This window comes from Hippocampus guttulatus, chromosome 8 (genome assembly GCF_054856545.1).
Source record: "Hippocampus guttulatus isolate MCC_2025c chromosome 8, RoL_Hgut_1.0, whole genome shotgun sequence".
NCBI classification, from domain to species: domain Eukaryota; kingdom Metazoa; phylum Chordata; class Actinopteri; order Syngnathiformes; family Syngnathidae; genus Hippocampus; species Hippocampus guttulatus.
The window spans coordinates 8825188-8969366 of NC_141268.1; the positions used below are offsets into that span (position 1 = coordinate 8825188).

At 42.1% G+C, this 144179-nt stretch overlaps 5 protein-coding genes and 1 long non-coding RNA gene across 7 annotated transcripts in view; 1 reads left to right on the forward strand and 5 right to left on the reverse strand.

The window, feature by feature from the left end:
* Positions 1 to 226: 226 nt before the first annotated feature.
* On the reverse strand, positions 227 to 15861 carry rbm6 (RNA binding motif protein 6). The gene is made up of 23 exons (XM_086117118.1): positions 15755 to 15861; positions 13900 to 13949; positions 11703 to 13134; positions 11465 to 11554; positions 11297 to 11363; positions 10467 to 10540; positions 7785 to 7859; positions 7401 to 7653; positions 7144 to 7304; positions 6960 to 7063; positions 6741 to 6810; positions 6603 to 6666; positions 6474 to 6532; positions 6298 to 6397; positions 4951 to 5051; positions 4302 to 4604; positions 4072 to 4221; positions 3930 to 3995; positions 3135 to 3368; positions 2985 to 3059; positions 2267 to 2370; positions 696 to 747; positions 227 to 605 (listed from the first exon to the last, which is right to left on the reverse strand). The coding sequence occupies exons 2-23, from the start codon at positions 13944 to 13946 to the stop codon at positions 510 to 512; spliced, it is 3777 nt and encodes a 1258-aa protein (XP_085973244.1). The 5' UTR covers positions 13947 to 13949; positions 15755 to 15861; the 3' UTR covers positions 227 to 509.
* LOC147201038 (uncharacterized) lies at positions 15308 to 19128 on the forward strand. The gene is made up of 3 exons (XR_015101559.1): positions 15308 to 15345; positions 15442 to 15493; positions 19036 to 19128. It is a non-coding gene; the product is annotated as an uncharacterized LOC147201038 (long non-coding RNA).
* Positions 18431 to 32915, reverse strand: camkva (CaM kinase-like vesicle-associated a). The gene is made up of 11 exons (XM_086117119.1): positions 32752 to 32915; positions 24253 to 24379; positions 24043 to 24174; positions 22644 to 22718; positions 22435 to 22573; positions 22224 to 22344; positions 22074 to 22149; positions 21157 to 21293; positions 21013 to 21091; positions 20032 to 20119; positions 18431 to 19304 (listed from the first exon to the last, which is right to left on the reverse strand). Exons 2-11 carry the CDS (start codon positions 24345 to 24347, stop codon positions 19032 to 19034), a joined length of 1215 nt encoding a protein of 404 aa, XP_085973245.1. The 5' UTR covers positions 24348 to 24379; positions 32752 to 32915; the 3' UTR covers positions 18431 to 19031.
* An 11991-nt stretch (positions 32916 to 44906) lies between these two features.
* mst1ra (macrophage stimulating 1 receptor a) lies at positions 44907 to 60700 on the reverse strand. The gene is made up of 21 exons (XM_086118183.1): positions 60650 to 60700; positions 58081 to 59367; positions 54696 to 54866; positions 54491 to 54610; positions 54242 to 54412; positions 53987 to 54153; positions 53031 to 53160; positions 52822 to 52958; positions 52147 to 52329; positions 51967 to 52066; positions 51570 to 51800; positions 51332 to 51478; positions 50692 to 50854; positions 50517 to 50606; positions 50140 to 50343; positions 49978 to 50058; positions 49726 to 49907; positions 49482 to 49591; positions 47798 to 47963; positions 46605 to 46741; positions 44907 to 46525 (listed from the first exon to the last, which is right to left on the reverse strand). The coding sequence occupies exons 2-21, from the start codon at positions 59299 to 59301 to the stop codon at positions 46294 to 46296; spliced, it is 4143 nt and encodes a 1380-aa protein (XP_085974309.1). The 5' UTR covers positions 59302 to 59367; positions 60650 to 60700; the 3' UTR covers positions 44907 to 46293.
* Positions 60701 to 84259: 23559 nt separating this feature from the next.
* Positions 84260 to 97375, reverse strand: inka2 (inka box actin regulator 2). The gene is made up of 2 exons (XM_086118857.1): positions 97087 to 97375; positions 84260 to 87738 (listed from the first exon to the last, which is right to left on the reverse strand). Exons 1-2 carry the CDS (start codon positions 97333 to 97335, stop codon positions 86623 to 86625), a joined length of 1365 nt encoding a protein of 454 aa, XP_085974983.1. The 5' UTR covers positions 97336 to 97375; the 3' UTR covers positions 84260 to 86622.
* A 4106-nt stretch (positions 97376 to 101481) lies between these two features.
* Positions 101482 to 144179, reverse strand: part of LOC147201042 (A-type voltage-gated potassium channel KCND3-like) — a 58826-nt gene continuing 16128 nt past the window's right edge. Inside the window, exons 3-7 of one of the 2 annotated variants that reach the window (XM_086118576.1) lie at positions 113678 to 113840; positions 108275 to 108376; positions 104466 to 104558; positions 104130 to 104383; positions 101482 to 102558 (exon numbers count right to left, since the gene is read on the reverse strand). In XM_086118576.1, coding sequence (XP_085974702.1) covers positions 102333 to 102558; positions 104130 to 104383; positions 104466 to 104558; positions 108275 to 108376; positions 113678 to 113840 — 838 coding nt within the window. In that variant the 3' untranslated portion in view covers positions 101482 to 102332. The remainder of the gene's footprint in view (positions 102559 to 104129; positions 104384 to 104465; positions 104559 to 108274; positions 108377 to 113677; positions 113841 to 144179) is intronic. The other variant, XM_086118577.1, reaches the window with a different exon arrangement.

A 144179-nucleotide genomic window follows, 5' to 3' on the forward strand; every position in this document is an offset into this window, starting at 1 on the left:
AAACAGTTTGGGATGCGTCATGCTCAGTTAATTACATACCGTACCAACCAATTTTCACTGGGTTGTTTTTAATATTGGTATTTTGTCCAAATATTTATGAAATTCAGATTTTCGTACAGCATTAGCGATAGCGTACACCAACTAAAGCGATTAAGTGCTTAACTTTATATACATTTTTCGACTAAATTCTCACATGAAAACACTCCAAATGAAAACAAAAGTTGGGTATGTGTGTTTTTGTTTTTAATGTAGAAAAAAAAATCCATATAATACCACATCCACACACAATAAAAATAGGAAAGGAAATCAAGTTGAAGCTTTAAAACAAACTTTAACCGTGAGTCTCTGGGGGGTTTTATAATTACAAGTTCAGGAAACATGGCCTTCATGAACACCGCTGGTAACAACATCCATCAGCATCTTTGTGAAGTTTTTTTTTGTTTTGTTTTTTGGGGTGGGTGGCATGTGTTCACAACGCGTGACGGACAGCGGCGAGGGAGGGTGTGAGGTCACTCCAGTTCTTTAAAGCGTGCAAACATGGCCTTGCGCACTGCTTGTTTGTAGGTGGCGTGATCCCAAGCGACGTGCTCTTTCTTCTGGCGCCTCTGTGGAAATGGGTTCAAAGCGAGTGGAAATAAGGAGAAACCATGCGGAAAATCAAGTGAAGGCTTTTAAAAATAAGGCAGCACACTTACCGGTGGCGGTTCTGAGCCCAAACCAGGTCTGTCACTCACTTTATTCATATCCCTAAGTGCAAAAAAAAAAATTCATAATGAAATGAGATATATGCTTTTTATTTATATGTACAGTATAATTTAAAAGAGTGTCATAACTCTTTCACCATCAGCCATTTTGAAAGCAGAGCTCCCCATATTTCCATCAGTTTTAGGCTTTTTCGACTGATCTTTCAAGACCCGCAAAATATTGTGTTCTGTCTGTGAATGGAAGCACCATACCTATCAAAAGCAAACTTGATAGGATTCTCGATACTTGGGTACGATGCGATTCAAGGATGTAACGATTTTAAATTGTAAATATTCGTTTCGGCTTGATTCAGTGCGATTACGATTTGATTCGATATGGTAGGCTATGGTGTTTGTCATTTTTGTTCACGTGTTTTCCGCACTACAGGGTGCACCAAAAACTCTTCCATTTTCTTAAGATCATCGCACGCATTAAAATCCGGCGCGCCTTGTGTATGTTCATTACGGTAATATGTCGACCCCAAAATAGCTCCTTGCTGGAGACATGCTTTCAATGTTATAACTTGCTGTTGGTTCAGTGAACTGTGTGGCTGCTTTATTAAATACGTTTTTGTTGCAGCTCTGAAAAAAGGAGAGTAGTGGTGGTGTTGTTGTTGTTTTTTTTTAAACGCACACTTTATTAATGGTTTTCACATTCTCAGCAAATGCAGGTATGTCTTTGTCCGTCTCTGTGCCTTCTCTTCTTCCATTCGACTCGGAATGACCGCCTCCGAAAAATGTAAATTAACGATTCCTTCAATGAAACTACGAAAATTGAAAATAATGCATTAAAACAGAAAATCAAGCGAGGAAATCACAAAATAAATTCTCTAGCCCCCCTACAGAATTTATTTTGTGATTTGCTCGTTTGTGAATACACAACAAAGGAATAAATAAAAACTTCATGAACGCCTCTGGAGTCGAAAGGAAGGAGTGTAGCTCTATCTAGTGGATGCATTGTAGATTGCGTTTTATAATCCAGTGCGTCCAATATATGAAAAAAATTAAAAAATAGACCATTCATTGAAGGTGCGCCTCATAATCCAGTGCGCCTTTTAAAAATATGGTAATATGCAAGAACAGGTAAATGCTCTCCAAAGCCCAAGTTGATTAAATTCAAAGAAACAAGAAATCATCAGCAATGTCAAAGTAATTTATTTCTCATCTTTATCCCTCATAAAATACTATTTTATAAGTATATTTTAAAATGTAACAGTTTGATTTGGTTCGTCAAATCAAAACCGATTTTCCAATCGAAATCGTTTTTGTTACACCCTTTTTTGATTCTGTAATCTTTAATTTATCAGTACAACATGGGTTGGTTTCACCCAAAACACCAGTTATAGTTAAAAGGGCACCCAATTAGTGTTTAAAAAAAGATTTTCCATTTCACTGGTGTGGGCGCTACATAAATTGTATATTTAAAAAAAAAAAATCAAAGCCAGTGACTATGGAGCGAAATGAGTGAACAATTCCAAAGAGTCGATAATGAACAACCAAATGAAGGTTGTGTCGAGTCATACCTGGATCCTCCAGCCCAGGTGTTATGATGCTGCTGCGGCTGTTGGTGGTGATGGTGTTTTCTCCTTTTCTGTTCTGGTGATCTGACAACTTCTTTGGTGCCCAGCTGTGTGGGGAACGTGTAGGAGACATTTACAACCCTTAACTGGTCATGAGCCAATCGCAGAGCATGCATTGAAAAACAACCATTGACAGTCACATTTGGGGATGGGTACTATGCCCCGGTTACTGACGGGGCTTGAATTAGTAGACCGGAGCATCGTTAAGTTACACCCCAACTTAAAACTCTACTACCCAAAGCAAAAGCCATTCAGCAATTATATCCAGTGAAGGTGTCGGCTTCTCCGGGCCCGAGCTCATCTGAGATAGACTGATGCAAAGTGGAAAAGTGTTCTGTGGTCTGACGAGTCCAAAGTTGAAATTGTTTCTGGAAATTGTGGACGTTGCGTCGTCCAGGCCAAAGAGGAAAACTCAACTCGGCTGTATTTACAACGACTGCTGTATACAAAATATACAATACAAATGTAGTACAAGTAAGAATACCCAATAAGGTACCGTATTGATAAGCAGGAGCATTAAGAGTAATAGTTTCGTTAAAATCTGAACGATACCATCCCCAATTACATTCTCACTGATGGAGAGTTTAGAGTACCGTTACAAGCAAATGTCTGCACGGAGCAAACATAGAAATTCCACAAGACCCTGCTTCATTTCACTCACTTCTTTTTCCTGGTTCTCAAGCGCCTCCAGCTCTTTCTTGGACTTCTTGATCTTCAAGTGGATCTCCATGTTTTGCTAAGAGTTCAAACGAGCGTGAAAAGGAGACTATACAATGGATGGCGTTAGCAGTGCTAGCAGGCAGGACTGTACTTTGTGCAGGTCCGACAGCTGCTGGTGGCGGACGAGCGCATCCTTGTTGGGGAACTGTCGCCTGCACAGCAAGCAGGCCATCTTCTTCCAGTCCGTCAGCTTGTCCTCCCGCTGGGCAGGCGGCGCTTTGCTGACCTGGTCACCGCGTGCCACCTCCTCCTTGTCCTCCTCCACCTCCTCGTCGCTTCCGGCAGCGTAGTCTGACGCCAGCATGCCCAAGGAGCCCATCGGTCGCTGACGAGTTGCAACACAACATGCTAAGACCATGGTGCTGACTTGCAGTGGGGGGGGGGGGGTGAATCCTGAATAAAGAGTTTCATCCCGCTACATTTGGGTTCATCATTCTATGTGCGGATTTTTAAACAATACTTTTTTTTCTGGGTTTTTAAAGAATAGAGGCAACTCTGGACTTAATCGTTGTGTGCCTACAATGTAGTATCGCGTGGTGTAACTTGCCAGGCAGTGCTGAGATCCACTGGAAAAGATGTAGCATAATTAAGAGCAACCGGAACACTGTATCGGTTACATTCCTTTGGTGTAATGCACTTTGTTTTTTTCCCAAAAGCAAAAAGAACAAATGCTTGTGAGCATTGTTGTCTGCATTTGTATGTGCTGCTGCTCCATGTGTTAAAGGAGCAAATGTTTGCAGGTTTATATTTTCCCTAACAACTATGCTAATTCCATTTTATAACATTTCACATTAATGGTGCGACCAAATCAGTGCTACCAGTGCAAAAGTTAGTGTTGAGTGCTGTGTGTGTAAACAGGGGGTCAGTCTCGCTGCGGCGTCCTTACCTTTTGCTTTTCATCTTTTTTAGCTGGAGCAAGGGGCTTCTTAAAGAGATCCTCACTCCCTGATTTCTGTAGGGCACACAATTACGTAAATGACTTGCAAATAATGAGAGGTAAATCTTGGCGGGATGCGCGTTCTCCTAACCTTCCTCTCAAACACCGCAAACCCGGCATCAGCTGACTTGGATTGCTTCCTGTCATCATCCACGCCGCCTCTCAGCACCGGTGATGGGGATCGCACGCACTCCTTTTGCCGGTTTTGTATCTTGGCCCAGCGCTCCATATCCTTCATGATCTAAAGAATAACATTAACTTGGTCACGCTTTCTCCTATAGAGAGATATGAAAGCATTTAATATATTAAAAAAAAAAAAACCTTGACAGCAGCGAGACTTTTTGGCCTCTCGTCTCTTCTTAGCGAGTCGTCATCTTCTTTCTTCTCAGGAGATGGAGGTTCCTGGTTGTTGGCAGAAATGGGTGGCTGCGTGGTGGGCAGTGGAGGCTCGGAGGGTTTTTTCATGTCCAGAGGAGCGTCAGCCGCCGGGTTGGAAAGAATGGCTTGGTCCTCGGCTGTCATGACCACAGGCTGATGGCCCAGATTGCCTCCAGGTACGGGGACGTATGCCTTTGTTTCCGCATCCCAGTACAGGTACTCTTGGTTCTGAGCATTGTAGAAGTACTACGTACAAATAAAGATGTACGGGTATGAGACACATGAGATTTGATTGATACCAGTATCTGTGCAGAAAATTGCAGGTCTGTATTCGTACTTGTGAATACGCGGACAAACTTTCAAGATATGTTCTTTGAAAAACAGGTAAAATTCCTGAAAAGCCACCCAGCACCACCCCAAAATATTAAAAATAAAGTCTGCAATATGATCATCTGGGAGTGCTGAACTGGGAATATGCTGGGGTTGACTACTTGGTATGGACAAGTTCTCATATGTAAGTAGACTACTCATACTGGTTATGAAGAAAAAAAATGTATTGGTGCAACTCTACCGTGTTGTCTTGCATACTCACTCTAGAGCCAGGGTCATAGTACAGGGTGGTTTCAGGATCATAGTAGAAGCCTGATGTGGCATCGTACAAGTAACTGGACGTATCTTGTGTCTCCTCTGCATCTGAGGGGGGTCATGACCAAAATAAATTTTTACTGACGAACATGCATTTTGTACAAAGCCCGACTCAAGTATTTATGCGTCAGGCAGCTCTTCACTAAACAGAATTGAAAATGGGAATGTGAAATGCTTGAATTACATGACACCCAAAGCAATGTTTTTGAGTAAAGCAGTTTCTTGAAAATTAAATACATTTTTAGATCATATTGTACTGATAAATACATTTGCTTTTTTTCCCTTAAAAATCAGAGATATCAGAAAACTTTTCTAGATTAATTTTTTCATTGATTCTGCATCTGCCCTCGTTTTCTCTCTAGCACATCAGGTTTTCATAATAATAATCATAATATGGAATATTATAATATATTTAGTGATATTTATGAATTAGGGATGAGGTTCAGTAAGAGGTGGATATTTTTTTCTCAAATGTCAGAAATTACAATGTATGGTAAAATTGGTATATCGCATGCTTTTATCAGTCAAACTTAAAAACAAAAATGAAAAAAAAAATCTCAAAAAAACTGTGTCCTCAAAAAAAAAGTAAAGATTTTTGTAAATATATTTCGGGACACATCAAGCCATCTCTGATTAAAATTTGCTGTTGGTCAATGTTATTCCTTCCTTTTTCTTTACAGCCTTGGTTTATGACGGAGTTGTGTGCTTACAGGGGCGGTGCAACCCAAGTTTGAACCGAGCACGACTGTTGCTATTTCTCTTGTGGGGGGGGGGAGTACAGTGCTGTGAACATTTTTTTGCCCCCTTCCTGATTTCTGTGTTGTTTGCAAATTTATCACACACATTTTCAGTTCATCAAACCAATTATATCACACAGAGAAATCCCAAGGAAATACAAAATGCAGTTTCTAAATGCCAATTTAATTTGAGACAAAAATAATAATAATCCAGTGCACAGTGCACTAGACAGGACCAACAGCTCACTCTGCTTGGGGGCCTTTCGCCATCAAGTCTCCGTTTTAAAAGACTAAAGGTTGAATATGGGGTTGGCCTCTCTGTAATCAGATGGCATTGAATGAGTCGATGTGCAAGAGTTTCGCAAAGAACTACTCTGAAACAACTTTATAATTGTTCAGATTAACACAAGGAGACACAGAGGTCAAGTTAATAATCACTAAGTAGATACTAAGCTTTAAGCGTCACCGTTAGGTATTTCCGCACCTCTACGCTAACCACTGTAAGTTGGCTACCCGCTGTTAGATGCCGATTTTCAATATGCTTTAGATGTGCTTACCATACGACTGACTCGGGGTGGTTGTGGCATCGTCAGGCACCTGATCTCCACTCGCCTGGTAGGACTGATCCACAGCTTGACTGGCATTATAGTCAACTCCCTATGAGATCAGGTGTTACAAGAAATCGAAAGGTATCTTTTAGAAAAATTTTACATAAAGCTCCCATTACACCTACCTGGCTTATGTTAGCATCTACTGCCAGAGGTGGGTTGCTGCTACCAGTCGGCAAACCGGCTAAGAACAAAACATTCCCACTTTAGGTCCATTCACATTAACAACTGTATGAGTTAAGATGTCCCCCCACCTTGCATTTCAGGAGGTGGCTGCATGAAGGGCTGCGGCTGGGGATAAAACTGCTGCTGCGGCTGCTGAAACGCCAGAGGAAAACGTTCACTTGACAGGTTTGATCATTTCCTTCGCCGAAAATAAGAGCACAACTGACCTCCGTTGTGTTGCCTGCAGGCCGATAGCTTGGAGTAAAAGTGGTTGGCTTGTCAAATTCTCTTCTGAAACTACAACAGGCAGATGAGAAATGAAGTGAGCACCCATTTATCATTATGAATAGCGTTTGGTGTACACAGTGGGATGAAACACAAAATAAGCACATTTGACAGAGTTGTATCCAATCCAAAAACCAATCCAATACCACCCGGCAACTTACTTCTGGTTCTTTAGGGGTTTTGCAACCTCCGCATACACTCTGACTCCGTCAATATAAAGGGGATTGGGCTTGTTGACGAGAACGTCCACCAAGCGTGTCACTTGCTACAAAACAAAAGAAGACTTGCTCCACAAAGTGTAAACATGGCAACATAAGTAATGCATGCCTATTTTACTGAAGGCACCTCATGGGAGTCCATGTCAACAAAGCAAAAGCACTTTGCTCCAGCGGTCTTGGAGGCCTTGATTAGACGAACGTTTCTCTCATCCAGATAGGCAAATGGATCCAAGGCTTTGAGAATGGCCTCTATGGTTGTGGTGGCCTTGATATTTTTTATGATCATTGCTGTTGGGGGGAAGCAAGAAGAATGCAGTCATTTCAACGAATGAGAGACTATTCCAATGGTTTTGTTTTGGGGGGAGTGGGGGGCTGTGCACATACTTTTACTATCCTTAAAGATTGATTTGGATTGAGGGTAATTGTGGTGAGGGGAATTTTGGTCGCCCCAAGACTCTGCTTGCGTCTCGTTTCCCTGCTGCTGAAACTGCTGGTCCACCTGCTGCTGCCAGGCCTCTGGGGTAAGGTCGGAGTTGCGCTGCCACTGGGTGGGGGGCAGCGGCTCCTCGGGGCCTCTCGGCGTGCACTCGTTTCGGCCGGACTGAAATTCTTCTGACGGCAGATCGGGTCTGGGCAACTGTAAATCCAGGGGTGGAGGAAAGTTGCAATGGGATTTCTTGTTTATAAAAAAAGATATCTATATCATCCCTAGAACACCATTCAAGCCTGACAGTTCTGAACGACAAATTCCACCTTGACAGTACTTACTTTAACACTTCTTTCACTGTCATCTGGATGAGAGTAGCTAATGGAAACGGTTCTAGTGCCAACCTTGAGGGAACCCTGCAACAAGAGCACACGCAAGGATTCAACATGAGCCGTTAAAAAGGTTGATAATGCCCTCAAATAAGACCAGAGAGACCCAAAATGCAATGTGGCAGGAGCACCACGGATGGGACACTGATCCATGACCCAGTACCATCCTTGATACAACAATAGGCCCCCACTCGGGAAAACTACAGAATTGTGGTTGCTACTCGTGAAGGCTGCATGTAATGTTGTCGTACTAAATGAACCCCAAGAACTGTTTTGTCAAATAAGCCATCCTGATATGATACACCAGACAATCGAGTCACACCGTCGCAGCTGTCAAGCTGTCCTCTTCATATTGCACATTTAGTCTCACCATCATCCTTAAACACCAAAGGCAGACTTTGATCACAGACAAAGACGGAAACTGGAAGTTTGTTTTGCTTATTCAAAATGGTGATCAGCTCAACCACTAATTCACGTGTCTCCCAATTAAGAATTCGGGCCACAGGATACGATCAAAATGCCGTTTCCAAATCTCAGGAATAGATGCAAACCCTAATCTTTCGCAAAAGTCTGCATAAGAATTGAAAAACTATTGTCAGTAAACAAAATTCAAAGGGCGAATTTATGCAAAGAAAGCCACACCATACAGTACCGTCTATTCTCTAAAGTTACCAGTAGGTTCGTGCATGAGAATGATGCGAAAAACTGCGTTTGTGTTTGCGCGCCTAACACAAGGATAAAAGGAAAAAAAACAAGTTGGAAAATGGCAGCCCCAAACAATGAGGAAAAAGTCAATCCATTCCCATAATTCCCGCAATTGTCTTAGATAGAACACCAAGTCACAGCCAGCACATTCCATGTGTCATCATGTTCAATTGACTGAAAAGATGCTGAAATCCAAAGAGGCCAAGTTCCACAGTTGGACCACTTCCATCAGATATTACAAAACCCGTGAAAAACAATGACATTGTTAAACAAAAGAGAAGCAGAAACTGAACACAACAGAAACAAAAGAGTCACCAGCCAGTCGGATTTTGTGTATGTATATAATAAATAACAACTCAAAACAAGCAATCGATGTATCCCATCAGTGCCTGATGCTAAAGATTTGTATGGTAACCCCCAAAGGCGGTGAGAAATTTCACTCTGAAGCACGTTTGCAACATCGCTTAAGGAAAACTCCTTTGCGAACCACGGACACTCGAAACAAAGAAGGGCTATTTTATGGTCATTCTTCGAAGAGGTTCAACGCCAAGTCTTCAGGCCTCATCATCAACATTCAAAGAGATCCATTATAAAAAATCCAAAGCACCATTGAACCAGCTTTCGGTTGCACAACCGTTTACCATTCCTCATACGAGTGACCTTAGGCCAGACCATTTTCCACATAACCTCCACTGAAATATAATTCCCACAGAGAAGGAGCTAACTGCAGGGACAATGAGTAGGCTTCTCACTTGTTTGCATGAGGGGAAAGTGTCAACAGAGTGAGCACTACAGCAAAAGACACTAAGGATATACACTAATTACGTTGTCGTCAATCCATGTCATTGATATTTCACCTCGCGATGTGCGCTTTCACCTCCAAACAAGCTCGCTCACTCACTTTCCCCATCATCCTCGTTTCCAACGGTGGTGCGAATGAAAGGAGGAAAAGCTTGCCATGTGTCTGTGGGCATAACTTGTTGTTTGCGACATTAAGCGTCCATTTTCACAATTAAGAGGTAAACGATCAGCCACCGTTTGTCTGTACAATATATTGCCTGTCTTTCCATTTTCACAGGAGGGAGTTTGGTGAATTCGCTGACAGCTAGCAGATGACGTGTGTTCTTATTATATTTGAGGATACACATGCGGATTTTGCAAGTGACCATGCTACCGGTCTGATTTTAAGTAAAATAGTTGCACGCGCTTGAGGCACCACCGTGAGTTTGCAGTGCCCACCGACCTTGCCGAAACACGTGATTGGCGATGAATTGACTTCAACCTACAGTTGTCATTGCCCAGTGGTAAAGTCGACTAGTCTGGTCAACCCCAAAGAAAATGAGTTCATCCTATTTGGAATGTTCATTCTGTCTCGAATTTTGCCCCCACAGATCTTTTTTAGCAAGATCGGTCAATGACACGAGGAGCTCAACGGTACATTTATAGTAGCGCTAGAAGGAATAACTCGCCTTTTCCCAGACAATAACTTTGTAAAATAGGGTCGCCATTCTCGAAAGTTATCACTAAACCCAATATTTAGGTGTGAGACCATTCCTGGCACATCCCACCGGGAGGAGGCCCGGGGGCGACGAAAGACACACTGGAGAGATTTTTGTCTTGGGATTGCCCGAGAAAAGCTGGATAAAGTGGCTGGGGAGAGGGAAGTTGGGGCCTCCTTGCTAAACCTACTTTCCCCGCGACCAGACCCTGGATAAGCGGAAGAAAATGGATGGATGGATTTCTGGAATAATTTTTTCCCCCGACATTTGTTGGGATTTACAGAACAAAATGACTGATTCCTCAACCTCTGTAGTCCAAGACCAAGGAGAGGAAACCCCCACTCCCTTCCCAAATCTACTAATTGCCCTCTCGACCCCTCGTAATCCTGTTGGGAGAGGCGGCCTTGGTCGAGTGACGAGGATAGGCCACCTTGTTGGACTCCATGAAGCGGACTGCATCCTCGAGGTTTAAAAACTCCACATAGGCCGTATCGTAGCTGTAACCTGGGGACAGCATTTGAAATACAGATGGGTTTTTGTTAGTCAGTTCCAGTAACCACAGTCAGCCCGCTATAACAAATGAAGACAGCAGTGCGTTAACACATCGAAATGAGTGAACATTTCTCTGCGGGGGAGCTTTAGATATCCACGAAAATACTGTACCTTTCTCGGGAACACTGCATGTTCATGGGTTTTATGATAGTCAATCTTCTGATAACAAAGCCTTAACCCTTTTTTAAAGGGGATATTCCAATAGCGGTGACAACACTTGTGATGTTTACCATGGCTACAGAGCAATATGGTATTTTGCGTTCATTTCTTTTTTTTAAACTTTTGGGCAAAACAAAGAAAATATCCCGAAACACTATGTTGAGTATGCCCACAAAAACATTCACTGTCATTACAGGTTCTGACAAAAGGACCGACATAAATGAGTTTGAAGGACACACACACACATGCACGCACACACACACGCACGCACTACTCCCACTCAAGGTTCACAGTGAGTTCTGCAACTGCTAGCAATGGCTCAACATCCCCAAACATGGCCAATGATGGCGTAATGGGCTTTTCAGACCACCACCCACCCCGCCCCGGTTCCAAACTGATCGAGGATCACAAAGGCAAAGACAACAAAAGCAACCATGAAGAATAAATAAGGACGCGTGCGCAGGTGCGAACGGCAAAAGAGCGTAAAATCGAGGGACATTTTTGCGATCGATTGCCCCAAAACAGATCCACAGGCTCACAGTCTTTTACCTGGGACGTTTTTAATCTTCATCCCTGGTTGTGGCACCCCATCTGGCACTGTAAAGGCACCAAGAATCTGAAAACACAAAAATAAGGCAAATTTGTCTAAGGGCTCCTAACAGATGGTTTCCATTACGGTTAAAACATATAAATAAATCCAGGAGTGTGTTTGATTACCTGCTCCATCGTAGCAGTCTTTGGAATGCCAGTTATGGATACTGTTGTGGACACTTTGCCCTCCACTGAGGCGCTCCTGTAATCTTGATCCTTTTATAGAAGTGTCCAACAAAAGCCGTTATCACCAAAATACAAGCATGAGGTATGAGAACAATCGATCGACAATACTGACGGATGTGTGGAGCCGATAGTCGACAAGTCAATTATTCATTTTTTTAATGAATGAAATCAAATTTACCTTGGATCCAGATGCGGTGAATTGTGGTTGAACGGCTGGTTTGGACTCCTCGATCAGAGGTGTTGCTTGAAGATCCCTCGGTTTGTACTCAAACATCCTAGCAGAAGCTGTCCTGTAATCAATGTCTCTGTAGTCCTGGTCCTTGCTTTGAAAATCTCCCAGTTCCGCCACCTTACCCCGAGTCTGTCGTTCGTTGTGTGTAAGATCTTCAAGTGCTGTAAAACTATCAGTTGGCTCCACGGTTTCATGAGTTGGCTGGTTCTTGTGGTATTCTTCACCAAGCTTTGGTTTATTCTGATTCTGTTCCAAGTCTCTTTCTGCGAGCCAGCGATTATTCTCATTTCCTCTTAAAGCTGGGGTGGGAGAAGGGGGAATTCTTTCTTGTGGAGAGTTTCTACCAAGCGGAGGGCGATCCATTTCGGCAAAGTGATCACCGCGAGCGAAGCGGACATCTTTCCCTGGAAAGTCAACAGGCGGTCTATCCCTCTCATGAAATAGTGGATCTCGACTGGTCGCATCTCTCCTAAAATCTGCTGAGTAGGCGGGAGCAGAGATACCCTCCAGAACTTTGGCTGAGAGAGGGGGTTTATCCTTTTGGCGGCTCTTCCATTCCTCTGCAAGAGTCATCTCTTCACCGCTCCTATAGTCTAAGAGGGGGCTACCGCTCGATTCTGGACCCTCACGAATTGTGGCCTTGTCTTCTGGACCCTTGAAGTCAGATCTTTGTGACCCGCTCGCATCGGGAGACATGCCAGCTCTCGCCCTGTCCATTGGAGGGCCATCATTTTCAAATCGTAAAGGCGAGCGCTCCCTGCCGCGGAATTCAGATGGCGGACCGGGCCGATCTCTGAAATCCATATCCGACTCAAACCCACCTCTTGGATTAAAAGGTGGTCCTCCTCTTCTATCTATGTCCATCATCCTCCTTTCATGAGGAGGCATGTCCATGTTAAAACGACGGTTATCAATGCCCATGGGGGGCCGCATGTCCCTAAAGTCATCCTTGTTTTCCATTCTGCCCATGGGAAACCCTCTTCTCCCATCCATGTTGAGATTATTGAAGCGAGGCGTATCACGAAACATGTCGCTGTCTCTCATGTCCATATGTCTGTTGTTTTGCCCCCATGTTGGCACATCTCTGCCGCCCATATCAAATCCTGACAAACCCGGTGAATTCATCAAATTGTCTCTGACGTTACCATCAAACTGCCCTCGGAAATCTAAATCCGGACCAGGGCCAGATCTGAAATAATTTCTGTCCAGATCTCTACCGCGCGGATTCATGCCACGTCCCCACATCGGTGGACCTTCCATTCTTCTCACGTCCATAGGTGGTAGATCCAGAGGACCTATTGGGCCCCTGGGACCCATATTCATCCCATCTCTACGCCAAAAATCAGGCATCGGATGATCTCTTCCGCGGTGATTACCTCTGTAATAAAATTGATCATTAGTTAGTTAAGATAAGAAAACCTTTATTTATCTCACAATGGAGAAATTCCCACTTAGGCAACTTTAATGGTTATACCTCAACAAAGCACTTTTAGAACATGCTTAATTATCTCCTTTAGTTAAGATTGAGAGGGGGTGCTAATTTGTGTTCTATCAGCAAAAAAGGGTGTGTATACATCAGCGAGTGGTATGTTTCAATCAAGGTACTCGTCATCCCTGCGTTAATGCTGCACTGCAACTATTGGAGAAGAAGTATCATATATCGTGTTTGGAAGATGCCTTGGAAATGCTAATTTTGCCACTTGAAAACATCAACAAAAGTTCAAAACCATTACTAAACATAGAGCGTTTTCACGATCCGTCCATTCCAACAGGAGGGGGTCCGCAGTTTGCCAAGGGACTGGCATAAGGCGTTTTGACTGGTGCACAATGAACCCATCTGGATTAGAATTGAGAATCATGAGGAACATGAATCCAACCGAAGAACCAGAATTGGACCCGGAATGGTCAAAATTCAAACAATGCCCAACCCTAATTGTTAAGTATGACTAACTCCTGCTCATAATCAAAAAATGTCAAATACGATAAGCCAAGGACCCCCTGTCTAGGTTAGTGTTTGCTTCGGTGTCACATTAGACTCCATAATACAGATCAGTGAGGCATTATGTGCAAAATTACAAAAGTAAAACTGTGGTAACTGGATACATTGTGAATTGTGAAATATACCAAATTGCAGATTATTTACCTAAACGGGGGTCTTCCCCTCGGTCCTTGCCCTGGTCCATCCCACATTTTCTAGAGAGAGTATCATGAGAAAAACATAAATTAGATAGATGTGAATGTTGCCAAATATTGCTGATTTAGCTGACATGTCAATTAGGGGTGTCTCAACCTTTTCACTTCCGATATGATACCGATATTGCAACCAGGAGTAGTGTCCAATACAATATCAGGTTTCACGCATGCTTTTATTTATGTTAAAGTATGAAATGTTAGAAGAGATTTGATCAAGTGAAACTATTCAAACATAGAACAATAGTCAGGAACAGATGGCATGAGAGAATATGACCCATTTATTCCAACCATTTGGGTTACATACATTCAACTCAAGAACATATTTGGTTTTGGATGTTCATCGGTATAATACCGATGCTCTTTTTTGGGATATATTGGACCAATATCCGATATGAATATCGGATCAGGACACCACTAATGTAAGCACAAACAATTTGAAAAATTGCATTTTCACATAAATCTCCCTGTGAAACCTTTAGGAAAACTATCAGCCTGAAAAACATTTATTTGTGTGTGCGGTTTTTTTCAGTTTCAGTTATGTAACCCATGCTACTTCTCGAGTGGCGATATTCTAGCAGAGAAGAACCTAATGTAAATTAATCTAATGTGACGGCCGGCCAGGTTTACAGCAAAAGGCAGCGGGATGGGAAATTCCACTTGAGGTCTGACAGGCATGTGAGATGCCTTGAGGTGTTTGTTTATGTCGGAAAAATCATGCTGTAAACATCTCAAGATGATCCAGGGAAAGGTCTGGGCTGCTAATAGTGGTGGAAGTCACAACTGATCAGCTCATAATGACAAGCTGTGTAATATGTGCCCAACTAAAGACGGGTTTACAAAATATTTTCCGATTATTCTGTAGTATGTTCCAAACCCTCAGTGGGTGAATATCTGCAAGCTAGACCAGATATAACAATGCACGTTTACGCAGTTATTGCCCTCTCTCAAACGTCAGAATGACATACTTTTTTAAGAAAGTGTTTTTTTTAAAACCACAATGCAAATGCACGCGACAAAATAACAAATTTGAGGCCAATCAGTCAATCAATCTGAAAGCACGATTATTTTCAATCTAATATGGGGGATCAACAAGTAAAAAAACAAGTTATTTGTACACGTTGTAATGTTTAAATTACAATCTATACGCCATTTATTCACAAAAGTAATGTTAAAGGAGTTTGAAATAATATAATGAAATGTGTTTTGGCATTTTAAAAGATGGTGGCATACTGAGAGTCAATCACTTAAATGGTGCAATTGTTAGAAAACTACCGTAGTTGCAAGATGGGAGGGGGGGGGGGGGCGTCCATTACTTGCCTATGCTAATTTTCCCAATTCCATTGCGGTCCCTGACCCTCGAAGGTTCACGACACAACATTGCAACATTACTATAAATGTGAGTGCCGCGCTCCAATGAGGCTGAAGTTATATTTATGGGGATTAAAAAGTCTGCTCACGTCAATCAATGACTGCCTGCGTGCTTTGCTTCCAGTGGGCCCAAAACGAAAGGCCCGATAACGGTGGATAAGACTATCAACACAGAGGTAAAATTACTAAACCCATCCGATTCGGACGTGATCGAAATGCAATATTTGCGTGGTGTGCAACGATGAAATGGCAATCTATTGTGTATTCAACTAACGTTTGGAAGAGTTTACACGTCGCGGGTGTTAGCATTAGCTTGGTAGACATTCCATTTAAAACGCTCAGTCCGTGAGCTACCCCGCTGACGTTTCTAAATGCAAAGAATTCCCAGGATATTTCTGCGTATATCGCTTCATTTTAGTTTATGATTATGCACCCACCTCAGCCGTTTGAAGGGTCGCAGTCAATGAACTCCACACACGCAGGGCTTACGGCAAAGAGGTACGGAGTCTGAGAACTGCAACAACCTGCGGCAGGTCACGTGACTGACAGACGTAGCGAATGACTTCCGGTAGACGTATCTGAGCAATGGTCCTCGGGTTACGTCATTTCGGGGGTTTCAACAGCCTGCGTCATTATCTGGCTTACGTCGACGCCGTAGTAACGGAACTTCAGTCGTAAATCGAGGACTGGGAGAGAGTAAAAATGGCTGTCTGTGTGTATCTCTCTCTCTGTCGCTCTCTCTCACAAGTCTTGTAACCCTATTTGTCTGTCTATCCATCCATGCATGCATCCAAATGCTTAACTAGAGAAAATGTAAGTGAATTGAACATGCCAACCAGACAAGTATTGCTAATTTTATTCTTTCATAAGCGTTGTGTAGCAAGTTGCTAACTCAGCTAAATGTCGCTTAGTACACACAAAAAACATCAACATAATGCAGATAATACAGATACAGCGTCTGGAATGAATAAGCGGCACTTAACTACGATCAACAACACATCAGCAAAACGGCTAAACCAATACTTCACATAAAATCTTAATTTCAAACAAGTGTACATTGGTGCAAAGAAGAATTAGGGGCACACACGAAAGAAAAGAATAATGAGTAGACTACGATAGTCTTAATCCTGCGAGAATTCAGTTAACTTTTTTCGGGGGGGAAAGAAGTTGTATTTTTTCGAGATTAATGTTGTAGTCAGGGTGGCTTGTCTGCCTCACAGTGCAGAGGTGCAGGGTTCGATTCCTGCTCCGGCCTTCCTGTGTGGAGTTTGCATGTTCTCCCCAGGCCTGCGTGGGTTTTCTCCAGGTACTCCGGTTTCTTCCCACAATCAAAAACGTGCGTCGCAGGTTAATAGAGCACTCTAAATTGTCCCGAGGTGTGATTGTGAGCGCGCATGGTTGTTCGTCTATGTGTGCCCTGCGATTGGCTGGCAACCAGTTCGGTGGACTCGGTCTACCCCGCCTACTGCCCACAGTTATCGGGATAGACCCCGGTATGCCCGCGACCCTTGTTAGGATAAACAGATTAGAAAATGGATGGCTGGATGGATGTTGGAGTATGTAATATTACAAAGAGTGAAGTTGTATATTTTCGATATTTAAATCGTAATATTCGGACAATAAAGTCATGTACTCTATGTTTATTTTTAAAAGTCATCTATTTCATAGACTAACATAGGATAATCAAATTGTATATTTAGAGAAATAAAGTCTGATAGTTTTGAGATTTAAAAAAAAAGTTTATTTTGTTAGATTAAAGTTGCAATGTAAGTCTGAATATTACAAAAGTAGTTGTAATTCTTTGTAATAAAAGCAAAGAAAAGATAACTGTGGACAATAATCATTTAATAAAAATTGTAATCTGATGTTGATCTGCCAAAATACTGTATTCATTTTATTTTCATGGTAATATGACATTATTAAAAACAATCCAATTAAAAAATATTCTACTTTAATGATTACTGAAGTTAAAAATATGCAATTGCCTCAAATATCTAATTTCCCCCCTCAAAAATAGTAATTTTTAGATGAAAAAATAGGACTATATTCTCGTAAAATTACAACCTTAATGTTAAAAAAAAAAGTAAAACTTTTTCTCTCTAGAATATACGACTTATTTTTCAAAAATGTACGACTACTCATGTAAAATTATGACTTCAGTCTCAGGAAAATTATAATTGATCAAACTGCATGATTTTTAATTTAAAAAAATCCACATTATTAAGATTAAGACGTTCATTTATGGTGTAATATTTTTTTCTCTCAAGTTGACCTCAATAACATTGGTAAAAAGGAGGGAATACAATATTTATTTGTAAAGCGGCCTAAGTGACTCTAAAAAAGAAGAGTAAGTGCAGCAGCTAAAAACATTTCAAAGAAATAATAAATAGGTCATTTTAATTGAGCTGTTTCTTTTGAAACATTTCATAACTGCAAAGAATATTAAGGCACTTTAACAAAAAGGGGGAAAAAGCTTTCTTGCTGTCATTTGACTGTGATTAAAAGTTTTTTGAGTGTGAAAGTTATGAAATATCTCAGACACAAGTGACTAGGGGAATGTCAATTTGACATTCGTAATTGCGGTGGAAATTGAATTTACTCTCTTACTATTTTTGTTATTCTACTAATTGTATTTAACAACACATAATTATCCCATGTTCCAGCCTTGAGACCTAGGTAGCCACATAGGCTGATTGTTATTCCACTACATAGCTTTTGAGAAGGATCATTTTGAGTGAGATAAATAAAAAGATGAGAACATTTAAACCCTCCTGTTATGTTGTTGTAAACGAAGAGTAACTCAGGAGAGTGAATGCCATGCCTTCACATGGCAAGGATTGTTTTAACTTGCATCAATTTCATCAAATAACATAATTTACGCCCCCCCCCCACCCCCTTAGTCCCCCCTCCCCCTTTCCAGGGACTTCAATAATGTTTCTGGGTCACTTTGACCTGCAGCATGTTCAATTATCCAAAAATGATCAAACAAAATACAATCAATATTGTTTAGAACTAATCACTGACTCAACCTCCTATTAAGTGAAATGATCCATTCCGAGCTGCACTTTATGATGATTACATTTAGGTCAGCAAAATTTGCACACAGGAAAAACTACCGGTACTTGGCGTGTTTTATTTTGTTTTGTTTTTGTGTCTTTGTTTTTAAATAGTTCAATTTGGCCCACAATTTAACAGGAAGGTTAAGAAATACATGACAAATTCTAACAATCTTACTATTGTTAGCATTAGGTTTCTTACATATTCATTTAGATAAGGTGTTTTTATTTTTTTAAATAAAATCTCTGATCTGAAGTTTACCGCTAGCCATTGGATTGAAACAAATACACACTATTTACATATACATACAGTCTGTTGATTACCAAACATGAAATTGATTTCACTAAATTACACTTCACATTTGTACAGTTAGTCAGAAGGGAAAAGGGGGCACAAAAGTGGAGCTACTTGGGACTACATGTATATATATTTTTTAAAGGGACCTGCACACAAAGTAACAAGAGAGTGGCAAGTACTACAGAACAATCAGTACAGAAGGCAAAATTGATGAAATGCATTACAGGAGAAATCGGGGGATAGTTGGACAACATAAACACCACAAGGATATGCCAACCATCGTGACTGTACTGCTAATGTGCTTGTTAGTGACCATGAATCTTCTTTGTGTACGTTAATTCCCGCTCCTCCTTTTTTTTTTTAGAGAACATCACCATTGCACCGTTCCTCCGGCTTCTCCTCCGCTGTGGCTGTGCTCAGCTGAGGCTCCATGGGCGTGGCGGGAGTCTGTATGTCGGGAGCATTTGCACTAAGAGCTGCCTTTAGGCTGGCGGCAAGGCCAAGGCCACCGCCTGCTGCTACCGGAGCGGCAGCAGTGCCCGAGGGTGCTCCGGCATCGGTTCCGGAAGCTCCGGAATCCCCCTGCTCGGATGCCCGGAGCCTCTTCATGAGAGTGGTAACTCTGACAGCTTTCTGTGAGTAACCAAACACATGGAGATGGATGTCGAAATCAGTGTATCTCTGTCTTCATTGAACCAAAGTACATATTTTACATTGGAAAATTTTCATGGCACAGCACCAAACAAAAATGTCCCTAAAAATATATTCAACAAATACCGTCAGAAACACCTATATTTACAACCTCGATCTAATATTTGTTCCATCAAGTTGTATGAATGCATTCCCGAAGCTCTTTTCTCTTTATTTTGTCATGTTTCTCTCGGCTGCCGTGCTTGGAACATGTGAATGTTGCATTGTTCAATCAAATTTCAGCCTCTATGTGCTGCCATGCATATTTTAACTGCTGGAATCATTCGTGCTGGCCTTTTATTCTCAAGTGCATTACTTTCTTCAGCCCGAGGATGCCAATTTCATTTTCCATTCTGTCCTTTGCTTTTCTTTGACTCTTAACTTGAAAAATAAATTTGACTGGAACTGCTTCCTCAACGTCCAACATGAATTGTTCACATTTACATGACAAGACAAATCAATGACACTTTTCAACTTCATAATGTAGGGTTGTAGATAGACTAAATAACTTTCTGAATTAAAAGGCACAGTATTGAATTGTTTTGAATATTTTCATTAATATATTTTCCCACTGCCATGTTAACAAGAGTTTTAAAAAACTTGAAGAATACTCTTCTTGTACATTCAGAACAGAAATCCACCGACAGCCCTAAAATATAACAATTTATACCTTCCATTTGGCTTTGGCAAAGTTCTTTTCTATTTGCGCACAAACACCATCTTTGATGTTCTTATCTGAAGCAGCATTCCCAGAAATCCTGTGCAAAGACAACACACTTTAAGCAGGGTACACACAAATATGGAACACATGACAATCGGGGCGATAATGTGAGCATTTTTTCTCTATTTTGATCAAAGTCAATCTTTAAATGAAATATTGAGATCCAAAGGTGCGGGGTGTGTTAAGGGGAATTTTCATCCATAGATGTTAAATCTGTTCAAATATTTACTTCTCCAGGATATAGTGGTACTTACCTCCTACAGTTAATGCTGTGTACTAAGTGTGTTTTTGGTGTAATTACTTTTCTTAGCCAAAGAACTTGGTTTGAAAATATTTCTTAACAATAATAACAAAAGAGGAATTGTATGTGGCGGCCCGGTTGTCCAGTGGTTAGCGGTTAGCACGTCGACCTCACAGTGCAGAGGTACCGGGTTCAATTCCAGCTCTGGCCTCCCTGTGTGGAGTTGGCATGTTCTCCCCATGCCTGCGTGGGTTTTCTCCGGGTACTCCGGAATGTGGGAGGTACTCCGGATTCCTCCCACATTCCATGTGTGTAAGTGTGAGTGTGAGCGCGGATGGTTGTTCGTCTCTGTGTGTCCTGCGATTGGTTGGCAACCGGTTCAGGGTGTCCCCTGCCTACTGCTCGAAGACAGCTGGGATAGGCTTCAGCACCCCCGCGACTCTTGTGAGCATAAAGCGAATAGGAAAATGAATGAATGAATGAATTGTATGTATCACGGCGTAGAAATTTTGAATGGCCACTCAGAATGATCAACCATCCCCTGTGCTGTTCATAAAAGCATAGGGTGTTCATTTCTCATTTTCAACCCTTTCATGCACGCTGTAACCTGATAACATGATAAGCCGTCCACTGAAGTAACCGCTTTCCCTGAAAGAGTAGAATAAAATACTATTTTATTGATCTTGTACCATTCATGGGCGATAGCCTCCTGTGCAGTCAGTCGCTGGTCTTGGTCCACCTCCATCAAAGACGCCACTAAAGTTTTGGCTGAAAAGACAACCAACGGTGAACTCCTGACAGCTCGACAACACAAACAGAGTGAAGTTGATTACCAGAATCAGAAATGTCATCCCAGTATGGCGAGTCAAATTCATAGTCTCCCGACAAAATCTTGAGGAAGAGGTTTTTGTCTCGACTGTCAGGGTCATCTTCGTCGGTGTCATCGTAAAATGGAGGATTCCCGGACAACCTATTGCATCAGCAAAAATCATAACAGTTAGGGTCAGTCACTTTTCTTAATTGACCATTGGGGGAAATTAATGAACGATTAATTGATTTATGAGAGGAGAATCACTTTCGCAATGTTTTAAACTCTGGGGGTTGCAGTGAGCAGATTAATTCTTCTCAGAAAAGAACCAGATCCTGCATACGAGCGGCTGCAATGAGTTTCCTCCGCAGGATGTCCGGGCTCTCCCTTAGAGATAAGGTGAGAAGCTCGGTCATCCGGGAGGGGCTCAGAGTTGAGCCGCTTCTCCTCCACGTCAAGAGGAGCCAGATGAGGCGGCTCGGGCATCTGATTAAGATGCCTCCTGTACGCCTCTCTGGTGAGGTGTTCTGGGCATGTTCCACCGGCTTGAGGCCCGGGGGACGACCTAGGACACGCTGGAGAGTCTACGTCTCCCGGCTGGCCTGGCAGCACCTTGGGATTGCTCGGGAAGAGCTGGAAGAAGTGGCCAGGGAGAGGGAAGTCTGGGCTTCGCTGCTGAAGCTTTTGTCCCCTCGACCTGACCCCCGGATAAGTTGTAGAGAATGGATGGATGGATAACTGAGAATGTTTATTTTGTCTTGATGAATATGTGATTGTTAAACCACATGTAGCTTTGACTTCTTGTTTTTTACTTGGCGAGTGTCTAATTGTTATGCCACATATCGCCTTTCCATGTCATACAAAGCCATTACCGGAAGAATAAACCTGACTACATTTCTCGTGACCAATTTCTTTCTCCAACCTCCGATCAGCTGTACTTACAGTATGTACATAATGACTCCTATTGCCCAGCAATCCACAGGTCTTCCATATCTCTGCCTTCCAACAACCTCAGGAGCTGAAAATAAGAAAGAAGCCCTCTTAGTTTCCCATAGTTTTGGTATGATGTTGAGCATGTCAAACTTGACCCACCAAGATACTCTGGAGTCCCGCATGGATCCTTAATAAGTCTGTTTTCCAGTTTTGCCAGCTGGAAGTCACTGATAACGATTTTGGAATGTTTCAAGCGGTTGAAGTACACTAGGTTCTCCAGCTGTGTGAGGATAACAAATATTTGTGAATAGACTGAGTTCATGTTATGAAGTGCCCCTACTCATCACTGGGTGTCAGCAAAGCACCATACCTTCAGATTTCTGTGGACGATATTCAGAGAGTGCAAATATGCTATGGCCTCCAGCACCTGCCTCATCACGTTACTGGTGTCCCTCTCCGAATAGTAGCCCTGATCTAAAATCCAGTCAAATACCTCCCTGCCTGTTGCTCTGCAGATTACAAACGTAATGATGAAAGGGCACGTTGCAGCGTTTTCGCAAGGTCAACATAAATACTTACAGTTCCAGGAAGATAACGTATTCCTTCTTTGTTTCAAAAGCGTCAACCAGCTGCAGAATATTATGATGTTTTATCCTGTGAAGGGGAAAAGTGGAATAAAAGAAGTGAGTGCTATGATGACCTTCTCCATTATATTTCATGCATATGCAGTACTTATCACATTTACCTGCTTTCAGTGATTTCGAAATGTGGACTGTTATTATTTAGATCATTAATAATAACACCTGTTGAATGCAGTACGCTTTTACTATTACTATTATTCATAGTTTGTGCTATACTTACATGTTGCCTAGCTTTTTGTACTTTTATGTACCTATATTTTGTAAGATGAAGAGTATTTCTCCTCTGGATGTGTGTATTTTATTATATCGAATCTTTTGGCCATTTCATCTTTGTTCTTATTTTAATAGGTGAAAAGAAAAAAAAAAGAAAAATATGCTGATATGAAATACTTTCATTGCTATCAATTTTTCAGCTGTATCGACCAGCCCCGTTTTGTCAACTTCTTAGTTGAATAGAAATCTGATGTGTCAAAAGTATTGGTGTTATCAGTTACTTGGTATATCGTATCGGTCAGCACTCAAGAGTTGAGTACTCGTACTGGTATCGTTAAGTAAAAAAGTGGTATTGAATATGCCTAATCATAAACTACAATAGGCAACTGTAGAAGGGAAAAGCATGACATCATGCAACATGTTTGAAAGGACTAGAACAGAATGACTTTATTGTACAGGGAAAATAACGCTGGATGTTCTTTTTAACTCTCACAAAATTGTATCCAGGCTGCCGACCCGTCGACTAGCACGTCCGCCTCACAGTTCTAAGGTTTCTTCCTGTACTCTGGCTTCCTCCCATGTTCCATATACATGCATATTAGGTTAAGACTCTTAAGTTGTCAAAAGGCGTGAATGTCAGTGTGAATAGATGCTTATGTGCCCCTGCGCTCGTTCCAGCGTTTGACCCTCGTGAGGACAAATGATATAGAAAGTGAACATTCTGCCGCAATCCTGTAATTGATGGATAACTGGCTCTCATTCCTGAAAGTTGTGACAGGTAGGACGTACAGTACAACAGTTATCCAACAGTTATTCTTGGGAAAATTTCTTCAGTTTTAGATTATTTTGCCCACTTGGGGGCAGTAGAAGCATTTTAAGCACAATTATTTTGTCACACCGTATGTGACTTTACTTTTGCTTTATGCGAAGTACAGTCATTGTTTCACACTCCAACTGTCACTTAGCAACACTGAGAAAAAATGTTTATTTAACAAAAGGCGCTACTCAGTGGAGAGAGACTTGGGGTTAATGACCTCAACAAAGTATTGTATAAAATCTCAGAAGAGTCAGCCAGTGTTTGGAAAAAGGGCTGAATGTGATCCTTGTCGCTGAGCTCCACTTACATCTTGAGGATCATGATTTCATTCTTGGCCGCTTTCCTCACGTTCCTGCCGTCCTTTTTGTTGAACTTTTTGCAGGTGTACATTTTCAGCGTGTTCCTATCCTTAGCTCGGAACATCTCGCAAAACTCCTCTCTGCAAAAGAAAAAAAGGAGTTCCTATGATTTTTTTGGAGCAACATTCTCGATTAATATCCTAATCGGCCTGACTTACGACTTAACCACTTGTCCGAGATCATACTTGTCGGTGACTTCAGCGGGATTGTTGTAATCCTTCTTCTCCCCGAGCGTCAGACAACCAAATGGCATGGCAGCTCCTGCCCTAGCCAGGGAATCTCTTGCTGAACACAAAAACAAGAACAAGGAAAATGGAAGGGGCAAGCAGCGACGAAGGGGACCTCGCATCTTTTTGATGGTTAATTGATCCATCAAAAAGATAATCAAATTTTGGCGCCATTCTCCACTAACACTCGGTAGTAGAGAATGAAAAAAAAGCATCTGAATAGGATACCTGCTCCAATTATAGAGCTGTGTCGGTTTTCTCCGGGTAGTCCGGTTTCCTCCCACATTCAAAAACATGCATGGCAGGCTGATTGAACACTCGAAATTGTCCCGAGGTGTGAGTGTGACCGCGGATGGTTGTTCGTCTATGTGTATACCCTGCGATTGGCTGGCAACTGGTTCAGGGTGTCCCCCGCCTACTGCCCGAAGACAGCGGGCATCGGCTCCAGCACCCCCTGCGACTCTTGTGAGGATAAAGCAGTTCAGAAAATGGATGGATGGATGGAATTACAGTGTTCATTTTGAAGAATTCCCTGTTAAGAGTTGATCCCAGCCATGGAATACGCCCAAAATGCCTGCTTCAAACCAAAACTACCGAGTTCTTCTTCAGTTTCAGGCATGGATCCTTGAAATATTTTGTGAGTCATTTTACGACAGACGACAAGTCGCCTAATTTTGTGTTGATCGATGAAACTGGTGTAAGGAGTGACTTCCTCTGAAATGTCTGGAAACGGCAAGAACGCTACTGAGTGAGTTTTGAGGAACACGTTCCAGACTCGTCGCTGATGTTGTAGTGGTACACTTGCCTGACTTGTGTGCGAGCAGTGTGGGATCGGTTTCCCACTCAGTGATGGTGTGTATGTGGGTGTGAATGGTTTTGACCTTTGTTTTTTTGCATTTAGCATAGAGTGTAGCTGAATGGCAGCTCATTCTTGTGACAAAGCATTTTAAATAGGAGATGGCCACGCTCAAGACCAGCAGTGGCGATGGTACCTATGCACACCTTGGCCATGTATATGACAACAAAAAAAAGATAGTGTTCAGTTTTTAAATGATATTACCAGAGATGCGTTGATTAAACAATGCATGTGTACCCAATATTGTAGCCGTCAAGTGTACGGCGTTAAAAGCTAATTGTGGGTCCATGTTTTACTCCACTCTCAGAAAACAATCCAGTCCACCACGCCAATCTAAATATTGAATGCTTTTATGGTAAACAGGCGCTTTCTTGGCAGGCACGGCGGTAGGAACAGCAGCCAGCAGAAAAGAGTGGGAGTCAAAAGAGAAATCCGACTGCGCTCGCTGCTGTCTGGAGCCTCTGTCGAGACCCCACCAAAAAGCAAAAGATTGCTCATGGCTGTAAAAGCTCCGTCATATATTATTTTTCTTCTGAAAATAAAGAAATAAATCAGAGGATTAAAATGCGAGAAGCTTGCTTTAATACTATTTATTGCGTATAAGCAGGTCATCGGAGGGTCCGCAAGGGGGGCTCATTACTGAGACTGATGTCCCTGCTGATATGCCTTATCTTATATTTTGCAAAAGACAAGACATTTATTTTCCTCAGTATGTTTGCATTTATAATTATTGTTAATTGAATAACTAGTGTATAAATAGAAACTCAACTGTGTGTTCCAGAGTGAAAGTGTTTGTGTTATCGTGGCAGCACTGCAGTGGACATTTGCTGTGCTCTAGGCTCAAAGCAAGGTCTCGATATCGTTCATAGTCGCCCTCGTTTTGTCATAGAACATTGCAAGTATTTTCATTATTCCTTTTTATTGATCTTGATCTTAGGTTTGGCGTTATTCGACTTGTGATATTTCGTTTGTGTGTTCTCTTTTTGTTTTATGCAGTGTTTTTTCCTGGCTCCTTGTGACCAGCGATTTCAGTTTGTACTTTGTCGGTGCGATTTTCTGTAATATTTTTGTTATCGCATTTTAACTGAGCCTGCATTTCTGGAATCCAAAACATTATTCAGTTTGGTTCAGAACCTGACAATAATGTACCATATTTCCTCAAATAAAAAGTACCGCACCTCATTTTGAAAGGGTTAGACCTAGTTCAAACGCCTGTTTGAACAAGTGTGCACACATACTGACAAGAGGGTCTAATTTGAGAACTTTTCCCCCCCTTGCAAATGATGTCAGCAAAGGCCCGATGGTTGGATACCTCTAAAAAAATGATCCTGAGAAATTATCATGGTACTGAAGACTATGACAAATTTGGGAACCACAAGAAAAATGAAAGTTCCATTTTCTTTTTTAAACCAAGACATGCAGTCCATTTAGTGGGGAGAAGACAATGTAAAAAAAAAATCCACTTTTGGATGAAAACTGAAATCAACGGAACCGCAGTGAGTTAGTATTACATTGTTTTCACACAAGTCCCATTAGCATCAGTAACAGGACAGCGGGATGGTGTTCACTTTTGTTGCCTACCCTGAGCTCTATTTTGGCAGTAGTCTGTGGCTGCCAATGCCTCAAAGGTTGTTCATGTTTATGCAGTACCGATTAAAAGCGCACTAGGCGCACGCACATCAAGGCTGAGAATAAAGTGCAGTTGAGCATGAGCCCGGAGAAGCTGAAGGGAGTAAAGTCTCCTTGACTTCCAAGGCCACTCGAGACAGGTTGACGGGGCTATTTGTGTTCTACATGTATGCCCAAGTAAAGAAGTACTCATGCCCTTGCGGTGGGTATGAGTTCAAAAGAGCTACTCAAAGCACGCAGCCTCCGAATTTGCCCCAAATAATGCAAGTTGTCTTTTTGTTTGTGTTCGCTTTTAGTCTGAAGGGTTGTCTGAGTCACATGCTTTATTCTGGAAATAACACACCCAGCGCCACCATTAAGGTTTTGTGTCTACCCCCTAAATTCATCCATCTGTTCTAATTATTTTGTTTATTTTCATCATTATGTGCTCTAGTTATTAACAGTGATATCATCCAGTGATAACAGTGTCATCCATCCATCCATTTTTGAATGCAGATTATCTTGCTTTTTTGCGTTTTTGTTGAATTGCCTCAACTTTATTTTACAAAAAAACATTTGGATCCTGACATCTGACATATATATATATACACACACATACATACAGTATATATATATATACAGTATATATATATATATAATTATATATATATATATATTTTTTTTTTAAATAGACTCCAGCTCCATAAAACATGTCTGGATTCAGATGATTCTGTTTTGTGAAACCACTTGATGAAACAAAATTTAATAAATTGCACATACCATTTTTTCAGTGTACTTGATTTTTGGTTGCACATGATTAAAATGTTTTAAACGAACACTTATCGTGTGTTTATTTTCGGGCAAAACACAAACAAATTACATTGCTTTACCACATTTGAAACCAACCCAGAATTAAATAAATCCAAATGATCTCTTTTTTTGAGTTTATCGCAGCTGACTTTGGGCAAAAAGAAGACAATTATATCCTGGACTGGTCGCACATATAGAGACATACATCACAACCATTGTGACTGCAAGATAATCGCTGAGTGGTAAACAAGTCTGCTTCACAGTTCTGAGGTTTGGGGTTTAATTCTCATCCCCGACCGTCCTAGGACTGAAGGTACTGAAGTGTGATCGAATGATCAAGTCGGGGGTGGAGCCTGTGCAACTGAGGCCGACAAGGAGAGTGACTGAGTGGGTTTGTTTGGAGGCCCACAGCTAGTCACTGACTGAAAAAAAATATCAATGGCCTCATCGTTTAGTCAACGTCACCTCCAACATCATCACCTAAGCATAGAAAAAAAAATATGAATTTGTTCTTCTCTCTCCAAATGGGCTCCTGCTCACTCGTGAGCCTAAATGTTAAGTGCTAGGAAAATCTCTTGAATTCAACATAATGTGCTTGCCCAATTATACAGTATATATTGTATAAAGTGATTAATCATCAGTCCCTACACTACCAGGCTACCACCAAAGGCTTTCTCACCCACCTCGCAGATAAAGGCAGTTCTCCTTGATAAAGAGGACAACAGAGAGCATGTAATGCTGACTCAAGACGTCTTTATCTGTGTCTTTTGGGGACGATCTGAATAAAGAGCTCTTCATTAATACTTCAGAATTCACTTCGCGATTGTGGAAACCCTTGAGGGGGAATGACAAAGTCGTTTCCCCAGAAGCAACCAAATTTAAGGGCGCTATTTTTGTGCTGAGAGCAAAGCGCAGTCTAACTCTACAGTCAGATCGGATGCATGCGCAGCATTTCTGCAGGCTCATCTCCATATAATCAATGCAGTTCATGTGATCAGGCGCAGTTACAAGCCAGGTGGCACTTTAAAGCAAAAATGTTATTTCGCCATGATCGGTTGGCTTCAGTGAATATTTTGGCGTTGATAATGGACTTACTACGGCACATACCAGTATATATGTAGTACAAGCACACACAGTCAAATAATGTTTAAATAAGACACACACACATAGAGCATAGTGAAATAAAAACAATGTGGGACAATATCATTGCAGTCTGTGGGACCCAGAGTTAGATACGACTCGGCCAGCTTCCATTACCAACAGGGATGGAGACAAAAAAGGAGCAGCCTTGGCGAATTGGAAGAAAGGAAGTCGGAGTTACTTTTGAGTGGACTGAATTGTTTATAACTGTTGAACTGTCAACCAAGATAGCATTTAGCAGCCACCACAACCACTGATCACCAGATTGTTTACTGATATTTAAACTCTTTCTTTTTTTATTCCTTAGAAGAAGAGCCCCTCCGCCTGTCCGCCTTAAGCAATCCCAGGGCCTCTTCGAATTTTCCTTTTTGCCTTGGAAATTTCCTTTCCTATCCTATCCAATTAAGATGACCCGAAGTACTTAGAGAAGAGAATAATTCGAATTCTAGAAATGCTAAGGAAAGGTGTCAGGATGCATCTTTACTGCATCGGCTACTCTTGACAAACCCTTGAAAAAAGTATTACCCACAATTCACAACATTTAATTCAACAGGGGACCGACATTGTTGGCAGACTACGCAAAGACGCTCGAGTTTCACGCTAAAAATGTTTTTAAAAAAACAAAAAAAAAGAATAATACAGTTTGTCACACATGGATAAACAGGAAGGCCAAAAAATATATGTTCAAGCAAAGGAAAGGTTCAGGTCCACACATACAGAAATAAAATTATAACCATCCACTCCACCCATTATCTGAGCCAGTTATCCTCACGAGGGTGACGACCGTGCTGGAGCCTATTCCAGCTGTCTTCAGGCAGTAGGCGGGGTACACCCTAAAATGTTTGCCAGCCAATCGCACGCAGCCACGCAGACTCACTATCACACCTTGGAACAACTTGGTGTGCTGCATTGACCCACTGTGCATGTTTTTGGAATGTGGGAGGAAACCAGAACACGCGTAGAAAACCAATGTAGGCACAGGGAGAACAGGCAACCGCCACACAGGAAACCCGAATTCGAACCATGGACCTCTGCATTGTGTGGCAGACATGCTATCCAGTCGACCATCATGACGCCCCATGTGACTTTCCGAGGAGGCTCCCGGTAAGTCACATGGTAAGTCACCCCCGTGAACAAACACACGCAAAACAAGTTGCTATATTTCACGTTTGGCCTGAACGTAGCATAACTGTGCGTATGGGTGCTCGACTTGGTGGTGGCCCATCAGTAAAGGGGCAGAGTGAGGAGTAAATTTTGAGTAAACATTAACAAGACCCTTCATTAATTACGCCGACATAATCCAAGTTGAAAGAGTTGTATATTTTATCCCCCAATACATTTACACTTATGTGTGCACTTTAAAAACATTTCATGATGTTGTATTGTATGGTCATGTTTTATGGTTGCATGGCAGCACGCCAGAGAAGCGAATTTTGCCAGCGTGGCGCCTCTTCAAAGGCTTGATGATACGAGACAGATGGTCCCACGTTTGAGCCAGAAGGTGAAGAATGTGCTTCATTTAGCTTTTATTTATCATTTAAACGTCAATTGTGACAACTAAAATACCCTCTGTGAGCGTATGAGAAAGAAAAGGAGGCATCGGTTTTACACATCAACGAAAACGCGGATGAGAAAGTGAATCGACCCTTCTGACGACCATTCATGTCCTCTTTCTGTCGTCACAGGCTCATCTGGTCTCTCTGATGTTGTTTAGTTGCCATGGTAACTGAGTGCTACAGTATGGGGCTGCGTTGCTGTCAATCCAGCATCGTGCCGATCACTGCTGCTTGATGGGGCTGAAAACCGCGGCTCTCCGACGTGAGCTTTTACATAACGGCAAAACAATGAGGAAGCTTGGGAACTTTACACTCAGTGACTGATATCGAATGTCCATGCTGAATTTTGCGACATCAGGCCAGCAGTCCATACACACTGTACTGCGGAAGTCTGTTTTGCCTGTGTGGTGATGCCAAATGCAGAAGCAGTAATGTAAACACAAATGAGCCACATTCAGTCACCCGTTCATCCATTTTACAGTATTTGTCCTGTAGCTCCGGTTGGGCCATGGGTCCAGTTAGAGCCTATCCCAGACTATGTTTGTCAAAAGAAGTGGTTTTCACCATTGACTGGTCACCAATCAATCACAGAAAAAAAAATCCATCCAGTCATTTTTATACAGTATCGTGCTTGCTAACAATTGTTGGCGGGTCATGGGAGATTTTCCCACCCGACCTTTGGCGAGAGGAGCGCAGTCCACCCTGGACAGGTCACTAATCATTCACATGACACTCCTTCTGTTTGCCAAAGTGCTTATCCTCAGGGCCGTGGGTGATCTGGATCTAACTTTTGGGGAAAAATGTCGGGTACACTCCGGATTGGTTGCCAGTCAATGACAGGACACATTGACAACCACTCAAATTCACACCTAAAGACAATTTCGAGGCTTGAACGAACCTACCATGCATATATGCATTTTTGATGGAGGAGGAAACTGGATTACTCAGAAAAACCCACACAAACATGAGGAGAACATGAAAATTTGAGATTGGAATCCAGAAACTCAGAACCATGCGGCAGATAAGCTAACCATTCGAGACGTAATGAGAACGATAATATTGCGATATTAAACTTGCCACAATATCGTCATTGTCATGTTTCGATGATAAAAGCACCGCATTTCCTTCAAAAAGCATTCGTTTATGCCTGCTTCAGCCAAACAGCGCATTGTTTGGGGCCCCTGAGTGAACAGGAAGACATGCAATACAATACAATTCAATACAACCCAAGTTTATTGACATAGCACATTTCACATCAGCTGCAGTTGGAACAAACACTTTACAGAACATTGAACATAAAATAACCAATTACAAAAGAAAGGGAAAACAGTAAATTAAAACACAAATTTGTGATACTAACACAGATAGAGTAGAAAGCAGAAAACAACAGAACAGTGTTGGTCTCATGTTGAGTCAAAAGCCAAAGAATGAAGATGTGCCTTCAAACGAGTTTTCAAAATAGGCAGAGAGGAGGCTTACCTAACATTTAACTGAAAGTCAGAGGCGAAGACCGGCAACAGAAAAGGCTCAAGCCCCTCTGAACATTCGCTTTGTCTTTGGCACCTGGGGAGGTGCCTCCAGGTGGAAGAGCTCAGACAGGTAAAGTGAGGCAAGGCCATTTAAAGCTTTGAAAATGAATAGAAGAATCTTTAAATGAACTCTAAAATAGATTGGGAGCATGTGAAGGGAAGCCCAAATTGGGGCGATGTGCTCCCTCTTATGAGCTCCAGCTAGGAGCAATAACGACTGACTAAGCCTATTTCTTTGTCACTGCTGTTATGCAAAAATACACAACATTGTGCTGTTCTTCTTTTACAATATTGTACATATTTATACAGCATTGTAAGCTATTTTATACTGCCACTCTCCCCACCATATTGTCATAATTATCGTATTAGGGTGATATCGTGTCATGACATTTGGATATTGTTCCATCCATATTAACCACTAATCGTGCTGATCATGATGTAAGATACACCTATTTATTTCATAATGTAAATGCATTTTTTTTTATTGATGCTCAATGCAGTCATGCTAAAAAATCCTGCCCAGCTCCCTTCAACCTGCACAGGTTCTCTCTCTCTCTCTCTCTCTCTCGCTCTCTCTCTCTCTCTCTCGCTCTCTCTCTTCATCCCTCATTGTGCAGCTTCGCGGGGTGAACGATGACTTTTCGGGTGCGAAACTATGACTAGTTATGACAATATCGCGGAGGCACGGACACTGCGATACTGTGAACACGTTAAGCCGAGAAGCAGCTTGCCTCCCTGTGGAGTTTGGGGCAAAGTCTCGGTCGAGAAATGAAGCCCGTTGGGCAAAGTAAGTAAATGAGCCCCATTTGTACTTTTGTACAAAATGAAAAAAATATAAATACACAAGAAGATGCAGGTCTTTAAATGTCAATGTTTAAAAATCTCTCATATGGCAGGGAAGAGTCGATGTGTAGAAAAGATGCCCACTTACCTTCAAGGAAGTGAATCGGTTACGTAAGAAGTATTCAATCCTCTCTCGTTTTCCTTATGTCCCGGCACGAGTCCACTTTTTCCACTCGACGTCGTGGGGAGCGCTCGGATTTAGCAGGCTCCTCGCAACATTTCCAACAGGTCAGCTTGCTCGCGGGAGCGCGCACGTGGAGCAGCGCGCTGTGAGGGATGGAGAGGGGTGGCGCGCGCGCGCAGGACGCACGACCGCCTCGTGCGTCAGAGGCGCAACGTTCGTCCTCGCTTCATCGTCATGAATGAAAACAAGTTACGAGCGGTCCTCGGTTTACGACGGAGTCGAGTTTCAGATTAGCAGCACGGTGCCGCAGTGGTCAACACGTCTGCATCACAAGCAAGCGATTCTGTGTTCGATCTTGGCTCAGGTCCTTCTTTGTGGCGTTGTAAATCCGGCTTCTTCCCCCATTCTGAAACTATATTCCCCGAGTTTGCGTGGGTTTTCTCAGTTTGGCTTCCTCCCGCATCTCAAAACATCCATGTTGGGTTCATGGAAGACACTAAATTATTCAAAGGTGTGGATTTGAATGGTTGTTTGTCTATATCTGCTCTACGATTGAGTGGTCATAAGTGCGAAAAGCAGAGCACCACATTCAGCGTGAAAATGTTCATTGCCCAGGGTAATTGAAATCAAATTCAGTTTCGGATTAGAAACACGGTGAAGTGGTGAGCGCCTCTGCCTCACAGTTCAATGTCGTGCCAGAAGACCCAATAGCGGGGAGGCGGGAGAAGCAAGTTGTACTGAAAAAAATGTATTAAAAAAAATACACAAGCAGGGGTACTCTGGGAAAACTAAATTAAAAGTCCTGAAAAGACCAAAACTCAAAGTAACAACAAAACACCAGGAAATAAAACACACCACGTAAGAGAAACAAAACAGCAATAACAATGTAACGCAGACTGACAGAAACCAGGGAACTAGATGCAGGCAAACTGATGAGATAAAGAACAGCTGGATAAGACAAAGAGTTGGAGGTAGCTGCTTGGTTAACACAAGGGACCAGGATGACAACAACAAGTGCAAACAAAACCTACGGAGGAAGACAAAAAAACCACATGAGAAAACAAAACCAAATGTTATCTAAACAAAAGCAGAATCATGACAGTGAGAGGTTCTGGGTTGGAATCTGAGGTCAGGCCCTCCTGTGTGGAGTTTTAACTCGGACTTCCTCCCATATTCGGAAACTGTATTTCATTTAATTTACCCTTGCCGATTAATATCCATCATCAAATTTGAACTGTCGCACAGCATTTCCCTAATTTTTGTAGCCGTTCTGGGTTAGAATCTCGATTTTGCATGTTCTGCCTATTCTTATGTGGCTTTTCTCTTTCTACCACTTCGCAAACACATGCACTGAAAAACAAGCCCTTTGAATTTACGTATTGTAAACATGTCCATTGGGTACACATGATTAAAGTGCTCACCTATAACATTAATATTATTTATTATTCTTGAGGTCAGTTTAGCGCTTTTATTTTGTACAACTGATAATCAAATACCTTTTTCAGTGTGCACATTAAGATCACTGAAAACTGTCAATTTGTGAATGTGTTAATGAATGATTGGTGATGTAAAAAATGTTTTTGTGTTTTCAATCATCAATCTTGGGTGTACGCCTTGCTGCTCCTCCTTAAAACTCAGGCTGGATCGGCACCAGCTCAGTCGTGACCCTAACGACGATAAGCGCTGTTGAAAACGAATGAATAATAAAGATCCGCAGGGATTTTTAGGTGGTAGGCAGACACTTAAACCGTGGTTTATGTAACACAAGTGTACCTGGATCTGTCCTACTATGAGTAATGTTGCTAAAAGGGCCGTATGTAATACAGGTAAAAGAGCATAGGAAGAGAAGTGGAGCAGCTTTAACCTGCTCCCCACCCATCTGCAAATCCACCTACTCTCCATTTTCTGGCTGCTGGTGCATTTATGGCTCTCTAGGACCACACTTGCTCATCTATATAACAAGTTCACGATGGATTCCCTCATGCCAGCCTTGATTTTATAGAAGGTTCAGTTTAAAATCCTTCATGTGGCGGGTAGGAGTCAATCACGGTGTCAGCTGTCAAATCTATCTTCTTTAGAAGTATTTTAGGAAGAAAGCACACCAACAAATGAAATCTAAAACACTTTAGCACAAAATAAAAATAAAAATCAGGACTGCTGGATTGTGTGTTGTTTGGGATAAATAGCTTCAGTGAGCTCCATTTTTTAAGGCCAGCATCTTAGACGTAAAAATGTATAACACGTGAGCAGCTCTTTCCACCTTGCAGTCCTTATGGAGGAGCTAATTATGATGGATTTCTTTTGGATTGTGCAAAACAAGTTCCAGCAATTGACTACTTCCTTTCATTCAGTGATTGTGTTCCGGTAACTGCACTTGGACGAGCGAGGCACAACCGCTCTTGTGTGATTTATGTCACCATAGCAACAGCAAAGGATTTGGCTATTGTTTGACACTAGTTTTGCACGAGCAAAACCATCCGTTCACTTATTGAAAATAATAATTCCGTTTATTTGTAGGAATTAATCTTGGTTCCTGTGCTCCTCTTAAATTGTCAAACCTTGTATCAGGTGTTCATTAACGTGCATCATTATGGAACTCTGAAGTATCTTTCTCTACATTTCTATATTCACACATGTATAAAATGAGTCACCATATAGTTCAATATTTGTTGTCATGGCAACCGAAAGCAAGCGGGCAGGTCAGCGATGGAAACCACGAAATAGCTCAAAGTTTCATTCTCACAAGCATCAGCAAAAGACCTTGACAGTCCCCCCAAGCTGCAGAGTTCTCGTTTTTATTTATTTATTCATTTGGGGAGAAACAGGAAACCAATCTTAAAGGAAACTTCCTTCTGAATGATGAAGTTTACTTTAATGGATGCATCCATGAAGCATCCCAGCATCGGCTACAAGTGCAACGTTCTAGTGAGAAACAGTTTAATAAAGACAAATTATACTTTGTCAGAAACACAACAAAAGTTGTACTGCGTCATTCTTAGAGGTGATTTCATGTGCATCGTGGTTAACTTATTTAGCAACAGGAAATGATTAAATATGAGAATCAGCTCTGATGATGATGCCCTGCAGTTGTACGCCACAGCAATTTCCACCACATGCAAAAAAAGAAAAAGTGCAAGCAGCGATGAATGGGCCTTCACACCCGGTTTTTCATTGCCGATCCTGGAAATGATCATCAATCTTTGAGATCAAGCTCGGCTCACATTAGATGGCGTCGGCAAAAATGCTTTACAAATTAATGTTGCCCATCTGTCTATGTACCCGAATTCGATTGGGGCTCAATTAGGTGAATTTCGCAGTCGGAGTGTTTCAAAGTACAAGCTCAGTAATTCAGCACAAATGACTGCTTCGAGCCAATATGGCCGAATTCCTGTTAAGTTTTATTGCATTGGTCCTTGAGACCTGTGCCTGAACCTGAAACCCAATTTGGATTCCCTACCTTTCAACCAGCATTTCAATGATTCATTCATTCATTTTCCGATCCGCCTATCCTCACAAGGGGCGCGGGGCTCCTGGAGCCAATCCCAGCCGTCTTCTGGCAGTAGGTTGGAGACACCCTGAATCGGTTGCCAGCCAATCGCAGGGCACACAGAGACGAACAACCATTCACGCCCACACTCACACCTAGGGACAATTTTGAGTGTTCAATCAACCTGCCATGCATGTTTTTGGAATGTGGGAGGAAACCGGAGCACCCGGAGAAAACCCTCACAGGCCCAGGGAGAACATGCAAACGAACGAGCTAACCACTGGCGCACCGGGCCGCCATGAAAGACATATCTACATAATAGTGTGTCAATCATTGAATCTGTGACAAGGGCAATTTTTTTTCATGTAATTTTCAGGGAGGCCCTTTTTTTCACTCGGATATCAACCAAAAAGATAGGTCATATAACATTACTCACAGATATATATTCTTAATCCTCTCTGAAAACTGGCTAATATGACAGCATCTGACTGAGTCACTTCCAGTAGTTGTCGGAGACGTACCCTTCATCTTTGTTTATGTCCACTGCAGCACTGCGAATCAGTGCCACTAATTGACAGTCGTAGTTTGGTGGCTTGGTGAAGAAGTGCTGCCTCCAGGAATGAAAATACAATCCATGCTTTTACTGTCTCTTGAGAGGGGATTGCTTTTCTGTACATTCTGGTCTCCCGCTTTGCTTTTGCGAGTAGTACCAGCTCACCGTATTGCAACCATTTGGCTCCGACCCTGGTCGTCATGGCAACGAAAGCCATAGTTGGCCTTGGCGCCACTGTCTGTGGATTTACTGTCTTTATGGAAGATCCCATGCACATTTCAGGTGACTTGTTTCAAGTCTGGGCTCAACAAGTAGCTCTGATCCTGGTTGTCTTGGCAAGGACAGATGTACTCAGTGCTGACCTCCCAGTAGAGGGGGGTGGGGGGTTGAGCAGTGGCCCAATTTGCATGCCACTTAACCGTCCCCTCAAAACAGGGTCAGTGAGGCTCTCATGAAAGAGGAAATTAAGTGTGCAATAATTCCTAATCTTTGCGCAACTTTTCATGATAAGACTCCTGGGAACAGTTTTAACCCTTTCATGGACCCTGTAACCTGATAAGATGATAAGCTGTCCACTGCAGTAACCGCTGTCCCTGAAAGTGGTTCAATTATATCAGTCCTACAGGCATTCCTGTACCAGTATCTTGTTTTTATCCAGTTCTGAAAGTCACTTGCATTTGGAACATTGTGCCTCTGCACAGTGTCACAGATGATACCTTCACACTTCGGAGCAGAACATTTGGCGCTCTTTGAGGTAACCATAGTTACCACAACGTTGCGAGACCGGATGTCCATAACGTTGATCAGTGTGCATCTATGATTTCTGTTGTCAGAGCAACCATTCCATTTCATCCTGTGCATCACTGAGGAGAAAAAAAAGACCTCATAAGTCATGAGATATGCAGTTTTGCAACTTCACGGCTCAACTTTGAAACATGAGCTTTGCAAATGACTGGTAAAAATCTGTACTTTAATTTGATTTCTTGTACTACAAATACTACAAATACTGCTACTGGTTACTCTAAAATGGTTCAATGATTTGTTGTTTACGATGATACTAATGCAGCGTGTTATACCGGAGACAAATTCCTTGTGTGTTCTACATACTTGGCCAATAAAGATGATTCTGATTCTGATTCTGATTCAGATTTGTCATTCATGTTCCCTGGACTGAATCCCAAGTTTCATATCCTCGTGATTACTTAAACTCTCCCCATAAATGTAATTTATCTCTACGTTCATTTCAGCTAATTCGGAGTTTATAAGGATGCCTGTCTTGCTGCAGCCAGTTCACTGCTTTATTAAACAATGAAACCAGCTTTCAAATGGCTGCTCTTATTGCTGGGAATGAGTGTTATTTAATTTTTTTTGTCAAGCTTCATGCATTGTTATTCTGCGCAAAGCGGAGCATTGTCCTATTGGAATGGTTTGTTCTTGTAATATTTAAATGTGTTTGCTCTGACTAACTTTTTCTGTGAGGCACAGACTAACATGGTTCAAGGCAGTCACTAACATGGTGCTGAAATGGGTGGCCTTTGAACTCGAGATTTTTGATGTGAAAATGTTTTGTTTTGGGTTTTTTCTTGAACAAATTTATCCATTGCTGACATGGACTCCATATTAACTAACTCTAACATAAAACGTGTTCGTAAATTCACTCTGACGCCTGTGCACTACTCTGAGGGTGGGTGTGTTCAGAGAGATAGAGTGTGGTGTCGCCAGTCGGAGCACTAAGTGCCTTGGTCCATTTTGGGTGCACTCTGAATAGCTGAACGGCAAATTCGAGCAATGTTCCCGAGGGAGGTAAAATGCTCTAAGTTCCCGATTGGTTGCATTGAACCACTGTGTGAGATGATTTCTGAACGCACCCCTGATGCGCCAGTAACCGAAGGACTCACCCCACCGCTCTCTGTTCTCACAAACAGACGCAACTGCAGCACATACATGGGAACAGGAATTGCATTGGAAAAGAATGGCTACTGACTTGTGAACTTAACTTATGTTTTTAAATTTAAATAATATACTGTAAATAGATAAATTGTTGGGAGGCGGGGCTGAAGCAGTGCAAGACAAATTCCTGACGAGGCAATAACCAGATTCCCTTTTTATTCCAATGCCATTGGTGTATTGCAGATCAAACAGATGAGCTTTGAACGAGAACAAAAAAATAAATAAACTAGATGTAACTCAATGGCTCTGCTGACGAGCGGCAATTGCAGACTGCTGACCGCAAGCTCCTTCCTGTGATGCTGGTCATGCACAACCCTAAGTTGAAGGTCACATACATTTTTGTTTCATTTTAAAAAAAAATACTTTTTGTGGATTTGAGACTGATAGGATACTTCGGGTGCAGTGTGCACTCACACAAAAATATGTAACCCCCCCCCCCCCTCCCCCGCCCACACACACACACACACACTTGATCCTTGGGGTACTTTGAGGACAGCATACCACACACATTTTATGATGAAAACTGGAAACTGCATTCAACTGTTACAAAGTGCACAATTTTTCCAAAATATATTTTCGAATCTTCACAAATGAGAATGTATGTGAGCACACAGGTACATATTCTTCCTGAATAAGAAATTGTTTGATTTATTCATCCTATTCCGATTACTCAGAGATCTGCTGAAATTACTGAAAGAAGAGCATTTTTTAAATAATATTCCCTTTGAGCTAAATGCACTCTGATTCATGAGTGTGAATACGCTCCCGCATGACCTACCAATACATGAATGGATGTCATGTTGTAGATGTGCACTGTAAAAACGTTTTTCCACACTCATATTACTAACACGCACATACGTATAAGTCGACACGGATATATTATGGACCACGCATAAGGCAGTTTGCTAATTTTTAACCATTTTTTTCTGCCTTCCTACACACCTCTGATATCAAATGATGGTTGCCATAGAAACAAGCGCACAAGCCACAACATGGCTTTTGGAGGACAAATACAGATCAACATAAGAGAAAGCCTCATATCTATTTCAGTCTTTAACTTTTTTTTTTCGCATTAAGATAACATGGTCGATGTAAAGAGACTCGTATCAGCATGTTTCAAATCCAACGTTTCTGTGATTTAACTTGGGAATTGTGTGTGCACAAAAGAAGTTACAGGTCACAACTAAAAACCCCAAACAGCCAACTTGGCGTGAAAAAACAATTGCAGTCTTACACTTGCACTTGTATCTCCTTCTCCTGCTTGCTCGATTCTATTATTCAGTCCATTCACCAAGAAACGAATCCCATTCCATGCTCAGCTGCCTCCAAAGATGAAAGCTGGAGTGTAAATAACTCATCAAAATGGTCTCAGCAACAGTGCAAGTGTTCTTTTTATGGCAGTAACATTTGCACAATTTAACCGAGACCCAATAAAGTTGTGTTTCAGAATAAAGCAATTCCAAACAAACCTGTCTTGATATACTTGATGTACCGGTACTTTCAATCCAATAAACATTGAAAGAGAGCAGGACTGACCGTTAAAGGAGATATATTTTGCATTTTGATCACAATTTAAATGCTTTCATCAAAATAATCGAAGGAATTTGTCCGAAACGAATGCTTTTCTCGAACGTTAATCTGTGCATCCAACAAAAGTCTGTGCAGCTCTGGTTGCCTTTTTGCTTGGCGGTAGTGTTTTACGTGTTCTGCCCCAGACTGCAAATTAACGGCACTCAGGCAAAGCCTTGTATTGAATATAAGTGACTTTAGTCTTTTTGTCTGGTCAGCACTTCTGACATCCACATCCATTTACAGATGGATGTAACGCACAAACCGCACAGGATGTGTTGACAAAAGGTATACATGTATTTCAAATCCGTTTCATGTCACAATCACAGAGTCTGTTGCTTGGCCAAACTCAGTGTTCCCAACACACTTGAGTATTTGCTGTGCTGAATTATTCACAGGTTCAACATTCACTGTCAGCCAGCCACGGCCATTTTACAATTAGATTAAGGAGGAAACATAACTCTAAATACAGCCGGCACCACAGGATAATTGCTCAAGGTAATCTCTTAGCACGAATTATTCTCATGTCTGTACCTTGTTTTATGATTGTCAGTCGTGACAGTTTCCTGCAGATCGGTAGGGGGAAAAAAAATCCCTCTTAACACTCCTCACACCACTCACTAGGATAATATTTTCCAGTCATCCGGCATTCTGACCTTTGTTAACTTTAATCTCAAGGGTGGTAAAATCCTCAAATTAGACCTTGTTATTGGTTTGAGTGCATCCCATTGTACAAATGTCAACACAGACCGTTGTTTTAAGCAGAAATGGAAGGGGGAAAAAAAACACTTTTAATACAACCCACACAACTGCATAACTGGCCTTGAGAGTCTTTCAGAGACAGGTGGCAATTGCGCCATTACCGACTTTGATCGAATCGAAACAGAGCGGAAATGCTCAAATTAGGGCAGATTGTCGCGTTCTCCTCGATTTACGCGCTGTCTCTTGTGCCTTCTTTAGCCGGCACAGTCTGCGGGCGTATCGATAACGAGATGGATGGCGATTAACAAGTATTGTGCGTGAGCAGCATGCCCCGCATGACATCTTGAGCATTTTCAATACTCTGCACATTTGTCTTTCACAATGCTCCCCATCTGTGAAGACATGCACTCAGAGACTGTATGTGTGTGTGTGTGTGTGTGTGCGTGTGTGTGTGTGTGTGAGAGAGAGACACTGGAACAAACATAGCACAACTCTCCATCTGTGACCTCCCAGCTCCTCCATCCACTCTGTGAATGCGAGTGCAACAATGGAGGAGTGTGACAGAGAAGGAGGAAGATTGCCTCGTTATTCAGGTGTGTGCCGATGGTAGGCGAGCTCAAGGATTGCACATCCGATTCCGAGGGGGAGAACAAGTGGCAGAGAGTGCAAAGCAACAGATGTAACTGTGATGAAAGTTTGCTCCTCTTCAAAAAACATGTCATTTCATTTGCGATGTCATGCCTTGTTAAGGTCTCATAATAAGAATAAGAATAAGAAAACCTTTATTCGTCTCACAATGGAGAAATTCCCAATTTACAGCAGCAAAGTTATGAAAGGATGAAAGTAGAAGAACAAAAAGTATAGGAGCTCCTGTAAAGGCAGCCATCTTGAACTCATAATAACATAATAACAAAATAATACAACACAACACAAAAGACACAGACAGTTATTCAATCTTAACCACTTTTCTGCATACTCTTTGTTGTTTGAAGCGGTTATAGATGAAAGAGATCAATAGATGTGTGGGATTAGTAAGGTGAGAATTATTTCTAAATACATTAAACATAATTGGTGAAAACACGTGCAAAGACTGCGATCTCTGTTGTACAAAATTGTGGCAACATCGCGTTGTTTTTTTTTTTTTATAGTGTGGCTAAAACTACCGTCTTTTCGCGACAGACAGCTAGCTAGCTGCCTAAGATTTCCCGCTAATGTCTCAGGTGGACATCTCTCTGCCATACTGTGTAGGCCACTCCACCGCCGCCTGGATCTTGGACAGGTTGGCTTTCAGCTGCCCCTTTTCTAAAGATGAACCCAAGAAATTGAACAGAATCCACATGGAGTTGACATTTCTCTGCCTTGACAAATAACTTGTTCTCAAGCAGATGTAAAATAATGCGAACGTGTTGCTGGTGTTCTCCTAAAGAATGTGAAAATATAAGAATGCTGTCCAGATAAACAAAAAAACAAAAAACATTCATGAAATCCCTCAATACATTGGTTATCATGCTTTGGAATACTGCGGGTCCATTAGTGAGACCGAAGGGCATAACCAGATATTCTAAGTGCCCCAGCGGTGTCTTGAAAGCCGTTTTCTACTCCTCCTCTCCCTCCAAATGGTAAGCACTGTGTGAATCAAGTTTCGAAAATATAGTTGCGGACTACAAAGGAGCAAATGCGGAATCAAGTGTTGGAAGGGGATACTTATTCTTGATGGTTATGTCATTTAGACCACGATAATCAATGAGGGGGTTGTAAGGATTTGTACTTCTTTTCTGCAAAGAAGAAGCCAGCTCCTAATGGAGACTTGGCGAGCCTGATCGAGTAGCGTGTCTTGTTCAGGCTGCGAAACTTGATAGAGATGTTATACACCTCGCTACTTGGCGCTTCATGTTTTGCAGCTACCGTGCTTGGTGAGTTTTTCCAAAATATTGTAAAAAAAGAAATAAATAAAAAATCCCCAAAATTAATCCAAAAATAAGAATGCCTATTGGCAGCCATAGAGTGGAAAGATGCGTTGTTTCATTTTGATGGGGAAAAGAGAAGGTTTCCTTCCATGCCAAATGTAATTGACTCACAGGCTTTGTACATGCCTGGACTGTGCTGTACATGCAACGGGCACTCATACAAGGTGCGTGATTGGTTCCTGGCACGACATCGACTAACGAGAGCACAAAAAAAAAAGTTGTGATACATTCATTCTTATAGATTTAATATCTAAATTGTATGGATGACAGGAAATAAAAACAGTGAAATAATGTTCATTCTTCAAAAAGAACATCTTTACTTTCCTGCTTTCTTGGATAATACATCTTGACAATATTTCAAATAAGGACCCAAAAGCAAATCCAGTCACATGTATTTATTTATTTATTTAGTAACAGGTGCCGCAATGCAGAATAGAATGTGTACAGCCAGAAAGGCCAACATGACCGCATAATTCCGCAAGTATGAAATATTTATGAATATGTATACTCAAAGACAACAAAATTAATATTTGAAGAGGCTTTGGGGGTCTGCCCTCAGCCTTTTCGGCCATTGCTCATTTTGGGTTGCCCCCTCGTGCGCGTGTGTGTGTGTGCGCGTGCGCGTGTGTGTGTGTGTGTGTGTGTGTGCGTGCGTGTATCTATCTATCTGTATACTAAATACTATATAATCTCGTTTTAGAAGTATGAATTATTCATAGAAGGTTGGCTATCGCAAATGCCCAATGCACCGAAGCATGCATTCAGAAGCATGCATTTCCCCCCCTTTTGCTATGGTTTTACAAGGACAAGAATTCCCCTCGTTGAACCCTGTCATCACACTTTTGCATCTATTTTATTTAGAACCACTGACGCTGTTTTATATTCACTATGAGAACACAATTATGAAACTGATTTCAAGTTACAGCAGCAGGATTTTCACAGTTTATTAAGGCTTCGGGGGATGGAGATGTGTCGAGGGAGACAATGCTGATAAAAATTGGACAAAAATGCTATTTAGACTTGAACTTTCCAGTGTAAAACATGATTTTGGCCTTGGTAGGAAGGGAGACAATGCAGGAAAAAAGGGACGGCTGGGTTAAAAAAGACATTTTTTTTTTTGTTGGATGTGTCTTGAAATGGTGCTTAACTTGAATAATAAGCATTGAAAGTCATTATTAATAAATAGACATAAAGGTTACTTGTCTTGTGGTTTAGCGGATTTTGGATGCTTGGATGTTTGGGGTGGTGTTCGTGTACTGTAACACTTTTACTGTAGTGTTGACGTCGTGAGACGCATCACTGCGGCAGGGTAGCAGTAGTGATGTCAATGAAAGTCCTTGGGTGCCTTCTAGCGCTGATAAAAGGTACTGCCCCAATCTCTTGGGCCATGTGTATTGTGTACGTACAGTGAACATCCATTCATCCATGTTCTGAACCGCTGAGCCGTCTCCGGGGTAGTCGGTGGGGTTCAACCTGAACTGGTTGCCAACCAATTACAGGGCACACAGAGGAACAGCCGTTCACACTCATATTCACATTTAGAGACAATTTAGACTTTAGAGTGTTCCATGAACCTGCCACACATGTTTTTGGAATGTGGGAAGAAAACGGGGGTACCCGGAGAAAACCCACGCAGACAAGGGGAGAAGGTGCAAACTCCACACAGGAAGGCCAGGGCCGGATTCAAACCTATGGCCTCTGCACTGTGAAGCGATCGTGCTAACCAGTCAATCGCTGTCCCATTTACAGTGAACAGTCTAGAGAAAATACTGGTGTTTATTAATGGCGGGGGGAGGAGGGGGTGTTCTCAAACATTTGGATCCATCATATGCAGTACTTGACCTGAAAAAAGAAAACATCGCAATGATTCTTGAAGGAATAAAAAACAATGTTCTTGAAAAAAGGGGCCTTTATTCCTATAATAGTACAAATGTTGGTCTAAAATAACAAATAACAAACAAACAAAAAACTTTATTAATGCAATAATGTGAGATTTATGTGATGTGTGTGTCATAATCAGTTGGGTAGGGAAGAGTTATTTGTTTCTTATATTAAGAGTTTGTTTTCTTGGCCACCAGTCCCCATATGTAAGGAAGCACTTTTAAAAATCAGTTTATTTATTGAAAATGATTTTGTGGACCCCAAAGAATGTCTAAGGCACACCACTACAGGTAAGAGCAAATGTACTTGACATGATGCATATTCAGAGAAATTATGAATTACATCTACAAAAGTTGTTCCCTGAGTTTAAATGGCATTCATTTCGTGCCAACACACACCAATTACTTAACATGTATGGCGAGACTAAAGTTTACATTCATTTGGCCTCATTTGTATTTCACATCCTCTTTTTTTTTCATGTTTATTTCAAGCTCTGTTTTGCTCAAGATCATTTGCTGTAACAGGATGTGGAACTTGCACAGTGTCCCACCACCAAACACTGGCTGGATTTGTACTACATGTCCAAAAGTCAAATTTCAATTTGATGCGAATATATGATCATTTTGACACACACTGCATTCACGAAACTCCACAAGAGCCAACACAGAAGTAAAAAAAGAATACAGCATGTTAGTCACACAAACATTAAACATGTTTTGTTGAGATGGCCTGGGGTCAACATCCCCCATTGATTCAAATAAGGGAAACCTTGCTGTCAATGCTTTTGTGAATTGGAATCGAAAACTAATTTCACTCCAAATATTATTTATTCAGGACAAATAATCTATTATGTTCATCTGTCTATTCCAGTCTATTACGGATAGTGACAGGTAGAACAATTACAAAGTAAATGCTCTTCCACTAGATGTGTCATTCCTCCAAGAGAATAACCCCTTTGTGTTTGACTCCATAGGCCCAGGTTTTACACTGACTATATGAAACTGAGATGTGATCATCATTATTTCAGTTTCTATACTTTTTGTGCCATTTTTGTTTGGTGGCATTTATGCGACGCTCACTGTGCTCACATTGATGCGGATGTCAGCGTATCCACATTTTTATCCACATTTTTATCCAGATTTAGAAGAGGATTTTGATCTGAAGATATCCGATTCTGTGTTGACTTTCTATGTATGCTGCCATGACTCATATCCCCTCTGTGCCACTTGAGAGCATAAAATTGTGTCTCTTGAACCATCCAGTGAAAATCCAGCCTTAGTCCCTATTGCATACAATGTCTTTCAATCTCGTGAACACGTGATAAATAAACTCCCAATAAGTCTCCTTTTGTAATCCTGAAGAGCTGGATTGTTTGTTCTTCGCAGTTTTAGAGGTCCTCAGCTGCCTTCTTGACCGCTTGTGTCCGACTCTGAGCCCTCGGCCTCGTCCGCAGATGTAGTCAAAGGAGGGTAAGCCCTGGACTGGTCTAAATTGACATAGTTGACCTTCAGGTTGATGTAGTGCTCTCCCTTGAGACAGGACAGAATGTGGTGCACGTCTGCGACCAAGCTGTGGAACGTCGGCCTGCGTTCGGGCTCCGGGTCCCAACACGCCAGCATGATGGAATAGCTGTGGAATGTATGCGTGAGAAGTGATTGTGAAAACGTGACACAATCTTGATGCTGAGGTCATTGGAAGAGCGTCTTACAGAGTATCAGGGCAATACTGCGGCTGCGGTAGCCGACGGCCCCTTAGTAGATAGTGTGTGATGTCATAGGGGTCCACTTCTGGGTATGGACTGGCTCCTCTCGTCAGCAGCTCCCACACCAACACTCCATAGGACCACTATGAGAGATGTCGTTAAAGACATCATCTAGCTTGGATGAGGTGCTTTAATGCGGATGCTTTCCAAAATCAGTGAGCTTTCGTTCTATGACCTTTTCGTTCAGGAATGAGACATTTCAAACTGAGTTTAGCGTATTATTGCCCCTAAAATTCAGAAGATTCAAGCGTAATATTCAACTATCAAAGTAATTGTTTTCCTACTCTACAATTTGACATCCTAATCAATCTCTGAAACAGTCCATTTGGAAATTCATGAAATTGGGGCTAGCACGTCTAAGAGTCTGGGTTTGAATCTCATCTTTGGCCTTCCTGTGGCATTTGCATCTTTCTTGTTTGCATGTTCTCTGAGTAATCTGGCCTCCTTTCACGTGCCAGAAACATACATGTTATATTCATTGAAGACTCTAAAATTCAACGGGTATGAAACTGAGTGTGACTGGGTGGTTATCAGTCCGAGATGTACCACACCTCTCACCCAAAGTCAGTTGGGATAAGCTACAACTCACCCAAGACTCAAATACATTTGTTAGGCACTGGAAATATATACCGGTATATAAAATAATGCACATAGTTCTCATGACTCTTCATTATATTGATTCAATGCAAATTCATTACAATAATTGTACCTCCTTTGGGTCGTGGATTAGCTGGAGTCTATCCCTGTTGAATTTTTTGGGAGAATCGGGAGTACGCCCTGAACAAGCCACCAGTCAATTGTAGGGCACGTTTTGGAATGTCGGAGGAAGCCAGTGTTCAAGTATGGTGTGAAGAACAAACTTGAGATTCGAACCCAGAAGCTCAGAAAAAAAGTAATAAAATGAAATAATAATAATAATTATTGTAATAATAAAATACTGACATGCAAAAAATACATTACCGTATTTTCCACACTACTGTATAAGGCACACCGAAAAGTAATCCATTTTCTTAAAAGCTCCCAGCGTGCCTTTTTTCTTTTAAATGAATACCTCTCTTACAGAATGGCAGAATTTGAATGTGGGTCTGGTATTGTGTACTAATGTTGAGTCTGGTTGAGTGAAGACATCGTCTACTCACCACGTCTGACTTGGTGGTGAACTTCTGTGTCTGCAAGCTCTCGATGGCCATCCATTTGACCGGTAACTTTGCCCCCTTGTGGTCTTGAATACTGTAGTACTCTTTGTCGTAAATGTCACGTGCCATGCCAAAGTCTGCCACTTTGACAGTGAAGGTCTCATCCAGCCTTGCGAGCGAGCAAAGACACCACTCGGTCAATTATATGAGAAGTTAGAAAATGGTCATTTTACTGAGTGAAATGAGTATGTATTTGATTTTCTACGACATAGCTTGAATGCTACGTGACTATTACTGCTTGCATTTGGCAGGAGAGTGACGCCTGCATGCCAAAGACAAACAATGGAGAACAGCAATAAAAACTGGTGTTGATCTGTCAACATTCCATCCAAGTCAATTCCCATCTCATGTTGATGAACAGGATTGAACGAGATACACACGCAAGCTGGACAGGAAATTGAATATTACTAATCTATCAAGTAGGGAGGCACAATGGTCAATTGGTAAGCACATCACAGTGCAGAGGTTGTGGGTTAGGGTTAGGGTTAGGGCCTTCCTGTGTGGAGTTTCCGTGTTCTCCCCGTGCCTGCGTGGGTATTCTCCCGGTACTCCGGTTTCCTCCCACATTCCAAAAACATGTATGGCAGGTTGATTGCGCACTCCAAATTGCCCCTAGGTATGACTATGGGTGCAAATGATTGTTCGTTGCAATTGGCTTGCAACCAGTTGAGGGTTTACCCCACCTACTGCCTGAAGACAGCTGGGATAGGCTCCACCATGCCTGCTCACCCTCGTGAGGAGAGACAGATTAGAAAACGGACGGATGGATGGATGAGATATCAAGTGCCAGGAGTGCTTATTTTCAAATTTTGCGAGAGCAGATCGGGAACATGCCTCAGCCGAATCGTCAGGACCCAGATATCTACAATTTTCTCTTCAAGTTACCCTCTCACTACAGAGTTGAGTGCTTGCAATCTTACAAAGGCTGATAAGTTTAGGTTACGGGCGTGTGTATTTGAAATGCTCGCACGCTTTAATCTTTGAGATAAGTATGATGCTACTTGCAGGATCAACCAATTAGCCCCGGAGCCTTGAGTGGTCAGGCCGGCGGGTGCGGAGAACCGCGAGCGGGCGGCTGTTTAATCTGCAAACCTCTTGCCGATTTGATTTTTTTTCTTCAACACAAATTATAAAAAATCCAAGCTGGATTGTGAAGCGGCGGTGGTGACGCACTCGCTCGCAGCCTGCCCGCCATCTTTGATCGTCAATTAATCATAAGTAACAAAACAATCAAGTTACATCTACATGATAAAACTGATTCTCGGTAATTGCCACTATGAGAAGAATCCCACTTCTCCATCTTGTTCTTGGCCTCTTTTTATGGCCGCAATCCATTTATCACACCTTGGTTCTTGGTGGAGTGCTCGTCCCTTCGTTTGTCCCCTTTTGCTGTGACACTCTGATTGTGTCCCATTGTCAAAGTGTGGCATTTGCGTCGACTTAAACTCACGACATGTTTTCGATCCTGCCAAAGCAGCATTGTTTACATTTGGCGCAGTGCATTGTGGGATGTGTAACGTCCACGCACGGAGCAAACATTAGAGACCGATAATTACTTTGCAAGTGCGCAAACTAACAGAAATATTTATTTCCCCCAATGTGTGTGTGATATAGGGTTCCCGCTCACATGCAGTTTCGGGCAGCCAGGTCTCTGTGCACAAATTTCTTCTGTGCTAAATACTGCATACCCTTGGCAACCTGCAGTCCAAACCCTATGAGGTCTTTTACTGTTGGATTCTGCGTAGGACAAATATAAAGGTCAAACAGAGCAGACGTTTCCAATTATTTAAAGCACACACGTATCCACACATGTTTGCAGAGCAAACTTTGACAGTCAAAGGTCCCCAGCAGGTTTGGTTGTGAAACGTTACCCTCTGCGGCGATCGGATAAAATGCCGGACGTCGCCATGCTTCATGTATGGCAGCACCACCAGGGGAAGCCCTTCTTTGGGCAGCATGATGCCGAGCAAAGACAGAATGTTGGGATGGTCGAAGCCCTTCATAATGATTCCCTCTCTCAGGAATTGGTCCACTTCTTTTAGATCGGTGATTCCTGTTGACAGATTACAGCCTTGAGAAAAAAAAAATCTCCTTAAGCCATTAGTAGAACAATGTTTCCTTACGATTTAGTGATTTAACAGCACAGTGGATCTCTTGCTTATTGCTGTCCTTCAGATATCCATGATAAACAGTCCCAAAGTGACCTTCATGAGAAGAAGAATGAGATGGAATGTGAGTAACTGTTCATTGTGATGACTTTCCAGAGTCCCAAAAGCATTCGTTACCTTTGCCAATGCTCTGGCTATCTTCAATTCTGAGCATCTCGGCGGGGATAAGGACATCTTTGACCTCGTCGAGCAGGTCAGAGCTGAGGCTGATCATTGAGACGCTGCCCCGCGGAATCAGCGGAACAGCGAGGTGATCGTAGCTTGCCGCGTACAGCAGACCTTGGAAGGCCATTCCTCCTGAAGCGGACGTTTGGCTGGAATCTATTGAAACACACAAAGAAAGTTGTCAGGTAGAAAGTCTAACTCTTCATCCGTTTGTTTTCCATGGGGACAGTGTACAAACTCCACACAGGAAGGCCAGAGCCAAGATTGTAACGCCAAACTCCAGAACTGTGAGCCAGTTCTTCTCATATCGACACAAGCCAACGTCTCACCCTGCCTGTAGTCACCCGTCGGGGACATTTCATCGTGGCTGACCATGCGATTCATCGAAAGCCGGGTGGTTAGACGATTCTCAATGATGGCTGAAAGGACAAACGTGATTAACCAGCAGTGAAACACTCAAACCAGAAATTGTGACAACTTTTTTACCACGCGCTGATGCCTCACCTCGCTTCTTTTTTCTCAAATGAATCATCACGACGAGTGCGATTCCGGCGCCTGCCACTGAGGCGAAGATCACACCCAGCACAATGGCTGCGATGACTGAGTCGTAATTGTCGTCCTCATAGAGGACGGTGCCCACGTCGTGGGGTTTGCCGTTCACACAGACCTACGGTAGTAGATGGTATCCAGTCATCAGCCGCAACATTGTGTACACCTGTACATCTTTTTCAACTCAGGGCTCAACAAGTAGCACTGCCCCTAGATGTGTTGTTTATGCAATCCGTACTCTGTGTTGACCCCGCATTGGAAGGCAGCAGGGTCATTGGAGGAATGCCTCGTTCACACTAGACAGAACCACAACTTCGAAACAGACTCATTTCATCCAGCCAGGTGACAAAAATATTCAGACGGACGCATGTCCCAGAAACCTGAGAAGTTTTGAAGTGTAGCAAAAGCACGAGGACTGTTTCCTTTGGAAAACATCCCAAAGCCAAAGGACTGTTTTAGTTGAAAGTATAAGTGGCAATGTGACCATGTCAAGAATTGTCATATTACCCGCCTTACACGTAGCTAAATATAAAATGGTTTGTCATGAATGGTGAAAAAGTGAATGTCTGTTGGTTTGGCGGCGTTGCTATCTCACCCTGACTGGCAATCCCTCGCTGGGGATCACTTGGTTTTTAGGAATCCTGCAGGTCAGCTCATTCAACAGAACCTGGGCGTTACAGTCCATGTCCCCGATTTTCATGGTGATCTTCATGCACTTGTTCACCGTGTTCAGTTTGTGATGCTGTTTTAAAACACGTAAATTGACATGTTGTTTGTTATTATACACAGGCGGTGGCGGGTGGGTGGTGTCATGTGACTGTGGGCACACATACATGCAGCGAAACTTCAGTCTCTCCTGGTTTGAGAAGCAAAACGTTGTCTTCATTTTCAAATGGGATGACTTTGGCGTCAGGGTGGTAGTCAAAACGTTCTCTCCAGATGTTTTTCTTGCCATCCATGTGAATGAACAGCTCCCCGACATCTGACCTGTCTTCCGACACGTCGAATGGAAAAGTAGGGGCCTGGCAAGTCTTGTGGGTAGCGTTCCCTGTACCGCTACATTCCTGAAAGGAAATGGTCACATTTGTGAGGTAGTGTGAAGGCCCATTTACAGCCGCTTGAAGCTTCACTTATTGTTTTAATTTGCAAAATCCTAAAATCATGACACACACGACAGGTCACATCGATCCATGGACATTTTCAGTCTCAAACAGGTGAGTTAAAACTTACCAGAATGTGAGGTTCCCCTGGGGAGCTTTTGGAAATGTATTGAAGCACAGTTTTGTGTGCAGAGTCAAGATTCTGCCCCCTGATCTCTAACTTGGAGCCACTGAAGCACAACATAAATAAGCAAATGAACACCTCGATCCACAGGCAATAGATTCCGTGTCACTTTTCATCCCATCGTACCTGCTGAAACTGCAATGAGGAGACACAGACGTGATAACTGGGTTTTCCTTGTAGACGAATGTCTGATTGGTGGTGACCTCGAAGTGGTCAATGACCACTTTAACGGGAACACTCCCAACATTTGCCGCAGCCTCGGTGAGGCACACAATTGAAGCCAATGTGCCACTTCCTTCCAGAGGAACACTGGACACAATCATCAACGGTGATGTGAGGGGTGTACACACGTGACGTGGTGACTAAATTTGACCATTTTCACCCGAACTGATCAAAGTCACCCCTCACCATCAGTCAAATCATCCTGTGGTGAGGGGTTGGTTAGAATGATTTTCCTTCCCAGATCTGCTTCTTAAATGGCTATCATTCTGTGGCTTGGCCCAACTTGATGGTGACCACACAAAACAGGATCTACCATTGTAAATAGTGAACTGGTTTCATATTTGTTTTCACTTCACTTTCAGAGACATCATATAGTGGGTCTGTGCTGTTTTGATGGCAAGGGAGGCAAAATGTTCCAATTTGGCTCAATTGATGTGTGTGCCCATCTTAGGTTAATGAAGAGGCCACGGAAGCACACCATTCTCATTTCTATGACAACCCATGAAATGAAATTCCACTGATAGTTTTAACTTCACTACGATGATAATATTCATGGTGAGATACTCCTGTTTCACTTACCCTTGAAAGTGACATTTTTTGTCTGCAATGAAGACTTCCGTTTGCATTCCAGAGTCAAGGTTGTGGCCCGTCAGTGTGACAAGCGAGCCGCCAAAAACTGGGCCATGCTCGGGTCTGATTTGTGTTATGCTGGGTTCCTGATTAGACACATGAGAATTCCTTTCATCACAATCACAGACCTTCTATTGTATAACCTTTCGTCATCTCACCACAACAGAGAAGCCTGACACCCGAGCTCTGCCTTCGATGGAGTACTCGCCCCTCGTGTTCCCCTCGTGCACTTCCAGAGTGATTGTCAGATTGTCCTTTGGCACTTTCTCCTTCAGCTTGCATACAAGCCTGAGTCAGGAAAAGTATACAATGACCTTGAGCCAAAGAGGGAAAATTCAGCCTTCAATGTCTTGTAGTGTCGAGTGTCGTTGGGCATGTTTGGACGACATCAAAGGGTGGTTGAGAATGTGTCAGCTGCATGTGTGACATGCACAGATCAGAACGCTAATACACTGGGTGATAATTCCCACCCTTTGCATGTTTTTCACGTGCCTGCGTGGGTTTTCTCCGGGTATTCCAGTTTCCTCCCACATTCCAAAAACATGCATGGCAGGCTGATTGAACACTCAAAATTGTCCCTAAGTGTCAGTGTGAGCGCGGATTGTTGTTCGTCTCTGTGTGCCCTGCGATTGGCTGGCACCCGGTTCAGGGTGTCCCCCGCCTACTGCCCTAAGACAGCTGGGATAGGCTCCAGCATGCCCGGCGACCCTTGTGAGGATAAAGCGGTTCAGAAAATGGATGGATGGATGGATAAATCACCACCCGCCCCCAAGTGAAAACACAATTCCTCCTTTTACTGCCTTTATGTCAAAGATTTGTGCAGAGTACAATGATATCTCAAGACTATCGAGGCATTTAACTCAAATGTATTACCCTGTATCAGAAAGCTTCGTTGAGGTTATATTCTGGGTGGGCTTCGCTGCATCTGACACAGCTGCTTTGATTACAAGCCGGATACAAAGAAAACTCAAGAGAATCCAAGTCATTCTGAAGTGAAATGTGCTGCCCAGTGTCAAAACGCTTTGTCGGAGGGTCATAGTATGTTTTGAGGCTGCTTTTCTGAAAAAGCAGGTGATGTTTGTTGCCTTGTTTTTATGGCATGTGTGCTACTCACACTTGGTTTCTGCTTTTGTCAGGCAGGACAGTACACAGGGTCCCTGAGCCCACAGTGACTGTGTGGGTGACACCGTTGCTGATTGGCGGTCTCTGAGGAGATTGAAACTCTCTCCCGCAGAGCGTCAGTTCGGTCTCGCCGCCAGCAGGTGCCGTTTTGGGGAAAAACTGCAGATAAAAAAGACAATCAATCCCAATTAAACACTCCGGTAAGTGTTGCCAACTCTCTCATTGTTTGAAGTGCCTGCAGAGCTACCTCTGTTATGACTGGCGAACAAGAATGTTTATTCCACTGCGAGGCGCACTCATCCTGCCTGGAGCACATTCCCGAGCACCATCCGCAGTTCATGAAGCGCGGAGACATTAAACACATGGAGCAGGTCACAAAATGCGCACAGCCCGGACCAATGGTAGGCACCCTAAACAACTGGTTCAGAGATAGAGGGAAACGGGCGTGAAGAGAAGCCACGAACATCATCGATGATGGGTGATGCAAAAATATTACCTGATTTCCAGCCACGAAAAGAAGCGAATCATTATTGAAGAGAGTTGCTGTCCTAGATATTGGCATCCCTCCAAGAGAATAGTTGGCAAAAACGAAGGGTGTGTCAATTGTAAGAATGACCTAAAACCACAAAGGTAGTACAGTCGTAGTAAACCAAGGATACAATCATTCGTATATCATGAGCGTCAAAATTGAAGTTCGCTACCTGCAGAATTCGTCCATCCGAAGTCCCAAAGTGCCCCAGAGTTTGTCTGCCACTAATGGTCACTAGGATGGACGTGAAGAGGACATTCCTCATCTGACGGTTGAAGAGGTCTATTCTGTAATACGGTTTCGACACCAGCGTGGGTTTGTCTGTGCATGTGGCGTTGCCCGACTGTGACAAACACAAAAAGACCAATCAGAAAAATGACTTCTTTGGGCTATTGGAGATTGTCCGTTGGACTTTATTTAGTTCTTTGGTTTGGTTCCATTCATCAATTTATATAACACTTATGGGGTGCAGTATCATACTGAGAGGTGGATGAAAACCTGGACTGCTTAAATAATGACAGACATCCAGTCACCAATGGGCATTCATAGAGTTGTACTGAAGTCACTCTTTCGTTATGTTGGCAGTGTGCTTTTGAGTGTTGTCCTGTTGGAAGGTAAATATTCCCCCCAGTCTGAGCACTCTGGAGAAGGTTTTCATCCAGAATGTCTCCGTATATTGCCACATTTCGTTTTCCCCCCAGTCCTGAGTAATCTCCTGAGTAATCTCCCAATCCTACCACAGTAAAACATCCCCCACAGCATGATGCTGCCACCACCATGCCTCATTGTGGTACCGGTCAGGCATGATTAGCTTCGTGGTCAAGCACACTATGTCAGATGCATTAAAGATTGCCATTTGACTCTGGATCAAGGACATAAGGCTCCGCAAAATATTTTTAGAAATATTTACTGGTTCGTGGGCGATGCGCGTAGCCGCCGGCATTAAGACGAAATCATGAAAGGGGTGAGAAGCGGGGTTTTAGTGAACCAGGTGTCGAACTTCCAGGTTAGAAAAATGGCCACCACGTCGACCAAAATCACTCATTTTTCACAAGAAATGAAATCACCATCGTGCCAAACGTAATATATTATCCTACTTGTACTTAAAGTTAACTGGGGAAAACTTAAAATAGACCTCAGGCTCACCTATCACAACCACAGTAGTACAGTACGTTCACAAATTTGCTTTTATCCGTATGTTTCCCTCGGGATGTATCAACATTCGTAAGCACTTGTGTATACATTTCAAGAGGAAGTTCTCCACCTTGTCTGCAGTCAAAAGTAACAAGTGTGCCATAAAAACTGCAAGCACAGACTCCATATGTTAACTGAGTGTTTCAGAGCACATGAATGTGGATTTTTGAAGCTCTCGCACATAAACACTGAATAAGAGCAGTTAATGAAAAAGAATGACTGTTAAAGAAAAGGTGAAAACATTCCACTTTGACGGTGTCTAGACAAGTTCCAGCATGTGACTTTTTCAGTCGTCCCACGGTGCACTCCGCCGTGACATTTTTGAGCGAATTGACTTCAACTATTTCTAACTCACGGTTTGAATGCCACATGCATCCCTGAATATTTTCCATCATCCTCCAATTTCCTGTTTGAAAGCAGTTCCTCCTCCTCCCCCTTAAAATTCCACCTTTTTATCAGCAGGATTTATTACGCAGTTGTTGGCAGGCATTCCTGTCCGTGTACACACTGCTGCTCAAAGAACACTGAACTCCATAAAAAAGGAAAGACCGCACCTCTAAGTGAAACTAATCTTTACATGAGATAAAATGGCAAGCTGGCTGCTTAACTCTGCATTGGTCATGTAAATTTATGACAAACGTTATTCTATCTGGTTTTAGTCCACTGTAGAGCAGTCGTTTGTTGAGGAAAAACAGACCGTGGTAACGTCAACCACTGACTCATGCACCCCTCCCAGGGTCGTCATTTGCCTTGTGCTCTTTCACACCCCTTCATTCATTTCTCTTTGCTACTTGTAATGTATAATCACTGGCCAGGACTTTACAGTCTAATAATATTCAGCACGATGTGAACAATGATAAAAATGCTGCCAAAACAGACATATTACAGCAAACTTACTTTCTAATTGATTGTATACCAATCTCTGGAGCACCTGCTTACCTATCAAGTGTGAAATTGCACAACCAAGTTCAAAACTAATTCCAACAAAGTTGGGACTCTGTTTTAGACATAAATAAAAGCAATGCAATGATTTGAAAATCAGGTTCAACCTATAGTTAATTGAATACACTACAAAGAAGATATTCATTGCTGAAAATGAGAAAAAAATAACCATTAGCTTTGCATTTTATGGCTGCAATGTTCCAAAACAGCTGGGACTGTGTCATGTTTACCACTGTGTTACATCACCTTTTTTTTTAAACATTCAATAAACGTTTGGAAACTGAGGACACTAATTGCTGAAGCTATGTAGGTGGAATTCTTTCCCATTCTTGCTTGATGTACAGTTTCAGTTGTTCAACAGTCCGTGGTTTCTGTTGTCATCTTTTAAGTTTCAAAATGTGTCACACATTTTCAATGTGGGACAGGTCTGGACTGCAGGCAGGTCAGTTTAGTACCCGCACTCTTTTACTATGAAGCCACACCGTTGTAAGACACGCAGAATGTGTTTGGCATTGTCTTGCTGAAATAAGCAGTGGCGTCCATAAAAAAAGACATTGCTTAGATGGCAATGTATGTTTCTCCGAAACCTGCATGTACCTTTCAGCTTTAATGGTGCCTTCAAAGATGTGTAAGTTACCCATGACATTGGCACTAACACAGCCCCAGACTATCACAGAAGCTGGCTTTTTTTTTGAGTCCATAACAGTCCGGATGGTTCCTTTTTATGTTGAGGAACATTGTCCTTAAACTATTTTCTCATGCAGTTATTCACAAAGAGGTGAACCTTGTCCCTCTTTGCTTATTAATCATTGATCAATTCAGAAAGGCTAGTTTTATACCCGATCATGGCACCTACCTGTTCCCAGTGAGCCTGTTCACCTCTGCGATGCTCCAAACATGTGTTTGATGAGCATTTTTTGCCACTTGTCCCGGCTTTTTTATAGTGTGTTGCGGCCATAAAATTCAAAGTTAATAAAATTCAAAGTTAATAGTTATTGTTTAAGTTCATCAGTATGAACATTAAATATCATGTATGTATTCAACTATATATAAGTTCTTGCAGGGAGTACATGCAAACTCCATACAGGACAGCCGGAACCAAGATTTCAAAAGCGAGAGGCAGATGTGGTAAGCACCAGTACTCTACTACTATGTCCAATTTACAAAATCTGGCATGACTAAGGCTGGCTTTCTACTGCATGGTTCAAGAAACACCATTATGTTTGTTTGCCCTCAGGTGGCACAATGGAGATATGTATTGTGGCAGTGCAGAGAGAAAGCGTTACGCTCATACAGCATGTCCTAAACAGGAAGTTTTTAATACCACTGTTGCATTAAATCGCACTAGATTGTGAAAGTATATTAAATGTTGTGGTCGTGGTAACTTCCTACCATTGACTTTGTACCACAGAATTACTCACCTCATGCGGGCAGTTCTCACACATCTGAAAATGGCACAGTCCTCTGGACAACTGTTCCGGTCCAGACCTGCAGCAGTCCTCGACGCCTCTGTCAATTTTGATGTTGACGTCGCTCAAGGAAAAGGCACACAGGGCCGAGTTCTTTTGGGGTTCTCCCCCCACAGTCACCTCAGCAAACACACCATAGAGGATGTCCTCTGTCTCGTCCACCCTTAACTCCAGAGCCAGATCCTTCCCCACATGGCCAAAGTGGGCCGCCATGAGTCCGTTGTACACAATATCCCTGTACGGCTCCCTTCGTCGCCTTTTTGGCTCGTACCTGCACTCCAGCACCAGCTCGCGGTACGTCCACACCTCGTGAGTCCCCACGGGCAGCCGTCCTAATCGGGTCTGAAAGGCTGAATCGTCCTTGGAGGGGTTCTCCCTCTGCAGCGATAGGAAGTAGACAAAAGCCCGGGTGGAGAAGCTGTAGATGTAATCAATGCTGTACGAGTCCCTGAGGTGGGGCAGCACTGTCAGGCCCTCCATCACCATTTGGAATCCATCTTCGGTAGAGAGCGGCCTTACTACAGACACCGACCTCCGGGGGAACTTCTGTGTCACTTTGTCATTAACAGTGGCCGCCACGAAGAAGTATGACGTGGCTGCCTGTTCCACAATGGTGACCTTGGTGCCCAGAGGACTGGCTAGACAGTCTGGGCAGTAAGAGGGGGAGTTTTGGTTTTCTTTGTATAAACACTGAGGCTCTGGCGACATGACCTCGATGTCGATGAAGAAGCAGATGCCGTGTTGGGTACTGCCGCATACGTACAGGTAGGGCAGGAATGCCAAAGCAGGTTCCAAGACCAGCACCTCATTGTCTGTATCCACCGGGTCACTAGGTTCTACTTCAATGTTGCAAATGTGGCAGGTTTTACACTCTGGATTCCCCACCGGCCCTGTTTTCACCTCCCACACTCTGCTCATCTTGTCATCCACCGCCTCCACTACATTCCGTGAGGCGACATACACCTCTGAGGTGAGCGGGTTGGCCGCCGCCACGTTCTGTATGGGATGCTCCGTTTGGAAATGCGGCAGTGTGTACTTGACAGAGAAGTCCACCTGACTGCGGGGACCCACAGGGCACGTGCGCTGTCCTGGGGAAATGTTGGCCCGTATCCACGTGCATAGAGTTAGCAAGGTAGCCGCCCACGCCAGCATCTCTGTGGCACGGCCCCTCATCTTCGGTGGGCTACGTGGAGGATGCGCCTTTGGACTTTGACGCCATTCTTGAGGAGCACCGGAGCTCTGTTGGAGGACATGACACGCTTTTATAGGCAACACATTCCCTCTTTCGTTTCGTTTTTATTTCTATTGTTAAAGTGTCAAAATGTTATAAAAATCAAAATTAAAAAAATATTGAACTTCAACCCAAAAGTTAAAAGCTGAGCGCTTTTATGGGTAATAGATCCCCTCTTTTGATCCTATCCATCAATTATGAATATAATTTGTCAACAATCAACCAACCTCCGAAATGCACAACTGCCTCACAGTTTCTCATATTTTGACCCGCTGTGTGGATAAATTAGGCATACAAAAGCTTCGATATTTGAAACATGAAAAGTAATTTCTAAAACTTTGCTCAAATTAAGTAATTAACAAACCGTGTATTAATTGTTCACATGACTACTCCTCATTTATGTGAGGTTGAGTTGATGGCTGTCTCAGCAGACTTTTTGGCAACCAGAGGGGTATACCCTGGACTACACTATTCATTGGATGAAATTAAATCAATAATAAAAAAATGAATAGGGGATGCAGGGTGGGGTCAGCCTAAGACAATGAAATACTGGATAATAATGTTATAATATTTGTGTTCTTCATGTATTATTTTGCTGACACTGCCTGGGGTCAATGTTTATTTGATGATGTTTTTTTGATATGGGTGACGTGAGAGTGCAGTATTTATGTTTGCGACGCGTCAATATATGCTATAGTTATTTACATAAAATTTGCGGAGTATGCGCATGCAAGTTGTTCCTTCAGTGTAACTGTAGCAACGTGGAATGGGATTCATAAAGCATTTGTGGAATATACAAGAAATAGGAAATCCAGGAACTTGCGACTTGGACATGTCATTTTAATTCCTTCCGAATTGAGAAAAGAGGCTAAAGTATCAGTTATTTGCATTATTCCGGTTGTGACTGGAAATACACTGACACATGAGAGTGAAGACGGCCTGAAAAAGAGTGGTGCTAAATTGTTTAGAAACAAGCCATGACTTGCTTTGACAATGTGACCAGCAACCATGGAGACGATCGGGTCATAAACATGAATAAACGAGTCTAAAAACTGCATTACATTAGTCGTAACATGGGAGAAATTCTAACAAGTTGCAGCAATAAGCACGAACAAGTCCAACAACACACTTAAGTCTTAACTATGCCACAATGGTAAACTTTTTTATGAAGTGAAACTACAACTTAAGTCCCCCTAATGTTTTGTATGGCTACTTATGTCAACTTTTTGTTTATGTTTAAGTTTAAAAAAATAAATAAACGTTCCAAAATGTGAACGGGTTGAGGCTCACCTGACAGAGGATGACTGGAAGTCTGTGGTCTGAGCAGAGTTCAAGCTGCCACGCTACTCCAAGCGTGTCAAGCAAGCTTTAATGGCAGCAAGACAAACCGGATGTTTGCTTTGTTCGTCTTCAAAATAAAACGATTGGACAAGGAAGGTGCCAGGTTGCACATTGAAACTCTTTCACATTCATAATCACACCTAGGGATGATTTAGAGCACTGTTTTTCAAACTTTTTTGAGCCAAGGCACACTTCTTTCATTGGAAAAATCTCGTGGCATACCACTAGCTGAAAATGTGAAGAAAAAAAATGCTTATTTTAACAATTAACATTTATATTGGCGGCCCGGTAGTCCAGTGGTTAGCACGTCGGCTTCACAGAGCAGAGGTACCGGGTTCGATTCCAGCTCCGGCCTCCCTGTGTGGAGTTTGCATATTCTCCCCGGGCCTGCGTGGGTTTTCTCCGGGTACTCCGGTTTCCTCCCACATTACAAAAACATCCATGGCAGGCTAATTGGACGCTCTAAAATTGTACCTAGGTGTGAGTGTGGGCATGGATGGTTGTTCGTCTCTGTGTGCCCTGCGATTGGCTGGCAACTGATTCAGGGTGTCCCCTGCCCACTGCCCGAAGACGGCTGGAATAGGCTCCAGCACCCCCCGCGACCCTAGTGAGGATTAAGCGGTTCGGAAAATGGATGGATGTTTATATTGTTATGATAACCGTTTTTAACATTATAACAGCTTGAATTGGAATCAAATAAGCACAAAGAAAAAAGTATTTTATAATCTTTCATATTCATTGTTTCACCGCTTGTCTCTCGTGGTCGAACCACAATTGGCTAGCTGTTGCTGCTCCCACTGGTATGGGAAGGTACTACACGATTACTTTCTGGGCGACAGACCGCACAGGCATACAATTTGGAAATTTTCCCGCGGCACACCTGACAATGTCCCGCGGCACGATGCACAGGGTTTGAAAAACACTGATTTAGAGCAAGGGTCGCCAACCTTTTTGAAAATATGGAGGCTACCAGTTTGATAGGATGCACTTTGGAATAAATCTGCTCAAACTACCTTCATATGTTACACTTAATGATGAATCATATTCATCTTTGAGAAGACACTGATCACATAGCGATTTCTTCCAATAATAAACAGATAAATATCAGGGGTGGCACAATGTGGACTGGTTGGTACGTCACAGTGCAAAGGTGCAGGGTTCCTATCGTGTGTGTAGTTTGCATGTTCTCCTCGTTCCTACGTGGGTTTCCTCCCACATTTTAAAAACAATCATGGCAGGGTAATGGAACACTTGAAATTGTCCTGAGGTGTGAGTGCGGATGGTTGTTCGTCTATGTGTGCCATATGATTGGCTGTCAACCAGTTTAAATTGTATCCAGCCTACTGCCCGAATACAGTTGGGATAGGCTCCGGCATGCCTGCAACAATCTTGTCAAACATTGTACATTTCATTCTTCACCAATCAAATATATTTAAACCACCATATTTTTTTATGAATGTGTTTAATTATTGGTCAAATCTAGATCAATAGAGAGACAGAAAGTTAGATGAGTTAGACCGAGTTAAAACGTGTCTTAATCATTCCTGATGTTTATTCATAGGCGTTAGAAACCTCAGCAGAATTGTTTTGAAAGGTGCGGACCGGAAACGCTCACTCTTATTTTGTTGGATTTTTTGTGTGCACGTGTGTGCGCCTGTGTGTGCGAGTGTGTGTGCGTGTTTGTGTTGCCAAGTGTCAGGCCGCACCCGCTATGGAACTAAGGACACCATTGCGCAACCTGAAAACCGCCAGACATCCTCATGGTGTCGTCATTTGTGTCGTATATTGATGTCATGTGTTGACTGACTACATACATTTGCGATCATTGGAAAAATAGTTGCTCTTCAAACAGTCTTTCCGTCCTTGCTTTTTTTTTTTTGTTGCCAATAATGCATTTGTGCAAGATGAGTAATAATCTCTTTCACTTTTGGTCTGGAAGGTATGACAAGAATGTCTTCTCTCTCTCTCTCTCTCTCTCTCTCTCTCTCTCTCTCTCCTCACAGACCACACGTAGAAACCGACAGGAATAAAATCAATGTGGCTAGTAAAGGAGAGACTGTATGATGGAAATTGACGTTTGACTTGCTTGTATGCAATTAATTGGCTCTCTTGAATGCCACATTTACAGAAAGATAGTTTGGTGAGCTTCCTTTCTGAAAACGTGACTGAGCAAATCATTCGGAATTGTACCTGATTGTGACATATCGGTCTGCTACATTTGCATAATACCGCCCCTCTCTTCACTCACTCAGACCAATTCACTGGTTCATGTTTATCTATAAAACACTCAGTGGCAAGGCTACACCCGCGATCAGCTATTTGCTCACTGTGCATACCACCGCCTGCAAGCTCCATTCCAGCGATTTTATGAACCTGTTCATTCCCAAAGTCCACACGACTTTTGCTACTTTTGGATGTGGGATTCGTCCCAATATTATTGTTTAAAAAGTCAGATAGGGTTAGCGTATCTGATCACTGCATATATATTTTTTAGCCCGTTAAGGACCTTTTATTCACCATGTGCTAAGATATAATGTTATGTATCACATCAATAATATATATGTTACTTTATGTAACATATATATTATTGAGGGGCATTGCTTGCCCCTCATTTGCAGGCTCTGGGCTCGCAATACACAAAGTAGCCTTACTTTGTGTATTTTTTATTTTTTGTACAATTTAAAATTTATATTTTGAGTGTAATTCCACACAATGGTGGCATACTATTTTGTTTGACACTGTACCACTTTGAAAGAAGTATAATGAAAAGTGAAATATTTTTAGTGATTAGATCAGCTCATTTTTTGCTGAAGATTATTGATTGTCAAGTCCTCTTCAATCCTGCTTTTTACGGCGACAGAAAGTGATAGCTTTTGGTTCATTATGCAAAGTACATTTTGGGGTATGATTTTTGATAGAATGTGATTTCCATCCATCTATCCATTATCCGAACCGTTTATCCTCACAAGGGTATATTGTAAACACATAGAGTGTTAGGTGTATTGTTTCGACAGCTTTTTTGTTTTATTCATTGCTCTTGATCTTTCTCAATACATTATGTGTTTAAATGTGTTTGTATTATTTTTTTAAAATGCGATGAAAACATGTGTATTTGAATAGGGCATCTCGATATCCATTTTCGAAGCCACTTATCCTCATGAGGGTCCCGGGCGTTCTGGAGCCTATCTCAGCAGTCTTCTGGCAGTAGGTGGGGTGCACCCAGAACTGTTTGCCACCCTATAGTGGATTTCAATTATTGCGGGGGTAGTCTCGAGCATAACACCAGCAATGGATCCATATCACATTTTACAGTTTGTCGGCTAGATTGTCAAGGAGCCGCAATACCCAAGCTCACCGCCTGGTCGCCATGGTAATGAAGTCCATCCACTTGAAACATATTAATGTTTGTCGATGTGTCTGCTGCATTGACCACATGTGCGGATCTAGTACAGCAAGTGCTAATCATGATTCCATGGCTGCTTCCTTAAGGAAAAATGCAAATGATGTTTTTAATGTCTCCTTTAATGTACCATGCTGAATCATGCCCCAAAAAGGCATGTCCGCATATTTCAAAAGTTACACATCAACTCCATGAATCCAAAGTTCACTCGGTAGACTGGATAAAACAAATGCAAAAGTTACAGCATTGAAAATTATTGTGCCCACTGTAAACTTACCTCGTGTGTTTGCAGAAGCTGGAAATGTATTGTTGTTATTTTTAGTTTGTTGTGCTGACAAAATGCAAAACACAACTGTCAAAAGCAAACCCAAAAGTACAAATATTTATGTTTGAGTCACATGAGTCACTACTCAATGCACTTTGTTCAGTAAAATTCACCGTTGGCAGCTGTTAGCATGTCTGCCATGAGTTCTGGATATGAATTTCAGCTCAGGCCCTTTCTGTTTGGAGTGTGTATGCTCCCTCGTGTCTGCGAACACCTGCACAGATGTGGTGGCACGGTGTCCTAGTGGTTAACACGTCTGCACTGCAGTCAAGCGGTTCTTGGGTCAAATCTTGATACAGGCCCTTCCTGTCAAACATTTCTTGTGTGGATCACCCACAACCCTGCTTAGGACAGGCGCTCAAGAAAATGGGTGCATGGATGTTCACTGTGATTTATTACTGACCAGGCCAGATTGGATTCCGCTTCTCCCACCAAAACCAGCTCTAATAGACTCCAGCTCACCCACAACCTAAGTGAGGACAAGCTCTATAGAAAACTGATTGATGCGCCCTGTGATTATTTGAGGACCAGTGCAGAGTGGATCCCGCTTCTCTTGCCGAATAGCTTTGACAGGCTCCGGCTCACACTCAATGAGTGTAAGCACTAAAGAAAATGAATGGATGGATTCACTGGCAAGTGTCAGCTACGGCAGTCGGGGTTTACCCCACTTGTCTTGCCAAAGTGAGTTTTGATAGGGCCCAACACACCCATAACACCGAGGACATGTGCAGTAGATGGATGGATGGATTGATGGTTGGATGTGCTATGTAATTAGTTGGTGACTCATCTTGGGGCTGCCCTGCGACTCTTGCTAAGTCGACTGGGACAGGCTCCACATTCGAGACCCTAATGAGGATCAGCGTCGCAGAAAAATGAATGGCTGGATGTTGTGCCGTGCTGGACGTTCCACATATAAGGTGATCACCCAACTTTACATGTATCCCAGCATCTCCTCATGGTTTTCAAATGTAAGTGGTTGTACTGTCACCAGCAGATGGCGGAAAGAACTCGTGCCGTGTCACATAACCAAAATTACAAAGAAAATTGCAGAACTGCTGCAATTGCAGAGTTAATGCACGAGAGAGCAGTATCGCAGCACAAATCACATTTACATCCAGCCACACGTCACATGCTTCACAGAAGTCGTTTGGTGGAGGTTGGTCTTCCATCCATCCATTTTCCGAACCGCTTGATCCTCACTAGGGTCGCGGGGAGTGCTGGAGCCTATCCCAGCCGTCTTCGGGCAGTAGGCGGGGGACACCCTGAATCAGTTGCCATCTTGTTTGTAGAAAATGTATTACATGTCTGTGATTGGAGTCCCTAACTATATAATTTTGTTCTCATTGTAGTTCCCACTCGTGAGTGCATTTTGGCTTTTTTTTTTATTTTGGAGATGTCTTCCACATACTTCAGAGACAGTATTGACAGGCACACCATTCACCACTTCTGCCAAGGTGTACCCAGCAGCAAATGTCTCAGAGGGTCAAGAAGGCAACCCCTTGCCTCCTTTTTTCTTTGAAAAAATAATATCCATAGTGCTGAGAGTCCAGCTGACTGAGAAGCAGGAGCAGAGCAAGAAGTGTCCACCTTCATCCAGAGCCAAGCAAAAAAAAAAAATCAAAGCTACAAAACCAATTATTTTATAAACGTCTTCCATTTATTTTTCAAGTATTCTTTAAAAAGGAATACATTTTGACATTTTTCATTTCATAGTGAACCATGTTATGGCCTCTTTTGATTATTTTGCCACTCTGTACCCTCACCTAAGCGCCTTATGTTATCAAGCGGGGAACACGGAGCAGAAGAAAATGCCGGAGATGATTTTTGACTGTGTGACACACCACCTTCACGCATGTTTTTCACTTTTATCACCTTCACTGCAGCCTCATCAAGGCCTTTAATCCTGTCAGTAGTTGAGAAGCAGTGTGATGCCACGTGCTTTTTTTTTTTTTGGTGTGAAATCATGCGCTGTGATCCTCCAGGCTGCTTTTTCTTCTTCTTCTTTTCCTCACTGTGGAGATGTAGGAAGAAGGTTTCCTCGGTGGCAGGCAGGTGGGCTTGAGACACATCAAAGCCCTCGCTACATGTGGGATGTCACCATCAAGTGTGTGGGTGGATGCTTAACAAGCACCTTCAAGGCCTCGACCAATCAGTGAGCTGCAAGACATGATTGAGCAAAGGTCAGAGTTGTTCAAAATCCTTACAGCAAGTGGGTGGTTTGTTTGGCGACAATTGCATTGACCTTGACTTGTGACCTGATCTTGAGAATCACATTAAATGAATCAAGAAAAAACACATTTTAATTTTAATTATTTATTGTCTATGAGCAACAATTAATATTCATGCCATACTGATAAGCTGAGAAAGGAGTGGAGACAGCTGTAGTATATCCGTCTGTATGTCTTATACTGCCCTCCAGGTGGTCAAGGTGGGCACACTAGAAAAACTCAGTTTCCCTGACCCATTTATAAAAAAATACCATGGTCCTGTGTGTACACACACACACACACACACACACACACACACACACACACACACACACACACACACACACACACACACACACACACACACACACACACACACACACACACACTTTCCACGGGCAGATCAATTAAGAGATCGCATGGACAAGATGGAGGGTGCTGTGCAGCGCAGGATATCAAATGTATGTCTAATGCGTTTTGTGCAGAATATGAGCTTCACCGTCGAGGGAATTATCGACAAGTTTTCTGAAGCAGGCAGTGGGCTCAAGTTATCTTTGATCTCCTGCCCGCCATTTCCTGCCCCCGATGTATTTACTGTGATGCTGGTGTCCTCATCTTACCGTATATGGAATGTTGAATTGCTTACCTTGGCCCCGAGATGCCTCCTTCTCGTTTGTGTTGGAGAGCAAGCCCCATCCCCTCCCTCACTCCTCCTAAAAATGCTGTGGGCTTTGCCATGCAGAAAATGTCTGCTCCCATCCTTAGTTGGCCATGAATATGCGTCATCAGTAGAGAAGACATACATGATAGCTGTAAAAGGTACAAGGGCAATTTCACCATCAATTTCATTCCCAAGTCCTTACTCCCCCATCTTTCATCTGACCTTTTGCTTGCCCCACTGTGATGAAGACACCGCAAGTCCCACTGGGATTCTTGCTCTTGATTATTCCGCTTCTGCACTTGTCTACACCTACAGTATTCTATAGAGGGATGGACGGACCAACAGACAGATGCATGGATGTATGGATGGATGGACAGATAGATAAAATGTTAGATTAATGCAAATATTATTTTAATGACAACAACGTATAGATTCTAAAAGCATGCATCATTTTATAATAAAGTAAGAGTAATACCGCATATATTGTGAACGTTGAAAATCCCCATGCATCACTTTGTATTGGATTTACAGTGCACAAAAAGTATTGATTTCTCACCTCGACAAAGAAGCAAAAGGGGGCTCATATGATCACATAAGCTTACACACACACACACACACACACACACATACACACACACACACGTACGAACAAGCACATAGGCACAGACACATTATCATCAAATCCCCATCTCAGAGAGAAGCCAAAGCCCCTCCACTCCCCATTCACACACACACACACACACACACACACACACACACACACACACACACACACACACACACACACACACACACACACACACACATACACACACACACACACACACACACACATCTGAGGAAAAATGGCAAGAACAATGTACAGTCTCATCCAGAGAGGATTGGATTGTGTGTGTGTGTGTGTGTGTGTGTGTGTGTGTGTGTGTGTGTGTGTGTGTGTGTGTGTGTGTGTGTGTGTGTGTGTGTGTGTGTATGTGTGCAAGTGTGTGTCCGCTGACTGTGAGATTTGAGGTGTAGTGAATACATTGTCTGGGCTTGTGGGGGCTGCTCTGTATTCAACTCAAGCATGTCCCTGCTCCTTGATGAAAATGCATTACTTGCACCTCTACGTGGGGGGTTTACCGTATTGTACATAGTGTGTCTGGGTTTTGCCATATTAATAACAATATTATGCTTCATGGGTGCACAGCAGTAATAAACGGATTCCTCTGAATAAACATTGAAGGTGTCATTTCTTCCACGTCCACTTGTCACTCAGGCTTTGGTGTTTAATTACACAAGGCCTCTGCTGCAGTAAAAAAATAAACAAACAAACAAAAAAACCCCTCAAACACGAGCACAGTACACTGTGTTTCCCGTTCTGATTAAATAGAGTAGCACTGCACAATGTCCTTTTTCCTCTCTCTCCATGAGTACAGCAATAAATAAATTGCATCAGAAAAATATCGAATAATTATGACAGAAAATCCAACATTTGAGTCTACTATATAATACTATTGTAATAGTAAAGTATATTTTATCCCAATATGTGTATATTTGTAATCTTATATTTATATTGTAGATGTCTAGATTTTTATAATTTCATTATTTTATTAATACAGATTTGATCATTTAATAACATAAAACATGATTAATTATTCGGTGTATTATATGAATAATTATTTTATATTTATTCAATGTGATAATTTGTTGAAAATATTCATGTGCGTATTGTATTATGTTTGGTGTTAACCATGCATATCCGTATTACCGAGAGTGGAAGTTACAGACAGACAACGAACTACACACTCATTCATCACCAGCTGAGTCCGTCAACACAATACGCGCAGACACACACACACACACACACACACACACACACACACACACACACACACACACACACACACACACATACACACACACACACACACCCTCACACACACACACACACACACACATGCTTACATATTACACTTTATAAGTAGTGAAGTCTGAGCTGAACACTGAGTTGCTTATTGGAGCGTGATGTCACACCAGAGGACCCAAATAAACACTTAAAATTTAACATGGATGAAGCGCTTCACATGTTGACATTATTTTGGTCCAAAGTCACTCTCACAAATAATTAACAAACCCTTGTAAAAGCAAAAATGTCATGTTTAAAAATGTATTTGCAGTGATGCTGTTCCATTCCAGTCCTGCCGGATGCGCTAGTAATTATACATACTTTGCAAAAATAAAATAAAAAATAAACAACCAACAAAAAAGAGAGTTCTGAACTCTGGAGATCCAAAAGTCGCAAAGATAACATTTTGCCAACATGCTACTATAAATATTTCATCTTCATGTGGCCTTAAGGTCCAAGTAACATACCTTCCATGCCCATAGTGCCTTAAAGAGTCCTCATGTCCTACATGCAGCATGAAATGAAACATGATTTAAACATAATTTGAATTTGGGGGGTGGGGGGGACTGCTCTCCGTGGGGGTAAACCAGGGAACAAAAGCCAGTGCAAGCTTTACAATTCGCATGTAAAAATGTTCAGAATTGCAAATATTAATTTATTAAACCCTGAGTTAGGGACAAAAAAACAACTTTTTTTAAAAAAAATCTATCGTGTCAAACCTTGCCTTGCAGCATTTTATCTAGTTTTTGACTCAGTGCTACCCAGATACTCAGATTTTTTAAAATACGTGTTTCGCAAATGACTTTATCTTCACTGGGACACTTGTAGCTACCTTGCGTTGAGCAGCTAGTTGTTCGCTGATAATCCACCATTAACTCGTCCAATGCCAGCCATTGTAAAGCTAGCCAACTATAAGCACTAGCTACTCCTCTGCTAACATAGCATGTTAGCCAGGGACTTCTTAGAGCATTACACAGAAAAAAATCACAAAACACACAAATAGGCGCAAATAGATGAGTGTTGTGGTAAAAAGTTTGCTATGTTCACTAGACCAATAGTCCTCTGGTTTTCATGTGACCTCCTCAAGCAGCCTGAGGTGCTCACTTTCAGTCATTGCTAATTGCACTAGTTGGTGTTTTAACGTGAAATGGCATCACCCCCTTGTTGCAAACCTCGTGGGCTCTTGTTACTCCGTTTGTGCAGTGAGTCAGGAAATGTGTGTCATTGCTTCCAAGCCACATAAATGAATAATGCCGCCTGCCACCGCCACCGGCGACCATACGCACCACTGCAAATTCGCCTCATCAGAGCCAAACGACAAACAGAAAACTCAGTAGAAGCCAATGTCTATTTTTAGCATCAATCCAGTCATCGTGTAAATCAAATGCAACTATAAATCTGCAACATAAACCTTTAAAAAATTTAGTGTGCATTACCCACGAGTTTTTATTATTCATGTTGGGCCTTGGTCCCGAACCCCTTTGAAAAGTGAGTCTTCACTGTAGTTCCAGAAACTAGAGCACTAAGGTGCTTTCTTGTTTGTTTCATGCTAATTAGCTAACATTAGCATGCAAGCAGGGATCTTATTAGCTTGTTCAGATTGTGTTTAATGACTAAAAACGGACAAAAAAAGTTCATTAGTGGGATGAACTAGTGCTGGAGAGATGTGCTGTATTTCACTTGGTACTTGTACCAGTGAGACCATTCACTAGTCAGCCGCGAGACCAAAATATTTATTACGTTTGCAGAGACTAATGAGACACAGGAGAGGCTTTGTAATTGATTAATCCCACATTTTAATCAAATCAAAATATGCATTTCAGGTTCAAGAATATTCATTTTGCCAAGATAAGTCGATTAATCATTACGACGTCGACGACCAAAAGCGTCGACAATGACTTGAAGTCGTCGACTAATCGGTATTATTTTTGCTACTCCTACGCCTACCAGTAGGAATGAACAGGATACCATAACTTACAGCTTTATTTTAAAAAAAGTAGACCATTACTGTAGTATGCTAATGCTATCATGACTAACCATCATCGGACATCGAAATTTCAAAGACGTTAGAGCGAAGAATGTGCAATGTAAAATATGCAAAGTATATCTTGCCTTTCATGGCAGCATGAAGGCAACACGTGAGCATTTGAGACTTCCGGAAGCATCTTTTGTCCGATCCTATTTCTAACGACGAGGGGCAGTCATCTCGGACTTTGTAAACTGCTTGGCTAGTTAGCTTGGCCGCTAACATTAATGTCAAAATGAGTGAACTATCTATATTCTATTGCATACATTTTAGTTGTCTTCGAGTGAGATGAAAACGTAATTTTTGTGAAGAATTTATTTTTTGGTTTTGATGCCGACCAAGGTTTTGTAATATTATTTAAAACTTTTAAGATGTGTTCAATTTTGTTTTCTCGAGCCCAAATTTAGGACTGTAAGCATCAGTGTAATGGTTCTTTCTAAAGTTTATGCCACTTCCTGGCATATAGCTCAGCAACACCCTTGTCTTTAGTCAGTCGTATGCTTCTGTTTACATGAGATGAAAATTTCAGCTTCTAAAAATCTGTCAAACGTCTAAATGCACAGACGCATTCAAGCTTGCACGTGTAAGTAGGCAATTTACACACCCTGTTCTCTACTGTATCAACTATTTAAGAAGCTCTAACCACGTGCAGACATGCAGAATAAAAGCATCCTGTGTGAAAGTTTAATGTGTTTGTCAATATGTTATGAAAGCACTTCACCGCTGCTTTCTCGTGGGCTTCGATTGTACAAAACATGACCCCCCCCCCCCCCCTCCCAAAAGAAGCTTGACTTCACTCTCAAAATAAATCTCTTCATTCAAGTGAACTGTGGAAAGAAGTGACTTCCCAAGTTAGTCCTCTACAAACACACATGGGTGTTTTGTTTTTTTTTGTTCGGGGGTGGGGTGGAAGGGTGGTGGGTGGTGATCTATCGGTGCTCAAACTGTAGCACCCTTTAATTGCCACCCGCAAGCAGCTGCACGTGCTTTGAGCTTCAAAATGCACGTTTCGTTTGAGGACATGACTTTAGGGGACTTAATCACAGGGAAAAGAGTCTTCCATCCACTGTAACTATATCGTACGTCTACTACTGTATGGTTTTGTCTCATTTGTATGCTTCATTGGCCCTAACCACTAACTTTAAGCAGCCTCTCACATCCAATGTTCATAAACCTATTCGAATGAAGCTTGTTGCTGTGCATACAGCTTTAAACAGCTGTTTAAACTTTGACAGTACACTACATTTTTGAGTACAGTTAAGTTGGAATTAAATTTGCATAAAACCTTTCCCTATTCGTTTTTTTTCTTAATTAATCATGATGTACCTTTTTTCTGACATTGAAGCACACCGTTAATGTTCAAACTGCAATGTTACAGTGGCTTACCATAATACCGAATATCAGAATTTTTTTTAATGAATGTTGAGGGCTACCACCTACTGTAGTTTACTTTTGGTCATGATGGTGGTACTCGGTGAGCTTCATGTTTTGTAAGGTGGATCTTGGAGTAAAAAAAAAAGGAGAGGGGGCTAGGTGATGATGACCCAATTGGATATCACTGCACAGATTGTGCTCCGATCGATATGCGCATGATTTGCGGCGACTGAGCTGGACAAGAGCTGGGTCGACCACTCGGAGGCGCTGCTATGAAGATTTCCTCATTGACCAACTGGGTTGGGTTCAGAGGGGGACCCACCTCTCCGAAAGTGCCGCCCTGCAGCGTTTTCATCTTTTTAAATGGACTTTTATATCATTCTAACATTGTATAGTACAATGTTGTGTCAAATGTTACCCACTCTGCATCCATTGCAGCCTGGTCATCCCGGAAGGGGGATTCTCTGATCTGTGGCCCTTTCTCCAGGTTTTTCATTTTTTTTCCCGGATGTTTTTTTTAAAAGGTTTTTCCCTTGCCCTCCTGGGAGTTAAGATCAGGTGATGCTGTTAATATTTGTCAACTGTTTGAGACTGTTTGTGATTAAAAGCCATATCAATAAATGTGACTTTAGTTACTTGATCCCATTTTCAGTCTGCAACTACTCTTCAACCAATTCAAACAACTCCAGCATTAGAATATTCCACCCTACCCCAAGATGAACTTGAATGAACTGAATCAAAAGATGCCAAACCCTTGTCCTGGAATGGACTCACCAATCACTGTCCACACTTTTAATTCCAGCTAACTGCATATCTTCTGCCAAAGTTCATTTTAAAATAGCCTCTGCGACTTTTTTTGCTACACTACCATGCTGTATCTCCAGGACCTCATTTAACTGTGACGCGCGCGCACACACACACACACACACACACACACACACACACCCACACACACACACACACACACACACACACACACGCGCGCGCGCACACATACCGCCACACTGCTGTTCATCCTCAGGGGAAGTGCTGAGTGTCTCATCTCATCCCATCACACTCCTCCTCTTCCTCTGACTAAAATGAAGAGCAGGGATGTTTTTACTCTCTCGTCCCACTGCTGCTTCCTAAAAAGTGAAGCTCTTCCAGCTTGGGAGAAGCTTGAAGAAAACAAAACGGGTCACCTAAACCTGACAACATGACACTTTTCAGCAAAGTACAGTAATACAAACATTGCAGAAGATAACGTGGCTGAATCACATTTTTCAAAAACTTAAGAATGGATGGACGGATGATCAATCAAGTCATTTTTTTCCTCCCAGATTTGTTTTTTTGGGACAAAATTCGAACCAACGAATTCATATAGCATGGTTAAAGTGGCACAATTCAGATGTTGGGCGGGCCAGGTGTGGAAGGGGGCGTAATGTCTCAAAAGGCACAATTGAGATGTGTGTCATGGCATCTTAAAACAGACAAAGGGAAATATACATTGTGTTTTTAAACACCAAATTGTTCATCCAAACCCTAGATTAACAAAAATCCACGATTTTAATGCTAACATACGATGAAAAAAATCTGACAGAAATTAGCATTGATTTCATGGTAATTTTAAAGTTAAAAAAAAAAGCCCTGCTATCTTAACACACTCGGATCAGCATCACATACAACAAAAGAGAATTAAATACTATATATTGTACAGTATATTTAAACAACTAAGCACCAATTAGATTTAATGATCCTGTTGAGTGAATTCAGAGATTTATTTCTGAATATATCATACATATTTCAAGATAATTACTGATAATGTGCAAAGACGGAGAACTCTATAGTACACGATTGTGGTGATATAGTGGTCAATTGTTTTTCACTGTTGCGATGACTACAGTGTGCAGTTACAGAACAGAACAGCTTGACGTCGATATTTAAAATCCCAAGTCAGGAGATGATGCTGCAAACAGGCCCGCAGACTGATAAGAGTGGCTCGCTAGAGCAGCAAGAGACCACCGGCATTTTCTGATATATTCTATCAACCAGAATCATATGCAGGGTGTCCCAAAAATGTGACATTTCAAGATATTTGCATTTAAACTGATGCCAAATCTTTGGGGATACTGTGTATTTTCACGGCTCAAATAAGTGGGGTTGTGTAGGATACGAGTCAAAGTATCATCATCCATTTAACCAGGTTGTAGATGTTTTATTTAATTGGAAATTGACAGATGAGCATTCAATTGGTGATTTATTTTAGATAGTGGCAGGTGTTGAGTGAGCATGTGGCCGGTGGCCCAAGTATGTATAGAATTTGTGGTATTAAGGTATGATTGATGGTGCCGTGGTTCAGTGATGCTGCAAATGCGATTCTGCATGTGTGTCTTGAAATGTGCCCTGTAATTGACTGGCATCTAGTCATGGGTGTAATTAACTTTTCATCTAAGTGGACTTTTGACTTTATTTTTTCTAGAAAATGTCATCTTTCTTTCCATTCGTGTTTGAAAAAGCAAATTCAGTCTCCACCTAAGAACTTCCTTGAGAGTTTATTGAATTCACAAAAGCTATTCTTCATCCGATGTGCATGTTCCTCATAAAAAGTTCATTTTTGCACAAGCCTCCAGGATATATGAAAGCCAAACGTCGCAGTTTCCGAGCTAAGATGTCTTAATTTAGTCCATCTGAATTAGCATGAAAGTACTTGGATCTACTTTTTAATTCTCTGGCTTCACATATTATTAGAAATTCTGGCGGGTGATGATGTGCTGATCTGAGTAGGAAAGATGTGAAGAAAAAACAGACACTGAAACTAAAAGACTCAATGTAGGCTGCAAGTCACATATTTAACAGGAATTTAAATCTCTAAGTATTATGATTACACTTCATTCCTTTTGGGATACTGTCCAAAGCAAGAATCTTGGCCTAAAGTGGTAAATGTTTGGATGAAAAATCTTCGTCCATATGTTGCCTGTACCAGTATGTTTTTTGAATGACAGCGGACAAGATGGCCAATTAGGTGAAAAGTCAAATCTCAAGGTCTTTTGGGGGGTTTCTATCTTTCCGAATAAATTGTTCTCCAAATTTCAGAGCCTTTTCATGAGTGGCATCGAAAGAAGTCTAACATGGTGACTAAGAGAGCTGAAAAGAAACCAGCAGCTTGTAAAGCATTCTCTATTTTGCCCCATCTACCCATGGAAATTAGAGCCGCTACTTCTCCACTTAAGACTGACAGAATATCTACACTTTCGCATTTGGTTAAACCATACCTCAAATCAAGCTAGTCTCACACTGCCTCGTCCCCCGACACTTGGATTTTGGCCTGTTTTACTGCCGCTTCTCCCTCAATTACTTTTCTCCTGCCTGGAGAAGTGACCAGGTGGTGATGAGCAAAGTGAGGCTTTCTGCATCGACCGACAACGACCGGTCCTAAAGAGAACCAGCCTGTATCAGATGAAGCTGAAAAGATTTGTGAGTGTTTACGAATGGCCCGAATGGTTTTATTTTTATAACAGGGTTCATTCGAGGTTGCAAATACGGTTGCCAGACATTCACAAACATTTTTAATGGTCGCGAACAGTTTTAAAAAACTGGTCTCAGATATACAGTATGTGGTCCTTTCTCAAGGCTTAGTCATTTTTTTCCCCGTTAAATGAGTTTTCTCAAGAGTTTTTCCTTGCCCAGATGAGAGGTCTAGAGCAGAATGTGTGGTTGATTTTGTGAATTATAGGTCTGTGAAGCCTTTTTAGACACTTTTGTGATAAAATGCTATACAGTAAGAGTAACTCGACCATGAAAAAAAATCTCTAAGTCTTCATAAATGTGTTACTCTTAAGAAGTCAAAGATGACTTGTGTTGAGTAACAGGATGAGGCGTTAAATAACTACGTAGATTTGTGCGCATTGCTGTGTGTGTGTGTGTGTGTGTGTGTGTGTGTGTGTGTGTGTGTGTGTGTGTGTGTGTGTGTGTGTGTGTATGTGTGAGAGAAAGTCAGTTAGAAGTGGAGATTTGTGTTAAATCTGGATTAATGATGACGAGCAGCCCCCCTTTTGGACCACTCTTATGATTTAATGAAAACCATGGCGAGGAAGTTGGCACCCTGTGGTGACCAGTTTGTGCGTGCATTTGTGAGTGTGTGTGTGTTATGTTTGTGTGAATTATATGCTCTTATCTCTGTTGGGATAAGAGTATACAATTCAGTTCGCTCTAAGGGGGAACCGAAGCTTCATGACAATTGATGCGGTTGTTGTCCATGGGGTAGTGTCCCTAATGTTGTGGCCAGTAAGTGTCTACAGTATATCATGTCATGCATGTCCAGTTAAGACAAATGTAACGTGATAACATCCTACAGTCTTTTTTATTTGTGTTTATTTATTTTTTACCACCCAGGAAGTAAGCTGTTACAGCATTCCTAACATTCGGATGAGTTGGCCTGACGTGACGTTTTTTTTTTTCTTCTTGCATGGTAGTGGTGGAAAAATTCCTGTGCATTTAGCTCACCTGTTAAGAGCGTCCAAATGCTTCAATGATTGCAGTAGTGTAGTTAGAAGAAGGTGAGGAAGAGGGTCTGTACTTCATTGTTTTACCATTTTCAAAATGCAAGAAACAGCATTGAGCGCTTGGGATGCAGATGTAGCAGCTTTAGCGGGGAAGCCCAGAATTCCCTCTCCTCCCCAGTCACTTCGCCCAGCTCTTCCAGGGAAATTCCAAGAAGGCCTTCCCAGCCCAGCTGGAAGACATAGTCTCTGCAGTGTGTCCTGGGTTGTCCTGGAGGCCTCCTCCCAGTGGGACATGCCCAGAACACCTCACGAGGTAGACGTCCAGGAGATGTCCTAATTAGATGCCTGAGCCACCTCATCTGGCTCCTCTCAATGCGGAAGTGGAGTAATTCGACTCTGAGTCCCTCCCAGATGACTGAGCTTCTTACCCTTTCTCCAAAGGAGAGCCCGGACAGCCTGTGAAGGAAACTCATTTTGGCCACTTGTATCCGGGATCTTTTACTTTCAGTCACGACCAACAGCTTATGACCATAGGTGAGAAAAGGGATGTATATCGGTCAATACTGAGGCCACCAAACTGGATCACCTCAAAACCTTGGCTCCGCCTGGAAATTCTGACCACAAATGTTATGACCAAAATATGTGACCATGGCTGAGTCCAACGCTCACTTAAAACAAATCAGATGAACTGCTGGCAATGCAGAGGAAACTCTAGCATTGGTGGTACAGCTCATATGAGGGGGTTTGGTAAGCGATATTCTCGATGCACACCCCGCAGAACAGCACGAGGGACACGTTCGAAAGCCTTTTTTAGTTCGACCAAACACATTGTACGAAATCCCATGCACCCCTGAGGACCCTGCCAGGGGTGTAGAACTGGTCAACTGTTCCATGGCCTGGACGAAAGCCACAATGCTCCTTCAGGAATTTTCCTGTTAACACACACACACATACACACACACACATGCACACGCACGCACACACACACACACACACACACACACTTTTGTACGTCCCTAAAACCACACAGCAAAACCAGATTGGAGCATGAGATAAAGAGTTAAAACTGGGGCGAATTATTGCAGGATTTAACATCTGGCTGGCTGCTCACAATCCAGTCTCACACTCGTGTTCTGATGATGTATGCAACGATGGAGTTCATACCCGCACACATTGAAATTTACCGCATGGAACAATATTAATGCCACTGCAGTGTGCAATACACGTAAAATGCATTTATAATGCTCCCTTTGCTACAGTGTTTGAATTAGACAAAAAGTGTTGAGAAGCAGAAGAAGCAGCAGCGTGTGCAGATGTTGCCTCTGAACAGGCTCCCCGCTGTGTTAAATAGGTCACCATGTTGCTGAATTGTGTGTGTGTGTGTTTGTGTGTGAGTGTGTGTGTGTACTTGCTGAGTACTACAGAATGTAGAGCTTACATGATATACTGTACTTAGGATAGTTTATTTATAATCGTAAGCTTTTGCCAAAGTTTTTTTGTGAGTGTTTGTGTGTGTGTGTGCGTGTGTGTGTGTGTGTGTGTGTGTGTATCTATCTATCTATCTATCTATCTATCTATCTATCTATCTATCTATCTATCTATCTGTCTAACTGCAAGTAAACTCAGATGGGTTACTCAATGTACTTTTCCGAAAAATACGTTGAATAAAATGAAAAATCCAATTTGATCATAATGATAAATGGAGTGTACTTCTATTGCGCTTTATCCACACTATATGTTGTCCAAAGTACTTTATCAAAGTCCCATATTCACATTTTTGAAAATATACCGGAATGCACACCGACACACTAACGCAGCCATGTCAACCTACTTTTATTTTTAAAATAACTTACGGTACTTTAACCTCCAGGATCCGCTTCCATACACTGGCCAACTGCAAACGTGAGGGTGTTTATTGGACCAATTTTAAATCTATCCGCTTTGCGTCGGTCAAACCAGCTGCTAGCTAGCGCTAAACAGACATGGGTATTTTTTGTCTCCGGTTCGGCGTCGACATTTGCGAGCTCCCTTGCTAGGACGCGGTGGAGGCCGACAGCGAGTAAACAAGTGTGTTGATCCACTTCCTAGCTGAGATTTATTCACTGATGGGTTAACCATGGAATTTAATGCTCATTTGAAAGTAGCACACTTTCACACACAATGGGCACTGCCCATGTACATACTGTAGCAACACTTCCAGATGCTGTGGTTTACAAGTGTTGTTTGCTATGGACTGTGAGGGCCGTAGAGGGTTTTGTTCTCATCGAAGAGTTTGTTGCTAACTCGTGGCTTGGCCTGATTTGTTTTGCAGCGGTAAAATGTGTCACATACACTGAGACGTGATTCTGTTTTAGCATTCGTTTTTAATGGCCAACTCGCTTCTCTTTTCGAGTCACCCTAATATATATGTACTGTATATATAGCAGATGTATTTGGAATGGAGCTTCACTATTTAAACAGGGCTGCACAATCGTGATTATTGAGTGCTCACACAAATCCTATTGCTCAGAACCGGTGGTGGGGGTGGTGTTTGTCTGCAATGGTTCAGCATTCCGCCATTGAAGAGGTCTCATGTTTCCTATGGGAGAGAAAGTAATGCTGACTGATGATGATTCTTCACTTCTTCTCCTTCGTCTTCATGCTGACGATTATAAAAAGTGAAACGTGAGCGCATTCCGGCGCCGTGGTCAAGAAGAGATGGTGTAGCTGCACAGCTGATGGATCACTGAAAGATGAGCGATGCGGTTGGGGAAAAATGAGAACACACCAAACTTCATGGCACCATTCACAGGCACACGATGTTGTACACGTAATCACCCTGTGTAGTTATATATTTATATTTTCCTTGTTTAAGTTTTGGAACAATGGACAATGAAAACACATTCTTTTTGTTTTATCTCTTAGATCGGTGGTTCTTAACCCTTTTAGAGGTACCGAACCCAACTAGTTAATATGCACATTCACCGAAACCTTCATGAGTGAAAAATAAATGTATTTTTTTGCAAATTCAAGATATAAAAAATGCATTTATGAAAAACAGTAAGTAAATACAATTTCAAGAGATAAGTATACTTTTTAAAAAATTGTACGACGTACTATCACGACAGTCACGCGTTGACTACTAAGCGAACTACATTTCCCACAGCACTGATTGGCCAATCAATATCATGTGATCATCTGCTCCAGTGATGGCCAAGCGGGCGTGTCATAACGAATTAACATGTTGAGTCGCGTGTGTCTTACCCTCCATGGCAGAGGCTCCGTCGAACCCCCGAGACCGACTCCGCGAACCCCTAAGGTTCGATCGAACCCAGGTTAAGATCCACTGTTTTAGATGGTGAATAGTTGCTAGATGTTTCTTGGTTCTCAGTTTCAGATTTGTGTCTCTTGTGTTTGTGTGAACCCATTTTGACCTGTTTTTGGACCTGACATTCTTTGGTGGAGAATACGGGTGCTTGCTGTTTTGCTCCTTGCCCTCCAACCAACGTTCCCTCGAAGTTGTGGGCACCGCTCGTACATTTCAGAGCTCACACGGTGACACTGGCACGCAACAGACACAAGCATGACTTTTTTACACTCATTCATTCAATTCCACTCCTCTTTGATCTACAAACAGGACACCACACCATTCCCACTTCCCTTACAGTGTCGTTAGTGCAATCGAGGGTGCACACTCAGTTGTTCTACTATAGCAAGGGTAGGGAACTGTGGCTCCTCAAGAGCCATATCCTGCCTGTTTTAGATCCCTCCCTACTCCACCACACCTGATTCATTTGTTCATGATCGTTTCAGGGCTCTACAGAGCTTGCTGATGAGCTGATCATTATGGTATGGAGAAGCATGAGTGCAAAAATGTAGTAAAGAGAAGCAAGAAAGCTTGCACAGGAGAAATGAAGCACCATCAAGTTTATTTGTGTAGCACGTAATGTAGCAAGTGCTTCACTTAAAACAGAAAGAAACAAAAGACTACCAAGACATTGCAAAAATCATAATAAAATCAACCAAAATAATTCAATTAAAATTATTCAAACCGAGGATAAATTAAAAGATAGCGTGCAAATAGGGATTAAAACAAAACAAACTATCAGATGTTTGAAAACTACAGTTGCTTGTTTACCCGTGCTGCCCAGCTAGTGCCATGAGTGATGTCATGCATGCGTCGATAGCAAGGTTACAATTTCAATCTCCAGGCCATCGACATCTGTGATCCCGCTGCTCTGATACTGGTTATTTGAGACTTGCATCTTACTCCTCTATCATCTTTTCAAAGCTTCACACAACATGTGCAACAAGAAGGAATAAAAATCTGCACCACTTGTATGATGAATGCCTATTTAAAAGGAACTCTTGAGTTTAATTTGAAAATACAATTGTATTTCTTATTTTTGTAATATTTTTGTCTTCAATATTGTAATAATAGTCCATGATGTTTTCTGTGCAGAATAGTAGTCTATATCTTGGGCTGTGTGAGAGCGACAGCTGACAATCGAGGCTGGGAGGGGGAGGAGGGGTGAGGAAGGGGGGCAGGCCGAGGGGGGATTCCATGTCCAGACAGTCCGCTGCTGGGATCCCGAGGGAAACTAAATTAGATGAGACGACGGCACTACTGTTGCAGCTGTTGGTCTCCATCTCTCCAACACATGCACAAACATGCAAGCTCCTCTTTGAGTCTGGTCATGATTATTTAAAATAAATAAATAAATAAAAATAATCATGGCGAACCCTGCACTCAAATGGAATTGGTAGATACACACGACAGTCCATGCTAGGCTGCTAGCAGTATGCCGTAGCTTGTCAAGATTCATTTTGACACATAGATATGTCAAAATCTGCAGATAAATAGAAAGAAAAAGAAGATAGGTCATCTTTGCTCTATTACATTGGAACAATCCATGTTATGCTGCTATCTGAGGACAAAAACATTTATTAGAACTGCCAAAGTATGTGTGGAAGAAGTGGAACCAAAAGAAAAAGACAAAGTGACATCTTTGCAGTATGACTTTGGAAAAGTGACAACAGTGTCAGGTGTTCTGCTTCCCATAACATCAAATTGGATTATCACAATGTGTTTGGAAACAAAATGGTGTTTGTCGAAAAAAAAATGCTGCCTGTCGCAAGATGTTACAACTTCGAAAATGATTTCATTATGGATTTGGACTCGAAATGTTGTATGTTGAACAGATAGAAGTGGTATAAAGACAAAATAAAAACAAATCACAGGCACCGTGTCTGGTCTGCCACTGCCATTTGGAATTGGAACATCAAAAATGGTTTAGCTGGGATTCACTTGCTCGCAAAATGTTGTGGTTGGAAGAAATGGAAGTGAGCGAAATAAATGAAGATCCATGCTTTTACCATGTTCGGTTAAATAGTAATGAGAGTGCATGCGAGGCAGCTTACCTCTGAGAAATGGAACTTCAGAGTACATTGAATACAGTATGTTTGAACCCCAAATGTGTGTGTGTCAGCAAAAGATGCACAGCCATTTTTACAATTTTATGTTGGAATAGCCGCAGTAACGCGTGGTATATGCTGCTTGCCTCTCAGAATTTGAACACGAGGAGGGATTGGCATGTTTCGCTTGGAACCGACATGATATTTTTTGGAGAAATGGAAGTGACAGAAAAAGATGGAAGTCTGTGTTCTTTGGTACTGGGTTCGAGTCGTCACAGCTATACATGGTATGCTGCTTACCTCTATGAATTAGAACATCAGTTTTGATTGCACAGATTCATTTGGATGCAAAAAGAAGATGCTGACAATTTTTGGCAGTGTGATTTTTGATAGTCACAAGAATACATGGCAGGCTGCTAGCTGATAAAATTGTGACTGTGTGTGGAAGACAACGAAGCGAAACAAAATGATGAAAGGTCATTTTGTCAGTTTGATACTGGAGGAGTCACAGCAGTGCACGGTATTCTGGTTGCCATTCAGAACGAGAACAACAGGAAGGACTGTCAGTATTTATTTGGACTCAAAATGGCGGGTGTGCGTGCGTGCGTGCGTGCGTGCGTGCGTGAGTGTGTGTGTGTGCGTGTGTGTGTTAAGTATGTTGGTCACATAAACTCTGCTTTATCGCCACTCCTGCAACAAGCAAAGCTTTGCTTTTATGTATTCATTTTGACAAGCATATATGATATCCCTCGCGACCCTAGTGAGGATAAAAGCGGTTCGGAAAATGAATGAATGAATATATGATATCATCAGAGTAGAGCCGAGAGAAATTTGTGACAAAATCGTGACTTTTTTTTTTGTTTGTTTTATGCCCTGCAGGCATACATAAATTGATGCGGTCAGAAGCGTATCGCACGGTCTCAGCATTTTACTGATTGAAGACGTTGTCTATATGCCGCTCCATATTTAGAAATCAATCTCAAGCGCAGCCAGTGAGCCAGCTCTATCAACTTGTTACTCATGCAGCAGCACATTAACACACAAGGGCTGAAAAGGAGTGAGAGCTGTGCATTTGCTTTCTGAAGTAGAATCCAGACGAAGTGACGTACATGCGTTTACTACTGGTCGAAACCCTTCTGCCACTAAGGAGGTCCGTTATCATGCTATTAAATGGATCAAACAATACTGTCAGTATTATGGAGGGTAAGAACAATGTACAGTATAATTCATTGATGAAAATAAATTTTACGATTGAACTACTTGTTTGCTTGTATCCAGATGAATTACTGAGCTTTAGTTTTTATTTTATCAATATTTATTTTGCTTGCATTCTATTTTATTATTCATATTTATTCATTTTCACAAATTCTTTGATTTTTTTCTGTTCTATCACACAGTATTTGTATTTCGTGAAGATGTTCGTAAATGTTTTCATTTTGTTTCATTTTATTTATTTTTTTTAATTTCCAGAAAATAATCATACATCATCTGTATTATTGTACGGTATTTTATAATTTTTTTTCAATTTGTTCACAAGACGCCAGCTCTCAAATTGCAATTCGTTTCCCTCAGAGTGTACTGGGAAATTGGTCTACATTGGCATACCTTATTCTATTGTTTCGTAATCAGCGGTAGAATATGATTTGGTTTTGGACTAAAAAGTGCAGAAAAAAAGCTTTTTTTGTCAAGCGCTTAATTACACCTGCAGTTGTTGTGAACGCGCAAATTAACAATGTATTGTATTGGATGCAAAAATATATTTTTGCAATACATACCTAAAAAAAAACAAGTGATGCACAAAACTGCTGTTTCTTAAACCGAATTTATTGTATACAAAGAGTCAGTGACAAGTCTACAAAACACAACAACATACATTTATCACTTAATAAAAAAGACAAAACATCAAAACTGATGGTGAGAGTTCCCCATTTGTGAGCAAACAAATCAATTACGTGACATCCACTTAGAGTGAGGCCATTTTGTAACGTGTGTGTGTGCGCGTGCGTGTGTGTGTGTGTGTGTGGGTGTGGGTGTGGGTGTGGGTGTGACCTGGATCCTGAGACTGCACCATATGGATCAACTGGCCAAGAGAATGAGGCTTAATCCCTGATGGTTCCTCTTGATTTGTCAATTTGACAAAACTACTCAGTAGTAAATTACATTTATAAAATTGTCAGTGGTCCAAGTGTAATATGTAGAAGAGTAGTACAGTATAGGCCCAGTCTTATTCTTTATCTAATTTTCTAAGAGCAGATGGCAGTCAGCGAGATGTTATGCCATGCTCACGCTCACTTTTCTGCCAGCAGCCCATGTGGGCTGACAGTTGACTCAGTGTGCGCACACAGCAGTCATTAAGAATATGTGACATGACAGCTGGCAAAAAGAAAACAGCGCTAGAAATGTAACTGAAGTGAACTAGTCATGCACTCGATTGCCTTCATGTCCTGCTGGGGCCGAGATGATGCAAGGATGGGATGGTCCAAAAATGGAGGAACCACTCGCCATCCAGGTTGTGTCCCCAGCCTAATGTCAAAAAGCCAGCATTCTGAACCGTTTTTAGGTTGACATGTTCCATGTGACAGATCGATTTTCCCCATTTTAATCAAATGGAATGACATTATTATTATTATTTTTAACAAAGCATAGTGAAAGAGAATTTACAGAGGTGGTTACATCAAATGTAATTACTGCACATACTGTAGTATTTGTGAGTTGGCTTTACGGGCAGTGAGTGACCTAGTGAGTAATGTCATGAGCTACAGCAGGTTAGTTCAGCGAGAAACGTCTGGCTGTGGGTTGTGTTTCTTTCATGAGCTACTCTCGAGTTCACATTTCTGATTTGTTTTCGATTATTTCCCCGTACCAACACAAAAACAAAAATCAACGATGCAACAGATTGCAACTCAAAAGTTGGGACGTTGGGGCACACGTGAACTAGGGTCCAACCGGTTAATTTGCCGGCTGATGTAACCCAACCCCAAAAATGTGTAATGTTCAACAAATATACTTGAGCACGACGTATTGTAAAACAGTCAAATGTTGTGGGTTTTAGCTATTGCGGCAGTTTTATCAGACATGGATGACAAGTCCACCAAGGTGACTCATTAAAAAAAAAAAAAAGCGAACGTGCATGTGAATTGTTGTTTGTTGATACTCGATGTGCCCTGCGATTGGTCGGTAACCCATAATTAGCTCTTAGCCCAAAGTCAGTTGGGATCGGCTCCATGTACCTGCGACCCTAATTAGCGCCACAGAAAATTCGTCGTCATCGTGACACATCTGGCCTTCATCACTTCAGCAGTGTCTATTTCTGAACAGTTTCGGCTCTTCCTTATTTGCATGGTGAAGCAATCACCGTTGGTTGTTGGTTTCAAAGACAGTAGTCTGTAGTTTTCATCCTTTGAATGAAAGACTGTTGCTTTACGGGGCACGGACATGTTGGTTAACTTACTTGGACTTTTTAATAGCTTGATTATATATATTTGCGCTCTTAAGAGCCTGTCCACCAATCACTGATGACATTGAACCAAGTAACTATTTGGTTATCATCCCTTTTGTGAAAATATGTGTGAGATCTTCTCCGCCCATGACATGCGCAAAGGTCGTAGTGTAGTGTATGAAGTGCTGCTTCCAAAGGTGAAAAAGCTTTTGTTCTCATTACAGCAGCTCACTTGCTCCCCCCCATCCTCTAGTAACATAATTTAGCAAGATATGCCATCGGCCCAGTGGTATATGGGGTGGGATATACTGTAGCTGACTTGCATGAGACAAGACAAAAAACCAGGTTAACATGTTTGTAAAACACCTTGAAACTGTTTTAAATTGTAAAAAAAAAATCTTGAGTTTCACAACTATTTTGGAAACTGAAAGAATGTTTGAATGAGCATATAGCGATGTCACTGCAAACACAAACCCATGCGACCCAAGAGTGTAGTGTCTGGTAAAACTCTTGAAGGTACCATCTTCTGGGATAGTCGGATCCAGTCCGACATCCAGAAGTCAATGCAAACATGAAAAATGTACAAAAGACATTAAGTGTTTTCAGATTGTCAGACAAAAGCTGTTCACCAGACTTGCGGGTGTGACGTTCCTGTTTTGGATAACAGTCATTCATTCAGTCTGCACCTGCTGTCGATCCAATGTGGAGCCCGTCTCTATGCCAGCCATCAGACCCACACAGCTGTGTTGTAGTCAAACAAGGGATGCATTTTCTGCAGTCTACCTTCTGGTGGTCTCCGGTCTAAGTAAATTCCCGCAAACGGCTTCTCATGGAACTGTCGGAAGTAGTTTTGGCTACTTGGATGCGTTTCCGTCTGGCCTTTATTCTGCTGTCCACTGGCCCAGAAAGGCAGGTAGAAGCTGCCTTTTGAACTTTTTGGAACCGATTTTTTAGGCCTCTTGACCAGGTCGCCCTCTGAGATCTCTGGTGCCATCCAGCCAGGCCTCTCCTTCAGCAGCTTGTCCCGGTCGGGACGGACGCCTCGGAGGAACTTCTTGAAGATGTTTGTCGTGAGCGAGAACTTCCTGCAGATCTCCTGTGATCGGCTCAGGCGCAGCGGGTGAGCTGGCGTGTCCGGTCTGTCGCCACCGCCTTCTGCCACCGTTGTTTCGGTCTTCTCTTCTTCCTCCCCTACTCCTTCCGGTTCTATTTCTGGCAAGTCCAGCCAATTGCCAACGAGGTCGGCAAAGACATTGTCACCAAGCACTAAGGGTTGGCGATTGCGGCTTTGGTTCATGAGCGATGAAGTCCAGTCGTTGGCGTCGTCTGTGCTGTCCCGGGAGTAGTCATTGTCCATGGACGGACCTTCTCTGGACAGGCTGTAAAGGATGCCTGGCAGATCCACTGGCTGGTTGCATTTGGGAGGCTGCATGTAGGGCTCGGGTGGAGGGTTCCCCACCGTGGGTCCACAGAAATCCACCTGCGGTGCTGCATAACCCGACCACCTGCGTGGTACAACCTCGAGGTCTCCTTCCTCGCTTCTCTCCATTTCCAGACTGGATATGGACATTGTCCCTTCGCTGTATCTGCTTTGTGACAACTCCACAGACAGCTCCGGACTTGGGCTAGGGCCGTTGGACAAGCGCAACCTGGGATCCGCTTCTGAAGCACTCCTGAATGTTGTGTTGGAAATTGTCATATCCTGCAGATGTCTCCGTCCTCGAGCTGACAGGTTGAGGTTGTCTAGAGCGGTCTGGACCTGAAGTAATTTGAGTTCTTGGAGCGCACCCATCATGGAATTCATCTGAACATGGAGGCCATCTCCTGCTTCCTTCATGGACATCTGGAGTGTGAAGAGAGTGATGACAATCAAAACATGTTCACTTCCACTTCACAGTTTCCAAAACTGGACCCACCAGCCGTTCTTCTTTTTAATCCAATTACAACAGCATGAATTGACAGAATGAAATATGACAGCAGGTCTACAGGCTGTTTTAGCTGAACGTCCACGTTGACCCATATGGCTGGCATTTAAAAGTGAATCCAACCCATGACAGCTGCAAGACAGAGCAGCTTTCCCCTTCAATCTCATTTAGCCTTTACTTACCAAAACCACTACGGTAGTGTATGCTCTTCCCTGAGCTGGAATGTAAACTGAACCCACAAAGCCCTCACGCCATTTGTAAATATGCTCAAGTTTGCTGCTCAAGTTTGCTGCACAGGCATCACCCTGTGCCACTTCATGTCACTATGTCACACTATTATACTTGCTGCACATTACAATACGCACGAAACAAATAACTACATTTTTAATGAAATATATCTATTTATTCACATTTCATTTATTTATTGGATTAACAACATTTAAAAAGTAACATTGCATCTTGTAATACAACTTTTTTAAACCTTAAAAGTGAAATAAAAGTATTTATTCTAAAAGTAATATAACATTATTTTTAAAAATATGTACTGGTTTTAACATGATTTAAAAAGTAAGATTACAACAAAAAATATTGAAACCTTCCACAAACTTGCTACTGTTGTTCACATTACGTTTTATAAAAAAATATCTATACACAGTATATTTATTTATTGAAAACATTCTTTAAATTATATTTTTTAAACAATATTTTTAAAAGAATTATTAAAAATAACTACAATATTATTATTTGTAACCACAGTAGTAGGAGTTACAGTTGTATTTTTGGCCATATTAGCAGCTGCAGGCCAATTGAAAATATAACTCCACGACTTGCATGTCATGGTAAGCTATTGTACCTTTCCCACCCTTGGTACAGTCAGCGATAGCTATGACTGCTAGTTAAGGCCGCTCCACATAGTTTCATGTTATCCGAAAGAAAGCATATGGACAATTTTCAGACCGTCTAACTTATATAATTGGGATACTTGCTGAAAAATGTAATCAGGTCAAGGTTGTTTTTCATGCCTTTTTTTTGTCTGCTGCTGCTGTAATCATACACTTGTCATCTTCCTCCTCTTCCTCTTTGCTTTTGCCTCTCATCTGTTCTAGAGGTTGAGTCATGTGACTCTACATCTTCTCTCGAAGGCACACAGACAGACAAAATGCCCCGGTGGCCAAGTTCTGAATCATTTGCCCTCCTTGACCCATTTTGTGAATCACCGGCATCATGTTTAGTCTTAATCCAAGAACATTTGATGGATATTTTACATACTATCCACAAGTGAAGATTGCACGACTGTCTGTGTCCTATGTGTTGTGTTGTGTTATTTTTGTTATTTTGACTTCAAAATGGCGCCGCGAGAGTGGCTGCCTTTCCACTGCTCCTATATTTTGTTGTTCTACTTCTTCCTTTGATAACTTTACTGCTGTGAATTGGGAATTTCTCCATTGCGAGACTAATAAAGGTTTTCTTATCTTATGCATGGATTTGAAGAACATAGCTTACCCACCTACTCACGACTCCCAATTTCACGTCATTGGTGAAACTGGTACAAGGGGCTATTTTTTTTTCACAATGTGCTGACCCCCCCACCCCACCATTTGGATTTACTTAATTTGAACCTGTACATCGTTTGCACATGATTAAAATGTGGAAAAGCTATTTTCCTGTGTTTTCCTCAAAAATAAATGCTATATTTCAGCCACATTAGATAGTTGAGGTAGGCAATTTCGCATCGCCCAACTATCGAGTCTACAAGATATGATTGGGGCTCATTCAGTTGAATTTTCGATATGAATTTTCGATATGAACCCTGCATTTTAACCAAAATGGCTGCTTCACATAAAAATGTCCGACTTTGTGTTCAGATCCTGAAAATGAGATTAATTCATCGGAAGAATACTGTGTAATTCCAATATTTCTAATAATAACAAAATAATAATGAAATACCATTCAAGTCGTCCTCTTACCGTCTATGAAGTCATCCTGTCACAGTCATCTCACACATGCACCAACATGAGTGGCCCTCATGAGGATGCATGTATTATATCTAGCAGTCTCACATGGGGGCAACCAATCAGAGCTGTCTAGATTTATCCCCAAATGAGTGAAAAGGGGGGCAGTGGGGTTCACTCAGTCGGACAATAAGAGGAGAGCCTGGCAGTAAGAGTCAGTGGGGTGGAATTGCGGGGGTCTTCGGCCATATGTTTATTCGTTGATGAGAGTCTATGGCTTCAATTATAAATGTTTACATATGGAAGATTGAAGGGAATGTGTAACAACAGCAGATTGTGATATGTGACTGTGATGCACCCCCCCACCCCCACACACACAGACACCCTACCTTTCACACCCCCTCAAAACCTGTAAGCCCCGTGAGAGGAGGGCATGTTGTGTAATGATTGTAATGTGGGAAGAAACACACTTGTGATGCTCAAGGACAGGTCAAAATTGTTGCCATGGCAAAACATTCAAGAGCAAAAAAAAATAAAAAAATAAAAATAATGGAATTTAATGAAAACATTTTAAAATGTAATTTCAAAATCTTGATTGTTGCAAGATTTAAAATGACAAAGAAAATGAAATGACTATTTTCAGCAAAGGGTGTAATAATAATTATAATAATAATAATAATACATTGAAAAACGACTAAAAATGCATATAAAATTCTTATCTTCCCCCAAAAACATATTTAAAAGGATTTCAATTTAATTTGTAATTATTAAGCAGCTTTTTATGTAAAATCCTTGCTAATAAAAGAAGACTTTTCTTGAAATATAATGACGTTACAGAACTTGTCACTCAACAAGAATACGGAATACTATTTCAACACTCATTTGTGTGAAATTATTAAGTTTAAATAAATTCAGTATTTTAAAAAGGTAATAAAAATACATTTAAGAATGATTACAATCCAACAGAATTCACCAATTACTTTGAAATATATGATTTAAGCACCTCCATTAAAAAAATGCACTATTATTTTAACGCAGACACAAATCGACAGTCAAATTAACATATTTGCCAAATGGCACACATTTATCTCCAAATACTGGGAAACAAAACTGTAAATTTTTTTGTTTGTATATATGTTGACATACAGTATATTGGTTTTATATATAATTATGCTGATGTGTGGCCAATACGGTGCACCATTAATTTGTAACCTTTGGCTGAGCATGTTCAGTTCATAAAAGGAGGCGCGACTGAGTCATAAAAGATCTTGGTCGAAGGCCAACACACAGCCCCTTTTTTTTGTTTTTAAGAGTCGACATTAATAATTCATAATTCGCGACAAAGTCAAGCCCCATTATTGCACGTTAGCTGACTCGCGGCTGTAACGAGTGGCCCAAATACGTCAGCCTCTTCAACCTTTAACCGCCTGGCATTTATTTGGTTTAAAAAGACTTGAAGGTGAAGTGCAGATGTTTTCGCTTCTTTTAAAAGGCAGCAACAGCCCGAGAAGCTTGTTATGAAACATCCGTCCAGTCCGATTTAAAGGCAATGATGAAACTGAGGCCGTGGGGAAGCCATTCACTGCCCTGGTGCACTTCTTGCATCATCAGTCCACTCCAGTGATGTTCAGATGAGATTTTTTTTTAAATGCTTGCGTGGAGACTTGGCAGCATTTCAATAAAGTCTATCATGTTTGAATGCTTCAAAGGGTGACTGATGATTTCAGAGCCCAACTGATGCATGAAGATTAATTCATATTATACTAGCATATATGACAGAGTGACTTTAAAAAGTTTACACACCTCTGTTCAAATGTCAGATCAAACATTTCAAAAGCTTATTGAATATACACCTCACAGTGCAGAGGCGCAGGGATCGATTCTTGCTACGGCCTTCTTGTGTGGAGTTTGCATGTTTGTTGGCTTCAGCATGCCCGCAACCCTTGTGAGGATAAGTGGATTCGAAAATGGATGGACGGATGAACGGTTGGATGGATGGATGGAAGGGAAAGCATATTGACCATAAATGTGATCAACAAACTGAAAACTAAATTAAAATGAATAAATCGTTTTGAGAGCAGAAGTAAAATTAAACTGCTGTGATATTGTGGTTGCACTCCCTCTTTTGGCTGGGGATGTGACTGGGTTCAAAATTAACCACTCATATTCATCCATCCCTCCATTATTCAAGCTGCTTATCTTCACGAAGGTCGCGGGGCGTGCTGGAGCCTATCCCAGATGTCATCGGGCAGTCGGAAGGGGTACAGCCTGAACTGGTTGCCAGCCAATGGCAGGGCACACGTAGACGAACAACCATTTACACTCACAGCCACACCGATGACCAATTTTGAGTGTTCAATCAACCTACAATGTATGCTTTTCTAATGTGAAACCGGAGTACCCGGAGAAAACCCACACAGGCATGGGGAGAACATGCAAACTCTGCACAAGGAGGCCGGAGCTGGATACAAACCCTGCACCGCTGAACTGTGAGGTGGACGTGCTAACCAGTCAACCACTGTGCTGCCACTCACATTCAGACATGTACAATGCAAGGCAACACGCATCTCTCTCCTGAATAAAGTTCAGCTGTTCTAGCATGTTTTTCTCCAGATTTTTCTTTTGTTTTTGTTTTTTTGCTTTCCAGCAGCATCTCTCTCTCTCTCTCTCTCTCTCTCTCTCTCTCTCTCTCTCTCTCTCTCTCTCTCTCTCTCTCTCTATATATATATATATATATATATATATATATATATATATATATATATCTCACACACACAGCCACCTCCTGTGTGGCTCTCACATGAAACACTTGTTTGTTTGGTGGGTTTGGGGGGCGGGTGGGGGGGGGGGGCTTTATAACATTGAGGTTATCAGACTCCTTCCTGCTCCTCCGGCCGGCTCATTAAAAATGAATGGCGCTATGTGTGTGTGTGTGTGCGTGTGTGTGTGTGTGCGTGTGTGTGCGTGTGTGTGTGTGTACGTGCGTCAAGGACACAGGATTGGAGGCTTCTGTGGAGCACATACACAGAGGGTCTCTCTATATGTGGGAAGGTCAACATCAACAGGCAAATAAAAGTGTGAAGCAGCAACAGTCGTGTCTTGAACAAGTGAAGCTTGTTTCAGGCCTCCTGGTGACGTCCAACCAGATAAACATGAAAACAACCTTCTATATGTCCGTGTTTTGAACCTGAGAAATACTGAGCAGCAGTAGACAGTTTCACTTGGCTATGTGAAATTTGGTAGACATGTTTGTTGTGAGTAGACCCACCAAATCATCTCAAAACCCTATGCCTGAAAAAACAGAGACAACTGTTTTGGAATCATTTTCAGAGGTTCTTCAAACACAAACTTGTCCTACAGATCCTTTTGAAAATTCAGCCACTCAAAGTCAGTTCCATTTCGCCCCATGAAATTTGGCAGATATGTCCATCATGAGTAGCTGTACAAAAATTACCAAAAACCTATGCCAGAAAAGACAGAAGAAGTCTGCTGTTCTGGTTTGAAGCAACCATTTTAGGATCATTTCCAGAGATGCCTCAAACCTGAATTTGTCCAAAAGTCTGACCCCAACAGCAGTTTCATTAAATTTGGTAAACATGTGTCTTGAGTAGACGCAAGTTAAGCGAAGCCTCAAAAACCTACACCTGAAAATACACAGGAAAGACCATTTGGTTCAAAACAGCCATTTTAATGTCAATTTGGCCATTTCCTTAAAAAACAAAACAAAATAAGATTGAGGGTAAATTACACAAGCAACTGCTACAATTTCATTTTATCCATCCATCCATTTTCTGATCCACCTATCGTCACAAGGGTCGCGGGGCGTGCTGGAACTTATCCCAGCTGTCTTCGGGCAGCAGGCGTGGGACACTCTGAGCTGGTTGCCAGCAAATCGCAGGGCTTTCATTTTATCACACTTCATTTCACAAGTTTACACATTCTAGCTTTTGCTTCAAACGTCCAAAGTCCTTTTTTTGCTCATGTCCTTGGCCATAAACTGGATGAAAAACAAAAAAAACGAACTTACAGTTATGTCGTTGAATAGGATGTGATCATTGGTATGCCGTGGAACAGGTGTGAAGAACACTTTTACACCAAGACTAAGTCAGTACAGTACGTCCGGCTGTCTGCCTGAGGGGGTCATGATGACTTTTATATTAACCACCGGATAAAGCACTCTGACCACATCGCCTCTTATATCACATCAAAGCTAACTCTTGAAGACGTCATCTTCAGGTCAGGTCATTTGCCGTTCCCCTGCAATGTTGTAGGGGTCACTATTTGTGGCAAAAAAATCTTCAGAAAAATCTATCTGTGGTGATTATGATTACAAATCAAGTCACAAACGTTCTTGAAGCATAACGCATGTTTTTAGACATCTTGAAGATGAAACGTGACAAAATACAGTGTGTAGCTTTCCAGCTGTCCGTTAAATTATTTTGAAAATACATTACCATCCTAACTGTAATCCCACATTGAGAAATGCCAATGTTTTTCATTCTACTTGTACTCCTTTTAATGCCTGAAGGCAGAGATTCTTCTATGGGTAACCCCCCCCCCCCAAATAAAAGGCTTCCCAAGTACAGTTTGTATTTATTTAAAATGTTTTAAGGTAGATTTTTCTTTTACATTCATGTGCAATACAATTTCACGAATCATTTAGTACGACATTTCATTTCCCAATAATTAAGTACCATGTGCGAACTGTGCATAATGTCACAGTGGCTTAAATATGGAAGGGATTTTTGAGTGGGCTGAACATTGGTACTTCAAAAGTGTTTCACTCTGTTCCGTTCTCACTGACCATACAGAATGGACAAATACGTAACTCAGTCTCGTAACATCGGAGAATACATCACTTCCTGTTTCGTCACCCAAAGCTGTCCCCACTAGCAACATCAACTCAATCTAACAACACTACTGGTACAAAAAGTAGTTCTGTCTTTAAAAATGATGGGAACACTAAAATCGGATCGGAATATGGATGGATGGATGGATGGACCGATGAACAATTCAGCTCATGAAAAGCTGCTCAGAACCCATTGTGTTTGAGTATCTTGGAGATTTCTGAAAGAAAACAGACAGACGTGACAGAATCTGCAACTAAGATGCACATAGGCTGCTCATAAGCTTGCTCTTTTAAGTCAGCCATGGAAAGGCCAATTGTTTTCTGATATTTTCAGAGGTTGATGTGGGCCGAAGTAGAGATATCTACATACATTTTGGGGGCTATTGATCCCTGTTATTTTGACAGTATTAACAATGTATTTACACTGATTGTGAATGGATGAATAGTCTCCGGTCCATCCTGTGGCTCCTACCAAGACAAGGAGGGAATGGAGGTCGGGGTGTAGCCATCTTGCTTATTTCCAAGGGACGGTTTTAAAGTAGTTAGTTTTACATACTGATTTCTCCAAATCAAATTGATCTAACTGAAAATGCAAGTTAAAATAATTTTCCTGATTAAAAAAAATAGATTCAGCTCATTAGTCAAAAATGGACCATCTCTGCCAGATCATCAATTTAATGTCGGTCATTGGTGCCCTGTGATTGACTGGTGACCAGTTCAGGGTGGATCCCGTTTATCACATCAAATGTCAGCCCGGATCGGCTCAATTATTTTGACCCTAAGGAGGACTCGCCATGTCGAAAATGAATGGAGGTATATTTCAACCATCTGGTGTCACATATAATGTATTTAAAAAATCAATTCAAACTCAATAGGGTTCTTGCTCCAACAAAGAAATTGATGCGAGGGTGAAGTGGATATACTGTGACAATGTGACATCACGAGGCGGCCTGAACGCCAACATGTTATGAAAGTGTAAACACTTGATGTGTGATAGGAGGTTGTAAGGGCCTTTTGTGTCAATCTATGAGGGGTGGTGTCAGGTCACCCACTTTTGATCCTTGAACTTAGAAGCTGCGTGGGTTCAAGTGTCTACTCGTGTAGTCAAGAGGAGAGTGGAGTTAAAATAAGACTTGGCAAGAGAATAGTTGTGAGTGAGTGAAGGAGAAAAATGATGAGTTAGCATGTTTTTTACTGTCCGTGATGATGCGTACGCTCAGTTTGCTCCCAGCTGCCGGAATAGTGACATTGTGACTTCTGGTTTAAAATAGAACACCAATAATCCCAACTAAATAACTAGATGATGTGATATTAAGTGCAGAGGTGCAGAGTTCGATTCCGGCTACGGCCTTCCTGTTTGGAGTTTGCATGTTCTCCTCGTACCTGCGTGGGTTTTCTCCGGGTACTCCGGTTTCCTCCCACATTCCTCAAAACATGCATGGCAAATTGATGGAACACTCTAAATTGTCCCTGGAGTGTGACTGCGAGTGCGAATGGTTGTTCGTCTATGTGTGCCCTACGATTGGCTGGCAACCAGTTCAGGGCGTACCCCGCCTACTGCCCAAAGACAGCTGGGATAGGCACGCCCGTGACCCTTGTGAGGATAAGCGGATTGGAAAATGGATGGATGGTTCATTACGTGATCTCCATTTATTTTACAGCGAAACAAATTGAATTGATATGCGATGTATGGATGTATCGTCCATCCATTATCCCGGCCACTTATCCTCGCGAGGGTCGCGGGCGTGCTGGAGCCTATCCCAGCTGTCTTCGGGCAGAGGGCCGGGTACACCCTGAACTGGCAGTTATGGATCACCATATAAAGTTAATGCAATAAATCAACATGTTCACCACACCAATTGATGAACCAAAATGAATACCATAAATGAAATACAAAAGCTTAAAATAAAAATAATAGTTTTAAATTATTACACATTCATATAAATGTGTATTCTATAAGGCATCATTATATTGTATAAATACTATGCACTGTATTATTTCATAGTATACAACATGGGCTATTCATGGGTCATTCACAAAGTGTCTCTATTTTTTATTTAAAAAACTATTATACGGGTGTAAAAATACAGTACAATAACAAATAAAATATGAATAAATATGTGTGAATGTTTTGTAAACATTCAAACAAAATGCAATAACACAACACTGGAGTAATACCAATATATTCGTTTGGAAATAAACTGCTAAAAAAAGGGAACACTTGGTAGTTAAATTGTGTTGTTTCAGTGTTTCCCTTATTTCTTTGAGCAGTATATTTAAGTAACACTGGCAAGGAAGCAAGCGTGGACTTCTATTTAGTTTGGAAGTCATACCAGTACGTGCATCATGGCAGTGGCTGATTAAAACACAAATCAAAGCATTCATATTCGGAATTATTATTGTCCTTAATGCATAACTTGCACACGCACACGGGTGGGGTGAAAAAGGAAAAGGGCAACACATACCAGCTCCTGCTTCAATCTACGCAGACACACGTCCATGCTTTTCTTCTTTGACATCTCGTGTTGGATAGAGAAAAACACGCCAAATGTCACGCAACGTGTCGCATCGTGACTGAGATCTTTGCTCTGCAGCAGCAGCGTGGGGGAGACCAGAAGCCAAGTCTGTGAAATCCTCCCTTCGTGTGACGCCAAACGAGTCAGACGCCGAGTGACCAATTGTGCGTGCTTGCGCGCGCGCGTGCGTCCGTCCATTCAAGGGGAACTTTCAGTTGCTTCTCCAACACAGTACCGAGCCAGCCTCGTGGGCGTGGGATTGTGTTCATGTGAGTGACCACGAGGGAAAATAAAGCAATTCCGTTTTGTGTTATAGGCTATATGCGTGAATGTGTGCATAGATTTTATTTGCCAACGTCTGATTTTTGCAGGAAATTACTCTCCATAGTCCAATTCGGTTGTTGCAAAAATGCCGATCTCAAAGACAAAAGATGAGTTAGGCAGTTACGTTTTTTTGCGTGACGATAAGTGTGTGTGTGCGTGTGTGTGTGTGTGCGCGTGTACACACGAGTTGAAAGTGGAACGATTCGATTCGACTCGGATTACGATTCGATATGGTTTGGCTCATGCGATTGGCTGGCAACCGGTTCAGGTGTCCCCTGCCTACTGGCCGAAGACAGCTGGGATAGGCTCCAGCACCCCCCCCCCCCCCCCCCCCCCGCGACCCTAGTGAGGATCAAGCGGTTCGGAAAATGGATGGATGGATGGTTTGGCTCAGTTTGAGAGGGTATGATGTCATTTTGTGTTGTCATTTTCCATACAAGTGAATGAAGTTGACAGAAAGGTAAATGTGCCATTTTAGCTGATTCGATATGTATCTTGGTAGATTTCAAAGCCAAACGATTGTATTCGGTCACGTCTTTTGAATCTAAAACGATTTTCCAATACAACTGTTTTATGCACACACACACACACATATATATATATATATATATATATATATATATATATATATATATATATATATATATATATATATATATATAAGGAGACTGAAACTGTCACACTAGCTCTTGCTATCACAGCGTGGCATAAGAATCATCCGGCCTGCAGCTGCTGTTAGTGCATGCGTTCATTTCCGCTCAGCTGTCACAACACAAAGGCGGCAGGAAATGTACAAAAACACACAGACACACACACACACCCACAAACACAACTCGCTACACTGCAGTCGACAAACAAATACAGTACAAGGACAAAAAAAAAAAACACGGAATACTGTACACGTTTGTTATGATGGCAGCATGCACATTGCACAGTGTAATCATGGTTAGCACATCTGGCTCACAACTCTGAAGTCCGTGTTTCGAATCTTAGCTGAGGCCTTCTGACATGGAGTTTGCATGTTCTTTGTATTTTTTATTTATTTTATTTTTTTCCCACTGTAGACTCTTAATTGTACATGGTTGTGAATGCAAATGGTTTGTCTAAATCCGGGATGGACCCCACTTCCCTTGGGCTAGGCTCCAGATAAGTGTGTGTGCTCCAAATGTGAGTTGCGTGTCCGGAACTTTTATCTCTTCTGACAGTAGTTGCACTTCTCGTGCACAGTATCGGGCTATTATTAGCACTATTGGTTGAGGCAGATGAACACCACATAGTATACAGAATTTAAGATGACAAAATGCAGTTGCGGTATAGTAAGTGTGCACTTTTTCGACACACCTAGCCAGACAGACGCAGAAGTAGCGTGTGAGGAGATCATGTGAATCACTGAAGTGTGACTTCATCTGTATACTACCTAGCCTTAGCTACGGATGATGTCGTTCAAATGATGCATCGCGTGCGGGAAGGACAAATTATCAAGACAATCACAACTGGTCCTTTTTTGTAAAACATGAATAATTAGCTTTGCTGTGTGTTCAATGGGCTTTCTGCATGTTGCGTTTACATTGTGTCATCTCAAACAGATCTGGATTCAGTTTAAAAAAAAAATTGGAACCAGGGATGTCATCCACGCATTTTCTTAAACTGTTTGCCTCATTCGGACTTGCAGGTGAGCTGGACCCTATCCCAGGTGATGTGGGCAAGGGAAGAGTGGTACACCCTGGACTGGTCACCAATCAATGGCAGTGCACATAAGGACAAACACAGAAATGGAAAATGTTCTTTCGGTGAACATGCTATGCAAGTTTTTACAATTTGGAAGGAAGCCAATACTCGGGAAAACCCTTCATCAGCCTCATTGTTATTTTTTTTCATGTCACTGTCATCCTTAAACATACATACTGTACCTTCTTTTTAGAGTGGACTCAAATTATGCAGAAGCATGAGTGCTACGACACTGTCATCTAGTGTTCACAATAATCCACTCCCCAAGCATGTTTGGAGGACAAAAGGTTGTTGTGGAGAATTTAATTCACAATTGTAATAATTATGTATTGTTGATAAATGTTCACACCTTTCAAGAATTAATCCATACTATTAGAACTCATGTTAACAATGTAGTTGTAAATCTTACACACATAGACAAACAACCATTTGCGCTCACCATCACACCTCGGGACAATTTAGAGTACCTAATCAACCTGCCATGCATGTTTTTTGGAATGTGGGAGGAGAAAGTACCCGGAGAAAACCCTTGCAGACACGGGAAGAACATGCAAACGACACACAGCAAGGCCGGAGCCGGAATCGAACCCTGCACCTCTGCACTGTGAGGCCGATATGTTAACCAGTTCAATATAGCATGAATCAACCATTCAATATCCCATTCATGTTTTTTACATTCATCTTTGATTAGCTGCAAATGTGTTCACGCTTAAAGGGGACGGCAACCCCCAAATTTCCTTTCCAATCTTATATTCTATGCGCCCCACCAGTCCAATGACAGCATTCTGATTAATATTGCGTGTGGAGAATATAAGTTAAGCAGTAAATTCCAGCCGATTTTGGGCGGCCATTTTGTTGACTGAAAATGACATCATAGTTGCTCAGGGCTCAGGTAACAACCAACCATGGCTCAGCTTCAGAAAACATGATTTACTTATATTCAAATTTAACATACCGGTACTTTTTTTTTGTTTACAAAATTCAGTATTTTAGATGGATGTATAATTCAATTATTGACGTTTTTAAAAATTGCTGTACAACTAAAAATGATGAATAATTTGCATCAAGAATAATACAGCAGTGTATGTTTTTTAATGTGTTCATATTTATTACGGTACTATATATATCCATCCATCCATCCATTTTCCGAACCGCTTAATCCTCACTAGGGTCGCGGGGGGTGCTGGAGCCTATTCCAGCTGTCTTCGGGCAGTAGGCGGGGGACACCCTGAATCGGTTGCCAGCCAATCGCAGGGCACACAGAGACAAACAACCATCCACGCTCACATTCACACCTAGGGACAATTTTAGAGAGTTCAATCAGTCTGCCATGCATGTTTTTTGGAATGTGGGAGGAAACCGGAGTACCCGGAGAAAACCCACGCAGGCTCGGGGAGAACATGCAAACTCCACACAGGGAGGCCGGAGCTGGAATCGAACCCGGTACCTCTGCACTGTGAAGTCGACGTGCTAACCACTGGACTACCGGGCCGCCCGTACTATTATTACTATTATTATAATTATTATTGTTGTGATCCAAGCGAGACAGAAGACACACAAATCTCGACAATTGCAGCAGATTTTAATGGTCCCACACCCATGTCCACCCACCCACACAGACAACAACAGCAGCAGCACAAACATCCAAGCCAAGACTTTCACAGAAATGACAGGCGAGCAGATGTTTAATCACTTTTCTGCATTTTACAAAAACAATCGTGTAGTTTCATATTTGGGTTACTTTCAAGCAGTTTGTCACAATATTTTCTCTCTTTTGAGTTCCTACCGTAACACAAGAATGCAGCACAAATGAATCCAATTACATTGAACAATGTCACTTGTCTTCTCGTAATTAGAAATCGTACTAAAAATGACCTTTTTTGTATGAAATCAAACAATCAAATTTGTGCTGAACACTGAAAAAACGGGCTCTGACACACCAGCAAATAAGTTACACGTTTCATGGCTAAATATGTTGTTCCCACAGGAAGAAGGCCTTAATGGGGAAATCAACTGAAAACATTTCTTTAGAACAATGTTCCATGCAGCCGATGGTCTAAACACAGTATTCTGATTAATATTATGTTTGTGGAACATTAATTAAGCAGCAAAGTCCACTTGTTTTTATCCATCTCAGGGGGCGGCCATTTTGCTCATGTCGAATGAATGATGGCTCAGGTAATGACCAATCAAAGCTTAGCTTCCGAAAGTCACCTGACCAAAACTCAGAAAACAGGTGAGCCCCCCCACCCCACCCCCACCCCGACACACACACACACACACACGCACACACACACACACACACACACACACACACACACACACACACACACACACACACACACACATACAATCTGGATGTTTGGGGGACAATAAACACATGGAACACAAAATGTCCCTTCACCGATTATGCACATTTTCTCACTTTATCACCATTCTGGACCAATACAAATCGTTGCGTTTTTGCGCCGCAGACAGTAGCCAATGAGATGCATGCGCACACACACACACACGCACACTCGCACACACTTAAACAATATCCAGTTAGAACAGTTGTTTTTTTTTGTGCCTATACTGGTTCAATTGGATTGACATGAAACAGTGTAAGAAGAAAAACCCTTTTGACTTTCAGTAGATGCAACAGTGACTCACGACTTTTGTTCAGACAGGACATTCATTGAGTGGGTTGTTCCACAAATACATAGTTTTACAAAACTGCAAATGTAATGTGAAAATAAAAAAAAGAAGGAAAAGAAGCAATAGAAGAAGACACAGAGGGACTAAACCACACATTTGACTCAAAGTTTCATGCATTTGGCTTGTAGTTTTGACCTGAACAACAGGTACTTTATATGAGAGAAAGGGGGCCCACCATGAAATGGTTGCAGAGACGCTTCAAAGAAAAGGCCATTTGATGACACGTGCGCGCACACGCACGCACGCACGCACGCAAATAAATTCAAGTCAGCACAGTCGACACTTTTTAGACAATAAAACATTCTTTGAACTAATGAAGTAGACTTTGTAGAAGCTGAGCAGCGCCACCCGCTGGACTCATATGCTAATTGCACCACAGTGTCTCTCAAAGCCTCCACTGTAATGTGTCCATCACATATTTACAAAAGTCTCCGCGGCTAAAAGCGTCACAGGGCCGACACTTTGACGACGTTGGCCGAGCTGGTCGTGGTCTGGATGCTGGGCCCCGGGGAGGGGGGCGGCGGCCTGCGAGTGGGGGGACCGCGGAGGTTGTCACTGTCTGGCGTGGTCAGGGCGGGGGGCGATGGGAGGCTGACGATGGCTGTGGTGATTCGGCCGCCCTTACAGTTGAGCCTCCCGACATCGTCCGGCTTCAGGTTCAGTTTTGAACGACTACAAGGAAACAAACCACATTATTTATAAGCTATCCATGCTATTGTAGACTTATTATATACTATTTTGGTGCATTTTTAAGTGAACTTTTTGTTCTCAAGTGTTTACATTTTGATTTTAATTTAATGTTGAATGGAAGTTAAGAAACAAGTCTCTTTACTCAAAGATAATGCACAGTTTGGACATGATTTTTTTTCCCCAAGAACATGTGTCCACATGAGTTCGCACATTCACCCATTAATTTCTATTGAAGAGACTTCATAACCAGGCCTATTTTTTTAACATACATGCATCATTCATTATAAAAGTATGACAAATTAAATTCTGCAAGGATACTGAATTTCCTTATATTGTGGTACGAGATATCTTGAAAGTTTGGGCTCATTTCACACTTAAAGAAGCTGAAATGCCATGTGCCCATTGCAAAGTAAAAACTGGCTTAACTAGGTTTACTGCAGGCAGTACGTTTATGGTCAAGTAAACCTTGTTGGCTAATTTAATACCACTGCTCGTTAGAACAACTGTAATCCACAACAGATGTTGAGGATAGACGGAAGATAGACACAGACGTTGGTGCTGTTTCAATTACTCTCGTGAACAAATGGGAAAACCACTGTAAATGCAAGCACGTTCTTAGCCAATGTACTGAGAACCTCAACTGACTGTGTCACTCTACGCACATAGTGACAAACGCTTTAGCCAGTAAACAGCTGGCCAACTGTACATCCGCATGTGCTTACCACCAATCAAAAGGCCCGGTCCCCCTTTGAAAGGCACGCAAATTTCCCGCTTCACAGAGACCACGACTGTGTAGAATGTGAGAATCGCGACCCCCCCCCCCCCCCCCAAGTGAAGAAAAGTAATACGTCATGTTAATATACTGTATTGTGGTATTACAGTACAAGAATCAATCTTTTAAAATATACATGAATAATAAATACCGTATTTTTCTGGCTATAAGTCACTTATTTTCATAGTTTGGCTGATCCAGTAACTTATGTTCAGCTGTGACTTGAGAGCTCAGACTGGCACCCAAAATCCCTATAGCCTAATTGTGTTGACGGTAGCTAACGAGTTCCGGCTGCATTCAAAATGTACGCTTCTAACTATCAAACAGTTTTTCTTTTTAGTTTAAAATGGCTTACTTTAACTGGAATCCTGAGTCGCATTGTGGCCAAAGGTAGAATTCTGGTCAGTTTTCTTGCCAATTACTGCTAAATAGTAAATCCTTGTGGCGGATGCCTCAAGCTGAACTCGTACGTCACACATTAGGTGGCAAGATGACTATTACAACTAAAACTTGTTGTGGTTCTTTTTCTTCTTCAATCTTTTTGCGGTTGAAAAATGCTTTTCGTGCATTAACGGCACCTTCTTGAGCATGTTGTTTGGCCCCAATGCCACTACAGGGAGCGGAAATTTGGGATCCCAATCCGAGCTCTACTGATCTTGGTCTCGAATTTTGTAAAATACATTTCCACCAAAAAATATGACTTGGTTAACATTAGCAAAAGAGCATCACTAGGTGTTAGCACTGAGGCCTTTGTCTCTTGTTTCATGCCGGTGTATTTCACCTGGTAGAGCGCGATGGTCTATCAGCACACTGGATGTGGATGGCGCTGAGCTCCTGCAAGGGGCCCTGTTGGTTGACTCCGGGTTGCAGGGCGGCAATGGGCAAGGTCGTGTTCCTCTTGAACCTTCGGCCGCAGCAGGTCGGCGTTGCTGTGTCACGGCTACTCACGGATTCTCTGCGTGCGGTGGGGAAGCTCTGCATCACGGCTTCCACATAGTTCTGCTCATATAACTGCTCATCTACGAACTCATGAGCCTGGGAGAGAACCCATATCAGAATGTTGACAAAAATGAAGATGGAGGCAGGGGAGGACCAAAGTTAGAAGCGTTGCACCTACAGTGGTTTTCTCCAGACAGTGCAGCAGATGGTGGTGTTGGCTCTCTAAAAGACACGGTGACTTGGGCAGCTTCTGCTCACCTGTGTTTGTACCCTGATTGAACAAAGTTAGCAGGTGTTACAAACTTAATTGAACAAAGTTAGCAGGTGTTACAAACTTAAACAAAGTAATGTTTGTCTTTTGTTTTTTACATCGAGGTCAGGGGCCATGGGGGCTGACTAGTCAGCACACACATACGGTGTGTGTGTGTGTGTGTGTATACAGTATATATATATATATATATATATATATATACACAGTATATATAAAAGACTTGGCTTGGGCGTTGCCAACTAAGATGAGGAACAAGTTAATTGTCTCCCACCACGTGTACTCATAGGGTTTGAGTCGTAGGCGATCAAACCGCAAGGATTCTCATTCACATTCCACACAATCGTGAACACAACTGGAAGAACGTGAGCTCAGGCACATGACAGCTTCTTCATGAATGCATTCCTCCTTTCAATGGCATCAAGCTTTGATGCTCGGCCGTTTTTTTTCACTTGAACCAAGGCAGAGCTCCAAGAATCAAAAGCTTACAAAATTCGGTATATTGTGCCTGACTCCTCAATGTTGGCTTGGTATTTTTTTTTCTTAATTTTGGGAAAATCACACACCAAAATGATTTTCACTTATAGGAACATGAAATTTAGTTCATCAAGAGTAGAAATATGAAATATACGTCATTGTGTTCTCCATTTGCATGACTCTTTTTTTCATTTGGGAAAATTCAAGGCCAGTTATCCTGAAGATAAATTAGCAAAGAAACCATTCAGTCTCGAAATGTGATGAAATAAAGACATGGGTGAGAACTAATGTAACAGAATGAATATGCAAGGCCTTAGTTAGAGAATATTCAAGAATGCACCACATATGATAATGAGCCTGACGTGAGTCGCTAATAAACTCTGTCAAAACAAATAAAAATCCTAATAGGAAGCCAGGAGGCAACAGTTAATTTAACCGACGGAGAAAACCGTCACATATCGCTTCATGACCACTGACTTGACAGCCGCTGCCGTGCCACTGTAATTTGACTCGCCGGCGGCCTCGCGGCTGATCTGCCACTTGCAAATGGCATTTATATGGTAATGCTCAAGCGCCGGCGTCGACTCCCGATTCGATTAGACCCAAATGGATTTGAGGAAATGGAGGGATATAAGCCATGTGCTGGTGTTAACAGATACATCGTAACGGCGAGGGAAGAAGAGGAAAGGAAGCCGGATGAATGAAACGAAGCTTCACGCAACAATCAACAATCAGATAAGCAGTTTGATACATTATTTTAGAGGTTGACATTCAGATTTTCAAGGTTCTAAGCAAGAACCCTGTCTTATTTTTTTATGGTGTCCAGTAATAGTATCGGAGGCCATGTCATTAAAATAGATATCCAGTGAGTTTTACTGATTTTGACAACCAGAAATCATAAAAGTTTGCAAAGCCACTGAAGAAGCAGCTCGAATGTTTCAGTGCCACCCCCATGTTGGCTGCTGTGAACCTTGAACTAGCTTTAACCCCGCAAGCACTTCAAGCTGAGCTCAAGATTGTTATTTATCTTGACATGTCAAAGCAAGAAAGTGAAAAATATGTTATATTTTAAATCTTATCTTTGCTCAACGATGTCTTTTGTCAAACAAGTCATTTTTTATTTTAGTTGCCCTACCTTGTCCCATTGTTATGGAGTAAAAAAATCCACACTGGAAAGATTAAAAATGTATTTTTTTGTTGCACAAGAATAGATTTTAAATTATTCAAAACACACCCACACACTTTATATATATATATATATATATATATATATAGATAGATATATATACAGTATGTGTGTGTGTGTATGTACATGACATTGGCATGGACATAGTGCTTTTATCCAGGTGAACTGCAAGATCTCCCCTTGCGGATGATGTAGTCAGCCACGCATTTCAAATTTGTTTTCACCAAATTGGCATTTGGTGGGGTGTAATAGAAACCTAAAAAAATAGAAAAGCCTTGCATCTGCCAAGAAAAAAAAAATCCAAGGAAAAAAAAGTGACTCAAAAGTATTTTTGTCGTACTGTAAAAATATTTTTTCTCTTTTTTGCCTCCTTTGTACATTGTTCACCTCTTGCACGCTCCTGTTATGCACATCACAGTTAATTATCCCCAGGAGCAACAAAACAAGCCAGATAAAAATTTCAATCTGACTTTGGTTTTGCAGGCAAGGCTTTTATCAAATGTTGGGCAAGAGACAAGTACTGAAAAGTATGGTGTGTGATTTCGCTCTTTTGCTTTTGACCTACGCCCCGAGAATGTATTCATTCTGACTTCAGCTGCTCTTTATAGCCTTTGGCAGGACTTTCACAATGTTCCTCGGTTAATTAAGGCAGTAATTGTCATTTTGGGGGCACTTCGAAGTATGAAAATGTATGTGCGTGTGTGTGTGCGTGCGCAAGATGGTTTAGTGGAGTGCAGTTATGAATGCTGTTAGACAAGAACCAGTGTCATTAATCTCTCAAACTGAATAACAACCTGTCTGGTTTTAATAAAGACTTCCCAGAACAGTGTCTCTTCTTTCTGTCTTTCTTTTTTTTTTTTTTTTTTTTAACAACTTAATTTTCATAATGTTACCACCTCATTCTCATAACTGTGAGGGCTATGTCGGACTGCATTTTCAGATGGTTATGACTTGACTCTTGTCACGTTTCTTCATTTTTGTCCAACTTCATTCTCATAGCATTAATTTGTTCTCGTTATGTTAAGACTCCATTCCAGTAAGATTACAATTTAGTCTTGTAAGAACTTCTTTCTAGTAACATGATTTAATTCCAATAAAATGTATTCTCACAATGTTATGATTTCATTCTTGGAACGTTACAACTTCAAAATAGTAACATGACAGTCTGATAGTATTGTCGTAACGATCAGAAATGGACGGACAGTTCCGTCCCTGGAATGGAACCGTCCATCCATCCTTCCCGAACGGACACACATTTTTGGGACGGAGGATGAGAAGTTTTTTAAAAAGGATGGGCCAAAGCAAGGTCAGAAGTGGGTTTTCATTCGTCCCTTTAATCGTCGGGATGTGGCGTCGGGAGGCAAAAGAAATAAGGCAAGATTTTAGCCAAACACCATTTTCTAAGAACAATCTTTTTCAATCGCAATCTTTTATGGCGACACTGCCACCTAGTGTACAGTTAGAGAACATAAGGCCTACCAAGATGCTTATGTCCCCTTATTAAAGGCACGGATTTCTAAAAGTAACGTTTTTATTGTTATTACGATGATGATGTTGGTGATGATGATGAAGATGATGATGATTGTTATGCCTTGCGTGGTGGGATGCCTCCAAGTGGCGCGAGGGGGGAACACCGGGGCTCTTGGGCCCCAGTTGCGGCTAAATTCCCACCAGCCGGCAGGGAAGGAGGTGAGGCGCCCCGGGCTCGCCCCGCTGGAACGGAGGGAAGTGGGAGTAGCCGCCCCACAACCCTCCTTAAACAAAAATCAGGCGAGGGCCCTCCGGGGCCCGCACTGAGTGTGAACCTCGCGGAGCACCAGCGAGAGTCGTACCGGGTGTGGGACCCGGGAGCGGGGGGCAAGTCCCTGACGGGGGCCAATTGCCCAGGAAGGAAGGAAGTATGATTGTTATGAGGCGGTCGTGTGGTCGACTGGTTAACGTGTCGGCCTCACAGTGCAGAGGTGCAAGGTTTGATTCCCCACCACTGCTTTTGATGGAACTTTTTCACTTATCTATTTCACCGTTGGTGTTTGAAGGGTCAGAGTTCTTTCCTCACCGTCAGCTCCAGCAATTCGTTTAGGAGTCCGTTGCGTTTGCTCAGCAGGAAGGCGTTGGCGCTGCCGGACTTGGCTAAATGTATACGGGCCATTCGAGCTTTCTGGACACAGAAAAGACAAACAAGCGCAGCTTGTCAGAAAAAAAAAACAATCAAAACGTTTTTGTTTTTTTTTGTTCATTAATGATTTTGTAACAGTAACTTACAATGACTTACTTTGAGCACTTTGTTACTGTTGTATTTATTTCAATTCTTTGCACTTCCAGATCTTATATTCCTTTAAAAACTGGTTGTACGACCAGATATTTTTAATGGTGTTTGTCCACCAATTAGTTGTGTTTTATTATTATTATTTTTATTTATCTTTTACTCATTTTATCGCATATACTACAGAAATTGTATAAACTGATGGAGACAAAATAGCTCTGAACCAATTGCAGTAAATATTTGAATGAAACAGCATTGATTATTGGAAATGTTGTAACCTGAGGACTCCCTGAACAGAGATACATTTATATTAGTTAGATGTGTTTACCAACGTAAAAAAACAGAGAGCTGAAGTCATTCCATCCATCCTTTTTCTGATCCGCTTATCCTCACAAGGGTTGCAGGGGGTGCTGGAGCCTATCCCAGTCGTCTTCAGGCAGGAGGCGGGGGACACCCTGAACCGTGTGCCAGCCAATTGCAGGGCACACACAGACGAACAACCATCCACGCTCACACTCACATTCACACGTAGGGACAATTTAGAGCGTTCAATCAGCCTGCCATGCATGTTTTTGGAATGTGGGAGGAAACCGGAGTACCCAGAGAAAACCCACGCAGGCCCGGGAAGAACATTCAAACTCCACACAGGGAGGCCGGAGCTGGAATTGAACCCGTTACCTCTGCACTGTGAGGTCGACGTGCTAACCAGTGGACCACCTGGCCGCAATCTTTATTTATTTTTATTTTTTAATGGAAAACTCTTCAAGGCTATAATTAATAAAAAATCATTTGAAAAACAGTAAATAAAATGGATACTGAGCGTGATGATATATCCTTACACCACTGTGCTAACTAGCCACTTGTGCGTGATTTTAAAACCAGGGCGGGGGAAAAAATGTTGATAAAGATGACAACAAAAATTGGTCAATACAAAATTTTCTGCCTCAAAACTGTAATTGGAACTGTAATTTTGAAACCAATGTGCCACAATCCGGAACCAATGTTTGGCCAATTCTAAGTTATCACACGGTCATTTGTTGCTGGCAGAATCTCCGTCTTCCTTACTTCTTACCAAGCCAGACTCAAAAATTTTAAAAGTGGCCCAAGATTTGGGATCGCTTGAAAGTAACCTAACTTACCTGAGTGATCGATGGATTTATCAAAAGGATCAAAAGTTTGTTACTGATAGCCCAACTTCAAACATCAAAAACCCATAAAGTCAAAAACCGAGGACGCTGTATCTGTGTTCGAACACCTCACAGCTTAGCTATTACTTAGAATCCACGGCATGACATCAATCCTCTTAAGTTGCTGAACTCACACGCTCTACTGTGGCCTGCATTTGCAGTTTTGAAGAGGGTGAAAAACGCATCTGGAATTAAACGCTTCAAATTCTTTCGCTCCCTCTCTCGCTGTCTAGAGAGAGGCGCTCTACTAAAATAAATGAGTCAGCCCCTCGGAAAGATGGATTTGATAACTCAGCAGAAGGGGGGGGTGCGATCGAAAGTGACACAGAATGAGAGAGAGATGATATCGGAATGAGATTTGCTCAAATGAAGAGGATATTAGGGCAGCTGTGAAGGATATGAAGCTGCCTGAAGCGCTTGTAAAAATGAGCGATCTCCTCAAGCCGGTTCTGCTGCTCACGTGGCCCAATAAACCAGACCTGACATAGCTCATAAAGTCGCAGAATTAGTCGGGCAACTTTTGGAAACCGTAGCCTTAGATAGCTACGCAGCAATACAATTGTCACATTTTCGCGCGCTGCATGTGTAATGGAGTGTGTCCGTTTCTGTGTATTGCGTTTGGTTAATGGGTTTTCGACTTCGAGAATGCTGCCTCGTGCTCGTCTCGGTTGATGAAAGGTTGCGCTTGACGCGAGGATGAAGAGTGTGAGGGAATAACCGATTCTGATCCGGCAGGAAGCCGACTGCGATTGGTCGGCCTTGCAAACATCCGTCACTCTTTTGATGGTCGATTGGGTCCTGATGGAGGTTGAGTTAAGTTTACTGTGCTCTGACTTTGCTTGAGGTCAGGATCGGTCAAAATCAACGTCATGCGTGATGAAGTTTAGAGGAAAAGCTCGGCACTGGCGAATGGAATATTATGGGTGTTCGGACCAAACTGAAGGAGGAAAAAGTTGGTCGGATTGTGAGAAAAAGGCTTTTTTTACGAATATGACAAGATGTTTGAGAATTGTTTTCACGTGAGTAAAGTCAATGTTACGAGTTATAATATCACGCAATAAAAGTTCATGTTAAAAGGATGAAGGAATCATTTGTAAAGTTATGAGAATTAAGTCAATGTTAAGAATAAAGTTACGTAGTTCCAAGAAAGACATTGTTACATTACAATAAGATGTCATCAAGTCAATATCGCAAAAATCTATTTGCGACATCACAAGGAATAATCCTTCAATTTTGAGACTGAAATTTTTCATTGACTGGAATAAAATGTGACGAGAATGCGGTCGTAGCGTTTCAAGAATGAAGTTGAAATGTTATGAGAGTAAAAATTCTTCCAAGAATGAAGTCAAGTTTAGGAGAAGTCTTGATGTTCCAAAAAGGCATGACGTTTTGAAAATGAAACTGTCCAGAGAGAATAAAGTTGTAAAATTACAGAATTGCAAAGTGACAAGAAATAACAAGTATACATTAATGAAATATATTGTAATGTTATGAGAAAGTTGTCGAATTACAGGAGTAGAGATGCAAAGTTACGACAGTTACATTGTTCCACAAATAAGACGTGAAAAGACGTCAGAATGTTACGCGAATTCAATCGCAAAGTTGTGATAATGAAGTTTCAATCTGACCAAAAAAATGAAAGCCATATCAAATCAGAAAAAAAAGGTTGAATGTAATGAGAATAACTTCCTAATCTAAAAACAATGCCGTTAACGCCAGCGACATTCTGAACGCCATCATACTTGAATGCCACTCCTCCACATGTTTAATGGTGCGTGTTTTGCCTTTGCCGCCCGCTGAATGAATGTCGCTGGAATGTACTGCAGTCGTTTGCTAATGATGATTGTCTCTTTTACCCTTCTGTCTGGGAAGCTCACCTAGAAAAAAAGCTTGTTCATCCTAATTGTGGTAAATATTTGCATTGGAAAAAAGAGCTCAGAATGCCAAAATGTCGGGATGTTATGAACCAAGGGTCCCCTGTGCAAGACCACTAGTTAGATGTGTAACCCGCATGAAATACCGACGAGCCGTCCTTGGGTCACAAAGCAAGTAATTGTGAAGCTTCATCTTCAGACAGTTCTTTTCCTTTTGAGTCGGAACGCGGCGTAGTCTCTGACTAGTCTATACTATCAATGTAGTAAAGTCAGAACGACAGCAAATAATTGCATGAAAGACACAAGAGTCGCGAGGTGTGCTGGAGCCTATCCCAGCTGTCTTTGGGCAGAAGGCGGGGGACACCCTCAACCGGTTGCCAGCCAATCACAGAGATGAACAACCATCCACGCTCACACTCACACCTAGGGACAATTTAGAGGGTTCAGCCTGCCATGCATGTTTTTTGGAATGTGGGAGGAAACCGGAGTACCCGGAGAAAACCCACGCAGGCCCGGTGAGAACATGCAAACTCCACACAGGAAGGCTGAAGCTGGAATCGAACCCTACACCTCTGCACTGTGAAGTCGACGTTCTAACCACTCGACCGCCAATGTGAAACAATCAATCAAGTGAGGCACGAGTTTTGTGTGCCACCAAACCGCGCATTCTTACGCCGCTGCACAAACACACACACAGACACACACGCACACACACGACCATGCACTCGTGCACATATGCATGCGCGCCACGACGAGCAACAGCCGGAGCGCCCGAACACAAATAAAACCTTAAGACACAAACACACAACCCCCACCACCCCCCACTTGCCTCCTCCCACCGGTCGCGGTCGACCTGGGACTAGTCTGTTGGCTCTTGGTTGATTGTGATCGACGTATTGGGCACCCCTGCCTTAAAAACAGAGGTAATTGGCGGACTAGCTTAGCACTTAGCACCGTTGTCTGCGCATGAGCGGTGATTCAGTCATCTGATTGGTTGCCCTCTGTGTCAATCAAGTAACGGGATTGATGATAGGCTGACGTCGTACGTTCTGTGTATTAAGCACCGTTGTTTGAATGGCAGCGCCATCGCCGAGGCGTTTTCGACAATTGGCGTGTGAAAGCCCGGGAGCCGCATGGAACCAGCCAAAGAACTGCATGCGGCTCGCGAACCGCGGGTTGGCCACCTCTACTCTTGTTATTGTGTCTTCAAATGTATTCTTTTGTTTCTAATTTTGAATGTCCGGAACAGGTTGATTGGATTTACATTTCTTTTGCAAACGATGGCTTCAGATTTTTTTTCCAAGTCGAGGTTCCACTTGTTCATTTGTGTTCTTTTCTCATTTGACAGAGGAATTAAGTTTACTGAACGAAGCATCAAGTGTGTCCGCCCGCATGAGACAAACAAGAGTGTGTCCTTCCTTCCTGGGCAATCGGCCCCCGTCAGGGACTTGCCCCCCTCCCGGGTCCCACACCCGGTACGACTCTCGCTGGTGCCCCGCGAGGTTCCCACTCAGTGCGGGCCCCGGAAGGGCCCTCGCCTGATTTTTGTTTAAGGAGGGTTGTGGGGCGGCTACTCCCACTTCCCTCCGTTCCAGCGGGGTGAGCCCTGGGCGCCCCACCTTCCGGTGAGGCCCCACCTCCTCCCCGACAAGAGTGTGTCACAGCATTTGGATCTGTCAACCTCGTCACTTTGCTCCCAGCGAAGCATCTCTTAGCGTCATGCTTCTCTTATGTCATCCTGTGGAAAAGGTCAGGCTCACTTGGTGAGAGCAGTGAGTGGATAGCAAACATTTAACACTTCGCTATGGAGTACGTGTGTTTTGTGTTCTGTGTGTGCGTGTGTGTGTACGTGTATGTACGTGTGACAGATACACGAATGAAGAATGAATAGAAGGGCAATACATTCTTGAGTTTTGGTGTGTTTGTAGCATTGGACAAATGGTTGATTGAGGACAAACCTTTTGTCTTTTTTTTTTTTACTCATTTCATGAAAAATAATCACATTGTATAAAACTATGGAAAAAATAACGTCTGATTAAGTTTCTGAACAGGACAAATTGGATACGATATTTAAAAAAAAATCTTAGTTAATCCTGCCAACCACTTTCATTATCGAAGAAGATAAAATCCGTTACCTTCTGGGCACGGCGTTTATCTGCCCTCTGGTTCTGGTGGTAGATGCGACTGAAGTTGGAAACAATGACGGGCACAGGCAAGGCGATCACGAGCACGCCACTGAGCGAACAGATAGATCCGAAGATTTTTCCGGCAATTGTCTTTGGCACCATGTCGCCGTACCTGCAGATGACAGGTTGGAATAGGTTGAGCCACACACACGTGCTGTCGAACTGTTTCGACCAATTTAAAGACCACAATAATGCATGAATTCATTGCAGCACATCAAAGTACCGGTAAGTCATTTTTTGGTGTCAACGATATCACTTCAAAGAAATACCAATGTGCTTGCTAAATATTTTCTGTGTAGATTCTCAGTAATCTATACAAGTGATTAATTGCTTGTTTTTTGTTTTCTTGCGTTGTGTTGTACGAATTGATGTTTCAGTTCTACAAGTTCCGAATGTTTGCAAGGCCATGAAGTTATCTAAACGGAATTGGATGAATGAGTCTCAAGTTGTTCAACCTCCAGTGCAGAGCTGGATAAATATTTATTCACATTTGCCACAGAGTCATTAAGGTGGATATGGAACAGTCCGGCCCAGAATCTAAATCAGGGGTGGGCAATTATTTTTCCCCGGGGGCCAAATGAGAAGCAGAAAATATTCTGGAGGACCGGCTCCGATTATAGATTTTATTTCTACACTGAAATAAGTAAATGACTTTGTTTACAGAAGCTGGTAAGAGTATGTATTATTGTTAGTTCATGAGAGAGTGTGGTTGTTTGACAAAAACTATTTATTCAGTGAAATTATGCAAAACAATGGTAATTGTGCAACATTTGTCATTCTTTTTCAGTAACATTAACACTGCAATGCTTTCCGTTTTTAACTTTCTATGAAGAGACCACAATACGCAAGAGTAGCACTATAACATAACTCACATTTTCGTCCCAATTGCCAAACGATGCAGAAAAAAAAATCGAAGTAAATTTGTTTCAGGGTTTTGTTTTTTTCCTGTTCAGTGAGATAAATCGAGCCAATCTTGGACTGGTCGGTTCTGAGGGTTCTTGGGATTGAATCTCAGCTTCTTTGCGTGTTCTCTTTGTGAATACTGTTTATCACTGACTTTGGTGATAAGCTGAGGTCGTGCGTTTTGTCCAGTTTCTCCGGTTTCCTCCCACATTCCAAAAACATACATGATGGGCTGATTGAACACTAGTCTAAATTGTCCCTAGGTGTGAGTCTGAGCGTGGATGGTTGTTCGTTTCTGTGTGCCCTGCGATTGGCTGGCAACCGGTTCAGGGTGTCCCCCGCCTACTGCCCGAAGACAGCTGAAATAGGTTCCAGCATTCCCCGCGACCCTTTTGAGGATAAGCAGATCAGAAAATGGATGGATGGATAGTCTATATTTTCTTGAAATCATGGCGTCCGTCTTTTGTTTTTTTGGTGAACATTTTCAATTTTACCATGACGATCACTTCTTGCTAATCACATGGACTCGGACAGAGTACCTATATGTAAATGTCGCATGTGCACCGTAAACAGGTTTCAAAGTAAAAGCCCTGCTGTTTTAGTCCACGGACTATGTAAAATTTTGAAAGGAGCTTTTATTTTCTTAATTCCAAGCAACTCTTTGCGACCCAGTAAGAGCCGGCCGGGCCGCAGGCCATAAAATGCTCAGTTCTGATCTAAAATGGTACTATTTAAAAAAATAGCAAGATGCACCAATTTTTATTTTTGTTAAAAGTTTGGCCTTTGTGGTGGTCATCCATCTAATAAGTAACCTGAATATTTCGATCTGTTACTCTTCATGAAGCACGCAACAAGATGACTGCGATGAGCGTGGATGGTTGGATGGCCTGTTAACAACTCAAATATTCACATAGAAACATCGCACGCTGTGATTTGAGTTTGACTTTTGAGGCATTTTGCTGTCTTTATCCCTTCCCCACCTCCATCCTGACATTCGAAGACTTCTCAGAAGTAGGCAGTTCGCTGACTTTTTCCTGAGCCCTGAAACTCTTGGGTCTTTGTGCTGAAAAGTCCACTTAGGACTGGATTATTGGATCAAATTCCACCTGCTCAGTTTGCTGCTTCCTCCGAGCTTCATCTTCATAAAGCAAATTGGACGCGCGCACACACACACACACACACACACACACACACACAATAAACAACAGTGGACCATTACGTAATCGCGGTTCGGCACCTGCGGATTCATCATTCATTCATTCATTATTTTTGCTGTTTTTCCATACTGTTTTTTTTCTATGGTAAACACGTATTGAAGGTTCATCAGTGTTTTTTGAAGAATGTTTTAAAGAATTTCTACAGAAAAAAAGAAAAAAAACTTTTCTTTTGCCCCCCCAATGCATTTCAATGGGCTTCATATAGCTGCAGATTTTCACATATATTCCAGCGGATAGAAGGAGCCCCCTGTATACTTTAAAGTGTAATATCCCCATTCACCACTAGATGGCAGAAATTGCTTGTTTGGAAGTGCATGGTCCCAGTAGTGATGATGAAACATTGTGGCTCCCTCCATCATTAAAGTTTCCCATTCCTGTCATTGAAGATGCAACAAAGGCACGGCAGTGTGGCTAAATGATTGAAAACTAAATAATGCAGAACCTTATCTTGAAAAGTATTGAGTGTGACAAAAAAAAGAAAGAAGATGTAATCTGAATGTAGAAAAAAAGATTGTTGGAAATGTATGTAAATATGCATCATCCCTTTTAAAATCCTTTTTTTTTGTCTTTGCCAGAAACGCAGAAGGAATAGTCTGCTCCCAACAGATGATGTGATGAAAATCAAATCAAATGACAGAAGAGGAGGCAGCGTGATACCATAGAAGTCCGACCTGCATTCTTCTTGACAGAAAGAAAGCAAAAGCAAAGTCACACTTTGTTCCGACGGCGATGAAGATCATCAACTATCGCAATCGCAAGGGCACCCAAAGGACGGTGAAATGTTTGTGTTGGTGTTGCCTTGACAGGTGTAAAGAGCTCACACTGTGATTTGTCACTTTTATTTATTTCACCAAGATTGATGACTTCAATGGCAGAATGTGAAAATCAGCTGTAAACAAATAAAGGAGCAGAGTTACTGGACCCGCAAGTCATCAATCACTCTCACACACACACACACACACACACACACACACACACACCAGTTTACCCATGGAACCTTACATCAACAACATATTAATTTTACTCAAGAATGCCTTAACCAGATGGGATGTTGTACTTATGTGGAATTAACCCCGAGATGCATGAGTGACTGGACCCTCTAGTCTAAAATGACCCAGTTCAGAACATTTTCATTTTAATGATAATTGGCTGAGTTCACACAAGTTAGTTTAGTTATTTGGGCACAACCAATTCACCGGCTGGCCGATAGTAGCTCTTTTAGAATTGTCCAAAAATTGGCTTTTTTTTTTAAAAACACATTAACAGATTACAACATTCGACAAAATAAGGACATTCATACTTAAATTAATAACAAAGAAAATGGCAAAAGATCTGTTTTGGCCCATTTTTGACAATTTTCCCCTCTGTTATAAAGTTAAATGAATAGTAAAGGACAAAATATTGGAAACAGTCACATGTTGTGCTTGAAATTCATATCTTCATTTTTGTATGGGATTTTATTAAGGGATTAAAGAAGAAGTGATTTCATTCATGATATATTTTTTTCAATTAATCGACTAGTGAATTTTTACTCCGCCAAATATTATAATCGGTGTCTAAATCTCCACATTGGTGCAGCCCTAGTTAAAAAAAAAAAAAAAAAAATATATATATATATATATATATATATACACAGTATATACACATACATATGTAGAAAACACATGTTTTTATTCGCTTCTTAAATAGCATCGGTTGGACAATGTCTGTTGTATATGTGTGATCCATCATAGCTTGGATTAGAAAGAGAATCATTTGAATGACTTATTGATACATATTTAGCAAGTAATGTGTAAATAAATGCACAGAGGCACGCACACAAACATGCGAACACACAATACATGAGTTAACAGGCTTCTAGAAACAAACTATAAGGTAGGCAAATTTGGCAATGATCGATTCCATTGAAACAAAGGGAGCAATGCATGCAGATAGACAATATAGTGATACTCACAGGCATGCATTCTTTATCTTTTGCGAAGAACTGTTGCAATGGTCTTTTTCATGATATGCTATTGAATCAAAGCACATTATATCTGTCTAGGTTCTACTGGCCCCTGGTGGCCAAAGCATGCAAAGTGAAAATGAAGAATGAAATCACGATGTAAAAACGGTTGTATTTAATACATTGTATTTAATTTTGTTAGTACTGGATATTTTTATGAAGTGCAGTACTGTAAAATGCTATTTTTCTTAGTATAACGAACCTTCCAACTTTATTGCTGGGATTTTGGCTGACGGAGCTGGAATGGACGAAAGGCAATTCTATCCATCTTAATGGCGAAAGATGGTTTGAGATGACTGAAACGTCAGAATTGTATTGAAATGGCTAGTAGCGAATAGTAATCGGTAATTTTACAGATTGTGAAACGGTCACATACACAGCAGCGTCCTCATACTTCTGGCGCATTGTTTTATAATCAAATGATCTATCTGTAAGCCATATAATTTCAAGGTGACATTGGAAGACGAGTTTGAAATGATCTTGAAGTGTTCAGTGATCCTAGTTTGGGGTATATTTAGAGTTTTGACTGTGAATGTCCCTGACTCACCAATTTTCACTCCAGTTGCAAGAGATAAGCTAACCTTCAGTTAGCCTAGTTTCTTCTCCCACTACCCTTTCTTCTTCAGCCAGGAAAGAGACAAGTTTCATTTTCTCTTCTATGGTCATCATCACATTTCTGCATTTTTACCATCACTGGTGCCCTTCTATTCAAAAAATCCAAATGAAAAGCCAACCAGACAGTCTTTGAAGAGTTGTTCAGTTGACCAAGTGTAAATGTGAGAAGCCACGTGACAGTCGAGGTGATAAATGGACTTGCTGTACTTGGCAGCTTGTAGACTGGATGAATATTAAACAGCACAATGTGTGCACTTTGGGAAAAGTTTGGCTCAAAATAAGAAGCGACAAAGACAAATGTCTTAATTCTCGACCGAGACTCTTGTTCAGTTGTTGCTCTCTTCATCAGTTATGTGGCCTCATTGACTGTTCTAAATGAAGTGTGCGCTGCTCGTTTTGAGAAGGTGACGTGAAAGCCCCCAGCCTCACATCTCAAAATGCAGGTCCTGATGGATGGTGTTCGCTTCTGCAGCGGGTTTAATATCCCCGGTGTAAAAACAGACCACTTAGTTTTTCACCTCCCCTGTGGCACCATCCCATTCCCTCCTTTCAGTGCCGGTACGAATATCAATACAGCAGGTGGTGTGCTGAGCTGCCTTGCCCCCGCCCACATTTGATTGATGGTCAAGCACGCCATTACTCATGTTCACTTTTGCTGAGGTGTACTTATATTTTAAAAAAGATGAGAGAAACAAACAGGATATGCTCTATGCAATGCTCTTTCACAGGAATTTAGTGGCAAATTTAAGAGAAAATTGCATTGGTCCATAAACATGGCAGACATTCTGCACGGTGGTATGTTGTTCTGTTTTAAATCAATATTACTATACTGTATCTAATATTTTCATACAATGAATGATTCAGGGCGGCAGCTGACTGGTTAGCTCGTCTGCCTCATAGTGCGAAGGTGCAGGGTTCGATTCCGGCTCCAGCCTTTCTGTGTGGAGTTTGCATGTTCTCCCTGTGCCTGCATGGGTTTTCTCCAAGTGCTCCGGTTTCCTCCCATGTTACAAAAACATGCATGGCAGGCTGATTGAACACACTAAATTGTCCCTAGGTATGAGTGTGAGCGTGCTTGGTTGTTCGTCTCTGTGTGCCCTACGTTTGGCTGGCAACCGGTTTAGGGTGTCCCCCGCCTACTGCCCGAAGACGGCTGGGATAGGCTCCAGCACCCCCCGCGACCCTGGTGAGGATTAAGCGGTTCGGAAAATGGATGGATGGATATATGTATGTATATATATATATATATATTTCAACTGCTCCAAAAACATGATCCACATTTGTAAAACTAAAAACCTGCTCTCTAATTTATATTTTCCACATTGTCAGCGGCTGACTGGTCAAATGAACAAATCCCACTATTTGAGGACGTATGGTACACCTAATTTAACCCAATTAAATCTGAGCTCACTATTAATAACAGTAGTAATCCTAAAATGACAATATTACAGACACAAATGGAAATATATGCATCCATCCATCTTCTACCGCTTATCCGGGGCCGGGTCGCGGGGGCAACAGCTTTAGCAGTGAAGCCCAGACTTCCCTCTCCCTAGCTACTTCTTCCAGCTCTCCCCGGGGGATCCCGAGGCGTTCCCAGGCCAGCTGGGTGACATCGTTTCTCCAGCGTGTCCTGGGTCTTCCTCTGGGTCTCCTCCCGGTGGGACATGCCCGGATCACCTGACCAGGGAGGCGTTCAGGAGGCATCCGAATCAGATGCCCAAGCCACCTCATCTGGCTCCTCTCGATGTGGAGGAGAAGCGTCTCGACTCTGAGCCCCTCCCGGATGACCGAGCTTCTCACCTTATCTCTAAGGGAGAGCCCGGACACCCTGCGGAGAAAACTAATTTCGGCTGCTTGTATCCGGGATCTCGTTCTTTCGGTCACGACCCATAGCTCGTGACCATAGATGAGGGTTGGAACGTAGATCGACCGGTAAATTGAGAGCTTCGCCCTTTGGCTCAGCTCCTTCTTCACCACGACAGACCGATACAACGTCCGCATCACAGCAGACGCTGCACCGATCCGCCTGTCGATCTCTCGCTCCCTCCTGCCCTCACTCGTGAACAAGACCCCAAGATACTTAAACTCCTCCACTTGGGGCAAGATCTCCTCCCCGACCCAGAGGGGGCACTCCACCCTTTTCTGACTGAGGACTATTGTTTCAGATTTGGAGGTGCTGATTTTCATCCCAACCGCTTCACACTCGGCTGCGAAACGCTCCAGTGAGAGTTGGAGAGCCCTGCTTGAAGAAGCCAACAGTACCACATGATCTGCAAAAAGCAGAGATGCAATACTGAGGCCACCAAAACGGACCCCCTCAACGCTTCGGCTGCGCCTAGAAAATGCTGTCCATAAATGTTATGAACAGAATCGGCGACAAAGGGCAGCCTTGGCGGAGTCCTACCCTCACTGGAAACGATTCCGACTTACTGCCGGCAATGCGAACCAAACTCTGACATCGGTGGTACAGTGACCGAGCAATCAGGGGGTTCGGTACCCCATACTCACGAAGCACTCCCCACAGAACCCCCCGAGGGACACGGTCTTCTCCAAGTCCACAAAACACATGTAGACGGGTTGGGCAAATTCCCACATACCCTCGAGGACCCTGTTAAGGGTGTAGAGCTGGTCCACTGTTCCACGGCCGGGACGAAAACCACACTGCTCCTCCTCAATCTGGGGCTCGACTTCCTGACGGACCCTCCTCTCCAGCACCCCTGAATAGACCTTACCAGGGAGGCTGAGGAGTGTGATCCCTCTGTAGTTGGAACACACCCTCCGGTCCCCCTTTTTAAAAAGAGGGACTACCATCCCGGTCTGCCAATCCAGAGGCACTCTCCCCGTTGACCACGCGATGTTGCAGAGGCGTGTCAACCAGGACAGCCCCACAACATCCAGAGCCTTGAGGAACTCCGGGCGGATCTCATCCACCCCTGGGGCCTTGCCACCGAGGAGCTTTTTAACCACATCGGTGACTTCAGTTCAATTCAGTTATTCTCTGATACAATAACTGGCTCTTCTGCCCTTCAGATATGATCATGTATTCAATGTTATAGTTAAACATTAAGACATCGCTAGATTGGGTTCCAGAAGATCTAAAATATCCCAGAAGATCTAAAATAATACTTTATAGATAAAAGCAAATTTGTCCATCGCATTTCTTAGGCTGATAATACCTCTAATGATCATAAATGGCTGCACTTTTGCTTGCTTTGTTTGGCCGCTTGCCGGTAAATTGGACTGACATTTTTCAAACTGCCTGATAGTCTTTTTTTTCTTTTTTTCTACTGGCCTTAACCAACAATGGATGTTGGGAGGATACTATTAGCCTCCTTCCGGGTTGGAGCGAGGGATTATAACATTTGCTTTTAGTGTCTGTGTGTTTTTTTTAATGGTCGATGGGAAGGGGTGGGGATCCGAGAAAGGCAAGAAGAAAGAAGTGACGTTCACGTTCCGTTACCTTTCTGCGTCTTTAATTCATTTACTTTAAAGCACAAAACGAGCTAATTAAAAGGATTTGTCGGAATCCATCTTGTCAATAACATAATAATAAGAGGAATTCAAACAGCCCATCAGGCGCTGCTATGACAAATCTTTTTTGTTTGGAGCTTCAAATGTGTTGCGCCAGATGGGTATCAGAATCATCGAGGGCCATTTGAGGAAACGGCCGTGAATTTCATATTATGGTTTAATTAGTACATTATTCAATTCCATCAATCCATTATCGGAACCGCTTACCCTCACGAGGGTTGCGGGCTTGCTGGAGCCTATCCCAGCTGTCTTCGGCTGGTTCAGGGTGTCTAGGCGGGGGACACCCTGAACCGGTTGCCAGCCAATCGCTGTTATTCAATTCAATTCCTCCTTGCTTTATTTCCATGCAGAACCACATTATGACAATGCTAGTGCCGAAAAACCTCATGGTTGAACGGTCAATCTCTCCGTGCAATTTGGTTAGAAAGCAGCAACAAGGAGGTTCCAGGGTTCCACCCTAAAGTCGAGTGGAATGTCACGAAAGCAGAGGGATGTGCATTTGATACCCGGGAGGGGACTCCCCCGACTTAACTGACCTTTTCATAACAGCACTATCAAGCCACAATTCTTCTTTGTAGGCCATCAATACTGTCGGAAAATATGTTTGCTCTTTGAAAACCTTCGGGGAGATCGCGAACCACACAGCATGCCCTGTAGAGGTCAAGGCAAATTTCTGTAAAATGAATGCTATCAACCATTTGTGAAAAGCACAGTGAAGTACAGGAAGACAACAAGACATTGAAGGCGGGAACAGGACGGTATCAAGGCTTTTTTTGTTGTTTTTTTAATCAGAGGTGGCGGGGCCACTTTTTGGCCTGCCTTTGATGTGACCCTGTGCGCCTTTTATAACGTACAAGAAATCAATTTTCACACTCCTTATTTTATTGCGCTGTGTGTTTTCTATCTGAACATATGTTGCTTGTCAGAAGCATAACTAAATGTAGCCCTCCACTCCACAAGTTGTTCTGTTTTTTATCGTTGAAAACATTATCACAATGACATTACATTGATTAAGCCTTTCAAACTTTGCCAATTTGAGGCGCAATTCTTCTTCCTTTTATCACCCCCCCCCACACACACACACATGCAAAGTGGCAATTAGTGTCGCATTATGGCGGATAGATTTATTGAGCAGAGCGGTTACCATTTCAATGTGTGTGGAACATGTCGAGATGATGAAATATTCGGTAAATTTGGAGCAATGTTTTGCAAGGTCGAAGAGAGCTTTTCAATCTGAGGCAGATGTGTTTGACTGGTTGAAAACTCAGACATACTGTTAGGCGTTACAAAGTAAAATGGTTCAACAGTCAGGATAGAAACCAAGCCTTGTTGCAAATGGTGAAATCCACAAGAAATCGACAATTTCTTCTTGTTATTCATGCCACAAGATGGCATCAAAGCACTACTGTTTGTCAAAAGGAACCTCCTCTTTAACACTTTAACATAGTTCCTCAGCACCAAGATGCCACAAGATAGTGCTATTACACCACTTTTGTCTAAATCAAGCTCCTCACCTAACGTCAACATAGTTGCTCTGCACCATGATGCCACAAGTAAGATGTTCAACAAGCATGAGTCCTTTTGAAGTTGGAGTCATCATATTTTTTTCCCCCTCTGTTATGACAAATCATAGAGAGAAGTGAACATTTAAATTTGAGCCGGTAGAAGACAGACACTTAATAAAGTAAGAGCTGGTGTGATTGATGGGTCCATATACAATGGCAGGTAACCTTTATACAGCGACGCCTCTTGAGTGAAGAAAAACGCATGGCTCATTAACCACAAACTTTCCAAAATCCAAAACTTTGAGCTCCCCACAGACAGGTGAGTATCATATTTTTGTTCGTAAGGTGTTTGTGCCACTCCCACGTGGCAAAAGAATCACTCAAAATAATCATATACATGATGGTATCCCTCAGGAGATGATTTTTGAAGGGAAAACTAAAAGGAAATAGATAGTCAGGAGTTTTTTTTTTCCTCCTCAGAGGCTTTGCAGCATGAATGTGCTGAGTGGTTTATTACTTTCGAGTGACGCCTGTGGACAATTTAACTCTCCAAGCAGCTGTTTGAACACACGGCGTCTTTAAAATATGTGATTCTGACCGTAACTGAGGATGCTAAGGGACCATGTCAACAATTCTTAGTGCAAAAAGAAAACTACTGGGATGAGAACAAATTGGAAGATGACAGGAGATGAACAACCCATGTCAATGTAGTGATTTAAACACGATACACATCACCTTTTTAAAAGCACTGAAATTGCTCTAATTGAATTATACTATTAAATTAAATTATTATAAATCAAATGCATGCGGATGATGGTAAATCCCTGAATCACCTACCGAACTTTAGTGGCCTCTTAACATTGGTGAACAAGACAGGACACTTCCAGCCTCGTTTATTTTGATTCAAACAATCAATAAATTGCACAGGAGTGGGAGTCCAGGAGTCAAAAAGGCAATTTGACTCGCCTCCTATCGTAATTCAACTGTAAAGGACTTCCTTTTTCAGAGTAACAGTTCTGAAACTAAATAAATACATGAAACAAAAAGGTGCTATATGCTGATCTATTCTCGAAAAGGAAGGAGAAGATGAATGTCAGGCTGGCTGTCTTCACGCCACATTACATGCCCGACGTGTACTTGGATGACACTGTCACAGAAATGAAGATAGTATCTTTGAGCAAGACGGTGCATGATGGACTGCAAAGCAATGCTGAACTCACATTATGCAAGGTGGAACTATCAAAGGAAAAAGAAAAACTAACTTTGGGTGACAATTTCTGCACGTCGAGTGTCGTACTTTGATGTTCACTGTCACAAAAACACCTTTTGGTCGAGATCAGGAGTCGGGAACCTATGGCTCGCGAGCCAAGTGTGGCTCTTTGGATGATTGCATCTGGCTCGCGGTTAAAAAAATATATTCTCGCTTGTTTAATCCATCCATCGATTTTTCACTGCTCATGTCCTGTTCAGGGCTGCAGTTGGCAGCAGGGGCAATTTTAATTGGATGATACTGGCCTAAGTTATCCGTTGCTAGGTAAACAGGTAAACACCCCTTTTTGAATCAGTCCGCTCAGTCATTAGCTCAAAGCTAATCCTTCGACGAATAAGATGGCGAAAAGAAAAGAAAAACTTCAGGACGAATCGACCGAAGGATTCACTTTTGTGGAGAGAACAGGTTCTGCGGTGTGTCTAATTTGCAATGACAAAATACCATCGATGAAACGGTCGAACGTAGAGCGACACGCACCGTGCTACGTTAGCATCAAAATACTGTGCGGGAGACAGCAGAAAGGAAGCGTGTATGCTACTGAGCAGAGTGCAAGCTAGCCAGCAGCAATATATATATATATATATATATATATATATATATATATATATATATATAGAGAGAGAGAGAGAGAGAGAGAGAGAGAGAGAGAGAGAGAGAGAGAGAGAGAGAGAGAGAGAGAGAGAGAGATAGAGGCGGCCCGGTAGTCCAGTGGTAAGCACGTCGACTTCGCAGTGCAGAGCTTCCAGCTCCGGCCTCCCTGTGTGGAGTTTGCATGTTCTCCCCGGGCCTGCGTGGGTTTTCTCCAGGTGCTCCGGTTTCCTCCCACGTTCCAAAAACATGCATGGCAGGCTGATTGAAAACACTAAATTGTCCCTAGGTGTGAGTGTGAGCGCGCATGATTGTTCGTCTCTGTGTGCCCTGCGATTGGCTGGCAACCGGTTCAGGGTGTCCCCCGCCTACTGCCCAAAGACGGCTGGGATAGGCTCCAGCATCCCCCGCGACCCTAGTGAGGGTTAAGCGGTTCGGAAAATGGATGGATAAATACATATATATATACAGAGAGAGAGAGAGAGCGAGAGAGATATGGCTCTCACTGAAATACATTTCCAAATACTTTGCTTTCATGGCTCTCTTCGTCGAGATCGAAGATGACCTGCTGCTTTGCTGTTTCAGACGACAGAACTAGAAAGAGGAAACAAGTCAAGGTAGCAACAGCGACATGAAGATTGCTGTACTTTGACTTTGTGTTGTGACCTACTGAGGTCATGTGATTAAATTATGCAAGGAATGCTCTATGAAAATAAGAAAGTGCATGGTATACTTCTTGTATGTATGCGGCATTAAATTCAGCAAGAAGGAAAATTAAGACATCAGATGTCGAACTTGAGGTGAGGATAGTCGCACTTGCGGCACATCTGCTGACAAATGCAATAGCTTCGATTAGGGAAATACTGTTCGCGTCTTTATCAAAGACAGCGCGCGATATGCCGCCGGTCACTGCCACAATCATTCCAAATTGGGATTCTTACGACTCTCGAAATGCAATTGCACAAATTGAATCTCTTTTCTTGGACTAAAAAGGTATCACTGTTCCACTAACTCGACCTCTGGGCAACCCCTCGCCGATGGTCTATCCCTGCTTACGTCCCACCCTCCAATCAGCTGTCTCTGCCGGAGCACCCGAGATGAGACCAGAAATGGACAAGGCTTTCTTTGGGATCTTTTAAAAAGCTTTCTAAGTAGGTTAGAGGAGAAAGTAGGCTGCCGCAGGAAGCTCAGGAGGCCCGAGGAGCTCCTGTTGCATCGCTGCTGGAGAAAAGAGGCATCCCGCATCGGAGGTCCGCATGAGGAGAGAGCAGGTAAATGCGAAATTGGCCTCTGATTTTAAAGACATTGTCAGGTGTGGAGTAATCGAAACAATTTCAAAGGGCTGGGGTTGTTTTGTTTAGCAAACCTCTGAAGACGCACTGCAGCATGTGGCCTTGTTGCAAGAATGGAAAGATATTTTGCTAAAAAGTCGATGAAGCAGATATCGTCTGAAAAGTCTGACGATGACGAGTGGTTGAAAACTGTAAGATGCAGATGAGTGGAATTAAACTATTGATATTAACATTTTACCATTGGCATGACCCGATTTTTACCCTTTTATCAAGAACATTATAGCGGGGACCCCATTACCGCAGTATTTTTGTATTCTACTATCTTGCCCATCCTTAAAAGCTGTGCGACAATCATATCATTGAATCCCTTCCCCAGCCAGAATAGGACAACGAATAAAACGGAATGTTTTAACGTTGCTAACACGGGGCAATAAAATGAGAGTCCTAATTATAGTTTTTGCTTATGTGCATTTGAATGTGCCATAAAAACTAGAGTGCCATAGGAATGTAAAAACTCCTCGCGAGAGAGAAGTCGTTACCTCCCACTCGAACGTTCAACCTCGTTCTGATTTAAAATTGTTCTTTCATTTTGATGATCGCGTGAGTAAAACGGAGGCGTTGCCAGCTGCGTCGTTGCACTTCACTACAAACTCAGCGCAAACAATGCGGACTCAGCACGAGGACTGCTGCTATCGCTTTAAAAGTCGGCCGAGCACCCCAGCAAAACAAAAAGACGAGCACTTTAATGGGATATCTTAATTAAAGTCTTGAGACAAACATGGAATCTAATTAAATGATAACACTCTTTTTTTGAGGGGGGGCGGGCGTTGTTTTTATGAGGCTACGGCGCTAATGACAGAACAACATATACACAACGGAAGTGCGGGATTGCATCTGAACAGTGCAAACAAAGAGCTGTTTTATGAAAAGACGCTACAATAAGTAGTTCCACGGGAAGGTCTTTAAGTTCTGTTGTTACTGCCGCACAAACACAACGGGAGTCTCACTTTAATCAAATGTAAAATATCAGTAAATGAGGTTTGTTGACCGGGGGCCGATGATGCAATTACACATGGCACCAAACAAAAGGCAAAAGTACAGTCGCGAAGAAACAGCACAACTCACAAAGTACATTAAAAGTGACGTACAAACATTTTCAGTGAATGTGAGTGAGCGATTGTTTCAATGAATACATAATCCATCTCTTTTAACAGTCGTCAACTTGTACGAAAGAAAGCGTTCATACGCAACAAAACATTTCCCTGACAGTTCCAAGGTTGTTATGAGGCTGACATTGTGACTACTGAGTGTAATTTTTGTGAAATTAAATTATATGTAATTAACTCAAATTGGACACGAGCTCTCGTTTTCTTTTTTGTTGTTGTTTTTCATAAGCTTAATAACACCGCATGCTGTACCCACGAGCATCACTGGGGCTCATTCACAAGAGAAATCCCCCCCCCCCCCCGCGCCCGATCTTCCAAATTAAGGCATCCAAGCTATTAGTGTTTTGCTTTGTTTTCCCTGTGCCGCTTCAGTAAATGTAGCCCTCCAGCTTGTGGGATGAGGAGGAGGGGCATCCCGTCCTTTTCTTTTTCTTTCTTTTTTTTTTTTTTAATTCTGTAAATGTGGTAAACACTTAAAATGACACGGTTTTATCTCCATCATCAAAAGTAAAGAATGGAATGAGACTCACTACAAGAAATTCGGCCTTGCGTTATTCACTTGCGTTTGCGCTGGTGGCTTCATGTTTACAGTTGTTTTTCATATTTTGCCCTTTATTTTATCTAAGTTTCTTTTGAGTATCAATGACTATTGATTGTTCATACCATATGCATATCCATAAAAGGCAACTCTGGATCAAATTGCCTACGCCTCCGAGATTGTTTTTTTTTTTTTCCGGGCGCTGCTTGTTTGCTGGCGAGAGACGGAATGAAGTGTATAGAATAAGTAGGATTTCGATTATATTTGAGTGAAATTGGATATCAGGACTTGGCTCGCTTACTGGGACACCTGTACAAGCCTCAAGGCCCTTTTGACCCAAACTGAACAAAAAGTTTTGCTTTGATGGTTTACTTTTGATTTGATCTTTTGTTCTTGTTTTTTTTTACATTTCCTCTGTTTCTTTTCCTTCCATTTTTGGCCCAATTTGGGAAGCTTTATTTTCTCGAGATGGAGCAGTCGTTTTTTTGGCCCTATCCCCATTTATAGATTAAATTTTTGTTTTCAGGAGGATCAGCAACATTCTACTTGTTTTCGCTCTCCGATTAGGTGTCATTAATGAAAATCCATTTTGCCTGCAAAGCTTTACCAACAATCTGCCTGATGTCATCTTCTTTGCGTACTGACTTCATTTCTGTCAAAATGGCTGACAATTTTGACCAAATCTGTCTTTTTACAGGACATCGTCAGAGTGTTTCTCAATAAACCGTTGTAAGTTGCTTTGCGTCCGATTTTATCAAGCGAGTGCCCCAAAACCAAGGGCATACCCCTGACGAGCCCCTCATTCTTATGTACCCCACTGCCCCCCTCCTAAATTAATACGATTCATATGTACACTTTGACACGTGTCACCCTTGTATGCTTGTTTACCCAACATTCATTTTCATTCATTCATTTTGCACAATGCTGCTATATTAATGGACTGCATTCTTTTGCTTAGACAGCTCTTACTAGTACTCCTCATCCCATTCGTGGAGAAACACATCATGCATGTAAACATGTTTTTGCCCATGTATGTTTACAACGCATATCATTATTTGTAATAGATGGATTAAAAAAAAAAGAGGCTCAGCCAGGCATGAAAAACCTGTCTGAAAGAGGTCATGCGTCAGTTTTTAACAAGAAAAGCACAGATGGAAAAAAAATTCCCCTGACCCTTCACTGTTGGATGAGGTCGGGCTGCAGACATTTCAGATCCGCATCGCTGAAATGAACAAGTTGAAGAACTAGATTTAAGTTCAGATGTACTTCTACATTCGGATCATCGGGAGAACGTTTCCATCTGTTTCCGTCTGTCACGCCACGCACTCGACCTTTACACCGACAACAATCCTCTCGCTGTTACCCTCAGCAAACATCTGCTCAACCGCGATAGGTTTTGAAATATTAGGCAGCGAAGCCTCCCACAGCGACCCGCCACTTGTAGGATAAAATACGTACCCGTAGGACTTTTGCCCTCTGGAGCCATTGTGACGGGAATCGGCACTGCAGGAAAACTGTTTATTTACCGAGGTTATTTACACACCCGTTGATTACCTCGCTAGTGTTTGTTCTCTCTACATCATGCTGACTGAGATCTCTGAAGGCAAGTTGGAATGAATGAGCACGTGTTTGGAGGTGCACTACTGAGCTCCCAGTGATTTTATCCATTAACGCTATCCTATTTGAAAAACATGAATGTCACACCTTAAGATTAAATGCATGGAATCTTTCAACCTCTGACAGTATCGATGTTAAACTTGGACTGCAGGTTCATTCATCTTTAAATACCTTATCCAGAGAACCAACTGTGAGGATTACTGGATGTTTTCATTCGTTTTGCCACAGTTGAAAAAAACAAAAACAAATTGAGCTACTATGCTGACAATTTCTGAGGACAATTAAGGACTCTAAGCGGGTACAGAGATACCAACATTAGGGTCAAATTTTGTTGACAAATTCCACAAAGTCAAGTGATGGGCACCAAAAGGAACACCTTGCTGCTTTCTGTGATAAGGTTTTCAGCGTTGAAATTTTGGGGAAATCCTGAATGAAAAGATCTGGCATAGTGAAGGTATTGGACGTCAGGTCAACAATATTATTCATCCACCCGAGGAGGAATGTCTGTGCAATTTGACTGTCGCCGCTGGACAGCCCCGGGGTGCTTGTGTTTATTGTGCCTGTAATGGGAGGCATTTTTCACAGCCCCGTTTTGTTTAGCGGAGATGTCGGCGCTGTTGGACAGTCTGCGCTGGCACGGTTGGATGGATGGCTCGTGGAGCCGAGGATGAGGAGAGAGAGGGGCGTCGGTGCGGAGTGCGGATGCGTAGTTGGAACTGAGAGTCGCCGCTTGGAATTGAAGTGGATTTACATGGGACAGGAGAAGTGAACCAATCTCTTTTTTGTCAATGGATGCTGCAGCTTCTTGTTTACTTTCACACTTAGCTGGTAGCCGACGTGTGCACATTCTGAGCATGACGTCTCTCTGATCCACTCGTGAAAGGAAACTTTGATTCTCTCCTCTTTCATCTAGACCGGCTTCAAACAACAAAGCGTAGGAGGGAAAATGGTTACGATTGCAAGACTGTCCAAATTTTTATGTTTTGTGTTTATTATTTTACTTGATCTTAACTGTTTTGTTCAGCGCTTTGTTACAGCTTCAGCTGTTGTGAAAGCGCTATATGAGGACGTATTGTATTGTATTGATGAATAGTGACCTGTGAATATCCATGAGATAACTGGACTCATCTCTATTTTCACAATTTTAAATGTGAAATACTGTATCTGATCAATCCTGTGTGTTGTCTCATCCTCTTAATCCTGCATTCTAAAAACAAAAGCAAATGTAAAATCATTTCCCCTGAAGTTGCACTCTGCTAAGCCGCAACAGCAGCAGGAGGATCATCGCCAACTGCACAATTGTTCAGAGCTCATGCTTGGCCACGTTTCTTCACTCTGCCTTCTTCCGACTCGAAAAACATCTCCTAAAATGCGCCAAATTATGGGAAAATACTTTTCTTTTTTTATCCACACAGCAACTATCTGGTCGTCATGATGTCTCGTTTTAGCGTCTGCACATTTGAACGATGAACCTGTTACTGGTGGAAAGCAAAAGAGCGTCGATAAGCATTCAATAAAAATCATGACACCTGTTTCTCCACTTAAAGAACACGGTCACACTTTGCCATTCACCTTTTGAAAGGCCACCCTGCAATTTACACATCACCTCTGTTTTGCTGTCTTTGGGCATCATCGCCGTTTGTTTACCGCAATCGCAACATAGTCCACAAATTACTTTGAGCCACTTAAGCGCAACTCTTTCTTTGCTGGTTTGTTGTTCCACAGGGGAAAAAAAAGTCTCGAGTGGCTACAGAGGACCCAAGTTGAATAAGTTATTCTTTTGCAGAGCACAAGCTGCAAAAATCAATGTCAGGACACAATGTACCGAGGAGGAACACGTCACTGTGGATTCTTCTTGCGTTCACTTTTAATTCACTTGCTTACCTCTGCTTCACCCTTTCGTGTAGTTCAAAAGAAGAGTGTGGGTGTTATTTATTTTATTTTTTGTACTATGTAGACCTTGTGCTGGGCTGAGGTAAATCTAACTTTAAGGAAGTCAAATTTAAGACTTCCCTGACACAATTGTCCTTTAAGTAAGCGTGTTTGTTTCTGAATGACATCGTCTGATTTACATCTCCCACTTAATTGGTGGGTAAAAAGATGAATAAGCTCGCTAAATATATTAGCATGACTAAACTGTTGGAGAAACAGATGTGTTCGCATATTACTATTACTGAACAGGCTAAAGTTATGAACGTTTATTAGTTTTGCTAGTCTTGCAATATCATTGAAGCCACAATATTAATTTCAACTTCAAATATTTACAGAACCTACCAAAACAATTATCTGGCTAAAGATGACCCCATACAACAATACAACAAATCCAACAATAATAAGTTCGCATGTTCTCCCCGTGCCTGCGTGGGTTTTCTCCGGGTACTCCGGTTTCCTCCCACATTCCAAAAACATGCATGACAGGCTGATTGAACGCTCTAAATTGTCACTAGGTGTGAGTGTGAGCGTGGATGGTTGTTCATCTCTGTGTGCCCTGCGATTGGCTGGCAACTGGTTCAGGGTGTTCCCTGCCTACAGCCCGAAGACAGCTTGGATAGGCTCCAGCACCCCCAGTAACTCTTGTGAGGATAAGCAGATTGGAAAATGGATGGATGGATATATATATATATATATTTTTTTTTTTTTTTTTTGAAAAATTGTCTTTGAGACCTTAGGTCAAGGCAGCACCACGACGAAGGTCTTTGCAGAAATAGAGGAGTTGTGTGCTGCATCTACAGTATGTGATGAGGTGCAGCAATCAGTCTCAAGCAGTCAAGGACAATTGCGCATGGAACACTTGGTGTTTATGGAGGTCTCTGGAAGAGCGCCGAACACAGAATTTTATGAAATCATCTGGCCCAGCCTCAGTGTGGAGCCATGAGAGCATATGAATGACAAAAGCAACGTGAGCAGATGGGCTTTTTTGGCAGCAGCTCTTTCGGCATTGCCACCGACGCTCCCGGTTTTAGGTTTCATGATGACTGTTTTGGGTGGCTTTGTGCTGTCTGTGGCGTGCAGCTGTTAAAATGTTGGACACCTGTGGTGTCACAGACACAATTATTTTTAGTTAAAAGGTTAGGCAGCCGAGGGTTCAAGCATTTCCACAGGGTGGGAATCAATTGGTTTGCATAGGAATAAAGTACGGTCATTCAGGAAATTCAGAAATACTTTGAAATGTAAGAATTCAATCCTCGAAAATGATTGCATCCTAAAACGTGCTTTTGCTTTTAGCATGTTCTGACTCAGGCACAAATTCATTGTTGTGAAAATAAATTATTAATTGGGCTTAACAATGATTTCACCCTTTCAGGGACAGCGGTGACGACAGTGGACAGCTGATCATGGTATCAGGTTATGAAAGGGTTAATCAAATTCAAATCAATATCGTAAAGCAATTTTCAATTCGCAAAGGCTGCAGTCTTATTACTCCGAGTTAACTGTACTAGCACGGCATTCGCATCCATCCATCCATTTTCCGATCAGCTTATCCTCACCTGAAATTGTTCAACCCCAAGCGCAGCGACGTGAAAACACGCAGTCCCATGACACAAGAAGGCATCCTGGGTTACCACTAACTCTTTTACATTTGATTTTCCCTTGAATGTTCTGAGCTCCTGTTTCCACCCCAGAAGGTGATTCTCCCATCCCTGAAGAACAACAATGAATTTGCCGTTTGTTTTCCTCATTGTCGATCAGGGTCGTTAGTCTAATGCTCTTCCCCAATCGCTCCATTTCTTCCGAGTTATGCTTCTTTTCTATGATGTGTGATAAGCAACATTGCTCCAGATGCACTTAACCCTGCTGCATGCATCTTCATAACGACAAAAGTCTATGGGTGTATCTTAATTTTCTTCTCGAGTGCTGAGTTGAGATAAAGCAAGTACAAGTCCATTGATTTTTTTTTTTTTTTGCAGACATAAACATTCCTTGAGGTCTATTTCCAGCTGGTACAATTAGTTTCCTATCTTCCTGCCACAATCGTTGCAGATTGTTCACCTTAAATAGCCTCCTGAGATGATGGATCATTTCATTGTGAATATTGTGCACTTTGCAATATTTTAATTTCATGAGATGTAAATGCAAATTAATCATTGATCTAAAAGTTTTTTTTCAATGTCCTTGCTTCTTGTAAATGGCCAATGTAGCTGAAGTCTAAGAGTTCTTATTTCAGTTCCGGCAAATGTTGTGTACTACGGGACAATGTCAAAAGAATGGACTGATTTCAAGGGTAGCTCACCCAAGATAATCAAGTTGGCTGAGTTCAAAAATAAAATCAATACTTGCTCCATTTCAGCAAAAAAAATCTGGGACAACCAATCAATGTCAAAGCAACAACACTATTGATTTGAATGAATATCTGACCCTAGATGGCTGAGGTTGAAGGCCAGATTGTTCTGTACATATCAGCACATTGCAGGGCTCATTTTCAATCAATCACGGAATTCATTTGCATAATATATAACAAAGCAGTTGTCTGATGCTGTGGTGTGGCATTATCCAGCTTTGCTAGGCTCTCAATCTGGCTTTATGCTGGATCTTCTGTTCTGGCTCTAATGTGGCTATTTTGCAAGATCTCTTTGTGATAGAGTCCTTGTCCATTTTACAATTTTGCTACGACAACAAAAGGATTTTTTCAGATAAATGCCACTCTGTGTGTAATGAAGATTTAAATGTCAAACTTTTTTTGTTTCTGAACCAAGGCTGCTTTGTCCACCTGTTTGCACAAACGACTTGTGAAATGATGAGGCTTGGAGAGTAAAATGGGGACTGATGATAAGAGTAGGATGACAAAAAAAACTGTGGAGGAGAGCACCATGGGCTCGCTAATTTCATCTGAATGCCATGAAAACAGCGCCTACATTCGAGTAGTCCTCTTAACAAGGCCGAGCCATTAGCGGCGAACACTCCATCTTTCACAAAACAACTGGCTCTGTTTGCATGGCTCAATGCTGACACTCGGCACATGTGAATGAGGGACACGGAGGAGGGGTGCGGAAAAGATAACCTGTAAACAACACTTCAGGGCTTGTTTTGTACACACAAGTACCATAAACTATTGTCTAGTGGTCAGTATTAAAATGAGTACAATGAATAGCAAGCGCTATTGTCATTCAGTCAACGAGCAATCTTGCAACAGCTCACATGCATTATTCAACTACAAAAATATTCAGTACAGTGGCGCCTAAAGCCTTAGCATAATGCTTTCCAGTATGTTAATACCAAAGATTTGCTTGTGTTTTTGGATTTTAGTACCATTTTAACATTATTAATTGTTTATAGCTAGATAGATAGATAGATTATTGATCCAAATGTCCTCTTCCATTCACCTTCACAATGAAAACAACAGAGCAAAGCAGGCATGGTGAATAACTAATACTGTATTAAATTTGATGAAAAATATTAAATGCTAAATGTTATATCTTCAAGATATTTAATACTGATAAAATATATCTGTAAAAATGTTTTTTGTAATGGAAAGAAAATGAAAGCTGTGATTCCAGTGCAGTTGCAGTGCATGGTGATTAATCATATTAATCGCAGCTACCCATCCAGACCTCCATTTTCGATAGCGCTTGTCCTCAGAGCTGTGAGTAAGGGGGAATACAGTATATTCCTTTTGGCGAGTTAAATGGGGTCTTCAGTGGACTGGTCACCAGTCAACGGAAGGCGGGGCTCCAGACTAACTTCTTTTGATAAAGAGCACAGCGGCCGCCAACCTGAAGTTTTAGGGGAGCAAGTAGAACATGTAGAGGCATACTGTAATATGCCTAAAATACTCGCACTTTCACCCATTTTCACTCTATTACGGAAGTGTGGAGCAGAAGTTTAAGTTAATAGAGTCATGAGAGAATAATTAAAGAATAAATAAAATACACACAATCACAAAATAAATACAGTAAATGGAAAAAAAAGCAAATTTATGAGTCACATTCACATTCATTGTGCATGTTCGGGTCATTAAAAGCTCAAAATTGTGCACAAGGCGGAATGTGGGTATGAATGGTTGTTTGTCCGCGATTGAGGGGCAACCAGTCCAATGTACACCTTGCTTCACTCGTCAAAAGTCAGTTTGGATAGGCAGCAGCTGTCCCGTGACTCTTCGGGAGGGAAAGCACAGCACAACATTTATGGAAGATACGTTTTAGGTACATTGACAACACTGGAAATTAGATTTGAGCTTTTAAACTGCTGCTGTTGTACATAGTTAACGACGTCTTTTTTTTCTTTTTTTTTTCTTCTTTTTTTGGGGATTAGACAAGGTTGCCTGAGGAAAAAAAACCAAGATTTTCCAGGACTAAGTCTCTGAGGCCCTTTAAAAAGCTGTGTGGAAATACAGTATATACATAAATATGGGTTGGAATTAGAAAATTAAAGACATCCCCATCTGTAAAATGATCCTAAAAATGTGCTTGCACCATCCAAAAAAAAAAATGCTTTATGACAGACATGGTTTGATTTTGCTAATATTACAATTAATATTTATCCATTTCTTATTTGCTTTTTACTTATTTCCAATTGTGCTGATACTGACACTGTGCCTGATAAACTAGGACACACACTCAGCGAGCAGAGGGTATTTCCTTTGAAAAGTGGCCACAGGAGAGTTTTAGCAGAGGACAGATGGACATATTAAGGATCATAAATTTCAGATGAAGGACTACAAAACCAATCAAACCTTTTTAATCAGAGTCCGGTAATGGAGCTCGTGATCTCGTGGAGCCATTTCCATGACAAACTTGAACATTTATTACTCGTTAGCTATTTGTATTATATGCATTGTCGTATTTCAAGTTAGTACAAAGAAGTTCACTCATATTACAACCGGTATTTATCCATTTCCCACCGTGTTTGTTCTCATTAGGGTCGCCAGTGTGATGGAACTTATCCCAGATGACTTGAACCGGGCGCCAGACCAATCGCACGATAATTAAAACATTTAAAATGAAGTGAACAGTCCGTGCAACTACTTCCTGTAACCTTGACACTACATACTCTTCTAGGGCGAAAAGTTAATAGATAATCAAATTCCAGATGAACGTCCATTGCATGTTTAGCTCCCCTGAGATGCCAAGCTCAAAGAAGATTGTTCCAATCTCCCATAATGATTAGCCAATCAGTAATTTGGATTGCAGATTTCATGGAAGTAAAGTGTGCACTGACAAAAAAAAAAAAAGAAAAGCCTGAGTGCACTCACTCACCATTCGGGGCTTTATTTTGGGAGACAGATGCACGTGCACTCGGCATATAAGCTGTGGCTTAGCTTCATTTTTGTCCCGGGACATGTATACGTAGTTGACAGTTTTGGGAAATTTAGCAGGCCACCTTGCACCTTGCAAGGCGTTACGGCGGACCAAGGGTGTTTTGTTTTTGTTTTTATTCCACGCACCTGACAACATGGTGACAGAAAGTAGGCTAAAAAATAAACCAGCCAAAGGCAGGTCTACTTTGTGGTGCAGGTGGTGTAGTGCGATTTTGGTGGATTTGATCAAGGTAGTCTGTGCTGCGCAAACAAGTGTCGCGGATGTCATCCCACTTTATTAATGAATATGACAGCAGCATGGGACAATCCCTTTGAATCACTGAAAAATCAATTCAGTCACATATTATTATTACTTTCTATAATTATCATCGGGCGGCCGGTGGTCCAGTGGTTAGCCCGTCGACCTCAAAGTGCAGAGGTTGTGGGTTCGATCCCGGCTCCTGCCTTACTGTGTGGAGTTTGCATGTTCTCCCCCGGCCGGCGTGGCTTTTCTCCAGGTACTCCGGTTTCCTCCCACATTCCAAAAACATGCATGCATAATTGAACACTCAAAATTGTCCCGAAGTCTGAGTGTGAGTGTGAACGCGGATGGTTGTTCGTCTCTGTGTGCCTTGCGATTGGCTGGCAAGCGGTTCAGGGTGTCCCCCGCCTACTGCCCAAAGACAGTTGGGATAGGCTCCAGCCCCCCTCTCACTCCCACCGCCCCTGCGACCCTTGTGAAGAAAAAGCGGATCGGAAAAATGGATGGATGGCTGGATAATTATCATCATGAAAATATTCTTGAAAGTACCTCCTTGACTGCAGCACAACTATGGGTGGGGTCATATGGTGGTCACACATGGATTATTAAAGTCGTTGGGGATGCAGGAGGCACAAAATAGCTCAGTAGACTAAATTTGGGATCAGGATCCAAAAATAGGTCAATATTTATTGGTCATTAAAGAGGCATGTGATTTCTTGCCTTTATGGTTTCGATCGGGAGTACAAGGGACTGACGAAGGACTTTGTGGACTGGTGCCAGCAGAATCACCTCCAGATCAACCCTAGGAAAACTAAGGAGTTGGTTGTGGATTTCTGCAGGAAACAGTCCTCACCTGCACTGATGAACATCCAGGGTATGGACATAGAGAGGGTGACTTCCTACAAGTACCTAGGTGTTCTTCTAAACAATAAACTGGACTGTTCTACTAACACGGACGTCCTGATTAGGAAAGGACAGATTCGACTCTTCCTACTCAGGAAACTGAGCTTTTTTGGGGTTCAGGGCTCACTCCTTAAGACTTTCTATAACTCTGTGGTGGCTTCGGCCATCCATTATGGCATTGTCTGCTGGTCAGGCAGCATCTCGGCCCGGGACAGTAAGAGACTGGAGCGACTGGTCAGGAGGGCCAGTTTGGATTGGATTGGATAAACTTTATTGTCAAGTCAAGTCAACTGTATTTATAGAGCACTTTCAAACAGCCATCGCTGCATACAAAGTGCTGTACATGGAGCAATTTAACATGCACAATAAACAGTAAAACAAATCGGTAATAAAGGCGGTAGAAAGCACCAAACAGTAAAACCAAGAACAAATCTAAGTCATGCTGAGTCGAATGCCAAAGAATACAAGTGAGTTTTGAGGAGGGTTTTGAAGATGGGCAGCGAGGAGGCTTGCCGAATGTTCAGTGGGAGGTCATTCGAGAGAGAGGGACCAGCAACAGAAAAGGCTCGATCCCCTCTGAGCCTGAGTTTAGTTCTTGGTACTTCTAATGATGTCTGGTCCACAGACCTGAGGCGCCGGGCAGGTGTGTAGGGGCGGATGAGCTCAGAGAGGTAAGGTGGCGCGAGATTATTCAGAGATTTGAAAACAAATAAGAGGATCTTGAAAATAACTCTAAAATGTATGGGGAGCCAGTGAAGGGATGCCAGAGTAGGAGTTATGTGCTCCCTCTTACGAGTACCAGTCAAGAGGCGAGCAGCAGCATTCTGGACCAGCTGAAGGCGCTTAATGGAGGACTGGCGGACTCCAAAGTAAAGGGCATTGCAGTAATCGAGCCAGGATGTGACAAAGGCATGAATTACTGTCTCAAAGTGTTCATGTGAGAGGAGAGGTTTTATTTTGGCCAGCTGTCTAAGATTAAGGCCCAAGTTTGAGACTGTTGACTTAAGATAAGGAGACAGGGGGCCCAAGTCTACAGGATGGGATGTACAAGGGCCACTGGGACCAAACAATATCACCTCTGTCTTCTTTTCATTGAATTTCAAGAAATTATGTGCCATCCAGGTTTTGATTTCTTCCAGACAGGATAGGAGTGGCCTTAATGAGAAGTCGTCTTTCTTGCTCAGTGGGACATAGATCTGGCAGTCATCTGCATAGCAGTGGAAGGGAATACCATGTTTCCTTAAGATTGAACCCAATGGGTACTGTATGTAAAACATACAGCACAGATGAAATGTCTTCCCTCTCAACACAAAACAAGAGTTCTGTCCTGGGCTGCTCCCTAGACACTCTGGAGGAGGTGGGCAACAGGAGGATGCTTGCTAAGCTAAAAGCTATGATGGGCAGTCCCTCCCACACCCTCCAGCCCGCCCTGACAGCACTAGGTAGCTCCTTCAGCCAGAGACTGTTACACCCGCGCTGCAAGAAGGAGAGATACCGCCGCTCGTTCCTACCGACTACTGTCAGGCTGCTGAATAAAAATAAAATGATGTGAAAAACAATTGTAAATAGCACAGCCACCTATCTACAGTATATCTATATTTATATTGCACTTATTTGAACGGTGTACATTGAAACTGTAACATTTATTTTGTGAATGCAAACACTTTGTTTTTCTTTTCTTCTTTCTACCCACAATCTTGCTGCTGTAGACTGTAAATTTCCCCAGTGTGGGACAAATAAAGGATATCTTATCTTATCTTATCTTATGTGAGTTGTCATTGTTTTATATGTACAGTTTTTGTGAATGTTACAGCAACATACAATGTACTTTAGTTTGGAAGCGACTTTTCAAATGGCTGTCCGATGGCTTACAGGTCATTTGATTTCGGAAAAAAAAGATGGATCTGAAGTGGACATTCACACATGACGAAGCCTTTCCACTAACAACCCAGGCTAAACTTAGCCCTTCCCCGATTAACATAGATTGTTTCTCAATTGAGATGTATCTCTTCAACAATACTTCCTTGAGACCAACGTCTATTTAGACAGGACTTTTGTGCCATTGTGTGTCTTAGAGTGTGATAGAAAGGACCCAAAAAATGCAAATCAGTGAGATTTTCAGCAAATAAAGGAGGATTGGTGAAACACACACATACATTCACACACACACGCACACACACAATTAAGTGTGTGTGGGGATTGCTGAACCGTAAACACTTGAGCACAACACAAGAGTAGCCAGCACACGTGACCGATTTTTAGGGTCTCATATTTTTAAAAATTGTACCATACATATCACTAGCACCTTGTCAATAATTTTGTGGTGATTATAGTATTTTGGATTACACATCGGTTTTCAGTGCATTGACGATATATCCAAATAGGACTATTTCATTGTCTCATTATAAAGCAATAAATGGACCATGAAGTTCCAGCACATTGTGTTTAAAAGTCCATCACATCCCAGTTGGTCCACAGCCAAACACAGCAGCGTGACACCGTGACAAGCTGATGTATTATTTCATTGTTGGCACCCAATATTACCGACATGACACATTATCACTTTGTTGCTCATTAGAGAAGCAATCTGCTGGCCGAGGCGTGAGAAAGTAAAAATGAACAGCTGTCGCGGGCTGTTGCCGTTTTCATGAATCTCGCTAATACAACAACTCTAACCTACACAACTTTTATGGTCTCCTTTACGCCGAAGCACTTCGCTTGTGATTGTGTTTTGCTCTGCTTGGGTTTGCGCATTCCTAAATGGTGGGCATCGAGCAGAAGAAAACAAATGGCTGAGAGCGAGACATAAATCACACTTCCCCCCCCCCCCCCCCCCCCGACGTGCGCTGTTGCAAACATCTTGGCGCGGCAACGAAGAAGCAATTGGAATTCATTTGTGGTTGCTAGTCCTACCTGAGGGGGGATTTCATGTCCCTCCGGTGAGAATTTGTTCCTTGTTTTCACACTCCAGACATTTGAAACTCCCCAAATAGATTAGATAGCCGGTGAAGTGAATTCCACAGATGCAGTTTATCACGCGTCAAAAAAATTGGCGCTTTGAAGGCTTTTGAAAAATGTGCCAGATGACAAATGAAATGGATTCTGTCTCCGCCAATAAAATAAGTGGCCAATCTTTAGCCCAGCTGTTTGTCAATATATAATGATTCCCTCATTAAAAGTAGCTTGCCTCTAATCACGACATTGGCACTCTAGTACGGCATTTTGCAAACATTTTAAAACGCATATAGCCATCAACTCTCACGACACAGTTACAGTGGTACCTCTATGTGCGAAATTAATTAGTTGTGGAAGAAATTTTTTAACTAGAAAATTTCCTAAGTAGAGATGCATTTTCCATGTAAATGCCCTAATCCGTTCCAAGCCCCCACTAAATTCAGACATAAATGTTTCCTAAAGCATAAAAAATGCATCAAAATATGTACCAAATGCATGTTACAATTAGATTCTTGCACAATAAATGAGAGTTGTGCATAATGTAAAAAACAAAGAATAAAGAATAAAAATGATGGTCATTTAACTTTTAACTGCGTCCTCATCATTTTTTACCCTCTTTAGTTCGTGTTCTCTCTCAAAAGTGGTTTTTGCATGGCGTTGTGTAAAGAACTGATCTGAGGACGTTTGCTTTTGTTGGCTTTAAACAATCCTTCAAAAATGTCCAAGGCAAACATCAGCATAGTGAGCGATCGCCGGACTGGTGAACATTTTTTCTGGGTTATTCACATTCACGTAAAACTATCGAAACGCTTCATGACCCGAGGGCCGAATGATGAGGACGCTGCACAGACACACACACAGACACTATTTATCTATCTGCATACGGTGGCACATACGGTAGAGGTTCCTCTCAGCCAATGGGATACCAGGATGATGCTAGGTAATAGCCAATGGCAGGGCAGCTATAAGTACGTTGCGTTCAGAAAACTCAGAGCTGTGATTAGCAGTACTTTCGTATCTTGAAATTTCTTCCATAACAAGAAGCAATATTTTCATGCGGAGGCGTTTTCGTAGCTTGAAAGTTCGTAAGTAGAGGTGCCACTGTATATGGCTGTCTCAAATGAATGAAAAGAATCAAGTGTTTAAACAGATCTGTAGACAATTTAGTCTTCCCTGAACTTAACATGCCATTTTTGAAATGTCCCTTGGGGAAAACTTTACACAAGGTCAGATTCAAATCCCGTTCCTCAGAACTGTGAGGCAGAATTCTTAACACTATCCCACGGTGCTGATCAATCATCAACCATTCACACTGAAAGTGAAATAAAACTTAATACTGTTGTCTTGTCATATCATATCATTCATAATACCGTCCTTGCTTTCATCAAATAAGTAAATTATTGGATGAAAAGGGTGGTTGAGTGCTAATCATGAACATGTCCTTACATGACCTGAATTTTATGGCTTTAATTTTCTCTTCCTTCCCCAAACTGCACAGTGCAAAATAAAAACCTTCAGTAAACAAATGAAACAGCGGCGTGGATCCATTTGGTTTATTGTAGAATCGGTGTTTCCATAAATGACTGTTGAAAAGCCTGAATGTCAGTGAATGTGGTTTTAAATATTACAAGATGGACAACCTAGAAATGTGCTCCCTGTGCTGAGTTAGAACAAACACATTTTTCCTGATTTGATATGAGAATCTGCCGTCTGCGGGCGTACATTGCCAAGTCTTACTGCTCAAAAAAAAAAAAAAAAACCCAGCAATTTGAAATCATCACAAACAGTCTTGCAAGCTGCTCTCTCCCTTTGTACTGTGAGAAAAATCTTGAGTCGGGCCATTCAAAAGTGGGGCACTAAATATGAGCTTATCTTTGTGCATATTCTTCAGTTGTTTTTTAAGAAATGTATTCTATTTGTTCAAATTTATGTGTCACATTACGGACACGTAAATTATATGCACATCACAGGAATGGGGGGGGGGGGCGCTCCAGTTTTGGAGAGCTGAAAAATAAGACTTACCTGAACATTAAACAGAACCACACACATTAGGACTTGGGATGACTTGTTATTGTAAATACTGAACCGTTTTATTATTTACAATTACTGGACCTGACCATTTAATTAGCAGAGCGAGGAAGAAAAAAAAATACCCTTAGCATACCCCACATCACGGCGTAATCGCTCAGGATAATCTTTAAGGACCATCCGATCAGCAGGCCTTTGCTCTTTTGACAGAAAGGGAGGAAAAATGCTCAATTAGCCAACTTTCAGTCCACACATACTGAATCTTGTCTTAGGTACAGTTGCAGGATCTAATGAAAACAAATATCTAAAAACACAGCTGGTGCTGTATTTATGTTCCAATATTTTGTAGTGGAAGTCAGTTTGCAATGGCATACAGCACTGAGATGTTTCCAATGTTTCCATTGTAAGACAGAATTGTTCTGAGAGTGAGAACGGCATGGTTCCGGTGCGAGAGTTGTCGTCTCCTAAACCAAAGGTTATGGGTTTGATCATGAGCACCTGTGACCATGCCCAAGTGTCCTTGAGGAAAATCTGAAGCCTAGTTCCTCCTGATGCTACAGTGTGCAAGCACTTTGAGTACATTGAGGGTAGAAACGTGAGTGAAGGCTCATTTACTGATCCTTCCAAGAGTACTGTAAAAAAAAAAAAGTTCAATTAATTAATTTTTTTAATCTCTTGTTTGTTTATCTGGTCTCACTAACTGTATGATGACTTTCTGTATCTTCCATCACAGTGCATTGAGAGATATCAGTTGTTTTTTACAGTATACCTTGTACCCAGTCAAACCCTTTGTCGCCTGTGTTGTGAGATAAGGGCCAG

Bases quoted from the DNA above. Each gene is read 5' to 3' on its own strand.
- rbm6 (XM_086117118.1), bottom strand. From the start codon at position 13,946: ATGTGGGATGGACCAGGGCAAGGACCGAGGGGAAGACCCCCGTTTAG. The intron at 7,654-7,784 runs GTAAGTACTGTC...CTGGATTTACAG, and splicing joins ACAGTGAAAGAAGTGTTAAA to TTGCCCAGACCCGATCTGCC. The intron at 606-695 runs GTAAGTGTGCTG...CCATTTCCACAG, and splicing joins TGGGCTCAGAACCGCCACCG to AGGCGCCAGAAGAAAGAGCA.
- camkva (XM_086117119.1), bottom strand. From the start codon at position 24,347: ATGCCATTTGGTTGTCTGACGCTCGGGGAGAAGAAGGATTACAACAAT. The intron at 24,175-24,252 runs GTAAGTCAGGCC...TTTCTTTTGCAG, and splicing joins CTCGGACAAGTGGTTAAGTC to AGAGGAGTTTTGCGAGATGT. The intron at 22,150-22,223 runs GTGGGTCAAGTT...TCTTATTTTCAG, and splicing joins CGGGACTCCAGAGTATCTTG to CTCCTGAGGTTGTTGGAAGG.
- mst1ra (XM_086118183.1), bottom strand. From the start codon at position 59,301: ATGAGGGGCCGTGCCACAGAGATGCTGGCGTGGGCGGCTACCTTGCTA. The intron at 46,742-47,797 runs GTGAGTAGACGA...CATCTCTCATAG, and splicing joins TCACCACCAAGTCAGACGTG to TGGTCCTATGGAGTGTTGGT. The intron at 46,526-46,604 runs GTAAGACGCTCT...TACATTCCACAG, and splicing joins CAGTATTGCCCTGATACTCT to CTATTCCATCATGCTGGCGT.
- inka2 (XM_086118857.1), bottom strand. From the start codon at position 97,335: ATGGACGGACGCACGCGCGCGCGCAAGCACGCACAATTGGTCACTCGG. The intron at 87,739-97,086 runs GTATGTGTTGCC...TTCACACTCCAG, and splicing joins GTAGATTGAAGCAGGAGCTG to ATGTCCATGAAGGAAGCAGG.